Source organism: Limanda limanda, chromosome 18, assembly GCF_963576545.1.
Source record: "Limanda limanda chromosome 18, fLimLim1.1, whole genome shotgun sequence".
NCBI lineage: Eukaryota > Metazoa > Chordata > Actinopteri > Pleuronectiformes > Pleuronectidae > Limanda > Limanda limanda.
This window is the reverse complement of record NC_083653.1, coordinates 21,400,220-21,544,398: the sequence shown is the minus strand read 5'-3', so window position 1 is coordinate 21,544,398 and position 144,179 is coordinate 21,400,220. Positions and strand designations below refer to the sequence as shown.

The window sequence follows — 144,179 nt, the reverse complement described above, 5'->3', positions numbered from 1 at the left end:
GGGGTCAGGGCTGGATGAGGACTCTGACTTTATGTCACTGACCTGTTGTCTCTGTGCCACCTCCTCTGCCCTCTTCTCCTCCAGCCAGTCCTCTACAGAGCGGCCCTCTGCACGGGAGCAGAAATGCTGCGACCTGTAGCGGCTGTGGCCGTATTCCCTGGTCTTCGGCTGGCCACAGTGATGACAGGTGAAATGCTGGCGTGTTTTCCTGCTTTTTGCTGGAAGGCCCATCTCCTCGGCCTGCTGCAGCTTTTCATCCTTTTTTTTCCTGTACCAGGCGGTCGAACTGGGCACGGCAGCGGCGGGGGCGGCAGCAGCGGCGGAGACGTGGCCGGCAGAGGTTGATGGCTCAGATGACAATGACTCGGGAAGCGTGTCGGGCAGCGTGCACGTCATTGTTGAAAGGCTTAAATACACATGGAAGGCAGGGGCAATTGAACACAGGTGAAACACAGAGACTATAAAATAAAACAGGAAACAGAAACAGGGTGTGCAAACATGAAAACAACTAGAACACACACACAACAAAGAGAGAGACACTCACCTCGAGATCACAGGATGTCGAATGCAGTTTTTTGTTCTGTATACCTGCTGTCTTTTACAGCTGGGCCGGCAGTGGGCAGGCAGCTTTCTCTGGCCAATCGCAGCCTTCTTGGGTTGTGCTTTGATCAGGTAGAGCGTTTCCTCTCAGGAACTGACCCCTGCGGTTACAGGTGTTTGCTCTGCAGCTTGTGGCTGGCTGGCTGGCTATCTGATTGGCCAGAGAGTGTGTCTCACTTGGGAAACGGGGCCCCTGCAGTGCGCACCGACACCTAGTAGGGCCAGGTGCTTTGCTTCTGAGGCTTGTAGTTGGCTGGCTGTCTGGCTGAGATTTGCATTTGCATTTCAATGGGCTGGGACAGAGGATTCAAGGTCCCCTTATCTCACCAGTTGCCTGTCCTTTGTGGCAGATCATTTGATAATTAAAAACTGCACTGCTGAGTTCATTTTAGGGCCCTCCATGCTGGCTCCTTGTTTGAAGACTGGAGGTTTGGCCGCTTCGGGCTTCGGCCTGCAGATAAAAAGATGAACAACACGGTTTTAATGACGAGGATGAGGGAAGCGTCTCAGTTGCTGTGCGTGGCATCGGGTCACTGACCTGTTGTCTCTGCCTCTCTGCCGCCTCTTCTGCCCTTTTCTCCTCCAGCCAGTCCTCCACAGAGCGGCCCTCCGCACGAGAGCAGAAAAACTGTGACCTGAAGCGACTGTGGCCGTATTCCCGGGTCTTCGGCTGGCCACAGCGCTTACAGGTCAAATGTGAAGTCTTCTTCCTGCTCTTCGTGGGAAGGCCCAACGCCTGGTTTCGCCGCTCCTGTTCCTCCCGGACCTTCCTCGCCCAGGCAGTGGTTTTGGGCACAAGAGCGGCGTGGGCAGCAGGGGCAGCAGAGGTGGAGGTGGAGGCGTGGGCAGCAGAGGTGGAGGCGTGGGCAGCAGAGGTGGAGGTGGATGCGTGGGCAGCAGAGGTGGATGCGTGGGCAGCAGAGGTGGAGGCGTGGGCAGCAGAGGTGGAGGTGGAGGCGTGGGCAGCAGAGGTGGAGGTGGAGGCGTGGGCAGCAGAGGTGGAGGTGGAGGCGTGGGCAGCAGAGGTGGAGGCCACGGCGTGGGCAGCAGAGGTGGAGGCCACGGCGTGGGCAGCAGAGGTCGAGGCCACGGCGTGGGCAGCAGAGGTGGAGGCCACGGCGTGGGCAGCAGAGGTGGAGGCCACGGCGTGGGCAGCAGAGGTGGAGGCCACGGCGTGGGCAGCAGAGGTCGAGGCCACGGCGTGGGCAGCAGAGGTGGAGGCCACGGCGTGGGCAGCAGAGGTGGAGGCCACGGCGTGGGCAGCAGAGGCGAGGATGTTGTACAGCCCGGGTGCCAGGGGCCCTCTCCGCGTGACAGCCTGGCCAGAGGCGTCCTCTGGCAGAGAGAGCGCGAGAGGCCGCTCAGGCAGCAGAGGCTCCTGCAGCAGAGCCCTGGGCAGAGGAAGTGGCTCCGCCGCTGCATGCTGAGCGCTGGGCCCCGGCATCCCCAGGCGCACGTCCTCCACCATCCTCTGCTTACTCCTCTTGTGGTGCCTGATGGGAGTGAATTCAATGATATTGATTATGAACATCTTCCTTGCAGGATGCACATTCTACACATCGCACGCAAAAGGCGCTCGCTCACCACTGCAGAAGGGTCCGCTGGTTGACCTCCAGGAGTTGGACCGGGGCAGCCTTTAACAGCTCCCGACTGCTGTGCAGGTTATCCCTGATCAGGGAGTAGTCTCGCCTGATGAGGCCCCAGCGGTTCACCTGGACCCCGGCGAGGGTACGGCCCTCATGGTGAATCCTGCACAGTTCCATGAAGACGGCCTCCATTAACCTGCTGGCATCAGGAGACTGTGCAGCACCCCCGCCCTGCCCGAGATACGAACTGCACAGTGCACACGCAGATAGAGAGAGAGAGAGAGAGAGAGAGAGACCATGGTCACATACAGCACTATCTATCGCACAAATAATCAAAAAACGATGAAAATGCATATGAATATGATCCAAAGAGTAGAAAGACAATTTACCGCTTCACGCTGTCCACGCCGGGCGTGGTGTCCGTCTTGGAGCCGCGGCTTTTGAAGCGGCCCTTAGTCAGCTGCTCCTGGTGCCGCGGGGGGAAGGAGATAGGGGCCTTGTCCCTGACTGACAGCTTCTGCCAGAGACCCCCTATCTGCCTCACCTGCCCCGGCGTGACGAACGCACGTTCGCGCAGCTTCACCAACGCCTGGGCCAGGCGTACAGCGTGCTGGTACCCGCCATGTCCGTCTGGACCGGGTACATCCTGCAACAGACAGAGGAAAGCAACCACAGAGGTTAAGCATTTAATAGGCGCGGCAAAAGGCCCCTCCCTCCGTCGCCCGACTCAATGAGGCTTACCTCCTCCTCCTCCACGGGCGGGGGATGACGTAAGAGGGCCTCGATCCCGGGCAGCTCCTCTTGGAAGCCCTCATCGTCATCATCCTCCTCCTCGTCCTCCTCATCGTCCCACTCCTCTTCCATCCCGTCGCCCGCGCCGGGATCACGAGCCACTTCCCGCTGCAGAGCGCCGTCGCCTGTCTGGGAGTAGAGGTACTCAACCCCGATGAGCTCCCCTGAGTTAAACAGGAAAAAGAGAAATAGGGTTTGTACCCCGCAAAAAGCATCAGAGCATCACACCTATGTTATTTACGAAGGTGTGTACCTGTGTACTCCCCAGGCTGCGTGAAGTTCTCCACCAGCGTCTTCCCCAGGTACTTCTGACTGAGCCTGTTGACGCTTTTCAACAGCTGGGCGTCGTAGCAGCGGGCGGTGGAGAACTTGGCACCGCCGGCCACCGCAGCTCGGGCGCGGTCTTCATTCCACCGCACAAGGCCCTCCAGCAGGTACACCTGGAAGTGGAGGGCGTTGGCAGACATGCCTGCGAGGGGACAAACAGAGGGAGGAGGACGTCAGTCAGTCAGTCAGTACGAACACGCTGGCTCATCCTGACACCGACACACAGAGTCACACACACTCACCCGGAATGAACCGGCACAGGTGGAGGTGGAAGGACTCCAGGGAAGTGGAGCCTCGGGCGCAGCGGTAGACGGGGAGCACCACGCCGCCCCTGGTCATCTCACCCGTCTTTGTGTACAGCGCCACTCCCGGCGGGTCCTGGATGCAGCGGAGATGGCGACGCTGCGTGCTCCAGATCTCCGCCATCAACCGCTGGTCGATAAGAGGGACACCCATGGTGTCAGTGACCTCCCACATGGAGTCCAGCAGCTCCTGGATGAGCCGCTCCGTCTCCTCCGTGCCCCTGGTGCGACGGCGACAGTGACGGGCCAGCTCTTTGGCTGTGGGATCCAGGTGGGACTGCCTGGCCTCTTGCAGGCGTGTCACGTCGGCGGCGTCCCACTCAAACATGGCAAACGACAGCCGCGCCATGAACACGCCATACAGCGGGTGGCTGTCGGTGGTGACACCCCTGGCGAAGCGACGCATCAGGTGCCAGATGTCCAGCCTCACCACCAGCTGATCCCACTCGCCGAACATCTGCGCCGTCTGAAGAAGAAGAAGAAGAAGACATTTGTTTCAGTTGGATAAATCAAGCGGCCCGTCTGTGTCGTTGTTGATGTTGTATTCTTTACCTTGCAGCGTCCGGCGACGGAACAGCAGTCCCGGTCCACGTACATCACCCGAGGAGGGGCCTTTCCAGCCGCTCGGTAGCGCCGCATCAGCCCGTTCGCCATGGGCAACAGCCCGTCTCCCTCGGACTCGGTGAGGACCGACATGAGCACCTGCCCGTGCTCATTGCCCACGTTTGTGACCCAGGCCGCCGTCCCGGCAGCGTCACCAGCGAGCTTCTTGGTCATCTGAAAATGAGAACCGGAGCACGTCACGTGTGTGTGTGTGTGTGTTTGCCGCTTATAATATCATTTATTTATTGCGCTTGCCTTCTTGGTGGAGTCCATTTTGAGGATGTCCCCAAAGACTGAAGTGACCCTGGCTTTTGTCTCCTCCAGACGGCCGAGGGCCTCCCTGGCGTAGACTGAAATCAGCCAGGGCACTTTGGGGACAGGTCTCAGGGGCGGCACCGTCACCTGCTGCGGAGCCACGCCGGGCAGCTGGAGCTGGTCCAGCACTGACAGGTAGCGCATGATACGCAGCAACCAGTCAATGGTGTGCAGCTCCAGCAGAGCGGCACGGAGGCGGGAGGCGCTGTTGCCCAAAGTCCGGGCCTTCATCATACCCACCACCCTCTTATCGCAAGCCAGCCTGCAAAGGCACGAGGAGACGAGTGTCAGCTGAGAAACACACACACACACACGCACACACACACGCTTTAACACTGCAGCTTACTTGTAGGTGAGCACAGCTGGAAACTGGGCCTGGTGAGCCAGGTCCAGCTGTCTCATGATGCTTTGGCCCCACGCTGCGTACTTCCTCTTGCAGCCGCCGCATTCCAGGTACTCAGTGCCCATGAAATACCAGCCTGAGAAATCCAGAACGCGGCGGACGTTTTTGTAGAGTCCAGCGCCGGTCAGCTGCCGCTTGCAGCTGGGACAGGAGAGCTTGTAGGCCCACATCCTGTAGGGAGCCCACAGGAAAAACCGGCGCTGGAAAAACGTGTGGACAGAGGGGATCTGGGTATAGAGGAGCCGGGCTCCGGGAGGGGTCCACCAGAGGCGCAGCTCGCTAGTGAGGACGGGATGCTTGCCGGTGCCAGCGGTAAACAGAGCCCGGCCCAACCACTCGTGCTGATCCTCTGGCAGCGTCTGCCTCCAGCCCTTGGGCAGGAGCTGCGTGGACAAACACATGGCATATGCAGATTAAACTCGAGCAGATGATATATTACTACACACAAGTCGTTCCCGCACTTTTACCTGTGCGCCACTGGTGAGCAGCAGCGGGGGATGAGCCGGTGCATCGCCCACAGGGGGCTGGTCAGCAGGCACCTGGGGTCTGGTCAGGGTGGGTCCAGCCCGGGAAACTGTGAAATACACACTCAAGTTGTCACACTGTTATACATACACACACACACGCACATATGGCTCAGGTGTGCAACAAGAAACAACAAATGGCAAAAAGTTCTGCAGTTACAGTATTTATTCTACATGAACAACAAATACAAAGAAAACCTCCACATCTCCATGTGGAGCACTAGGGTCTGACTCCGCCTACAGGAGCCTGAAACACAAACACAGCAGACAACTCCAGGGTTGTCACAATAGTAACAACGAGGTTCAAGTCAAAATAAACTCACGCAGTGTGTCCACCTCCATCGCAGCAGCATAGAGCTCCTCGTCATCTGACAGCTCGATGATATCGGCCGCAGATGCCGCACCTTAGTTTGTGCAGAGGAGGACAATTAATGTGATATTAACATTTGAACACACTACTCATTAGCTAGGGCGGGCAGGCAGGCAGGCAGGCCTTACTCAATGCAGGCCGCGAAGCTGTCTGCTGAGCCGGGGGAGCAGCTGGAGGGGGAACAGCTGGAGGAGGGGCAGCGGCCGACGGCCCTGCTGCTGACCCCTCTTTGTCCCGGCCCAGTACGTACACCTGCAAGGTGTGCATCAGCGACCCAGTGTTCACCTTCTGGGCCCTAAGCCACCGCAAGTAGCTGCAGACGGGAAAAGGAACAAAGTATCGTGTCAACACGCGTATGCTTGCATCCTCAACTGCACCTGTGGCCGTAATACTTACGTTTTACACTGGGTGCTGGTGTCCTCGTACAGGGCTTTCAGGGACATGTGGCCGTGCGCTCCGAACCCCACCAGCGTCCGGTCCATGCCCCTCACCGACACATAGCCCTCAAGCATCCTACGCCACTGGATCAGCTGCTCCACCTGCGGGAGCAGCTTGGCGTAGGAGGCGAGGGCGTCCTTGTGGACGGCGAGAGGCGACTGGGAGGTGTCCCCGGCTTCCCTCTCCTGCATGTGGGACACCAGGATCCCACATGCGTAGCCGACATCGTGGCTGAGGAGCCACTTGAAGGTTTGACCCCGGTACTGGCCAAACTGGAGCTGGCTCTCACTGAGCACCAGCTGCCAGCACTCGGGGTCTCCTCCGGCCTCGAGGATGCGGGCCTTGGCCTCCTCCCTCACCGCCTCCGGACCCTTGAGGGCGAAAGCCGTGGCGGACCTACGGTTGCGCTGGGCAACCGTAAGTGCAGCCACTGAGGCCTTGAGGACCAGGGTCTTGGTGGCAGGGACGCATCGGAAAACTGGACGGAAATCCATTCTGCAAAGACATGAAGCAGAAAACCAGCAACGTTAGACGTGTCAGATCGTTGTGTTGCATATGAGTTAAACCAGTCCATGGAGATAATACAGATATTTACAGTAGAAGGTGATTAAAAGATGAATGGCTGGAAGTGATAACTTGGTTACAAGCTACGTTACAGACTAGAAAATGACTGTGCAGTAGATGCAAGTGATGATGATACAACCAGAGATGGGCAGTATTTCTATTACCTGTATTTGAAATACATTTTAAAACATTACCTTTATTAACTTTTATGTGCAGAACTTGATGTACAGTAATCTATTTAGGCTCTTTACAAGATACCTCTATTGTATTTTATTACATTTTCTGGCACCAGTATTTTGTATTTTATTTTAATACATTCATTTGAGGGGTATTTTATATCTTGCATCAAAACACATGTATTTTAGCTCATCTCTGGATACAACACGTCCGGCTGATGTCAGCGGTCTGTGGGCACATTCATCACCGGGAAAAGCACCCGTTTACCCGGCGGAGACTAAGTTGAGCCCGCAACGAAGCTAGCGACCTGTACGGACATTATTTACCGTGTTATTTAGCTTTTCACGGCGGAATTACGCCGGAATAATAATAATTTAACCGTGACACTCGACAGAAACCAGCAAACAGCAGAAAAAATAACATTAAACATGCACGTTGCTCGTGCTTTACTCACATCTCGCTAGCAGGTGTTGTGATGTTATTCTACCGTCGAGATGTGTCTCCTGAGAAGTTCACCGGCAGAATGAACAAGCTTCGCGGGGCCCAATTCAACCTGGGGCCGCCAGCCAATCAGCGAGCAGCGGTTCTGACTTCACCGGCCAATGGAGCTTGATGAGAATTCGGCCGTCTGCCGATTGGCTGAACCAAGTAGAACCAGCTGAGAACCCGAAGGGTGGGGGCCAGGAAGAAAACTAGAATCGGAGCAGCGACCTTCCGGCTCGACTGGGCGCAAAGCGCAATGGAGGTTCTAAACGATGCTGAGCCAAACCGCACTCAGGCATCTGAAACGTCTGACAAACAAACTGAAAGTGAAACTGTGACAGATGGAAACACAAATGACTCGTGACCGTGAGTGCTGCTCGTTCAGTGAGCTGACGAACCTGGGTATGAAACGTGATGTAAACCTCATAAATGAATGCTTAATCCCCACATAGTATATTGATAAATCTCTTGTTTATTAGGAGAGAGCTTTGTGCGTTGTGAGAGAGACAGAGCGGAGCTGCTTCAGCCATGTAAGCCTCTGTTGACTCCGGTAAGAGCAATGCTACATACTAAGAGGCTAGCCACGTTATTAGCTTGTTGATGTTAGCTCAGATGAACATGCTGCTTACTGAGGTACTTTCGTAAAACCAATCGGAGTTAAAGGAATGTTCTGAATGTTTAATCCACCATGGTACTATCTGTATCATTGTGATATGTGGGAAATTACTTCTAAAAGATCGCTAGCTAACGCGCTAACGCTAGCCGCGGGTAGCATTGCTAAAGCTAGCTCAGATATACTGTGGTGTTCATTATAGCTAATGTGTAGCTGGCTAAACTACCATGCCACCACCATATGTAATAATAGAGACAGAGATGGACTATGATGTCAGGTTGTAATAATATCGATCTGATATAATTTACTGTGTACATAATGTGATTAATCCATGGAGGTCATTTAAATATTCATGTTGAGTAAAAAGGAGTGAATTGATACAGTTCATTTACAATTAAAAAGATAAATATTGCTTAAGAATATAAACACTGCTTATAGAGATACATAAATATATTTATGTTAAATACAAGTACATGATGAATAATTGTGTAAAATATTTGTACTGTAAATGTGTACATCGCCATTTACAATGATTGGAACAATGTACTGCATTTGGATATGTATATGCAGAGAATCAGAGTAAGAGTAGTAGAAGTCATGTGATGAATATGGATAATTGAAATCTATTTTCTGCACCATGCGTGAAGATTGTTTTTTTTTGCTAGATCAGTATTCTGAATCCTTGGTGGTTCAGTGGCGAGCCAGGCGATTGACAGCGGACGGAGATCGGGATCCACTCCGAAGACCAAAGACATCTACTCACTTTCCTTTGATACAGATAAGAACGTTCACCATAAAACCTACCCGGGTAGTAGAACGAACACAGGGTTGAAACCCCATCTTCTGATATAGAAGAAAGGACACCTTTATTTGAACTTTGTTTTATTATTTTATTTTCTTATTTTATTGAAAGAGCTCTATTTTTGTTTTTGTTCCTAATTCCATGCACTGTTAAATAATAATTGCTTGTGAGGCAATAAATGATCACTGTTCAATTTCCAGCCAGAGTCCAGCTTTCTGAACCTAGGGGAATGTGGGCTGCTTTCTTCCATTAAGGTTAAAGGCGCTACAAAAACAAAAGGTGTTAAGGTCAAATAAATAAAACACAACCACTTACAAGTTAAAAACTCAATTGGCACATCAAAAAGGGTTAAAAAATGGATATTGAAATTGCTAAAGTCACAAAAATATACCTTGTAGATATCAACCAGCTTCACTGTATCCACACACAATTGATTGTCCTTCAATGTCTCTGTGAGGTAATCATTTTTTAACTTTCCTTCACTAAGCTTTTTGAACTCAGTCTCTCATTGGTCCTCGTCTGGTACCTCCTCTCGGCTTTGAATCTCTTTGCCGTCCCAATTCTAGTGAGAAACGTCCTCAGCGTCACAGTCTTACCTTCGCGGTGTGTCAAACTCTACGTTCTCGCTCACAATCCTTGTCCAATAATCATGCAGTATAAAAAAAAAAACAGCAAACTTAAAAACAACTAAAACCATGCAACATCCCTAAAAAACAATAAAACCAAATGCAAGATATATATATAGCTCATAATAAAACCCAAACAGAAAAAAATGTAAAACATGCAAATACTGGGTCAAGTGAAACGTGGCTTAAAAGAATGGTCCACCTTGACATACTCAGTTTAATAATTCCATCCAAAGCCGCAGGCCTTATTACAATCACTGGTTAGTATTTGGATCGGGATGGCACAGTTGAATTCGATCGGCCTCTTTAATTCTGCTCCCAGTTCAGCACATAGATCCAAGAAGACTGATCTAGGGAACCTAAATCGTCTGATAGCCAGTCATCGTCAGGGGCCAGGAGATCGTCATGGTCCCTGAACACCAATTCCTTCCTGATTCCCCAACTTGTCTTCTAACAGCGTCAGAACATCCATCATTAATATGTTTACAGCGATCGCATTGGTTGATCTCACCCTAACAAACTTATAAAAGCAATCACTGGTATCCTAACCTCCACACTGGGATATCAATTGGAAATAGAAGTTTGACATGTGAACATTATATATTTGTCTTTTCAGCGATTTTACACACAAACCATATGAACTAAAGTTGTCGATCAATCAATCAATCAAATTTTACTTGTATAGCCCATATTCACCAATCCAAATTTGTCTCATAGGGCTGTGATAAGGTATGACATCCTCTGTCCTTTACCCTGAACAAGGTTAAAGAAGAACTCTTAAACAGTTAAAAGAACCTTTTAACAGGGTAAAAAGAAGGTACAAACCTCAAAGAAGAGCCACATGTGAGGGATCCCTCTCCCAGGACTGACAGAAGTGCAATAGATGCCACATGTAATGGAGAACATCAGAAAGATAAGGGTATTTGCAGCATTGAATAGATTGATTGTAAGTCATAAAACTATTAATAAATATTATGCAACTCTGAAATTATATTTTCTGGTAGTATCTGAGTGTATTTGCTTTAAAGTGACGTACTGTACATATTTGACAATTTAAGGTTCTTATGGAACATTTATGCTTAATGTTTACCTTAGTGGATGGATAATCCGACGTTAATTCACCACCCAACATCAGCATCGCTTTTGACGTTCCTGTCACCAAAATGTTAGTATGCATGGTAAGTAGAGTAAGACTACAAGTGTGCATATTCTCCAGTCAAGTTTGTTATCATTGATCACAACTTTTGCATGAGAAGTGGCGTACACACCAAATTGGGTCTGAAACATGCTTAAGCAACATTTATACATGAGGCCCCTGCTCAGTGCAAACATCACAGCTGGCTTTGTGGTAACGAGCCATGGTAGCTTTTCATGCACTGTTAAAGGGAAGTACATGAAAATTAACTCCTGATGAACAAATACAAGGTTCACCAGTGGTCTCTGCCTCCTCTCGGCAGGCTTACGGCAAATGTTTCAGTACCAAACCTTTGCCGCCTGTTCACTTCCAGACACTCGTTACTTCGACAAAAAGTTCAACAAGCGATATTCGCTTCGTATTCGTAGATGTGGGCATTTGATATCAATTTCTTTTCTTGTCCTCTCATCTCTTAAGTATTTTTGCACAATCGCTTCTTTTCCTCTTGTCATGTTGAAATTTTATTTTTCTCTAACGTTTGATGGCAGGCAGTAACTGTGTAAACATGATTTGATCGGCTAGCACATGTGCTTGAGTATTTATTTGAACCTAACTTGACTGGCTGGTCCTTGTGATGGCGCCCCCATAACACAAACAGAGTTCAGCAACTGAACCACAATGCAGCTCAGCAACACATTGTCACCAGCTTATGCTTGTGGGATGCCACACAGGCCATCAATCCATGCAATTTATATCATATAAAACTAGAAGGGGGCACAGTAGTTCTCAGTTTGAAGCCCAGTTAAGCTGGGGTCTTTCCTAGTCTACTCTATCCCCCACAACACTCAAAGGATGAGCGGTATAGATAAAGGATCGATGAAAAAAATCCAGAAACCCAAGAGTTCTTCCTTGGGTCATGCCCTTTGCAAATTATTTTTTTAATGATCCTATAGACGGAGACAAACTATGAAAACATAACAACCTTGGATGAAGTAATAATACCCGGGACATAATGGGAAGCAGTGTTGTTGCATCCAAGGTTTTCACATTGTGTCAACAAAACAAAAAAACAACTCAGACTGCTCCACTATAATATTCACAAATGTATCTTCAAGAAAAATCACTTTGGTGAAAACTGTGGCCTTTTCCCCTTAATTCAGCTGATAAACTTTCAGACAGTATTACATGGCATGTTTGAATAATTCAGGACAAACAGGACAATCAGGCACTAGAAACACACACACACAAACACACACTTACACACTTGATGCCCTCTATGAGCACTTTGTGTTTTAAATGTCATCTGTGTCATTTCAGGGTAAGAATTTAAGAGCAGTGAAACCTCAAACTAAAATAACACTGCAACACATGACAATCTGTTATAAATGTCCAACTCTGAGTTATTAGGCAGAGGAAACGCGGCAGAGGAGCTTGAGTCCTCAGACTTTAGCAGTTGCATTGGTGTAACAGGTTGAAGGTTAAACAGTCACTGGCTGCTGGGTTTGTGTTCAGACCCATTGCCCTGGGTTTATCTGGCTCTCAGGAATCTATGCTCAGGAAGACAGAAAGCGTGTTAGCAGCAGACTGTCAGCACCACCCTGTGGCTAATGGGGAAATTACATCTCGACTATAAATACACTTTATCAGATTCAGGTTTTTTTTAACTGCTGATGGAAAAAAAGGGTTTTCTAAAACCAAAAGTTAAATATAGTTTCAGATCTCTGACTAGCTAAACGTTTTTTTGATATTTATTAGAAGATGGGCCTAAAATAAAAAATTATGCAGTTTAACAAACACAATTTTCTTTGTGTACTGGTCAATTTTGAGATTTTGCTCTATTTGGCTTCCATGGTGTCTTCTGTCACTCTAATGGAAAGAAAACTTCTAAAAATACACATTAAGATGGTGTTTGTTTTACCCTTTTTCTGTTTGCTAGTAAGACACAAGTTAACTATCTTTGTTTTTGTCTATAGGCTAATTAGCTGTAAACCTGAGGCACTGGTAGCTGGGTCCTCTGATCCTCAGCTCCACACAAGCAAACAGGGGCAGGAGGTGGGAGATGGGAGCTGTTACCGGTCTGACATGACTGTGATGACTGTGTGCTCACTGAAGTTCCCCTTGACTACCCTCACTCAAAAATCAGACAACAACAGTAAGTTTATGGCAGTGGTCAGTGCTCTCCAAACTGATATGACATTCGTTTAGAGTAGACTTGTGTGCTGAGGGGTAGAGCGGTTGTCCTTCAACCTGAAGGTCGGCAGTTCGATCCCCAGTCTTCCCCATTTGCATGCTGAATTGTCATTGGGCACGTTGCTGAACCCCGAATTGCCCCTCATAGAACAACAAAGTGCTGCTAATAGATGCACTGTATGAATGTGTGTGTGACTGGGTGAAAGAGCTTTGAGTGGTCATCAAGACTAGAAAAGCGCTATATAAATACAAAACCAAAACCATTTACCTGAGGCTTAATAGGACAAACTCTAATCATAGCTTTTACTGTATCAAGGTGGCCCCCCCTGGCCCATCACTTCGCTGGTCAACAACTGACTCTGCTCCACTGATGTTTTCAAATAATCACACTTAGAACTGATCTTTATAAAAACCTGCTGAATGAATATGGCAAGCCAACGTGGACAAAATTCGCCACTCTGGTCATGTGGAAAAAAAACTCAAAGGATGTTTGGTTTGTCCAGTCTGGGCAAGATTTGAAGAGACTGGAGATGTTTTTGACAAGCCCAGCTCCGACAGACCCCGCAAGACAACTGCTCGGAAATCCAAGGCCAGCCCCTTTTCCACTGCAGCAGAGCTCCACCAGGCCTGGTCACCTCAAGTCCCCGTGTCAACCAGGACAGTTTGTAGAATTCTGTCTCGAAATGGTTGAATTACATCACAGCCGTCGCAAATCTGACCTTTCTGTGTTCATTAAATGATCAATCTTTCTTCAGGGAAGCAAATTTATTTTAGTATATTAAACATAATTTGGGAGGGTTTAAGCTTTCATATGAGCCATTACTAAAACCAATGGATAAATTAGAAGTCAGGTTATAGGCTGTTGTTTCTACAAAATGGATAAGTGACAAGACTTTTGTCAGGGACTGTAGAGTATTTCAATATAAAGGACCAGAACACTTATTTTACGGCTTTCTTTCTACATGTGATGCATTTGTTCAGGTTGGCTTGCCATACTCTATTGCAAATCAAACAAACACTAAGTAAACGTCAGTCCTGTGTGTGTCCTAATAACTTGTTATCAGTGATGGTGGTCATTGATAGAGTGTTAAGTGAGCGCAGGTCGGGGGGGGGGGGGGGGGGGGGGGAAACAGACTCCGAAAGCGACTCTGACACAGACCGGAACTTTAATGAGCGTCTGTCCAGATCATATACTTTATATAAAAAGGTCCTGATGTTATAACTATTCAGTCGCGGGACATAATTGAAGACTAAATGAATCGATGGAGAGTCTTCCGCATCGCAATGCATCTAAGAATGGAGATATGTCCACAGCTCTAGTGCTCAGCACTGTGCAGGAGACGTGGAAGGAGGGAGGGCAGAGACTGAGTCTAATCTCCCAACCTGATTTTTTGTTTAAATCAATATATTTGTTTGACAGAGAAGCTGTGCACCAACACAACATTAAAGCACCCCAGAAAAAGGGCACTTTCTCTGGAGGAAGAAAATGTGATGTCTATGTGTGCACACGTATGCAGCTCAATATAAAGTATTGTAGCAACAAAACAAACATTGTGCCTTTACTTTGAGAGTTGTTGCCATATCTGAGATCTGCATTATCCCCTTGTTTTCTTATGTAGCAATATACCTCATTCACAAATAGAGTTTAAAAATTCAGTTCTAATGAAATACCACAACCAAGATCGTACTAAATATAAATCATTTATTTGTGATAAAAATAAAAGGATAATTATGTTAAAATACAGTATGATTATATATAAACACTGGCCTGGTTACAACATACAATTAAAAGGATGGCGTTCATGACTATGAACACAAGACACTCAAATCATCAGAGCACGATGATGGCTGGTACAACAACTGATATTAATGTGTTAGACATCGATCAACACAACATGTTCTTAGAAAGATTGTTGCCACAGATCTGAGAGCAGCTCTACACTTCAAACAGAATCAGTAAAAAAAAGAAGGAATGATCCAGTGTTGCATAGTTCAGTCACTGAGCCATTACACTGTAGTTCCCACATGAGTATGATTGAAAAAACATTTGACTGAGCGTGATAGATCATAAAAGCAGAAAGGTTAGTGTGCTTTGGCTTAAGGTGTAGTAGCATGAGGGCACCATACAGACCCTGGACTACCAAACACTGTGGCCGAAACAGTGTCTAGGAGAAAAAAAAATAAGAACCTTTGCGACAATTTTACAGAACATCATGTTACGCAATCTTTAACATATGTTTAAGGTGGGGTCAAACATCTGACAACAATGTTTGATCGACAAAATCTGAATTATATCAATGCAACTCCATCCAACATCTAAACTTCCAAGCAGCTCATTTACAGTAAATTAGATCATCCAACTCTCACCGTTTCTTTCGCAATAAATTAACATTTGGTTACACTGTGATAAACGTGCGGCTAACTGATAGCAACCAAAACTATCAACAGGATAAACAATATTCAGCCTTACATCAAAACACATGTTGAAGGGACATGTATAGTTAGAAAATGGTTTTTCGTTCTTTTAGGCATCTCAATACTGAAACATCACTGCTAGAAGGTCACTAACATGATGCTGGGGCTGCCCCCTACCTGACCAATTCAGTTTCTGCTGCCAGAGTTTTACAATCGAGTGTTTAGGTCAATGTCGTCCGAGGAAAAACCTAAGATACTTTTGTTTCAATTTTGGATGGAAAACTAAGGATTTAATTTGATATCCCTTAACATTACTTTAATCATTTAATGCAAAAGTTGTTCAACCTACAGATAATTCTCCAGTCTTTGGTTCCAGTTTAGATTTACCTCATTGTGATCGTTTTTTCAGCCAGAAAAGCTGTTGTAAACCAAAGTTGGTGACAACCTGCAGAGCTAAAGTGGACAAATTAGGCAGTTAAAGAGTCAGATAACTCTCTCAAGGATTTAAGGAGACCCAAAACAGAGCTAAAAGTATACAAACTCTACTGAAAATGAATGCTTATGTTGTTCTATATGCTGATTATGAAATTACTAACATGTTCTTCGCATCACCTTTGTAATAATGTGCAATGGCCACAACAGAAAAAAAATGCTATAAATGTAGCTTAAAAATGTCTCAAAATGCTGAGATTACATGTGGGAGATTCGTTTTCGCGTTGCCAATTGTAGTTTCTTACCAGGAGCAGGTCGTGGTGATGGTCACAACTAATTCAGAACAGACTGAACCCTACACTGACTCACTACCACACATATGGTGCGTGGCTAGCTGGTTAGGATGCTAACTTCAATAGAAGCAAAGATTGTTGTGTTCTACACTCAGTCTAGCTGAGGCTAATATTTATCTCGGAATGAGGTCATGTGATAGGACCCTGACATGTCAGCGAAGCCTACATTGTCACCAAAATGACCCAAACAGCAACTGGTTGTTTCCAAACATCTCAGACTAAAATGTAGCCCTGGAGTTTTCAAACTAAAACGGGGCTAGCAGCGCTTCCAAACTTGGATGCCAGGTGTATCCATAGCAGAGTTTACGCATTTTCAAACAAAAGTGTAGTAAGGTGGATGTAGCCTAATAGATTGATATTAGGCTGTTAACATTGACTATGTAGTGATATGAAAACTTACAAACAGCTACTGAAAGTTTATGCTCCAATCATTTGTCTGCATTAATTTTCCTCAACCCATGCACCTGCAGGGCTTCATAAAAACCTGGCAGTGTCCTTTAGCTTCTACTTTTCTTGTAACCCAAATAGAAGAGCTTCAAGAGAGGAAGTTATATTATGTAATGGAACAGAATGAAGCCATTTTTTGTACTTTGTCAATAAAGAGATTGGTAATGTGCTTTCATTTAGGGGGGCTGTAATGGGCTGCCAGGGCCAAATTCAGTTGCCTACATTGGAATAAAAAGAAAAAGATCTACTTGGTTGCAAGCAATACATATGCAACCATGAGTGTGCTGAACTGACAGTACCTGCGACTCACCTCAGTCTCACTATCTAAGACTCAAAGTACAACAGACTGAGAGAACATTAGTCACCCTCTCTGGTAGCTTCCAGTAAAGCTCTGCAGGTGGAAACAATGTGAGCTATGCTGAGTGCAAGACGAACAGGTTCATCGAGATGGATTGTGCTGCAAATGGTCTCTTCTATTTAAGGACTAACTCAGAGTTAGGCTCAATGCCCTGAAAGTGCATTCCTTTGTCACGCAAAGCGAGACCAGGAGTGTCGAAACTAAGCACACTTGGAAGCAAAAGCTTCCTCACTGGGTGCCAGCTACAGTCACAGTATTCTATCACATGCATATCATACTTTTAGATCCTTCAACTGTGTGCAACAAGAGGAATTTTAAATTACATTTCAATGAGTAACTTCATGAAACTGTTAGTGGAACTCCACATTTGTGTCCATACGAGTATGATTTTGTTTCGCTGCATTCAGAGTTTTTTGTTGTTTCGCTCAAATGTGTCCCAGACATGTTGGTTTGCTAATAGCGGCTGGCATCGTCATACGAGGTCACATCCAGGTCGAAGTAGTCCTCCAGTTTCCATTGCAGGGTCTCGAACGTGGGCCGGTCCTGTTCATTCTCCTTCCAGCAGTCCGTCATGATGTCGTACATGACTTTGGGGCAGTGCGGGGGGCACTGCATCCTGTAGCCCTGGGGAATCCGCTGGACCACTTGGAAGTTGGTCATGGCTGGAACAGTAACAGAGGGATATGATCACTGATCAAACAAGAGATTTCTACACTCAAGCACTAATGTGGAAGGTTTTGAGAATAAACTGTCACCAAATAAATAACAATCACACTTCTTTATGTTCAGTGAATGGTTTCTAAATGATTTATGATGAGGAGATGGGGATGGTACCTGGGTACGGCATCTGGCCAAATGTCATGATCTCATACAGCAAAACACCAAAGGACCACACATCAGATTTTATCGTGAACTTGTTGTCATGGATAGCCTCTGGAGCAGTCCACTTCACCGGAAACTTTGTGCCCTCTTTGGCTTCGTACACATTTTCATTCTCTTTCTAGTAACAAAACAAGACACATAATACAGCTTAACATGCTATACAGATCCACAATTTCAGGAGGCTGGATTTAAGAGAAAAATACCTAATGTAATAAAACCTGTGGTTTAGCTTGTTGAGTATTAATTAGGTTGTTATATATATAATATAATTTATATTTATATTTATATTTATATTTATATATATATATATATATATATATATATATATATATACAGTTTAAACTTGCAAAGTCAAACCCACCATGAAGACCCTGGCGAGGCCAAAGTCGGCGATCTTGCAGAGGTTGTTTTCGCCCACCAGGACATTCCTGGCTGCCAGGTCTCTGTGGATGTAGTTCTGCAACTCCAGGAACGCCATACCTGATGCAACCTGCGCAGCCATCTCGATCTGGTCAGAGATCGCTAGCGTGGTGCCTTTATCCTCTGTAATCAAGGCAGAGACATACAAAATGAGTCTTGGCAAGACATTTAACAAGCACTTTGTAACCTTGTTTAGATAAGTGCTATACAACTAAAATGATATGAGGATAAAAACAACTTAAAGACACTAAAAAGCCTGCAAAAATATAAGTCTTCAGTCTAGTCCTAGATATGTCGACAGAAGGGGAGCACTCTACTGTAAATAGTTAACCCAAGGAACAGCCAAGAGCAGCTGATCAGAAGAACTGGGGATCGGGAGTGGAAAGGGGGCAAAAAAGCTCAGATATGTTATTAGGGATCCGGTCAATTAGTAGTTTGAAAAGAAATAAAGCACCTTAAACTCAATACTATACTTAACCAGAAGCCAAAATGCACAGATGCAAGTACAGGTGAGATGCTGTCATTCTTTCCGGTATCAGTCTTATCAGTCTAGTGGCAGCATTCAGCAGCAGCTGCAGATGGGACCGCTGGCTGAGCCAGGGCATTACAATAATCCAGCCAGAATTGAGATAAGGCATTTGAGACAAACCCCAGGTCACTAAAAGAGAAGAAGGGCTTACGTTTGCCAATGTTTCTAAGTTGGAAATAACTGCCTTTCACAACTGAGTTAATGTGTTAACGTGAATTTCACAGCCGGTGAGGTGATACTGATTTTGACAGCTGTGATATATGACAATATCAGGGTGTATGTTGAATTATGGCTGATGGGGTCACCACACAGACATCAGCTCCTCATGAACGCTGCTCAGAGTGGCCATCACTCTAAACGGAAGTGACACTCACACCAGACTTTTTTTCTACAAGGTAAACTCAACATTTATCACAGTAGTACAATACAGAAGGTCACATGTGAAGCCAATGACAGGTCAAAATACTAACCAGGACCGAGGAGACTGAGGTGTCCTTCTACAGGGTTTTTATGTGACACTGAAAATCCAGGTCGCACTATGCCAGCATTTGACAACTTTCCCACTGCTATCCATTTATTTTACTTTCCCATCATTCTGTGCTGCTGCAACTAATAACCTTTCATCTTCGACATATTTACAGATTCCTTTTCAATAAATAATAAAAAAATCCCATTTTAACTCTGAACAAAACCTCCACCATTGAAGCAAAATTGAGCCTTTTGCAGAATGTTAGAGATGAGTTCCGAACTCTGGCTTTATAATTCTTAAAAGAAGTGAAGTTGAATAATGAAATTATCTAAAAGACATTAAGAAGAGCTCAGTGCAGTTTGACTACATTACTGTACAAATGTGCGCTCCGCATTTTAACTTACTCCAGTTAATACAGTTGTAGTGGGCTGCAGTATGACTTCCAGTGTGTCAGACTGCTTTAATTGAGATGAAGCTGAGCCTAAGAACTAACCTGACCTGGGAACTTAAGTGACACAATTCAGGAAACACAATGTCCTGTTTTGATGAACCTTGATATAATAGACGGAAATATACACCCAACAAGCCATAAATAGCTAATAATATAGCTGATGAACTAAAATATTTATTATTATCATCCACTATATCCAGTTAGTTTGGCTATTTAAAAGTAATTTGTGTAAGCTATTTAAGTTGCCTTATTGTGGAAGGTTCCGCTGCGAAGATCACCTGTTTTTGTTAACAGCATATCAAAACTGTTGTCTGCCCTTATTCTTTCTTAAATTTTTGCATCGGCCAAGTTTTAGAGCAGTGGTGTCAAACTCAATCACAGAGAATTAAAAACTGTGACTATGTCGAGGGCCATACAGGGCCAACATTTATTAAACAGGAAAGACAGGATATTGGATAAAGTCCAAAAAGAAAACATATTTAGGTAGGCAACATTCTTTTTTTAGGTACATGTGCCAGAGCCAGATGTCTTGCATCTCATCTTGGCTGCTAGTTCATTAATGTTTGGGTTTAGGTTCTGTGCTGTGGAAAACCTCAAGATGAAGTGAAGGTGTGCATCATAGAGACAACTGGGTTTTTGTTCATCTTCATCACAGAGAAAAGCTCCTCACACAGGTATGCAGTGAGCATACCTGGATATATTCACTGGAGTGACAGTCACTCGCGTTCAAGTTCATCATAACTGATTCGGTCAGTTCATGGTTCACGATGCGGGCCAGTTAAGATAGACATGATATTTTATCGTGGGACGGATATAACTGTACCACGGGCCAGAATTGGCCTGTAGGCTTTGAGTTTGACATGTCTGTGTTAGACACTTCGGAGGAACTCAGGAGCCTCTGACACTGACATTTGCATTCTGCGATTATTAGAGTTTAGTGCATGTCTGAAAGCAACTAGCTATTAGGATTTCCTTTTTTGGCAAGACATTAAAGGTCCTTTATGAACATTCATTTACATCAGATACAATAATATCCCCAGACAGTGCAAGTAAAATCTGTGCGTTCACATTGATGACTCTGAGAAACCATTTTTGATACAAGGTTCAGGGATAAGGGTTATTAAGTGCCTTTATTGCCTCTGTGAGCTCTTTGTCACAGCCAAACTACAATAACTAACTTCCTGTTGAATGATTGTGTCCCTTTTATTAATTAATTACATCACTCCTGTCCTTCAGCAGCTTCATAGGCTCCCGGTCAAATATCGAGTTGTTTTAAGAATCTGCTCCTCACCTTTAAGGCCATCTATAATCTAACTCCTCTATACTTTTCTGAATTCCTGAACATTGACACAAACTCAGGTCTCCCATCCACCTCACTGTACCACCTGCCCGCTTGAGAACAATGGGATCTACACCCTTCAGCCGCTCTGCTCCCCACCTCTGAAACTCCCTGCCACCAGACATCCGTAACATCAACTCTCTCTCCATTTTCAAATCCTGCCTCAAAACCCATCTTTTTTAACTTTCATATTCAGTCTGATTGTTTGATATTTACAACCTACATTATGTTTTATTCACTGTTCATTTTAATTATTCTTTTTGATCTATAGTTTTTTGTTCTGTTTTTAATCACTTTGTAAGGTGACCTTGAGCACTGTGAAAGGCATCTATGACTAAAATGTATTACTATTATTATAGTAATAATAATTATTAGTAGTATTATCCTGAGTTTCTCCAACACACACACTTAATTTTGGCAGCTGCCATGGTACATGGTAAACAGAGGCCAGGTGTATATACTTTAGTGTTTGTATCTATCCGAGAGAACAACACACTCTACGATTGATTAACTGGTGAACAACTACCCCTCCCATACCCGTTTGTTCTGGCACAGAAACACAAAGGCTTTATTGACACCCAGATCTACGCCTCAGGACAGTTTTATCTGTCTGCACGGAGTTCCATGGAGTTTTGGTAAGGTTTAAGCGAATGAAAGTATGCAAGTTATATTATTTGGTATTTGATATGTGAAAAAAAAATAGCTGACTCTGAATTAATCTTATGTTGATGGGGCACCACATATGCTATCCCTGTATTTCTCCATCCAAGCAATTTATCTCATATAAAACTAGAAGGGCACTCAGATAGGGCTGACCTACGAAGGCAAACGCCCTACGTCGCTATGTTACAGAAAGTGAAAAAAATTCAAACATTGGAATTAAATGGGATACTGGGAACTTCTCAACATTATTTCATGAAATTTTGTGTTTGTTTTGGAATAATCCTGTAGACAGAGACGGACTGAAAGGCAGACAGAGACAAACAAACAGCAATGAAAACATAACCTCCTAGACAGAGGTAACAACACCTGAGAATGGAAGGGAAGCTGTGTTGTTGCAACCAAGGTTTTAACATTGTGTCAACAGAACAAATGCAGGCTCAGACACTTCCCCTGCAATAACTAGAACTTTCTCTTAAGAAATTAAATCCCTTTGGTGCTAAATGTGGCCTTTGCTCCTCAACTCATTGGCTAAAATATGTATGGCTGCAAATAAAGTTTAGATTGAAAATTTAAATTGCTTCTCTTTCTCTGGTTTAAATCCCTGTATTGTATTGATTTAGTGTTGGGCCTTGAAAATAATATAAATTATCGCAATATAAATTTCAGTAGAAGCAATACGTATAAGAAGATTTGCTGTTACATTGATATATTGCATATGCATTGTATAAACACAGTGAGGAGATATAACACATCATTGTTCTATGTCATATCGTAGTCATGTTTAGCAGTTTGTCAAGTGTCTGTCAATTCTCTTCTCATCGAGAAGAGTTTAAGACATGAATTGAGATCATTTGTCAGTATCGTTCAGCCCTATACTGACCCTTGCCACAGGCAGATAGACTGATTTCAAAGAGCCGCAGCAGGAGTGTCATTGGACTCCGATACCCTTATAAAGCTGCAGTTGTAATCAGATGTGTAGATTACAACAAGGCCGGACTTACTCTGGAGGTAATCCAGCAGGCTGCCGTTCTTCATCAGCTCTGTGATGATGTAGATGGGCTCCTCCATGGTGCAGACTGCATACAGCTGGATCAGCTTGGCATGCCGCAGCCTCTTCATGATCTGAGCCTCTCTCAGGAAGTCCTCGGGATCCATGGTACCTTGAAAAGGTGTTTTGTGATTTTGATATCTTATTCTTTTTGCAAATTTAGTAACAGCTTTTGTGATGCACAATATGTGGTGTCAAGTTCGAACACTAAAGCAGTGGCAAGAAGGAGTTCAATATCTTATATTTGTCTTCATATATGGTCAGATCTTCATCTAAATTAATATCCAGACAGGGAATCAACAATATAGTCTTTCTGAAACCCAAAAGTGATTTTTATCAGATTTTCTCATAAGACAAGGTGCTACATGTTATGTCATATGTCATAAATGTCATAAATTCTTGTTTAGGTCAGTGCAGTTCCATCCACCTCTTAGTCAAAAACCTAACCCGTTTCCATATCTTTCAGAATGCTGCAGCTAACTGGCATCAGCAGAAAGATTATGCCATATCACTCAGATACACAATCATCAGCTTTCAGTGCATTTTTACTTATTATTTGTGTAGCACCAATCCAAAAACAGAGTATCAACAGCCTGATGACCCAGAGTAAGAGCGGATCTTTTGATGCTACCACAGTTACCTGAATGATTTCGGACAAACAGACTAAATCGGATTATTCCCCTGTATCATTTGCTGGAGGGAGAAAATAAAAATGATTATTTCATGTACCAGGTTTGAGGGTCTTCACTGCGACTGCTGTGGTTTCGTTCCATATGCCCTCGAAGACTTCACCAAACTGACCCGCTCCCAGCTTCCTCAGCAGCTTGATGGAGTTGCGGTCAATTTCCCATTGGTCCACTGTGTTGTAGGACATACCATACGTCTGTGGAGCCTCCATCTACAGGGACAAGAAGAGTTACCATTTACCAAGATGATAATTTATCTTCACACAGCAACAATTGGTGAACAAGGATGGAATTTAGAAACATAAACAGGGTGTGTTGACTTCACGTTGTACAGCTCTGTGTGCTTTACCTTTTTGCATGGTTCAGCCAGACGCACACAGAGGCCATCAGCCTGTCCGGAGTAATGTTGTACCAACTCCTTAATTGTTGAAAAGCATCTCGTCGTCGACACAAAGTATTGACCATTCTCCTTTTTTTTCAGCTTGTAATGCTTCACCTTCCCGCTGTCCAGCACTGAAAGACACATCAGCATCTAGGTTTGTACCCAAGAATCAAGACTTGTCATGTTGAAGGCAGCAACCTGCTGTAGTTGTAAATGAGGTTGAGGAGAGTAGTGAGACTGACCTAGGTCAGTAAAGTTTTGAGCCATTAAATCCAAACAGCGAATTGAAAGAGATGAAGGAAGCCCAGTTGGTGCTAATTCTCTATGGGCTTTTCACTATGGATGGTAGCTTTCACGGTTCACGTGGTCATTTGATCAATTACTTATAAGAAAATATTGTAAACAGTACAGTGGCTTATGGAGTTGACTGTAGATGTTCATTATAGATATACAAAAATTCAGTCCCTGTTAAATTATTGGCACCTCTGAGTGCAAACATGCAAAATTATTCAGAATATGGTCTGAAACAAATACAAATTAAAGGGACTCTTACCTTTGTTGCATTTTTACACTTTTTGTGGATAAGGTTAAATTGGTATTAATAAGGTAATGACACTCTAAAATGCAAGACAGACCCACCAGGAGTTAAAGCAAACAATTATTTCACTCTCGTAATATTTAGTGAAAACTTCAACCAATAAAATTCTTCGGACCGAAGGACCTTATTGGCCGACAGACCTGTCTGTTTGCTGCATGGAAACAGACAGGAAGCCCGTCTGCTTCTTCTGGCGCATTCGGGCCCGCGTCATCAAGGCGCGTCCTCAACTATAGGGTTTGTTTTGATTCCACGGCAGACAGTAGCGAGTAGCGACCGTATCGACCGTAGCGACTGACGATGGCAGACCAAAGTGGTCCACGGCGTACTGAAACAGCCGCTCCCAGGGGGAAAAACAAAAGAAAAAACACCGCGGATGGGAACGAGGGGGTGGGGCATTGGAGGAAGGAGGGATGATTCGAATGTGCTGTAATTCTCAAATGCAACAAAGGTAAGAGTCCCTTTAACCTAATTTGTTAAGCAAAAATGTTTTCATAAAATGTCCAAGGTTACTGAAAATAAAAGAAAACAAAATAATTTCTGCAAACACAATTATTTGTTTGCAGAAACTTTTGCAACAAGGATGAACTCTCATGTTTCTTGTAGACATCTACATTTGTGTAGCACCTCTTTGCTGTTAGTCTCTCTACTATATGCTCAAGCTCTTTTGAACTTGCAAGAGTCCTTTTTGATGTCAACTCTATCCAAAGGTTTATAATGTGATTTGGTCAGGACTCATCATCAGCCAGTTTTGAACAGTCCATCTTTTACTTTAGAACCAGGGTTTTGTGATGCTTGATGTGTGGTTTGGATGTTTGGTCCCACTAAGACTCAAACATTGTTTCTTGACACTAAATAACATATTTCACTCTAAGATGCCTTGGTAATCTTAGATGTCATCATTCTTTTGACTCTTTCTTTGCCGGCCAAATCAGAATATCATGATCAAATGCCTACCATGTTTTCAATCTAGGCTGACTATTCTCTCTTCATTTTTGTCACATAAAAACTGATGCACTTCATTCCAAAAAATCTCTAATTCAGCTTCATCTCTCCATAGAACATTAACCAACAAAAACTCAACACACGGATGTCCTCCTTGGCCTAAACATGGAGCCCTACATGTTTACTGTCCAGGCCAGTGGCACAGGCTGAAACCAACAGTCCAGATTGCTGAGCCTGAAGCTGGTCAGAAATCGTGCATGTGATTTTTCCAATATCGCTACAAACCTTTGCAGACACGCACCCAGTTTTTTTCTAAGCACAGTTTCATCAATTTATGACTGTGGAACTTCTTAATAAGATTATAGGCTGATCAATCGGGGATTGTAGGATCATCGGTAATTGAATCGTAGGGTTTGGAAGTGTTTTTTATTTTTTAAATTGTATTTCTGACACCATCTTGTCTTTGCAATTGTGAAAATAACATGCAAAGACCCTACTGATGCAGTAACATCTATCAATCCTAATCAATAATTATGTGCAGTGTACATTTTGTTTCTATATTTTTATTTTCACTATATGAAACCATTTTTTGTTGTTGAGTTACTTTGGACATTTCATGAAACATTCTTAGAATACAATACATAATAAAATAATTTACTTAAAAATAATTTCTTTACTGGTAAGGTGGCAGTGAAAATCTTGAGTTGTTGCTGAAATTTTAGACAGGAGTCTGCGTTAAATCTGACATGAAAAATAGCTGAGCCTGGTCACTGTCTGCTTTTCCTGATGTCCACATTGCAAAAAATTCTAAGAAATAGTATGAAAACACAAAGTTATCTTATTTTCCAGTATTTTTCAATTCAACTGTTTTCCTCACAGGTGTTGACCAAATAATTAATGCACAAAAACTGTAAATCAACCCATGGATAGTGTTTGTGAAATGAACTAGAGTGCCAGTGATTGATCATGGAAAGAATTTGGCTGTAATGGAAAGAGCAAGGCCAGTGAAAAGACAGATTAGATGAGAGAGAGATAAAGTTATCACACTGCTTTTATAGGAGCAGAGGTCTCTATTTATTTAACTTGATGACCTTCAAATCATCAATCATTTAATTGAAGGGACGGAACAAATGAATCACTGAACAGTGCTTGCCTTGGGAGAAGCAAAGAAGCACACAGGCAGAGGAATGCGAAAAGATACACACAAGAAGATGTTCGATATTGTCAGCTAATGCTATTAATGGTTGTTTACAGGGATTTTGAATCAAAGATAATGTGAAATAATAAACTTGTAAAAGGATTTGTCCATTCCCTCCCACACCAACTACATCTTTTGTCATCCATAGCTATTAATTAATCAGGTACATAAAAATCTTTTATCCGATTTTGTTTAGCTCTGCTTTTATCTATGAATTGCCACAAGATATGATGGAATGATGCAGTGTTGGTCTGGAAGGAACCCATTGAACTTTGTTATGGATCCCAATAAATGGGTGGGTCCAGGAAATTATGAATATTTTCTCTGTAGCTTTTCCCACATAATTCATTAAATCTGTGGAAGTGGCAAAGGTGCATATGCATGAATGTCACCATCACAATCAAAAGATTCTGAGTGACAGGTACAAATGAAAGTGTGAAAAACAAGATTTTCTTTTGACATTTTCACAGGAAATAATGCATGGACTTAGATAAAAAAACAATACAGGCATATCTAGAGGACTGTCTATAATTGTGTACAATTTAGTATGGCTTGATTGAATTTAAACGGACTGCTATGCGCTCTTGTAGTTATTTTATTTGCTGTTTAAATGTCTCTATAGCATCTGCCAAAAAGTGGCCAATAACCACAATGAAAATAGTCCAGAAGAATATTAAGAATCACAAAGTTGAGGTTAGAAAAGTGATTCAGCAGTGCCAGTTTAATAGCAATATCTATATAAAGTTAGCATTAGCTAGCTAATAAGCATATTGATTATACATGTACCCAACCAAGCAAAGTTGTAGCGCCAAAACCCTGACTGTATCAAATAGTGTGGGGGCATATTATATTATTTCTTATGAATTCTCCATTGTTAGAGAATTTGTTATTACAAAAGATATGTATCCTACAAGGTATGTGTGACAGTCCAAACCCTGATTGTTATTTCAACTTTTAGTTTGACAGCAGATTGTGTCATTTCATTTTTTGTAGCATAATCCTGCTTTAATGTTCATATTGATGAGCACTGGTTTCAGTTAGAGGTTTATTAAAAACTGATGTTGCTGATTTTGCTTCTAATCGTAGCTCACCTGAGAGGGAGAGCTCTCCTTTCTGGCTCTCAGAGTTTCTGATGAGGAAGGCACCATGCCGGTTCCCTTCAGCCAGCAGCATCTTGTCCGCATCCTGACGCTTGGTGTCGGGAAAATACCATCTGGAAATCATAAATTGGGCAAAGAAGGTGGTCAAGCACATTCCAGACATGTTTGAGTATAAAAACTAATAACTAAATGAACCCAACGGTTCCCATAATAATTAACTGAATAACCCTAAATATAACTAAAGTCATGCAACAGTATAATTACCTCATGTAAAAAAATTGATTGTATCAGAAAGGGGTCTTTTTGAGGGATTAAAAAACTGGTTCACTTAGACTTTCCCTTCTGCAAATGAACGGTATGCAAACTGTTTCAACAATGTCCCAACCAGTGGTTTGTTACAAACCCTGTTTGTACAAAGGCAGTGTTAGTACTGTGTAAGTACACCTTCTGATGCACCATTGCTCTTCAGCAGGAAGTATTACTTTATACTTCTACAAGACTGGTTGATCAGAGGTTCAACCTACAGCAAGCTAATGGTCACAAAATTAGAAGAACAGAAGCAGACAGAGGTTTTACCGAGCAGCACAGACTCTGGTTTGGGAAGAACTGAACAGAAGCAGAGAGCAAGGTAACTACAAGTGTGCAACACACGAGAGGGAAAGACTTACAGTTAGTGACGCCCCCACCCCCCTCCACTGTAGCCAAGAGTAATACTCATTGCTCACTGATCCCACAGCTGTTGGGTTTCTCCATAAGATTGTAAGGTCTCAACCACACTACGTAAAGCGTCATAACATCGAAGAATTACGTTATGATTTGATGCTTTAAAAATGAATTGAAAATTAAAGGTGTGTTTGGCAGCCTTTTAGTCAGTAAATGTAGATTAACAATAAAGATTAAAAATTCCTACATTTAATTTGTTCTATGCTTTATTTTCCAAGAACAGAAAGACCTAACAATTTTCAATGTGGAGGTTTTCTCAAACTTCTGACCAGTAGTGTATTTCTTTCTTCTTCTGCAACATTTGTTCTAAACTATAGTTCTTTGCTGTTTTAGGAGATGACTTAACATTTTTTTTAGTTTATATTCATGAGCTATTTATAAATATCATCACTGGGATCTAATGTCCTTGGGGTTGAGAGCCAGAGAAAGGGTTAGGGGATTGTAAAGTATTAATAGACAAATTACTATTGTCATGTTGATAACTATCCAGCATTATCCATTAAGGCGGATATTCTTTACTCCTACCTTGATATCAAATGATGCATTATACTAAAACCAGTACTGAGTTAAATTACCACAAACAGGGGTGGATCAGGTCCCCTCGCAGGCCAATCCGGCCCTAATTAAAAGTAAGAAAGAATCTGTAACATCTAACCAGAATGTTAGAGTCTTTACTAGGTTTACATACCTATCAGAAGTGTGTTAAAACAATAAATAAAATGCACTGATGTATTAGTAAATGAATCATTTCAAATGGAAACCTAAAGCCCTAACACTTTAAAAGAAAAAGAGGGAAGTGGAAAGAGGGTAAAAAGGCTTTACCCTCAGATATGTTTGTATTTGACAAGCAGCAAGACTCTTATAACACGGTGTTATGCAACACCCACTTATTTATTCTGTCTCATATCATGCCCATCCAGTATGTGACTCAAGTGAAACTATGACCAAAGTCAACCAAATGGGACGAGGTAATGAAAAACTATTTATCCATGAAAACACAAACAGGAACAACCAGAGTTCAGCTGAGCAGGAACAGGTTTGACTGAGGTGCACAGCAGGATGACAATGCACAGAAACGGGTTGGACATTTCTGTGACGTATTTTTTTCCAACATATCCATGTGTCACCAAAATTAATAGTTACCTCTCGAGTTCTACTAAAATAGATCAACATATCGAGGGCTTGGACAAAATATTCTATTGACAACATGCAGCTTAGATGATATTTTCTTGCAGAAGCAGTCATACACATTAAACCTTCCTTCAAGCAACAGTGTCCAGCACAAGGAAGTTTAAGTGCACTATTTATGATCTTGTGTTTCTGGGCCCTACCTTCCTAGGAATTGTTAACCTGTGAGCTTAGCCCTCCTGCTCACAGGTAATGATTAACCAGTTTAACCCATGATTGAAAACATCAGAGCACTAAAGCCAGAGAAATGGGGCCTGCCAACACATTTTACAGTGGATTACCTCAGTGGGGGAACACCTACTGTATATTTGTTAGTATAGACTAGGGGTGGGACAAAATATAGATCACGTAATATATCGTTGTCCTGACTCGAGATACGTTTATAGATATGCTGACACTGAATCTCGATATTAAGATATTTAGTTATAGGTTGGACTCGTCAGTTTATGGTTATTTTACATTGGAATGATGGTGCGTGTGGACATTGACAAGATACACAGTGTTAAAGCCTAAAGAGACACCAAGATGAGACTTGATGGACTTTTCTGGACATTGTTTCATTGGAGCTTGTCAAAATCTCAGTGAATAAATACACACATCTCTCACTTTTTCTCTTCTTCTACAGTAAGACATTGTGACGAATCGTTATATGATTGTCTTGCAATATATAGCTGACGGGAGAATAGCGGTATCTTGATATTATCGTAATCTTGGCCCATGTTTGGTATCGTGAGTTACCCTCTACTGTAGACGTTCCAAATTTGTCCATCATCTCAGACAGGAAAAACAAGGAGGATGATCACAAGCATCAATACTCACGGTTCTGCATCAATACTCTCCACAGGTGCCACATAGTTGGCGGGGATGTATCCTGTTTTGGAAGTTGACAGGCCGGTGATGGCTTTGGCAAACCACCAGTCACCAGTACTTTTGTCCAGAGCCTCTAAGATGTCCTCGGTTTGGAAGCTGAGGTCCTCCTCGGTGCGAGCGGAGTAGTCGTACAGGGCGATGTAAAAATCCCCCGAGTTGTCCGCCGGCCGCCAGCTCTTCCTCTCGGCGCCGGGCGCTGCGCTCCTCTCGGCTGCGAAGTTCACTATCACCGCGTCGACTTTGTCCCCAGACCCGCTCTCCCCCGCAGACTGACCCGGCTTCTTGAAACACGCCAGAAACCTCCGCCAACACGCAGACAGACTACTCTGGACCTCCATGGCCGGTCAATCACTGCGGGTCATTCTGTGTCGGGAAGACAGACGGAAGTGGTTTAGGGAGGAAATCCCTGCTCCGCGCTCATGATAGACGTTCCATTTAGAAACAACTAGAGGTTTGTGGATAATCCCAGAATCAGACAGCGAGCTGAGCACACTGAGGCAGGTATAAGGAAGTGTTTGTGTGTGTGTGTGTTTGTGTGTGTGTGGAGTCCATAGTTCTATTTTCCTGTGGAAATCACCTGCACCTGCTCAGGAATGGGGAGCGGCCCACGTCACCATCACTCAGGTGTCCTCTGGCGGCCGTGTTGGAGCATAGCACTGGTCATTAGTTATGCACTTTTACTTTAGGGTTAGAATGAGGGTTATGTGTGTGTGCGCATGTCTTTCTATAGTTATAAGGGCCAATTTTAGTTCAATACCATCATTGTAATGACATTTTGCTGGTCCTCACAAATTGAAAGGGTTATTTCAGTGCTTAGATTTATTTTTTGATTTAGGGTTAGAATTAGGATTAGGGAAAGGGTTAGACATTTAGTTGTGATGGTTAAGGTTAGAGTAAGGGGCTAGGGAATGTATTATGTCAATGAGTTTCCTCACAACAATCTGAGATAGATTTGAGGGTGCACATGCTTTTTCTTCTCATTCAAATAAACTGGTGCAGTCTCCAGCTTAAACATGTCTGTTTGAAATGGGCTGTTTGCTTGGCCGTGTTAATGCTCGTTGCAGCTTTTTTTGTGAAACTATAAAAGGGACCTGCAGTAACTGAGCAGCGGCAATTAAAGTGAACATGCTGTTGCAATGGACAAACAACTGTTCTCAAGATATGCGGTCTACGCAGACACTCTTTTAAAGACATGGTAAAACGATGTGTCATTCATTGTTGTGTGTGTGTGTTTGTTGTTGGCTAAATGTGGAGACTAAAATCCCCTAATTGGGGTCAAAAGCTCTGTCCCCATTCAGGAAAAATGTAATATGGAATAACAACATTGCAATAAATCGTAAAAAAAAGGTCAAGGTGCAAGACTGTGTATAAAATTACAGTGAAGGAACTATGCATTCCATAAACCATGCAAATGATCCCTTGCCAAAGACTTCAAGCAAGCTTCTTTTTTAATTTAACATTGTTGTTAGTGTAGTTCTAATAGTAGTAGTTCTAAAATAATTTTTTATGCCTGGTGTCGGTAAAATATGTAATAAGAATAGAGCAGCACAGTCAAGCACAAACTGCAGTAAAGTTGCTTGATGTAACATGGTCATTAAATGTGCTCTTTCACCTGAAAGTATCAATACTAAATTGCAAAATAAACTGTTAAAATGTATTGTTGGATTGTCAACATTGTTGTTGTCGTTGTTCATCATACTCATGCAACAATGATGTAATTATTGGCGCAGAGAAAATGTGCTGAGAAGTGTCCAAGAGTGTTTTTTCCTTTTGCAGATGAGGTCACTATATATACGTCTACATAGAAGGGTAATGAATGAGTAGGTGAGATCAGATGCAGCCACGTATTAATACCAGGTAAATGTAATCCCAATTTACAAACACATTAAGTAAGAGTTATTATATACAAAAAATGTTTGTCAGCAGTTTCATACCAAAAAATACTTAACACCTTGTACACCAGATATAAGTTAAAAGGGCTTTATCAGGGGCCTAGCGGCTAATGCTTGCTCCTGAAAGTTTTATCCTGCCCTGAAAAAAAAATCGATTGCGGTTAACAAATTCCCTTTGCGCACGTAAACGGAGCATTACGGTTTCGTTGCACACCCGGAAGCACTGTACGCACTCGCCTAACGCCTCTCTACCGCCTCCTCCTGGCGCACACGAGCTTCAGCTCCTGTCTCCGAGCGGCCAACTTCTTGACGATCGCGGGTCACTGGTGGTCGGTGCTGGCCGATAGGGAACCGGCTCGGTGGGATTCTTTCCGCGCCACGGTGAGCGAGGACTGAGCGTGTCCACAGCGCAGCCCCATCCTCTCCCTCAGGCGGTGACATTGACTCATCGGTAGTGTGGTGCTGCCGTGCACGAGTTCATGTGTGTGCACTAGCGTCCTACAGCTCCAGCGACAATGAGCGAATACTTCAGCCTGTCGGACTGCGATGTGATCGGCTTCGACCTGGACCACACGCTCTGCCGCTACCATCTGAAGGAGACTTCCAGGGTGAGTGCGCGTGTGCGTGAAAGCGACAGTCATGCGGTGGCAGTGCCGCTTCGATCCGCCGCAACACATCTGAATTAAAAATAGCTCCGTGTTGTCGATAGGCTCGGCGGCCGCTCGTCACCTCAGTGTGGCCCGTGATGAACAGACACAGTGGGAACGCGTGTTGTAGTGGGTCGGTCGGTGGTTGCATGTAGACAGATGCGTGTGTGCGCGGACTGATGCTGCAGTCTCTCTGCGTGACTCACAGGTTGATGCTCTCTCACAGTCCATGTCTTCAAACCTTCTCCCCTCCGAGGCCTATTGGCAGCCAGCAGCTTCTCATATCACCATCCACTGTGATCGTACATACAGAGACTGAACCACAGCTCAGCATCATGATGGGCAGTCTCACCTGGAGTTCACTGATGCTCTCTCCCATGTATAGTCCAGTTAATGCACTGCAGGGATCTCATAGTTTACTACTGCTGATACCATGTCTTTGATGTAATCGACACTAAATATTTCTCATAGAACTCAGCAAGGGTCAATGCATATTGCAAAAATAAATACTAATTTAATGGAAAAAATGTATACAACTTGATTGAATCATAATCTCCACATATCAGATGCCAGCGTGTGATATGCAGTGACTGTAGGTAAAGATGGTTGACCTGTCTCCACTTCCTCTCCATGGACAAAAATGAGGCCAACATATCCTGGACATGGGTGCTGCCATCTTGTGCTGGCGATGTCATTCAGAGACAGACTGTGCATTTATGTGGTGTCTGAATAATCAGTAAAATGACTCCCCGCCTAGGTAAATTCACCTGAATACCATCTCAACAACTTGGAAAAGCTGCGAAAATGTTGGTGTACGTGTTGACAAGTTGCTGATATCATCATCCATTTAAACCAATTAACATAAGTTTGATGATCGTGGAGTGCAGCAACGGTATCGTGGTTCCGTGCGTACTTCTGCTCGACCAATCAATAGTCAGTCTCTGCTGTCAATGATGATGTCTCAAACAATTTTTACAGCATCAAATAACTAATTATAATCAAACTTCTCAGAAACATGAAGACTTAAACACACATGAGATTAGTAAGAACTAGTTTAAATGACAGAAACCCTCTTTAACTCCTGATAACGTCTGGATGTTTTCAGTGTGAAATGGTACAATCAATTTTTTTATAATAAGCTATTTAACAGCTCCAGCTCCAATGAGCAGTGATGTAAACATACACACATTTAAATTATCGCACTTAGAAAAAAATGTTCATGAATTTTGAAAGATGTGCATTGTAGACATTTAGTTTCAAAGAAATTAATAAGGAAGTGATACAGAGAAATCATCCAGCATAGACTTTAGTTGGAAGGAGAACTTATATTTTTCATGTAATTTTTCCTAATGCTCAATCTGATGTTGTTTCCTGTATGTGTTTGCAGCTCATCTATGAGAGCTTCGCCAGGTATCTAGTGGAGCATAAAGGCTATGACGAGGACCTGCTGAACCTAACCCCTGCTACATGGGACTTCTGGTGAGTCAGCAGCAGCAGTTTCCACAGCTTAGAGGGGAAGTATGATGTAAAAAGCTCAAATTAATACCTTAATGTTTCTCTTTCAGGTATATAAACCTTTATTCATATAATACCCACGTCTAAAGCAATAACTTTGGATTCCATCTCTTTGAAATCTCCTAATATCTAAAACAAATGCAGCCATATTAAGCTGTGGAGGAACAGCCACAGTCATTCAGAATGTCAAACTTAATGAAAAACATTATGTGGATGGATGCTTAATATTAATAATAATAATCATGATAGTAATTGTTATGATTATTGTTTAATAATTCTATTATTAAAATAATAATGAAATTTCACATCAGCGTGGCATTATTTACACCATATCATTGGAAATGATTGGTTATGCTAAATAAGCTCTAGGTCTTATTGTTTGCAATGGTTAATGCATTACTACACTTTATGACTACATAGTGACATCAGGATGATGTCTTTCCTACCATAGTATTTATAAATGCATTTTTGAGCTTTGTGTCATAGGTTATATATATATTTTGACTTCAGTGTCACATCTTAATGATGTCACTTATCATATGAAATAATTTAATGTGGAATAATTTTCTGAATCAATATAGTCTTTGTCGCTCTGTTATTTTTGGAAGTATCATGATTATTTATTGTTGAAGTTGACCTTTAATTTACCAGCAAAAGTTAATCACCTGGAATTAAAAATATTGCTTCAAGTGACACTGCTGTTGGGGTTCTTCAAAGACACCAAAGCAGCTAAAACTAAAGCTACTGAGAGAGCAGAGCATGAGCCAAGTGTCTTTTTTAACTCTGTCACCAGTAATGAAAAGACCAAAGATGTTAAATTATATGAAATCAAGGGGGAGCAGATAACCAGCTATAATAAATTCTTGAGGATATCGGTATCAGATTTGTTATCTTAATCTGTATAAATAAGCTCTGTCCTGTAACTTGTAACTCGTTTTGTCTTAAGAGACGTTCCTGTAACATTGTGCAGCTTTGGAGAAAATGAAAAAAGTTATTTTCATAGCCCATGATACAGTTAATGTGTACATTAAAGAAAAGTTTCAAAAATCTTTGTGTTTGCTGTCAATTATAGATCTTATAGAGAAAGGAAATGGGAATCAGCTAAAACTGCAATCAGCCTTAAAAAAGAGATACAATGGTTAATGCTCTAATTATAGGCCAGGCATCAATACCAACACTGATGAGATGATGAAATATGGGTTATATTATTTTGTTTGTGAGTGATTTATATTTATTTTATATAATAAATAATTTTTGGGTTTATGTGACACTAAACCACAAGCTAGGCTGCACACATCTAGAACCTACTGAATGGTCCAGTGGTCCCTGACCCTTGGGCTTGTGAACCTTTAAATTTTATCTAAATAATAATTTAATCTAGTCAAGTCGTTTAGTCTGACGGAATCTTAAAGGCAATGAGGTGATGGGGTCGGGCATTTTTGCAAGACTATATCAAATATAGTTAATATTTTTTTCCATGCTAAATACAGGACAATAGTGATGATATGGATTCCTGTCTTTATAGCTTCTTAATGTTTGTGTTTAGTTTTAAAGGACTAGTGGTGGATCTGGAGGATGGAAACCTTGTGAAGTTGGCTGAAGATGGAACTGTCTTGCGGTAGGTTGCTCTTCTCTCTTTGTACAGGTTCTCATTGTTTTCACTGATTCAGTGCGATAACAGTTTTCTTTCTTGTTTGATCAGAGCGACACATGGAACCAATGACCTCAGCATAGAAGAGATAATCAAACATTATGGTCCTAAAAGGGAATGGAAGCACTTCAACAGCCTCAATACCTCCTTCACCAGATCTGGTATTTTTAAATCCTTCTTTAATACCTATAGCTGTGTGCTGTTGGCTCTTATGTCAGCTAATGTGTGTTATCTGGGATTTTGTTTGACTTCACCTTTCACTGGATTTCATTGATTTACTTATCTATTTTGCTCTTTGCAGCAAAGTACTATTACTATGACAACTACTTTGATCTACCTGGGGCTCTTCTCTGTGGAAGAGTTGTGGACATGCTGCACAAGGTACTTTATAATTTAGAGTGTCTGGCTTCATATTAACGTTTAATATTTCCACTTGGAAAAACATTTTAAAATCTAACTATATATTCCTGTTAACAGCGGGGAAATGAGGTGAATTCCGACTTTTGGAAGGACATGGTCGCTGCCATTGACCACAATTACAACACATCTGCATTCAAAGGTATGCTGTTCATTCCAAAGCATGCACAATCGTTTTAGTTTTTTGCTCACCACTGATGTCTTCTTGTCAAGGAACCCAACTTAAGGAATGAACAACACACACAATACACAGGGAGGATCTTTCTTTTTCAGACTAGAACTTTTATTCTGTGTATTGATCAGCAAGTGGTACATAACTTAACACATCCAATGGGACATAGTTGTTTTGAAAAATATGCAGTTGAAATTTCTCATTCTGTGTTTTTTCTAGTCACAGTGCTTGTGAGAATGTGCTGATCTCTAATAACATATAATACAACTGTTTTGTTTGTATTTTGAATGTATAATACAGGAATTTTCAAAACACTCATGAAAAAAACCAAACACAAATAAGACGTACTGTAAATGTTACAGGCAGTTGTAAAGCACCACTTGGGATATCTTCCAATATTTTGTCATGATTCCTAAAACTGCCAAGGAACACATAAGATGAACTGGGAAACGGGATGAATTTGAACCACGTATTATAACAATTTAGTGAGCACTCACTAAGCATTCCTCTGTTAGGAATTTTAAGACTTTTTCATAATAGTAAATATATGATTGAGGCAGTTAAAAGTCTTGATTTTTCCTCAATACAAAATCTCAATTGGAATCTTGAAAACTGATCTATTTCTCTGAGTAGTTCAATGTATGTAAGGTTTTGAGGTGAACTTGGACTTATGAAATCACGTTGAGGCAATCAAGAACCCAGAGAAAGTGCAGTGAACATTATCTGCTGCAAATATACCATTACTCTCCTCATCAGGGACCTGTACGTAGACTCTGTCACCGGGATGCAGCATAACCACAGCACTGCCTGACATCTGATCCAGGAAGCCCTTGTTGTACTCATCATAACTGAAAACAATAGGCTCCTCGTTTTTGTAGAGAGCCACCAATGCGTTTGCACCATTGACATGAACATGATAGATAAAATAATAGAGGCCGGGAATCTGGCAGGTAAATACACCACTGTTGGCATCATAATGGTGCTCCCCATTGTACAGAACCTGGTCGAACTGAATAGGAGTTGCCGCTTCGGGATAGGCCCTGGTCAACACAGCACTGAATGCAGACATGGGTGCCTTCATCATTTCATGAGACATTACAACCTCATGGGACTTGACTGGCATGCTCTTCTCATGGTGGTAGACCACTTCTCCTGGTTGGCCAGGTGGACCAGGAGGACCAGATGGGCCTGGAAGACCATCATGACCCCTTGACCCTGGATTTCCAGGTGGACCCTGGGGACCAGAAACACCCTTAGCTGTGAAGCCAGCTGGACCAGGTGGGCCGGGAAGACCTGGATGACCTTTAAGTCCAGAGGGGCCGGCTGGACCAGAGGGACCTGATGGTCCCATGGGTCCTGGTCTTCCGTTCTCACCACCCTTTCCTGTTCCTCCTGGGGAACCTGTGTGTCCTTTAAGTCCTGGGGCGCCATTTGAACCAGGGAGTCCTGGAGCACCACCATGGCCTTGTGAACCCTTTGGACCCTGAGGACCATTGTGACCTGCAATTCCTCCAGGGCCTACTGCTCCAGGGGTACCAGGTTTTCCAGTGAAACCTTGAGCTCCTTGATCACCTTTGGTTCCTCTTGGGCCTGGGGCACCAACCATACCAGTATCGCCTTTGGGTCCTGTTGGGCCTGCCTCACCTTGAAATCCCCTTGAACCTTGTGGACCAGCTGGGCCTATGGAACCTGTAGAACCTGGGTGACCAGTAAAACCTGTTGGGCCTGGCTCTCCTTTTTGACCAGTGGTTCCAGAAGTACCAGGGGCTCCTCTGTTGCCTGGAATTCCAGATTCACCTGTTTTGCCAACACCTGGCATGCCAGGGGAGCCTGGCTGACCAGCTGGACCCTGTGGACCTTTAGGCCCGATAGGTCCATGCATGCCTGGGGTACCATTTTGGCCTGGCTTTCCTGATGCTCCTGTGCCTGGAGCGCCAGTGTGACCCTTTGGTCCTGTCATACCCATTGGCCCAGAAGCACCATCTCTTCCTGGCATGCCACTCTTGCCAGGCTCTCCAGGATATCCAGTGGCACCAGGTTTACCAACTCCAGGTTTTCCTGGCATACCAGATGGACCCATTGGTCCAACTGAGCCTGGTTGTCCTTGAACACCAGGAACTCCAATACCTCTCTCTCCTTTGTTGCCAGGAAGACCAGGAATACCAGGATGTCCCTTCAGGCCAGACTCTCCTCTTGGTCCCATTGCTCCAGGAATACCACTTGGTCCAGGTCTTCCAGCAGAAGAAAGTCCAGCAGGTCCTGGTGTTCCAGATGAACCAGGTGCACCTCTGGGCCCCATTTGTCCAGGTGCCCCAGTTGAACCTCTCTCACCAGGCATGCCAGAGGCACCTGGTTTTCCAGCACCCCCAGGGGAACCAGGTTTACCTGCTTGAGTGTAGCCAGGGGGTCCAGGGGGTCCTGATGGGCCTTGTGGTCCAGTATGCCCTACACCCTTTTGTCCAGGAGGTCCAGGTGGTCCCATTGGGCCTGGTTCTCCTGGTTGTCCTGCAGGACCTTGCTCACCTGCAACGGCTAGGGAAGATAGAAATATAGATGCACTTGATATAATTATTTTGCTAATATGATATACAAGTTGATTATGTTGCAGGATATCTAAGATAAATATATTAAGTTTATCATTGGATTCAGTGAACTGTCAGTCTCTTTTGTCAAATCATTAGCTTTGAGTTTAAAAAAGGATATGGCAAAGTATTTTAACATGATGCTGTATGTAGATATAGAAATTATAAACATATAAGAAGCAAAAAATAGGCTTATGTTACTTATTTATACCCAAATGGAGTGTATATGATCAAGAACATTTTTTTGAAACATTTATCTGACTCCATGTACCTTTTTGAATTTTTATTATACATCATTTTATAATACAGAACAACTCCCTGGTCCTTGAATAACCCAACGTTTGTTACTCTACCCACTAAAACAACAAACTGATATAAAACACTTCTCCCTATGATTGTGGTGTAGGGTGTGGAGACAGCACTCCTTCTCCCAGGATAGTATTCACAGCACCACCAGTCTGCTGGCGTGAGACTCAGTACACCAGCTTCTGTGCATTTCAGTTTAATTTGCCTGTTCGATACTGCAGCCTTTAATATCCTGCACTGCCCATGGCCATGAATGTAGTGGTGTTCAAGTTGTCAACATTAATTTGATGTATTTCCTGCCACATAGCGAATAGTTCATGGGCAAGGTCAATTGAATGCATGTGTTTGCACAAATCTGGTATATAGTGTCAATTTCCTTTTTTACTGGAGGTTAATGCTCACAAATTTTTATGTAACACCATATTCAACATAAGAACAATCGTTTTTCCCTTTTACTTATATATTACAATAGAGGGATCACAGGGGTTTAAGATAGTGGGAACATTGGTTAATTCAACAAGTTGTCTGATAAGACTCAAACTGTTTTATTTCCAGTCTTTTCAATTTTGTTCTACTTTTGAAATTAATATTATTGCTAATTTATTAATTATAATATTTTTATACCATGCACAAAAGCATCTGTTACAAAGTTGCTCTTGTTGCCAAAGGAGACCTGACCCAAACAGTAGTGTTGGCCTCTCTTTTGAAATGGTGTTTTCCCGAACTGCTTTGACAGGGCTGTCATTTTGAAACCACTTACGACTGTGCCTGAAATCCCATGAGGGAATAAATGGGCCAGAACTGGATATTTTGGCAGCCTGGAGGTGATACTGGCCACAGAAGCTGAGCCAAAACCTTCAAAGTACTACCATACGTCTAGTCATTGTTCTAGCACATTTCCCTCTCACTTTGGTTAAGTGTAAATAGTTTTTTATTTTTTCATTTGTTGGTTTGTCTATTTTTGGAAGAAATTTGCTTTTTTCTCTGCATTGTGAATTTACAGTAAACTTGCTATGGTGTGTTGGATTTACTGTTGTTTCTCAGCATTCTGTGCTGTTTTCATCTTTTATTCATTCTCATTGTATGGTGTGATTTTAAAACCACAAAGCAGCGTGTTAGGGTGTGCCTGCTACGTGGTTGCAACATCTGTCTTAGAGATTTGCCAAATTGAGCTCTCATTGTTTACTTACTGTCGTTTTTTTTTACACAAAGGCAGCAGTCAAACCACATCGAAACCTCTTCAAAAGCAAAGCTGGAGAAATACATTCTCAACCCTTTAATGTAAAATTTTAATAATTTTTTTGGGATATAAAATACAGTGTTCTCCACCATGGCCAAAGTTTATTTTAGATTTTTTATTACAAATGACAAATTCCTCTTTTATAGCTAGTCCTCCTGCCCTCTCAGTTGTATACAAATCGACACATTCACAACAGTTCAACCGAATCCTTCTACTCTCAGCCTATGAGACACTGAGAGGGACCTTCTGGGTGTGCACTTTGCTGACAGTTGATGAGGGAGCGGCCTCTAATTTCTTGCTGAGATACATGAGACTAAATATTAGCGTAAGGTCAGAGGAGTGGTGATGATAATGACGATAAGTGTCATGATGACTTGAATATTAAGTTAATTTAACAGAAATGCCTTGTTTTCCTTTGTTGGAGGTTAAATTTTCTGATAAGGGATTCAGGCTATGGGTGTAATGGGACTTTTTCCTGCGAGTCACAGTGACTTGTTAATTAATTTCATGGAGAGTGAGTTACTAGTAGTTTTTGAATAACGTTTGAGCATATTCCTTATTTCATCCATATTGCATGTAAAGCACATTGAGCAGCATTTCTTGTATATAAGGTGCTTTACAATTTAAGTGTTTTATTATTATTTAAAAGCTGGCTACAACTATATTTCATTTGTTGACTGTTGTACAACATATTTGGTGTGTACCTGTCTTTCTTGTCAGGATCGTAATCTCAAGTGTCACTGTTATTATTTCATTCATTTTATTTTTTTTATTTATATTTTCATTTATTTGAAAATTTAAACAAAACATGATGGACTATGGAGCTGATGCAGTCTACGAGCAGTGATTTTGAAATAAGCAATGTATTTGGAAGGAGTTCAATTGTTTAGCTAAAAATAAAGAAAATATACAGGATTTCTTATCCTTCCAATTTACCCCAGTTAAATTTGAACCATCTCTGTTTGTATGAATGAAAGTATATATCATACTGCTAGTGTACCTGCATTGTTATAACTTGATTTAACCTGAACAATTATTGGTTGAACAGACACACTTGACTCACCATGGCTCTTGACGGGGTAGGGACCCTTGCTCACTTTCGGCACGTGGTAGTACCTTTCAGGGGTTGCCTCGGCCAAAGCCAGGAGGACGAGGAGAACGCTTGTTACCCTCAGATCCATCTTGTGAAGCCAAACCTGCAAAGACAAAATCCAATTATGAGGAGGAGCAGTGATGTTGGCCTCAAATGACAATAAAATGAGTGTGAATGATAATATCAGAGCTGCTTAGCCCATATTTCACTGCATTTCTCTCATACTCATGCAGTTCTGAGAGGCTACAATTACACCTTTTGTCAAAAGTGTATTTTTTGCCGCCGCAGAAGCATTGTTATCTTGTAATTCCATCAACCGGACATGCTCTACCACTGGCCCTCTTCTCACTGAGAGCCTGGCTGCAGCAGGGATTCCCCCCTCACTGCGCAAACCTGAAGTCAAGACCAAAAAGCCATCTTACCGTGAAGGTTTACGCTCCAAAGAAACAGTTGGGGGTGTCGGGGGGCTGCTGTCCGAGTGCCTTGCTGTTATATCCTTGGTTGAGGAGTCTATCAGTCTGAGTGGCAGCTGCTGCTTACCAGGGCACTGGGCTCAAGGTATTTATACTGAACTGCTCTCCAGCATCTTGATGGGTCCACCTCACGAGGAAGGCCCTCCCTGCTCTGATGTCATCTTTTAATGATGGGTGCCATGTCCTCAGGAGGCAAGTCACTTCAGGGTGATGGTCCTCCCTTCTCCTACCTGCCCTCTTCTGCTTCATTCTGTGTGCAGAGAGCAGCAGTGAGGAGACTCATGTCAGATTCAGTTTGGTGACATTTTACAGACAATTTTATGATTTATCTCTTTCAGATGATAAATAGTTGAGATTGTGGCAGACAGTTTGTGCAGTTCTCAAAGTTAGCTTGGTTTATTCAGTCTTGCACCTTACACTTTGATCACTGCACTTTTTATATATGAGTCAGATTGGTTAAACTTACAGTGCTACTGTCCCTTTTTTGTATTTTTAGCTGCTCAAACATACAGAAGTTGTTTTTTTAGTCTTCAGACATAAAGTAAATGACCATGTGGCTTGTGACAGGTTGTTTTTCTGGAAAAGTAAAGACTGTGTGAGTGTGACAACATTTTCCTCCAGTCTGAAGACCGTGCAACAGGCAGGCTGTGGTGGACTATATGTACCAGGCGACTATTTTCACTCAATTTTGGTTAAATCTGAGTTTAAACTTAGCTTCAAATAGATACCTGAAAGTGTTAGAATCTCTATTTAAAAGAAACTAGGTAAATTTTGGGTTTGAAATACAGCAGTCAGTGTTCACCAATTAAGATGTATTTCTGAACTTGCCACAAGCGCTATATTAAATTTAATAAAATATTTGCAAAGTAAAGTCTTAAATCATAATGATGGCAGGTTTATGTGTGTGGATTGTCTTTGTGATTATTGTCAACCACAGTTCAGCTTGAAGACACTGGGAGGCAGAAGTGAGGTTTTTTTTCGTTTTTCTGTGAGAAGCTGCAGGTCTACACTCACATTCACAGTGTAGTAGCAGATGGGGACACAGAAATCATTCTGCTTGAGGCCTTATATTTGTGTTTTTCAATACCAGCCAGGATTAAGATTCTATAACTAGAACTTCTGCAATTTCTGAATAATTTTGCTGTTGCCTTTAGCAACTGATGCATAAAAAAAGAACATGATCATAGTTAAGTCAAGGGACATCAAAGTATCAATCAAAGAAAACATTAATAACTGACCACACGGTGGCGCTGTCGCAAGTTTTTGACGATGCAAAATTTAATGTTCGGAAATAAGTACGTTTTTAGCGCTCCTAATCAAAATGAATTATTCATTATGAGAGATCGATTATCTGCCTATAACTTTGTCATGTTTAATATTTTATAAGTGAGCCATGTTTTGTATTATTTTCTTTTTATTTTGTTTTAGCTCACTCGAAAGGTGAAATTGAGAAATCCGGTAGCCTTATGTAGCCTTACGTGGTATGCACTACGCTTGGTGAAGTTTGGATGAATGATAGTGGAGAAAATTTTATGTTTCTCACCGGAAAACGGAGTTTTTATCCTTGAGACTTTAAAAAAAAACAAATTAGAAGAATTAAGTAATAAATTGAAAAACACGAAAATACAAAGTTGACATTTGAAAGTTGTATAAATCTGGACGGTTGAATTTACAATCAAATGTTGATTTAACACATTTACAGTAAATAACAGTCTGAATTGTTCCACTTTGTAATAGAGCTCTGGTTTGGGAAGAGCCTACCCTTTCCTTCCCTTAGGCCATATCTTTTAAACTGCCAACGTCTCAGCAGCCACAGATGAGCACTCAGTGAGCTGTGGGCATCTTTGGTAAACTCTTTGAATTAAATGACAGAGTATTGTGGGGGGTGTAGTCGACATTTAACAGCCTTCTAAGCTGCAGATATGCCACTCCATCTCACTATGAAAGTGGCTGTGACCGCATTGAGTTCATGGCTGCCTTTTATTTCATTTGGATCTTTTCTTTTCTTTTTTGGTGTGTCAAAATTAATGCCTCTCTATCTAAATCTGGCCACTGGGAGCTTAAATGTAAACGCTCACTTAGATTCACATGCTGTTTCTGGATAAGCTCGTGCTGCGCACGGCAAAAAGCAGTCAGAGTGCATAAACATGTAATTAGGAGAGGAGACTTATGGGAAAGCAGAACTGACGGAGTGATATTGAGTGGTCCTCATTCTCTTTTCACACGTGGCAGGGTGGGTGGTATTACAGGAAAGGGTCTGCTATAACCATTGTTTTGCCCCTCCAAACACCTTAACATTCCACCGCTCCTCTCCAGACATGACTTAATGCTCCTTCAGTGGCTTTAATTAACACTGGTGATGACAGGGGTTTGTCTCCCAACATCTTCTCTGTTTTACACATTGTCTTGATATGTATATGCACAGGTCACATCTGTGTGTCCCAAAAATCCTGAATTCAAGTTTTTTTGCTCCTTGGTCATCTGGACTTCTTCTTGGACTGACTGTGGAATTTTACACAGTTGTTAATCATTTTTCAAGAGTTTGTATTGTATTTGTGATTCATAGACACCTCATGAAAGGAAGTTTGATAATATTTTACCTTTTTTGTTGTGTTTGGTAAAATTTTACAATACATGTTCACCAGCTAGTGCCTGACTTTCAGGTAGTGCACTGGGTTTATAGGGCTTTCCCTTTGACCAAAATTCCTATTGGTCAGAAAAGTGCAATACAAATAGTCTTTTCGGCAGTGGAAGTTACAAACTAACTTCCCTTCCCGTTTTCACAACTTGTGACTTGCCCGAGTCATGAATGAGACTGCTAGGTGTAATGCAAGGTCTAAGTTAAACTTATGTAGACATAGGGGACTGAAGGTATGATATCAGTGGGCCAGGGTTTTCTTCGGTAGACTATTGCCCTAAAAATACTTTATATCTTCAGCATTTCTTTTATATCTTGGCAGTGTGTTGTTGCGATTAGCATCTATCAACAGATAATTATCAGGTTGGCTAGTACTGAGCGGTAGTTGATGGTTCAGGGTTTATTCTTGTCCATGGAAACAGTGATTGAGGAAACAGCCTCACCACAGAGGTCTGTTAGCTTTTGCTGGACTTTCAATCTCTTTATCCTCATGAGCAGATGGAGTTACCCAGTTGACACAAAAGTTCTCGATTTTTTTCTTTCTAAATATTATTGCAAAAATCAGGGTGCAGAGTTCTTTCATGACTGTGGAAACTGTCTCCCCACAAGGTCCTTTTAGTGGCTGATCTGTAACTTGTGACCTAACCCTAACCCTTGTGAAATGTAGAATTTTCATCTTGATTTTAATATTTTCTGTTTTTGAACTGTCTTTGTCCATTTGACCCAGTGATTTGAGGATGCCATGTTGCCTGGGAGAAAGAGGAGAATAATTGATGGGTTGATGTACCTATAAGCCAGCAGGGGAGAGTGGAAAGCAGTAGCTAAAGATAGTGTTTGAACTGGGAAGTGACGGTGGCTTAGATTTTACGTTTTAATAAACCAAATCTGCCACTAAGAGGCACTTTGAGCTTTATGAATGGAAGGACTGAAGCCGGACCTCCTGGCTGAGAGTTGGCTGCAATTACAGGGACCTAAAGACAAAAACCATGGCTGGATGGTTGACCAGCCTGAGGCTGACTGTGATTCAGAATAGCAACCAAAGGCCCTTATTGCATCCTTCTGCATTTTGTTTTCTTCTTTCTGCATGACAAATCTCACCCAAGTGAGTCATTATAAAATAATAGAAAAGCTGTTAATTGAAGCCAAAGACACTAATTATTTTTTGCTACCACATCAGATTTTGCTCTCATTTTAGGATTTATTTTAGGAGCAAGTAATGACTTACTTTATAGTCAATTATCTTAGTTGAAGCTGAGTAAGTGCTATAATGACCTGCAGTTTTCTTTTTACAGTACCTCCAGCATTAACTCATATTCAGCTGATTTTGCAGGGTTGGTGTTGCATCTTTATATCCCAGCAGCTCTTACACTTCTTCAACTATAATATGATATGATGCACATGTTTTCCAGCCTGCCTGAAATGGAAACTATGGACCAAAACTGACAAAAGCCAGTAAAAAAAATATAAATAGTCAAAAATGTATTAAATTAATGAATAAGTAAAGGTTAATCCATACAAATTTTGAATAAATACAAACACCAAACTTTCTAGTGTTATTTTAATCATGATTTAATTAGAATACCAAAGAAACAAAATGTATACCCCATTCACACCTGGCATTAAAGTGTGTTTTGCATGATCAGGATAAAATTGAATAGAAGTGGACCAAAAGGTGTAAATTCATCCAGGCTACACTGAGGACCGATTGTGATTCGATCAGCCAAACCATTATTTTGTTTGTTGTTTTTTGTAGACGCAACAGGACAAGCTCATTTTACTTGAGGCGGGTTAGAACGGTCGTCCTTTAACCAGAAGGTTGGCGGTTAGATCCCACTCTTCCCTAGTCCGCATGCCGAAGTGTCCTTGAGCAAGATACTGAACCCCAAATTGCCTCTTCTCATAGAGAAAGTGCTGCAAATAGATGTACTCTTATGAATGTGTGTCTGAATGGGTGAATATAAAAAAATTAAAGGGCCTGGAGTGGTCATCAAGACTAGAAGAGCACTATATAAATACAGACCATTAACCGTGACGGCTGTGGCTGTGGCTGAGGGGTAGAGCGGTCTTCCTCCAAAAGGTTGGCAGTTCGATCGCCAGTCTTCCCCATCTGCATGCCAAGATGCTGAATGGATTGCCCCTAATAGAACAAAAAAATAAAGTGCTGCTAATAGATGCACTGTGTGAATGCCAAACTGTAATGTAACGCACTTGGATAGGTCATCAAGACTAGAAAAGCTCTATCTAAAAAACACAAACCAAACCATTACTTGATAAGTTGCTGCACCTTTTAAAGACGGCTAATGATGACAAAGTTAGCAAGTTAATGCAATTCCATAATTCAGCAAAATGTCAAGAAACACAATAAAGTCTAACATTGTATTTCCCTTGTGCTTCTTCATGAAGATCAGAGATTTGTATTTATTAATGGAAATAGTTTTATGATCATAGATCAGCTAGCTTTATCACTGTTAGCTTTTTAGCTAAAATGATTTTAGCTACCTTTTTATATTGTACTCTGACACTATAGCAGTACTGTATATGAATTATTAACACTTCCTGCAATGCGGCTGTCAAATCTATATTTTAATGTGGAAAGATATTAAGTTGGAGTATGTTCAAATTCAAAATGTAGTCTATAGGAGTAAAAGGCTGTTTGAAGCAGTTTGAGGCCTTGTAGTCCAGCAGAGTGCGCTCTTAAAATTCGCTAATAGCTTTGATGGCAGAGGAGAACACAATTAAGCAAAGTTGAGTTAATCAGATAAAAAATGCTGCAAGTATGTTGGGCACGACAGTGAGGATGGCGGAATTACTATCAAACATAGGGCTGTTTGTCGAAAAAAACTGCTCTACAACCACAACAAATCTGTGATATATTTTTGAGATATTCTTGCAGTTTAACAAGAAGGGTTGCTTCCCGCTGTATTGGGTTGGTCCACTCCGGGATTGGAATCTAAAGAATATGTTAGTGTTTATTCTCCATGGTTTGCGTAAGAGATCCTTCACCTTCCATAAACACTCCCCCATAAAACTTTTACTATATGCTCCTACGGTTTCGACCTTGGGAACCTATCCCAATTCTCTGTGGTACAGAGTGCGGAGAGGCATAAGTGAGCATTCTGTACTTTGTTTTTGTTGAATTTCTTCAAACCACCTTGCACCTTGAGATGTTTGTTTAGACTTATTTGTCCATTCACTGTGCATGTCATTCCTCACAGTCATTCCCGTATGGTCCCCCAGTGTCACTATAGGAAGCCCAGCAGACTCAAGCTTGTCGTTGACTGACTATGGAGGTGGTGTTAGCGGTGAGAAAAGTTGTTGGAGGCCAAACCCAATGTCTTAAACAGCTCCAACACTATTATGTTTTTTCTGAAAGGAGCGCTGGTGTTAACCAAATTACGCAGAGTTCAAAATAACTATGGTGCACAAAGACAAGAATGGAAGGAATGATGCTGGACGATCCCGCAAACATCTGACACAAACACTTTAAGACTCATCTGTATCGATTTTGAGAGTGTGAAAGCTTATAGTGAGACACTAAGGAGGAAAATGTGATGTGATGGAATCTTCAGTTGAGGGGTGGGGCCAAAGTGATCTGTCATGTGACATTGTTGTTGAGTCATGAAAAACTCTTGATTCTGTCAACTGAATTTAAAGTAACAACTCCAAAAAATGTTTGTAAGCTCTTAAATGTTCAATCTTCAAAGTTAAAATTAAATCCAAAGTCTTCTGCAATTACAGGCCCTAAGCACAAGAAATTTCAAATTTATGATTTATATTATTGTTGCAATAATTGTTTGCATTCAGGGCCATTGCTCAAACATCTAGTCACACATGTGGAATATCTAATAACCACAGAGACCAGCCATGTAAGCAATGTTTTGATTGTGACCGACTGACTGAGTATGGTCCTCCACTCCCTGCGACCAACCAGCCAATCAAATGTTGGTCGAATGAGACTCTTCTTATTTACTAACATCTGGTTGAGGGGTTCATCATCTACATGAGTAAAACTGACCTGATTTTACGTTTACTGTGGCAGCAAGTAATCGTTTTAATGTGGGACTGAGCCTTCCCATTGCCATAAATAGTTTCCCCCGAACTATTCACCTGTTTTTTAATGAACAAACTTTGAATGAACTCAGGTGCTGGCATACATCTATGTCATTTGCAAGCTCTTTATGGTATTTTGAACCCAGTGCTTATCAGCCCTGGTGGCCTATGTCCTAAATATACCAGAATCTGTGTGGATTTCCCTCAGCAGGCTACTCTCCTGGCTCAGGTCTGTTGTTGTTTTTGTCGGTTTTGATTTTATTTTGGGTGTTGGGCTGGGAAAGATCCCTGAGAACCATTCTGAGTAAAGTGGGAAGAATGCGTTAGGAACTTAAGAAGCCATTCACTCTTTTTTTCCCCCCTCCAATCCAAAGAAACCTAACATCACTCTGTCGAAATGAATAAGGAGCAAGTCATGAATAGCATTTATCTCACAAGCTGTATAAATATCTTTGTTTTGATTCCTACCACAGCTGATGAATGGATGGTACAAATGTACATGGATTTGGATGTAGTACAAGTATTATACCTATTAGAGTGGCTCAAATAATAATTTATTATGCCCTCCATGAGTTTTCATGAACAGCAACTAAATCTTTTTCTGAATTGTGCGTCACAGAAAAAGGCAACATCTTGATTTAATAGGTAAGCATCCGATTTGGATACATTTGATCTTAATTGTTGTGAAATATTTCACATATCTCTTTGCCCCTTGCTTCCTGGCTTAAGTCAGTGAAATTGTTGAAAATGAAAAACAAAAAACTTGTGTTGTTTACAGGGCACAGTGTGGCTGTAGAAGAGTGATACTAAACTCAGGCACCACAACCATTCAGCTGTGCTAAGACATGTAAACACAGCCTAAAGGTTTCTTTCTCCTCCCAAAATGTGGGGCTTTGTGTTGCCAAAAGTTACAGCTGGACAGTTTTATAGCAGAGGCAAAGAGTCGGCCCTTTCTGCCTTGTCCTGGCTGTGTCGCACTTCCTGCCTGATCTCTCTCCCAGAACTCTTTAGCACGTCTTTATAGTATTCAGATTTTTACAGATGGAGATACGGCTACGTGCTTTGAAACGGTTTTCAGAAGCATTTACGGTTTTGCACTTGACTGTTGGTGTTTTTCCTAGTCATAGTATGTGTTTGAAGGAAGACAGAGAGAGAGGTTCAATTGATATTCAACATCTGTAAAATGTAAATTCTTGAAAAACATTGTTTTCTATGGTTAATTGTTAATTTAAAGTGATGACATCATTATTAACCAGCTGTGGTCAGGTTAATGTGACATCCACCATCATCTCCATCTACAATCCCACAACTGTCAACAGATGTAGTTCTTCATTCATTTAAAAATGTTATCACTTCAGACAATGATCCACGCACAGATTACATCACAGCATAACACATTTGCTGTATCAAAAAACATTTTTTAAGAGGCAGGGCAGCAAACTTTCGTACGAAGGGAAAGTTTGCTTCAATACATCCATGACAATATCTTCCAATGTAGTGTGAATTAACTATACTGTAGTATACTGGTTAATTGTGAGGAAAAGCAGCATGATTTTTAGACTGTATCCAAAAGTACAGTGTGTTTCTTGAATAAATTCATAATTCTTTATGTATCATTCAGAAATGTAATAACCACTGGCAAGGTGACCTTGGCTACCCCTTCTCCTCTGTGATATAATTACTGTGAGTTATTAAAGGCCCATTCTCTGAGGCTTTTGAGAAAGCAAATAAAACAGATTTTTGGGACATTGGCTCTCTGTGTGTGGACAATGCACTTTTGTTGTGTTGCTCACTTCAATGAAAACCCTAAGTAACAGCTGCTGAGTGTGATGGAAGGCAGTAAAAGGAGCTGGATTTTATATTCATTTTTTTTTATATCTTTTAAAACCTCTAGATTTAGTTTGGTAGGAAACAAATCTATAAGAACATTTTAATAGCATTATGCACATGTGTCACAGTGTGAAGTCAGTGACTATCTCAGAGGAAACGTGGAGCGGGTGAAGAAAAGTAATGCCTAATTTTCTCTGTAAATTAAGGGGGATGCCATGGTGAAGGGACATGTGCACTGGTTTTATGGTATTCCAGCAAATCCAAAATAAGACAGCTTTAAAGTCAGTAGTTTCATTTCAAACATGGTATTAAACTGCAAAAATACCGAAATGCTCTCATCAAATCCACCACGTCTCCGACCACTCAATTCACCTCAGCGTCCACTGCTAAATTAACTGCTGAATTTGTTTAGCTCCTCTCAGCGTGATTGTTTTGAGCTTCCTATGTCTGATAGTCCAGCTTGTCTGCTCTCTGGATGCAGTGGAGCCGACTTTAACCATAAAGCTGTGGTTTGCTGTTTGATTTTCCTCCTGCACAGTAAAATCCCTTTTTCAACTCTGTAACATTTTGCCTGCTTGTAGGTTAGTAGCATTTCTAGAGACGACTTGCAAACCAACCGGTATTTTTGTATTTGGTATTTTTAACAGACTTTGAAACTTGGATCTCTATGGTGATACTAGTTTTGTCACAGTCAATATGTTTCTATACATCAAACACACTCTGCTTTGACCTTGTTAAGAAGTAATTATATGTGTGTATGTTGACAGAGCAACGGTATCCAGGTTTTTACAGCTTTGTTTACGTTAGATGATGAAGTCATCCATGCCACAAGTCTTTGGCCTCAATTAGTCTGGAAAGTTGATTTAACGTCTTTGGTGCATTTAAAATGCCCAACCTACTGGGTTTGAGGATGATGAGCTTTTTCTTTATGACGTACATGTATAGAAGCAAGAGTTGAGGTGGATTTAATTACATACTGTATAGGGACACCTCGTTCGCTTATGTTTTAAGACTCAGCGAACACTTTGTAAGAAAGCCCAATAGTTGTGACTCAAGACATAGAGAGGGTTGTTCACTAATCAGACAGTCTGTGGTTTGATCCCCAGTTCTGACCAAGTGTCCATTGGCAAGTGTCCTTTAGCAAGATACTAGGTATAAATGCTGATTTATCGAAAAGCACTGTGAAAAGAAGCTTGTGAATGTGTGTGTAAATGGGTGAATGCGGCTTGCATGGTTGATTTTATCAGAAAAACGCTATATAAATACAGTCCATTTCACTACTAATACTGGGCAGTTCCTCCCTCAAAAAGCCATAGTTCTTAGTTATGTGTTAAATGGTACAGCACTCTAAGTGCTTTACAGTATAGTTTTTGCCATTCATACAGTGCATCTATGGGCAGCCGTCAGGGGCAATCTTGCCCAAGGACACTTGACACTGGGATCGGACCACTGACCTTTTAGTTAGAGGACAATCTGCTCTATGTTTTGAGCCACAGGTTTAATGACTGCATCTCAACATTACTGCAGATTTGTCAGCTGCACATTCATGCTGCCAATCTCCTGTTCCACCACATCCCAGAGGTTCTACTGGATTCATATCTAGTGATTGGGGAGGTCACTGATGTTCTCTGATTTGGCGTTGTTTGTCTCTCTGGCTGAAGACTGTACTCATGTACAGTGAGAGCACAGACAGATAGGTACGCCAGTTTAGCATTTTATTCGTTCTGAATGTGCCAAAGACACTGGCTTTTTTCAGACAACTTTATCTATTGATGGCTATTGGGACGTGAAGATGGACATTTTTTGGGGGCTCGTTTTTCATTCCTGTTGAGGGTTAAGGGCAGAGGATGTCTGACATTGTTAAGCCCTATGAGACAAATTTGTGAATATGGGTTACACAAATACAATTTGATTGATTGTGTTTCAGAAACAACTAACCAAACCTACCTTCAAGCAGCTACGTATGAGAGATGTAAAACAAAAGTAATAAACCTAACATCAGGCCAGCTGTGCGCACCCTCTATCATTTTTATAAATGCCAGACATGATGTAGTTTGATGTTTTTCTGTTTACATTTTTTCTTGATCCCACTTCCCAGTACGTTAAATATGTGTGTTCAGGAAAGGCAACATTTACCTTCACCCCTCCTGTCTCCGTCTCGGTCCCTGTCTCTGTCTGAGAGGACATGTAAACACCACAAACCCCTCATATCTCACAGCATCACCAAAGTTAAGATTTAAGTGCCAGTTTTCCTCCAATTGAATCATAGTCCTCGTTTATGTATAAAATTATTTTTTGGGATGTCAGTCCCTTTTAACAATCTTGCACAGCTTTGTAACAAATGCATTCAGAACATATGTTCCACACACCGATCACATATCAGGGCGGGGACATACACTGTTATGTCTGACTTGCTAAATGTTGTTATAGCGATGCCCATGCTTTGATCTGGCCGGACCGCTCTCAGATAAGCTAAATTTGTGTTTTGCATGCAACAGTAACAGTTGAGGCCCTTTCTGTATCAAATAAACAACTCTCTCCTCATGAACTACTTGGACCAGGAGCTGTGCAGTAATGCTTGGAGTCTGATGAAAGCTGGTGACACCAAAGAGCTTTTTAATAAACGCAGTCAGTTTAATCAGCCTTTAACTGCATGACTCACTTTTATTGTGGTCGTGGACAACACAATGAATCTGTCAGATGTGGATATGTTGTGCTACAGTGTGGTAAATAATGACAATTTTTTATTGAATTGTACTGTAAGGATGCACGATGCAGAAAGATCTAATATCATAAGCACTTATGGCTTTGGCACATGGCAGCCTTCTATTTGTCTCATTATGCCTCATCTAATTCATGCGGAATGGTCAGACCTGAAAATATATAATCCTTCCAAATTATAGAGGGACTTTCTTCAAATCGGCACTTGGACTCCAAGTTGACTCTGACCATGATATCTCAAGAATGCCTGGAGGGTTTTTCATTATATTGGCACAAACTTTGATTCAAGGATGAATTGACTAGAATTTGGTCAAGTTAAGTGATGAGATTTTATTACCAAAAGGTCAAATCACTTCTCTATATTATTTAAAGCTGAGGTTGTTTTTTTTTGAAACACTGAAAGCTGCAGGAAATACAGTTTTCTGAAAAAAAAAGAAAGAACACTCTGGGACTCGCATGACTGTAGGAAACACAACCGAGGGCGTACCTGTTTGTCACTAACTGATCATCCTACGTACGTGCACCCAGGCTGCGCTCTCACTGTGCATGATCACAGTCTTCACAAGGCGAAGAGACCCCCTGAACCAAAGACAATATCCAGAAGTAAGCCAGCGAATCACATTATAGGCCACTACTAGCAGTTGTCAGTGTTCATAGGGGCGTGGTTTTCACGGGAGAGTCGATGGGAGGGGGTGGGATTTATCGGTTGCATGTTTAAAAGTGTAGCATGCTTTTTTGCTAGCTTTTCCAGGAATACCATCCCTAGATTTAAAACCAAACATCAGAAACAGGATAGCCTGTAACCATATTTCCTGCTCCTTGACTCGTTCCCAAAGGCAAACTCAGTCAGTCTAGTTTATAATCTCCACTTGTGATTGGGCCTGTTAAAGACCTGCATATAAACACATTTCAATGTAACCATATGGAGATCAACTTTCACTCTGTCAATATTTGCCCTTGACAAACTTTCGTTTGTCTTGAACTCTACAGGCACAGAGACTTGTAGAGTTCGGAATATGCTTTAGTATTCCTTGTACCACCCCAACTGATTCACCCATGCTTTGCCATAGCATTGTTCCATGAGAATATTGCTTAGCAATTGTCATGAGATGAGCCTCCGAAATTGCAGTCAACGCCTTGTTTTAAAATCATCCCTACAAACAAACATTTACATAAGAGAAACCCTCCAGAGCTTCTATAAGTAACACAATGTACCATATGAGGGCACTCCCTCCACTTGGATCAAATGTCCTACAGTAGCCTCAGTCTACTGCAATACACTACGTCACACCGAGAGACGTGGTCACTGTGACCACAAGAGGGTTATATACTGTACATCTGGACAGGATGTGTTTGTTGCGTGGTTTTGCATCGAGAATCAGAAATATGTCTGACTCTTTCAACTTAAAATGAAACACAAGAAAAAGACGAAAAGGCTAAATACAAATGGCAAACAATTGCCTTAATGAATACAAATCGAAATCTTAAAGGTTTATATATATATATATATATATATAGATAACTGAAAATACTAATTTATTCATCTAAATTAGCTGACACGAATCCTGTTAATTCAACATAACAAAATTGACAATAAGTTTAGATTTAAAACTCTTTGCTACCCACATATTGTGTCTCCTATAGCCCTGAATGAAGCTGATTCACAGCATGCTCCTGGTGGCCTGATGGTAATCTATTGTTTATGGAGATTGTACCTTGAGATGGGAGTATAATTCATCTCTTTGAGTGCCATAAACCCCCTATGATTAAAACAAACCTGGCAGGCTCTGGATTTGACACGTTTTTGCTTTCTGTGCATATTTTTGTCCTGCATCTGTCGTCAGCACGATTCAGCAAAGATACTTTGATAAGTTGACGGGCATTTTAACTTGAGTTTTAAACTTTTGTTTAAAATTGCTGGAATATGCTTTTGGATTCTTCAGCTCCTATTAAGGCAGTTGCAGAAGTGACTATAAAAGTTATCTTACACCTTATGGGGAACTAAAGATATGGTTCTGCTGAGATCAAGCCTTGAATGTATGAATCCTCACGGATTTCTCAAGATAGCTCTGGCTAAATATAGCTCTGGTTTGGTATAATGACAGATTTCAGTGTCTCTCACATTTGCTCAGAGGGGGAATGACTGTGTGTCTGGCGTCACTGTCCCCCACAGTGATGTGCACAAGGGTGTCCAAAAACCACTGTATATTTTTTTCTCTGCTGCCATTGTTCTTGTTTGTAGCCGTTTCTCTCTGCTTCCATCACATGTCTTCAAAAAGGAGAAAGTCTATGAGAGAAAAATCTTTTAGACTACATCTACCTGTCTGGTGAACTACTAAAAGTTTCCTTTTCACTGACAAGCGTTTCTGTCGGTCTAAAAGGCCAAGGTCCCAACTAAGGTTTATGTCTTTGTTACATTACATTTGATCTGGTTAGATTTGGTTTCACATTGCAATTTATGGCGCTGACTAAATCATTTTGTATGGCGTACATTTTCCAGTCATCATCACCTATAGTAAATGTCTTATCAGTTCGACAGGTACCATAGCAGTGAATGAACTAATTCATTTTGTAAGTTTCGTTGTCATTGGCATATCATTACGGTATTACTATCAACTGCATAAGTATTCGACATGACATTTTTTTTAAAAGCCAGAGCCCTCTTCATTCAAACATTATGTTGTTGGAGGAAAAATAATTCTGCGATCCTGCCTTCTTATATTGTTTAACGCTGACCAAAATATCCAAAAAAGCCCAACTTTTACCTAATGCATAAACCCTCAATTATATTTGGCCCAAAAAATCCCAGGCTGTTAAAAGAATATAACATTGGGCTTATGTGTAATATTGACAAAATATTCAGCTTACCCTGACTTTAAATAAAATGCTTATTGCGTAGGTTTATTTGAGATGGGTTTAATTCTTGTTTCTGAAATCAAAAAGTACAAATTTGTTTTGTTACCTTAAAATAGTAGCAAATTCAAAATTATTTGTTGTTGAAGAAATATCTTCCAGGTTAGAAGTAGTTAACACTGTTGCTTCAAGTTTGGCATATGGTTTGTCCCAGCAACATAGGGTACCTTCTACCTACTACACCTACTCCATATGAAAAAATTCTCATGACAATCTCAGATTCTCCCTCTGTCACTGTCTTAGAAAAAAACTGTGTGCACCATGAGGGACATAATGCAGCAATTTGTGGTCAGTCTGTTAAAAATGGAAAGTCCACAGATAAAATGGCCTAGCCAGTGTTTTCCACGTGGTTCCAACAGGTGCTGGAAAACGTTGTCTGTCTGGATGCCTTTTTAAGACAAAACACCCAAGATTATAGCTTTCCTTTAGAGATCTTCTCCATGCCTTGTGTGGGCTTGATGCACATTAAATATAATGAGAAAATGGATAAATGCGTCTTTCTTCATATTGTTATGATAGCCTTTATCTTCCTTGCTGATTAACAGGGCGATAAAAAAAAAACGAACGTGATTCTGGATTCTGCCCCCTCATCACTTTTGGTGTGGCTGTTTGTGAAACGCACCCGGGCTTGGCCCTAATTTGCACTGCAACTGTTGATTTGTGTATCCTGTGAGGGTGCTTTGATGTGTGAGAGCGATGGAGCTGCTGCTAGTCGCGGTTCTCTCTGTGACGCTAGGCAGCTCTCCAGCCGTCCAGGCCCCGCGCCCAGCCTGCACGGCACGGTGCCCAGCCACAGGCCTGCAGGCCCTTGGGGCACTTGCGTCCTAAATTCACAGCCAGATCCTTTAGAGCCTCATTTAATCCATGACACACGCACACAAACACACACAAATGCAGTAGTCAGCAGGCACTGGTGATGAACCAAGCAGCATTAAAAATATGCTCCTTTGTACTTGTTGATTGATCACACATTACAGAACAGTAATAATCTGGCCTCTCTACTCTCAGCCTAATGCCAGAGAGAGTGCAAAGTGGTTTACACGTTTTCCTTAGATGTTTGGCAAATATGCAGGAAGAAACAAATCACAGAGAAGCAGATGTCACTGATCTCCATAGAGTATTACAAAATTAAACCACCTGCTGCCATGCAAATAGTCTTTGGATCTGAATGCAGACAAACAGAGAACCAAAGGCCGGACATCACTTTATGCCTACTCACTATTCCACCAGACTCAATGCAATCTCCCTTTGAGGGTAAAGAAGTGGCTCCTCGTCCTGTGGTTTTTCTATCCTGCCAAGATAAATAGGTATCTACTGTATTACAACACACCTTGCAGCTGTTTACTCCTAGAATTTGAGCTTGTTGAGGTTTTTATTGGCCTTTTGTTGTTTTCATTGGATAGTGACAGAGAGATAGGAAACAAGGGGAGAGAGGAGGTGAGTGACATGCATGAGGGCATGTCTTTAAAGTGTGCCACTTACCTTTACCATACGCCTGTTCTGGTATTAATGAAATTTGAAAATTATTCATTTGTTGGCACTGAAAATATTATAGTTGCAATGAAGAAGCAAATAACTGTAACTGTTTGCCCTTTAAAAGTTACAATAAATGGTCTGTATTTATAAAGTGGTTTTCTATGGTAAATGGTTTTGTATTTATAGAGAGCTTTCTAGTCTTGATGACGACTCAAAGCTCTTTGCAGTACAGTTTTACATTCACACATTTACACAGTGCATCTATTAGCAGCACTTTCTTGTTCTATGAGGGGCCATTCAGGGTTCAGCATCTTGTCCAAGGACACTTCGGCATGCAGATGGGGAAGTCTGGGGATCGAACTGCCGACCTTCGGGTTAAAGGACGATCGCTCCACCCGTCAGCCATAGCCGCCCACAAAGCTGCCCTCTCAAAGCACTTAACAGTACATTTTTTTGCCATTCACCCTTTCACACACACACACATTTATACAGTGCATAGCCGTCAGGGGTGATTTTGGGGTTCACTATCCTGCCCATAACACTTCGGTATACAGAAGGGGAAGATTGGGATTGAACCAAGGACCTTCTGGTTAGAGGCCAACCCACTCTTAACCCTGTGACACAGCCACCGCCAGTTATGATTCAAAACAATATAAATGTACAACTTTTCTGATATTTACACTGAAAGTGCTCTAGAAATCATTAAAAAAACCTAGAATGGCACTCAGAGAGTGTCAGTCCCCTTATCAAACCACATTTAAATTCACTACATCCAGATTTTTTATTTGGATCTGCAATTAACTTCACACACTCATAGATACATTTCTGGATCTGCTCCTGAATCTGCAAAAATTTTCATAGATTCTTTCCTGACCTATACTGCATGGTAATCCATTCAGTAGTGTTTGCGTAATTCTGCTAAGTAACAAATAAACACACAGATGAAAGCAGTATCCACTTTGGGCTTGATATACTAAGATCCCAAATAAAGAGTGGTAAATTGCATGTGCATTATAACAGATTGCACGTTTGGTTGGTGGGCGTTTTGCGGGTGATCTACTAAAACTAATTGCGTAAACGATAACAGGTCCAAACATGGTAAAGGCAGCAGTATTTAAATGAGTGTTTTGTGTGCGTCACTAGTTTCCACCATGGAGCATCACCGAGAGCAGAGTGACCGCAAGAGCACAGCGAAATTGAATGCAATGGAATTGGAGGTGTTAGTGAAGGGGGCAAACAAACTTGTTGTTGATGTACAGCAAAGAAATATGAATATAACTCAAAGAAATACGATATGGGAGAGTATCTGCAAGTAAATGCTGTGGGTAAAACTAAAAACTATGAAATTAAGAGAAGTAGGCAGGATGTAAGAACAGGAACAAAAGAAAAAATTGCTCATAATAAAACCTCGCCAAATAAAACAGGTGGGGCGGGGGGGGGGGGGGGGGCGGTTGAAGAGATGCCTCTGACCAATATTGAACAGTAGGTGCAGTTCACTTTCTGTGCCATTGTAGTGCACAGGGTCAGCGGTGTATCTGGTATGACGATGGCCATGGCAGGAGGGATCAAACCACAAGGATTTACACAAAACCCTGGCGCTATACAAATAAAATATAATTTAATTTATTGTTTTAGTCTGTGTTTGTCTGTTTATGTGTGTGTACGGTAGAAAGATTATGCAGAAACTACTCAAATCTACTCCATAAATGTTTGTGGTGGTGCCCAATTTTATGGGTTCTTCTAAAGAAGAACCTATTTAATTTTGGTGTGGATCCAGATCAGTGCTTGGATCCAGGATTATTGTTTTCACTTTCTTTCACATTGTGAGATATGGGGAATTTTTATCCTGCATCTTGATAAAAAATATCTGGCATGTTAGTGGGAACGATATTGATATGAGTTTGTGCAATTTGGTGTAAATGCAAATAAAAACCTGATTCTGGTTAATTTAAATTTGGTGTCATGAGGCGGATTGTTGGGCCTTGGCAGAGGTGTGTGCCACCTAGCTCGAGTTCCATGATGGTGTTCAATCAACATGACCATTCCCTGGATCTTGTGTCAGCTGTGTACTTGGGTGGTAAATGTCAGGTCCTGGTGGAATAAAACAGCTTCTGCTCTGTGTTTCTGCTGCACGCTATCTGATCGTTTGAACGTTGCACAAAGAACGATGACGAGGTCAGTTGTTTATCCTCTAGCACACATCACTGCTACATGGAATTTGTTGTTTGCAGGGTCCCAGAGGAGGAAGCCCCCTCACACTGAGGGCCAATCGTTGGTCTCCATGACCTGCCCTTTCTGTTTTACTGAAAGTGAAATGGTCTGTGGACACAATTAACTTCAGAAGACATTTTTTTGTAATGTCAGACCCAGATGTTTACAAATATGTGAAGTCCGGGCTCTTGAAATTAATCTAAGCCTCTAGTTGCCTATGTTTGTCGCCATCTTCAGGTTAGAACCATCTACTGCATCTTGAGAACCTCCAGGAGCTTTGTTCTTCCTCAGGATAGTCCTGTTTTCTACCACCGGAGAGCACCATGCCCTCATTTTTCAAACTCTGTGCTGCAGGATATTCATTCGCTGCTTGAGTCAGTCCTCCACATGTTAGGCTTATGTACAAGAACGGAGAAGTTGAAATGTAGCTAGTTAGGTAATTGTGTTGACATTGTGCTTAACACTTAAAAAAAGCAAAAAGACTGAAAGTCTGTTTCTATTGATTTCTATTCAATAAACCCCAAAAGACTCAAACAGGTGCTACAAGCTACTATCCCACTAATGGACAATCAGCACAGATATTTTTTCCAAATGAAGTTCTGGTCCAGTTGTTTGATCTCATCTTTAAAGGATTAAAGAGGTTTATTTTGTCTTTGCTTGAATAATTGGAAAGATACAAGAGAATGAAATCCAACACAAGTCATCTGTTAATTTCCAAACAAAATTCAGATCAGCTTTCCAATGACATTGTGACTGAACTGAAGCTTCTGTCCAAATAGATAACAATACTTCCAATTCACCTTCCATTGCTTCCAAGTCATCCTCTTCCTTGCTGCTGTGGTGAGGATTGTGGAGAAAGACAACAAATCTAATCATTGTCATGAGAACAGCTAAAAAATCTGTTCAACTTGAAATGGTGAACAGATTTAATGCTTTCATGCCCTGTCAAGCGATTGATAAGACCTTATATTTGTATGAGGGTTAGATTTGGAATATCAAGTGGACTAAAAATAGACTTTATTAAAATATATAAAGAAATCTCCAACAAAAAATAATTTGTTTCCCTCCAGCAGCAACAGTACGAGTGTGTTGTTCTTATGCGTGTTAAAATTAATACCTGCCTATGTGTGTCCATGTGGCACTGAAGGTGCAGGGATGCTCCTGAGAAACATGTTCTGAAACATCAAAATTCATGAGAACACACCACTCATTTTCACCCTGCACTGTATTTATAAGCACTCTTTTTTTCTGCTCTTGAGAAAAAGTGATGCAGAATTATCTTCTTTTTTTTTTCAGGATGAATCCAAATATAATCTATACTTACAATCCTCAAATAATGCTACACATAGAAAAGGAGAATGTTGTGCTTTTCAGTATCACTGACTTGTTCACTGTAATTGAAAAACCTGTCACATTTCCTATCAGTACCACGAAAAAACACACTATTTTCTAACGTAGTATTACATAAGATATTGCCAATCAGCATCAAGTGCCTATTTCCATATAGGTCATGTTTTATTCATGAACTGTTACAGTCAGCTGAGAACCTAAGGTAAAGGATATACTGTGATAGACTGTGATTATGTAACAGAGTGCAGGAGAGCTTTGCCATATTTAGCTGTGTGCAGTCTGCTGACAGGATGTACTAAAGGGCAGCTGGGGCATCAAAGTGGGGAGAGCCAACTGACATTGCCTCAGAAGTGGGGAACATGACCCTGAGGTCCCCTTTTACCTCTTTGAATACAAATGTAGAGAATTAAGGCAGAACTCAACAAAACGTATCACAAATGTAAAAAAACATAAGCCATGTTTTGCTTCATCTAAACAGCGCCTACAGAGAATACTTTCAGATATTTTCTATCACTCAAGGATGAACTAATCAGATTTTGGGAGTCAAAGGTCAAGGTCACGGTGGCCTCACAGATCATGTTTTTGGCCTCTTGAACATGATAACTCGAGAACAGCTTCAGTGTGTGAAATCTAGTTTAGGAATTAACAGCATTGTCTTAAAATATATATTCATCCAATTTGGTGTTTTGATGTTGGTGACAGAGAGAGAAACATCTCACAAACTGTTCCACAATCTTCACCTGGTTGTCAGATGGGTTGAGAGCTTTAGAATGTGACGGGCATACCATATGATACATTTTAGTGATGTCGCAGATCATGATGGCCCCCACTGTGTCACCTTAAATGCATCTTTAAGATAAAATCTGGTTGCCTAACTGTATCTCACTGTGTCTTTGCACAGAGGACGCAGGGACTTACTTCCCTAGTGTGAAAAGGGACCCAGGCCGATACCTGCAGCCCTGCTCTGACTCTGTGAAGACCTGGCTGCACAGCATGAAGAAAGCCGGGAAGGTCCTCCTCCTCATCACCAGCTCTCACAGCGACTACTGCAGGCTCATCTGTGAACACATCCTGGGGTAAGACTGCCCACGCTGGAACCACAGACTGACCTCCTCCTTAATAAGACCAGGACCCAGTCTGCAGTGCTCACCATAACAGCCCCCACAGGATTTATAACCCGGAAGTCTGCTACGGTCGAGCTGGGAGGTTTTGCTTCTCCCTCGGCTCAAAACATTCCTTACAGCCCCTGCATGCCATTACTCATTCCTTGAGTCAAAGGTGGCTCTTATGTCCACCTTGAATTACCATCATCATCACATACAGTATGTGCTACACACATAAACATTGGCTCACAAAATATTCAAAGTATTCACTTTTTTCGTGCTTTTTTGTGTTATAGAATTGTTTTTTTTGTTCACGCTTTGCCTTTATTACTATTCAATAAAACATAAATTAATACTTATTAATTAAATAAATAGAGCCCGAAAGCGAGAGGAGGCAAAGCAGGCGAACATGGAGGGTGATAGAAAACCAGCTAAAACAACAATGCACCTCAGACGGTCATTCACAAAATGTAGAGTTAATGCTGCCCCTGGCCCCTCCCCCAAAAATAAATTCAATCATGAAGTGACTCTGATTGAGCCCAGTCCCAGATCACACATGCAGGCTCATGTTTCCCAAGCCTATTTTTCATTAGCTTACACATTATTAATTAGAACTTTAAGGCGTCATATGTTACAAAAAGGACCCAAAAATGTATATATGCAGTTTAAAAAAAATTGAAAAATGCAGTTTTCCCCATTTGGTTTTCTCCCTTTTTACTAAAACTGCCTTTTATTAAGGTGTCAACAATGACTCTACTCAAATAGACTGGCTTAGAGTATGTCTGCACCTTCTAAACACAATCATGTGTGTAATTATAGCTGCACAAACCATGAAAATTAATTCGTACCCACTTTCCTGTCACTTACTTAAACGTTAAGTGGTTTTCAACTTTTAAGCTGGCTAGTTTTTAAATTCTAGTAAAAGGAACTAAGTTTGGTGAGCTGACAGATTCAGGCCAACTGGTACCAAGGTGGGTATAAGTACATGAATCCAAAATGCTAACACTGCCTTATGATACGTGTGTGGCTTGCTCAGGTGTCAACACAGAATAATTAGTTGAAGGTTAAACCTAAATACAAATAACAGACAACCAGTGGGTCTTATAATTAACTTCATTAGTTTACAAATGTCCATATTTGGCAAGTTAAGTGAAAAGTGGAATCCATCTCGTCACACTTAGCCATTTGTTACCAGTCCAGAAGTAACACTCAGCACTTAAGTTTACAACTGTAGGTGTGCAGCAGGGATTATTCTCTTAGTGGGCTTTTTGTAGTTCAACACTGGCTTTGTGTATCACTGACGTCCCTCTGTTTGCAGCGCACCCTGTGTGGTGTAGGCTTATTTTTGTAGCCTAAGCCCTATTATGCACTCGACCGAGCAGCAAGAGGGCCTTGAAAAAACACAGTGTCCATGTTGCTGCTGTGATTGAACTAACATAAGCCTCTCTCATTCTTTGTGAGGTGCTGTTGTCTTTTAGTGCACTCGCCCAGTGAGGTGGTCTGCTTTTTCACTTTCCACGCTGTAAGCTGATTGTTCTTTGTACGGCCAAATTGCAGGTCGACTAAAGGCCACTTTGCTCGCTCTGGATGCCAATATGTCTCATGTTGACTCTGTGGCCCCCGCCTCCCCCCACGCTTCCCCTCGCTCACGATTTCCTGTCAGGCAGTGATCAGCCTTGGCCTTTCCTGTAGTTCCTCACCCCTTTCCCCTGCTCGCCCGCTGTTTCACTGGCTGCCCCCTCCCCTCTCACGTCCATGACCTCCCAACACCACAGCATGCAACGCCTTACCGAGCGCAGCTAGAGCCCCAGCAGTGCATGAGTGTATGTGCAGCAAATCATATTCAAATGACTGCTTTACAAGGTCAGGGGAGGCAGATTTATGCTGGGACTTTCAAAGATTAGGCCAGCTTCATCTTGTCAGGTGTAGTTTGTAGAATATTTTCATTGAGTTGGCCTTTTGAAAGTCGTTCCTGTCTTATCTATAAGTTAAGTGTTCCTACCCCAAGGAATGTTATACATGCCAATTAATAAAATAATTAAATTCAGTCAACACAGTACCAAATTCTCTCTCTCATTGTGCGTCGCATTAGCACTTCACTATCAAGACAGCCTGTTCTGCCTCACTACACAGTCCCTCCTCTTCCAGACAACACCCTTGCCCTCAGCGGCTTCAGTGTGGTGAGTCGGCTCTAGGCCAGTGACAGTCAGCTGTCAAAAGTAGCATAACAAGGTCAGAGCTGTCTGGCAGGAGACTACTTGCCAACAGCCAACCACCTGTTCGGAGAAGCTGCTGTTATTTGGCTGACCAGATAAAAGCATTTACTGCTGGAGTGCTGCATAGCTTATTGATTTGTTAGGTGTCAATGTGTTGAGCTTTTTTTTATCCCTAAGATGATACCAGTTTGGACAGAACCAAAGCTTTTCCAGCTGTGTGAAATCAGCATTAACTTGGCTCCATTCACATGATATCAATGCATATGCAAACATATAATCACAAGTTAAAATCTCTTTAGATCTGTAATGGTTACTCAGAAATCTTGCCATTTTAGGTCAACATTGTGGTTTTCTAAGGATCTCAAGTGTGGAAAAGGGCAGAGGCAACAAACATAAGCACAAACCACACAGTGTGCTGCAAGCAGAGGCAGATCAGTGATAAGCAAGTGGTGAACTAAAGGAAACCTACTCAGAGAAAAGTTTCTTTGCTGCAAAACTACAGCTATAAAATAGAAAGCTTTTACTTCTGGACTGGAAGCAAATGGCAAACGCATGGGCCACACGGGCTGCGTGAGTGACACCTGTGTGATGAGGAACATCTTTCCAGGAGTGTTTATACTGCCTGTGAGAACAGCACAGCACAGATATAATGCTCTTCAAGAGAAAGGAGGTTTTGCCAATTTTCTCCAATTAAAGCACATGGTTTAGAGAAGACAAAACAGTACAAATTATCTTTCTCCACAGTTCCAATGTCTATCTGTTGAATATGTCACAACACATTGAAACACTTCTTGTACCAGTTTTAAAGTAAAATCACTGTCACGTTTTTGTTGACTGAATCCATTCATTTGGTTCACAAGGATTGTTATAGTCCTCGAAGAACCAGAAGATGCACGGTTTTGTGCTGTAGAGTCCTAGAATTACATTTGTATATCGCAGTTCTTTTATGCAAGGAAATACAGTATTTATACCATAAACCTCTCATTGCAACTGCGCAGCAGACACACTGCCTGTGTGAACAACAGAGGACTGCGACACGCTGCAGATCTGCGGCGCAGCCATGACACGTAGCTCACACAGGTAGAGTGGCCCTGGTGTAACTCTGAGCAGATGGACACCAGATATCATATATATTGCCTTATAATGGAATTTGACTGTTAGAATAATAATAATGAATTTAGCAGCAAGCTACAAACACAACATCTAAGATATTTCCACATTATGGCTGTAGCTAATAGTTGTTAGCATTCATTGTGTCAGGCTCTTAGCTGCCTGACACATTGAAGTCCAATATTCAATCAAATGTGACTGTATCTGCTAGAGTTTCATAAAGAGCTAGCTGCTTTAAACTTGTATTGTTTTCTGGCTAAATGTTGGCAGCACAACAAGCTGCAAACAAAACATTGTGAGGCCATGCTAGCATAAATTTGGACATGTTTCGTCATGTTCCTAGACACCTGATAAATACAAGTCCAATATTCACTTATTTCACTTTTAGCAAATTTTTGGTCTCCCTTAGAAAAATATGTGACAGTTATTGCTTAGTTCTTCATGGCGTGCATCAGCTTGCCTAAATCTGTCTGCCTGTCGCTTGTTTCTGCACAGCTAGCTGCTAGGGGAGTAATCTTAACTCAAAGACCACTTTGTAGATTTTTGTAGTATTTCAAAACTAGCTAGCTTTAACACTAACACTTAAAAGTTTAAAATCAATTTGCTTTTAAGCTAATAACCTGTAAGGGTCTAAATTATATCTTCAAAGCCGGGAATTAATTTTCATACCTAATGCAAAATAATGTTTAGACATACATACACCACTGCCATTAAAGTAGGAGTAATTAGCCATCTTCTGGAGCTTTAAGGCATACTACTTCAATTATAAGTATTATATAAGTATTTTATTAAATACAAGTCTTAAACTGCTGAAGGCACAATGTAAATAGTAGGACCTTATATAAACCAGTGTGTGTGTATATCAGTCCTCCCCCCGACGAGGCCTGCCTCCCAGTTTGAGGACCTCTGCTCTATAGCATACATTTTTGCTATAAACTTGTCAAACATCAAAATGATAAGTTTACGTGTTTATACATTCCCAGGAAGATGTCCTTCCTGTTTCATAAGACACCTTATATGGAAGAACCTACAGAGGTTCTTATATCTTATTTACCATGGTTTCTTTGGAGGCACCATCAAGCTCCTTAAATGCTCATTATGACTCCCTGTGGGAGTGTATACTGCCCTCTCAAAGTGTTGACTTTATCAGTCTAAGTATTCCTTCCACTGCCTTATGTGTACACCATTTATTGCACCAAGCTTTTCATCACATCGGTACAGACTATTTGGCTTCACTGAGTTATTAGTGCTTATGTAACTCAGTGTCTTTGGATGTTGTCCAGGCATTGTCCTTCATGCAGCGGCCAGGTGCATGTCACAGAGGTTAATTTTTTTTCTGTCAACAGGAAGGACTACGAGGAGCTGTTTGATATCATCATCACAAATGCACTGAAGCCCGGTTTCTTCTCCTTGGTGCCCCAGCAGAGGCCCTTCAGGACCCTGAGTGAGTGCTTTAACACATAAATATACCAAATAACCAAATTTCCCATCACATAAAATATTATCTTTATAGTCATATCATACGAAGAAAAACATGAGGAGCTGGAGCCATGAGTTTACCATATAACCATAAATATATTATCATTAGTATCAATTTGTTTCCTTTCGGGCCCTGAAACATCTCATCTTATACCTGCTTTGCAAACTCAATCTCATATTCAGATGATACAACAGGATGTTACAAGTGCACGTTAGGAAAATACATGAGTTTTACTGGTTCTAGCCGCTCCACAGCAGCAACAAGGCTCCTTCACTTATTCTCCATGGTAGTGAGGCTTCAGCTTCTTAGCTATTAACTCGCTCACCACAAAACCTGCCTGTGTAGCATTATCTCTGTCAGAATGTGGTGTTGTGAAAGCTGTATGTTGGGCACACACTCCTTAACTTTATCTAAGATTGTTTGTCTTTACAACTGCATATCTCCAACTGGATTGCTGCCGAGGTTAACCGTCTTCTTAACTGCGAGCTCCTCCCTGAAAACTAGGCTTGTATTTAATGTATACAAAAGAAATTGTCCATTTATCTTCATTATACTCATGAACTGTCGGATCAAATTATCTTGTGTGCCAGAGATTCCCCACCCCTGACCTACAATAACACAAAGATATCACATTGGTATATGTATCCCAATGCCATTTATTAGAGCTTTGAGTATTACAGAATTAATTCCATGGTACTGAGGAGGAGAAAGAAATCACTCATAAATCAGCGCGACCTGCTTGTTATATACACAACAAACAAGCACTTTTTTTATTTGGCTGAACTGACATTTTGAGGGAGCAGTGCTTTTTAGACATATGCAGCATCCCTTGTATTATTTTAAAACATCATACAGAATCCGACCAGATGTATTTCTATATTCAATATGAAGATTTCCAGCAGCCGTTGGTGTTAGTGAGAAAAGATCATCTGTCAGCATCTCATCAGCTTAGATCCCCCTCAGCAGTCCACGTAACTTCATTTACCTTGGTGGACTGTCTCCCATCTCATTAGCCCAGGCGTCTGTTCCTGGATGTTCATGTTAAAGGTGTGTGCAGCCAGCTGGAATGTTCCACTGATCTCGATTGTCTTCCTGCCAGCAATAGCAGTAACACAGGGGATGCATTATGTGAGAAGACAGGATGATCTACTCACTAAAATATCCTCCTCTCTCTCCTTCTCTTGCTCGTCCTGAGTTTTGCCACGTTGGCAGAAAAAAAAAGCACTAGTATCTGTTCCCCCGGCCTCTCCACAGACAGGCCACTCCTTTTTGGAGCTGGAAGTATTTTTTGTTTAATTTATTGGCAAATAAATCAATTTGGAACAATGGAGGATTGCTGGTGTATTAAGAGTGTACTGCTTATTATCTGTTTGAAATATATTCATGAAAAGTTCCACTTCTCACATTAAATGACTAATTTTCTGGGGCCTTTCAATGTTTAGTTTATATTTTCTATCAGGTTGTGTGGGCTTTTTTTAAACTCTTAAACACAGGTCAAATACAGAGGTGGGCTTATCTAATGCTGTGCTAACATGTCATGGTGTTCCCAGCCTTGTGCTCAGTGCATGCTGGGACAGATTCAAGCCAAATGCAATCCTGAACAAGAAATGTAGCTATAGCAAATTAACGTACGGATCAACTCCATGTGGGGGGCATCAGGAATCAAACTGTGCTTTTCATTAAACTTTTAACTCAAGGATTAAAGTGGTGTCAGAATTGGGACTTTAGTCATTTAGCTGTTGCAATTAGAAATTTGGAATGCTAGCAATACTGTGGGCGTTTGCTGCACTGTTATGATGACAAGGGGGTTGAGCTGGAAGGTAAAGCTTTTGAGTTACCAGTCAGTCTATGCGTCGACTCTCCCCTATGGTCATGAACTTTGGAAATTGGAATGCATTTATATTGCACTTAACCACTACTACAGTACTTTCACCCATTCAAACTGTGCTTGTACTGTACACAGCACTTTCACTCTCATGTCTGGTTCAGTATCTTGCACAGGGACACTCTTCCTCTTAAGCCTGACAAGGCAGTTCCTGGGTTTCCACCGTACAGTGGCGGGGCCCACCCTCAGAGACAGGGCAAAGAGATTAGACATCCGGAGGGAGATCTGAGTAGAGCTGCTCCTTTGTTGTGGAGGGAGACAGTTTGTGGTTTATCATCTTTTGGAGGTTTTCCGACAGACCTAAGTGGTAAAATTTCCTCGGGTAGATCCCTTCTTTATTATTGTGGTAACATTTATTCAAAAAAATGTGTAACCCAGAGGAATCCAATTTTGCAGATATTCGGAAAAGGAGTTAGCATTAAAAAGTTATAACTTATTTAGCATGAAAACTTGTTCAGATGCAGCAGGCCAGCAAACAGCTCTTTATTCTACCTGCAGTCCTATGTCTGCAGAGACTAGTGGTACAGTAGTGGTACATGTACTGTACATGGCAGGTGAATTTTAGGATTTTCTAATCCCTATCCTGATTATGGAAACATTTATATATTTATATAAGCTTTTAACAACAAACAAAGATACATTTAAGCTGTCCATGTTCCTGTGTGCAGACTAGTTATTTTCAAGCAAGCTCAGCCTTAAAACAGTCTGCACATTTAGTCTCAACATGTTTATGTGATTTGGTTTGATCTGGTACTAATAGGTGTTTTTCCTTTCTTTGCTTGTTGCTGATTAACTTGATCTGGAGCCTCAGTGGTACCTACTCTGTTTTAGGCTACAGTCTGATCAGTCTCTCTCTTCCTGCTGCTCTCCAAAGACACCTCACATCTTGAGTTGGTTATTTTGTCTGAGGATATTTGTAGGGTTTTGTCCTTCACCTTACTACACCCACATCCTTCACTCCTGCTTCCCACACAACGCTGACTTTACTGATATTCAGTGATTCTAAACTTATAAATCTATAATTTGTCACTTAAAGAAAGTTTGAGTGTGTTTGTGTCAGTGTGTGTGTGTGTGTGTGTGTGCTTGCAGTGAATTGACATGGTTGGTCTGAAGCTGTCCTTCTTTTCCAGTGGTGTATAGGTCAGACATCTGTCCTGTTTCTTTCCATGAGCAGCAAAGAGCAGTTAGGGTACAGTTACCATATCTATAGCATCCCTGAATCTGCCACAAATGTAGCCAGCAAATAACCAGAACAATCTAAAAGAAAACCTTTGTTTGTTGCTTCAACAAGCTTTGTGGTTAATGTAAGATATCTGGTCGCATCAACCAAGAATGACACATTGAATGAGTCAACCAGAATAAATGCAAAGCTGTATTATGTTCAGTGTCTCTTCATCTCTCCATTCTCTTATCTACCGTTTCTGTTTAAATGTATTATGGTTTTGTATTATAACTGGACCAGCACACTGACTTTTCCTATGGGTCGTGGAGGGGGGACTAAATTATATAAAACATATATACTATATACCATATTCTATATAACATAAAGCTTCCCTCAGTTTGCCATTGGTGGTTCTGTATTCATAACAAAGCGAGAGCCATCACGTCTGAACCAAAACCTGTTGCTAGCTACCACTCCAAAGTGTGTTTAGATTGGGTCACTTGCCAAATGGTAAAAACATTTTTTAATACATTTTCAAAAGTATATTGACACTGCAGTGCAAATTACAACAACAAATGGGAAAACACTACAGCAAGTCGTGCTTTGGATTAACAATTCAAAGTGAATACATATTCTAAAAATATGTTACCTAATGGTCTGTATTTATATAGAGCTTTTCTAGTCTTGACGACCACGTAAAGTGCTTTACAGTACAGTTTGCCATTCACCCATTCACACACACACACACACATCTATTAGCAGCACTTTCTTGTTCTATGAGGGGCAATTTCGGGGTTCAGCACACTTTGGCATGCAGATGGGGAAGACTGGGGATCAAACTGCCTACTATTTTTGGAGGAAGATCGCTCTACCACTCAGCCACAGCGTTTGAAATGTTTGAAACGTGTAAAAGTTCACAGCATTCAGCAGAAATAATATTTGAAATGTGCAAGATAATCCTCCAAAAAGACATAATGTAAAAATAACATAACATAATGTATTTCATAACTGCAGGAGCTGATCATGATTATTTTATTTTGGTGAAAATGCCACAGGGCATCTCCAAGGCTGCTGCTCATCTCAGCAGCAGTTTCCACTTCTAAGTCCAGACCACATACCACTCATTCCTCTATAAGTCCAGTGTTCTCACAGCTGTTCCTGCTTCTGTGTGTGTACACTCCCACATGTGCATGTGCTCATCAATGTTCCTTCACTCTCTCCTGTCACAATATTTGTAGCATATTTAACCTCAGTTTGAACCTGCACTGCCCTTTACTTCTTAGATCACCACGGTTTTGTCTGTGAGGATGAGGAGCTTCTTTAATCCTTTCACTGCTGCTGTCATCTTAAATACCAATCAATCAACGTAAAGACCACTACCTGTCCAGAGTAGCAATTACCTACTTCAGAGAAGCTTCTCTATGGATTCCTAGATGACAGCCAAGGACATACCACATTTAAAAGTCATTCTTTAAACTGCCTCAACACACTATTATACGCTATTTTAGATAAATTATTGTTATTTCATTTATGTGTGCCTAAATTAAAGTATATTCAAATTTTTCTGTTATTTTTTTCCGAGTTTCATCATGGCTTTTGTCCCATTTAAGTTTGTGAATGCCCTTTTTTAATTTATCTAATCTTTTGAAATACAAATCTGGTCCTGTCTAAAATGCAGGCAAAATACCAATATGCAGAAATAAATAACAAACAAATGGCGCGTGCATAAAGTAAGGCAGTTCACAAAAAAAGACAATTGAAAAAGGAGATATCAATATATCCTGAATTTTAATCCCTAGGAGGGGGTCAAGCTCCAAAAACGCTGGATACAGCATTACCCATAATAGCGTGACTTGGTTCAACACTGTGTTTAGTAATGCCTAACTTATTTTCAACTCCACACCACAGGCTCCTTTGTTATAAGTTTTTGGTCTCTAGTTTAAGATGACATAAGCATTTATTTATTTTTTATTTCAAAAATGTTTCTGCTCTTTTTCTTGTGTTAATCTTGTTGCAACCTTTTGATCCCTAAGGGGTCCTAACTCATAGTGTAGGAACAGCTGTAGTGGTTGTATTGAAAGCAGGTTCACTGTCCACAGTGTTTCTGCTCTTGTGCTTCCTTGTGAGCCTGCTGCTGAGTGCTGTGGTGAGGTTTTGGTGCTGAATGACTGGAGGCTGTGTGGTCATGTAGCTGCTGGCTGTTTGGACAAACTTCTGCAATCATGTAGTCTGATTTTATTCCCTTTCCTGCAGTGAACGATGTGGAGGAGAAAGAGGGTCTACCTTTGCTGGACAAACCAGGCTGGTACTCTCAGGGCAACTGGCCCCACCTCCATGAGCTGCTGAAAACCATGACAGGGAAACCAGAGCCAAAGGTAGGCCCACCACCTCGTATTTCACAGGAGTAGGCAGCCAGACGTCTAGCTGACGGACATCTCCGACTCGCTTTGAGGTTGACTCCAACTTTGGTTTTGGCAGAGGCTGAAAGAGATGAGAGCTTCACGATAAATCAGCTCAGAGAGATTCACACTGGTGTGATGGAGAGGAGGAACGTGGCCCTTGGCATGACTGTCGACAAGGCTCCTGTGTGTCAGCATGCTGGGAGTTTACTGATGAAACAGGACAAATATTTCCCCTCCTACAAGCTTCTTATGTACGATGCAGCCTATTTTAGTCTCTCAGGTAGACAAAAAGTAAGAAGCTAAAACCAAGGTTGGATTTTTCTTAAAGGTTCAGTGTGTAAAATTTAGGTGAAAGGAAATTTGTTGGCAGAAATTTAATATATTATAATCCTAGAGATGTTTTCATTAGTGGGTTTCATTTAAATCCTATGAATTGTTGTTTTCTTTACCCTAGAATGGGCACTTTATTTTTAAATACTTTACACCTGGAGCGGGTCCTATCTACGGAGGCTGCCATGTTTTTTTATTGTAGTCCAAACTAGACAAACAAGACACCTTTTGAGTTTTATGACAACTGTAGGTTACCATAGGTTCTCTTTCATGTTTGGAAGGTGTGGGTGAAGTGAGGGGTATTCAGCTGTAACATGCATTTTCACCAATAGATGTCACTAAATTCTACACACTGAACCTTTAAGTCCTGAGATGTCATGAATGAATTATTCCCATGTCAAGACCAAACATTTTATGTTATGTATGTTAATTGTTGTGTTTTACGTAACATTTACATTAGGGATGGGCATAATTAATCGACGATCGATTAATTGATCATTAAGAATTTCGTCGATGAAATTATTTTGTCATCGACGAAATTCTGTTGCGTTCACTGCCAACACTGCGAAGCTATATGTCTCCATGATCGCATGAGGAATCCACTGCTCTTCTTCAAGTAGGAGGTCGGGATATCCGAGTTGCCTGAATGCAGCACAGTGATGATGTTAGCAGCTGTAGGAAGCATCCCGGAGTTATACTCTACAAGCCCCGCTGAAAGACCAGCAGCTAGCCGCTGAGAGCTAGCTGGATTTGACGGTTCTCAACCTCTCAGTCCGGTTGTTGTCACGTCATCAATCCCGGAACCCCTCACCTAGACCCGGGTCTGTACGGGTTCCCTTCCCCGTAGACTGAGGGTCCGTGTGCGAACATGAAGCCGAGCTCCGCAGCTAGCCGCTGGAGGTAGCTCCAAAGCTAGCCGCTTCAGACCTGGACAAAGCCGGGTCTGGTGGAGGGGTCCGGGAGTGAGTAAGTGAATACCACCGGACTGAGAGGTAGGGAACCGTCAGATCGAGCTTGCTCTCAGCGGCTAGCTGCTGCTCTCTCAGCGGGGCTGAAGAGTACAGCAGCGCATATTTTCAAGTGTAACCATTGAACGGATCCCGTTTAACTGCCGCAAGAGTTGTTCATCTTGTAATAAAGACCTCAATGACGAAACACGCTGTGTTTTTTCTATTTCACTGCATTTTAACAGCCTATAAATAGTGAATTTTAATATAAAAATATTAATGATTAATCGAAAATTCGTCATTAACTCTCCCGACGATCGATTAAGACAATTTAATCGAATGCCCATCCCTAATTTACATACATTTACAAAAACATTTTAGCGAAGGACAGGGCTAAGGACAAGCTACTTGGCGCATGGCACTCTTTCAGGAGCAGAAGCTACTGTATCTGTCCTGGAATACAGGGACTAAGGCGTGCTAAGAGAAAATCTACACTACCACAGATCTCAAACATTGCTGTATGTTGAAGCAGCAGAGTATATTTAGCTAAAGACAATTACAAACGAAATTCAGTTTTCTTCTTTATCAGAAATCATGCTCAAAGACGTCATATTTGTGCATCGCATAGGCAGAAAGTAGATGAATTCAAATATTCTAAAAATGATAGGTGGATGTTAGGCCTTTTTCAATTGCCTCACCAGTTCCCTGCCTTTGGACGCAGAGACCCAAGAGAGAGAGAGACACACAGAGAGCAGCGAATGATTCATTGAAGGAAAACCCGACAATGTTCTGAATATCTTTAATTGATCATCTAGGGCTGCAGGCCTCCATCTGATTGGCCAAATATAAGACATGCAGAGTGTGAATGCGTGTCGCATGGAACATCATTTATCACAGTTTTTGCCGTCTTTTGCGATACGTCTATCGTGCACGTTGAAATCAGGATGACGATAAATTTCTGATATATCATGCAGCCCAGGTTGTTTTATAACCCTGCTCTAAATATAAAAGCTGTGTAAAATAGATGTGGTTTGATTTATTTCTCTTGACCATGCTAGCTTGTTAACATGACAGTTAGCAATTTGCAAGCTACTGCTAGCATATTGCCCTTGGCTTGACTGCCAAAGTAGCTTACTAATCCTGCAAGAGATACTTCTTTCAAGTAGAGCTGTAGACGATTAATCGATTAAAAAATTACCAACAGCCATTTGGACGTCAGTTAACCGTTGAAGTCATTTTCAGTCAGCAGATATATCCAGTGTTATTTTCTCCAATGTAAGGATTCAATGCTTTTCTCCATTTTTATTTATCAAGAAAAAATGAAAAAGAGAAGATCAGCAGACAGGAAGCCCATTTCGTAAAAAAAAAAAATTGTTTTGAACCGAATATCTTTGGGATTTAACAATGTTGGTGAGACAAAAAATACTATATGCTTGTTTTCAATTTACTAGACTATACAATAAACCAAAGAAGAGATAAATTATTAACTTTAAATCACCTTCTTTGAGTTGGAGTTTAAAAGAAATGTATTTTATGTTTGCGACAGGAAGTTGCCAATGAATTTAACCTCACTTTGGTCTCACTAACTTGGTAATGTTTGTATCCGGTGAAACATCTAGTCACAGTAGTGTCTCATATTATATTATCAGGTCTTACTGGACTAAAATATATAAATAGAAATTATGACTATTAAAACAAACCCTCCCAGATCAGGCACATACAGCTCTGTATCATCTAACCCCTAAGTCCACCCAACAATACTCGTCATCATCCACATCCACAGCTCCTTCTCCCCCTCTCTCCCTCCCTCCCTTTCTCCCTCCCTTCAGCTCAATGCCCCCTCTGTTCCTCAGCCACGTGGAGAAAGCTCTTATGGAATTCAGTATCAACCTTTTAGCAGTTGGAAACACTCCTCCACGGTGACCTGAGGCGCTCTGAGTGTTTGCAGTTTTCTCCACTTTCACCTGAAAAGACTTAAAGCAAGTGCTTTGAATAGAGGCATTCAGGGGAGATTACAATTCCCGCTCTGAACTGGAGTTTGAATTCAGTACAATCATAGTCAAATTTTTATTTAGCAAGCTGAAGACAAATAAAGCTTTATTTTACAGGTCAACAATTTCCCTAATATTTTCCTACAATACTTAACTTTCACAGTGAGTCATAGCCATTTTGGGGGGGGTGGAAGCTTTATTTACCGACAGTAAGATTAATGAGTCTCCAAAAATGTCAAGTGACACTGGGTCTACCAGTTGAAGACAACCCCCTACTGTACGTCAATATTAAAGTAATGACAAAATTAAACTAATAACATAAATAACTAAACTAAAATGAGTATGGAGATGTGTCTCATTCTGTCTGAGCTGCATTAAAAATAATTTTCCCGGATTAAGATGAATGTTTTTTGAACATTTAATGAACATTTTAGACCAAATGGGGTATCTTCCCCCCCTGCTGCCTGTGCCACACTATGCTGCACAAAGGGCTGATCCCCTATGTGCCTGCAGCTCTGTATATGTGAGTGATGAGTTGATAAGAGATGTGGGGTCCACAGACCCACATTACACTCCATCCTCAAATATGTGAGCGTACATCTCTGATACATTACTTGGTAACGTGATTAGTTTATTTCTACTTTTAGCTTATGATCGTGTGATTGTGATAAAGGAGAAAAATGTTTTTGATGTGATTCTTGAAACTGTGAGCTTATAAAACTCCTCATCAAAGTATAGCAAACTAAAAGCTGGTGAAAGCTGCAAAGAGCTGAGGATCAACTGTTGATTCTTAGTGGGATCAGAAGCAGCAGAAGTCCTAATGTTTGAGAGTCCTCAATGCAACTTGCACACACATTTAAATAGTGAACAAAGCCGGTCGAAGGTCTTCTTAACTTACAAGACTTCAAATGCATGTAGTGTTCTGATATAGTGTACCTGATACCAAGTCCTTTAAATCAACCGAAAGAATTTTCCAACTTCTGTGAATATACTAGGGCTGTCAAAAGATTAAAAAAAATTTACTAATTAATCTCACATTTTGAAATTCATTAATCGCGATTAAAAGTTTGTTTTTCTTCTAAAGACTAAATCTAATGAATTAACAAGAAATCACTTCAGACAGCCTGTATTTTATTTTTTCAAAGAGACTCAGGCCTATAACACCTACCTATAAAGTGGCAGCCATGTCGTTAAATATCATGTATGATAAATTGTGTAAAAAAAAATATTTAAAAACAACAGCTGAAAATATTCCCAATGTCCTTGGAAAAAAATTACACTGCTTCTTTCTTCAGTGAAACATCCAGATTAGTAAAAGGTAAAAAAAAAAGTGTATTTGAGACACCATTACAAATTACGTATTCTCCACATCGGCTTGAGTGAAGAATACGTAATTTACCCTCCACACCCGACATTGAACGGAGCAAACTGCGGAGAAGTTCTTGAAGATGGATGACATTAAATTAATAATTGAAGTGGAGAAGTAAAGTGAGCTGTATGATCCTCAGCACATATGAGGCAAAAATACAAACGTTGGGACGCTGTTGCAGTTAATGTTGGAGCAACAAGTAAGTATATGCCTGAAAAAAATGATTAAATGCGGTTTTTACTGCAGGCTGATAACAGCAAAAGTACGTGATATTATTGGCGCTGCGCGGCGCTTCAGCAGCGAAGAGTAGGAGTACACACACACGAACATGCGCACAAACACACACACAGTTCGAGGAAGATTAAAAAAATGCACATGAGAGGATGGAAAGAGTGGAGTTGCCTGTGTGACGGTCTCTGTTTTTACTGCTGCGTTCTTCATTCACTTCACTTGACTCAGGCTTAGTGAAACAGTTTAACTTTATTTTCTGTGACATATAACGGGACACAGTCACAGTTATCTACAAAAGAAAAGTTGCATATTACTAAACAAGTTTCACACACTAAAATAACCATTAGAAACTAACTAAAACACTAACAGACAGAGCGACACAACTCGCTCAGAACGGGGGAATCTGCTTCTGAGATAATAAAGGGTGCGCTCCTACACTATTCCCCAGAAGTTCCTGCTGTGGGCCTTCAAAATAAGACAGACACGGCAAAATAAAAGAAATATAGTTCAGCCAGCGCTGAGCCAGGGTGGCAGCGAGCGGACCCTTGTTTCGCTGGATCCGTTTGATCATCTCCAAGGCAGAATTCCACAACATTCCACAACGATGTGGCAACATCTTGAACTAGCAACTCTTCCTGCTGTCCTTGTGCAGTTTGCTGTGCTTTCATTCAGACGGGACTTATCATTTGACGGGCTGTGTTTGAAGGGCGACGCTGGCAGCTTGCCCGAGGAGCTGAATTTTCTTCCGCACACCGGATGTAAACAAAGCTGCGTTAACTGCGTTAAAATATTTTATCGCATTAATCTAGGTCACAATAATCTCATAGATTAAAGCTTTAACTTTGACAGCCCTAGAATATACACAAGGTCAAAGCTGAGATGTTTGTGTTCCTTCAGTGAGTCTCCGTTAATTGTACAACAGTACAGTACAGTTAAATTATTTGATTTTAACTAGCTTTAAATTAATCTTTTCCTCATGTCTAGTTGAGGACATGATATATCAACTCAAATAATTATTTTTATATTCATTCAAATTGCAATTTCATCAAAACGTCTTAAAACATCTTGAAATGTAGCTCTACATTACAGCCAGTTACCCAACAGACTGCTGGTTAGTTTGAATGGAATCTACTGATTTCTTATTATTTCCTCTCTCTTTAAAGTTTACATTGTAAGTCTACATTATTGCAGATATGTAGCATTTAGAATATTCACATCGGCATTAATTGCAGTGTTCTAGTCCAGAGCCATTATTATAAAAATGATTCTTCTCTGTGGCTTCACTCACACTAATATGTTTGAGTTTTAACATACATCACTTTTGTTTTGTTTACATCTTGTATACACACTACTTCAGAATCGTGTGCCCCTAAATGGAGACTTTATGAAATGACTCCGGCTCCATTTCAGTTCTAATGTACATTAAGTCTGGAAAACTTTAGAAAGAGGTTGAGTGATCAACCTACTAAATTTATCCTTTTTTTAAGTGTTTGCCAATTTTATGTAGCGAACACCTACTATTTCTTTGTCTTTAATGTATCAGGCAGTGAAATTCATATTAAATAGGAATTTTTTTGAATCCGTTCAGTAAGAGAGAGGTGTCTGCCCAGCTGATATAACTTTATGGTGCAGTCTGGTTCACCTCACCATGATGTGACTCAGGCAGAACTCAGTGTGGTTCAGGCTAATGTAACTGTATCCACCCACAATGAGTGTCTTTTATGATTATGTTGCCTCTGTGCTGGAATCCTGGGCCTCTGTAAATATTTATTAAAGTGATCCCATGACTCCGGCAGCGCTGGGCAATGAGAGGTGCAGGGATTTTTGGGGGCTCGAGGGCCAGCTGTGGCCAGTTCCGGGAACGAAATGAGATTCCTGCAGCCACCTCCCCTTCGGGCCGGCCCGCAGCAGCCTCGATTAGTCTGACTGTTTGTTTACATGTGGTACGGTCGGACTGAGACACACATCAGCTCTGTGAGGGGGAGGGAGCTACAAGTAGCTACTGGAATGCTGAACATCCTCTTTGAGGCCGTCCAACTCCTTTGGAGAGATTTGATCTAGTTTAATGTCCATGTCCCACACATGAGGCATCCTAGTATGTGGTGTCTGAAAGGGTTTACATGATGAACCTTCCATAAATCTTCATCTTAAATATTTGAGAAATTATTAAGATCATTAACGACTAACACACTGATTAGAGTACCTATCGACACAAAGCTCAGATCAGCAGATCCAAACTAAATTGGAGCTCTGAGCAGCAGAGATATGGTTACTATCATACTTTTACTTTTACTTGGTTGCACTTTTGAGCCAATTTTAAATTATTTGATTTTAACTAGCTTTAAATTGTTCTTTTACTCATGTCTAGTTGAAGACATGATATATCAACTCAAATAATTATTTTTATATTCATTAAAATTGCAATTGCATCAAAACGTCTTAAAACATCTTGAAATGTAGCTCTACATTACAGCCAGTTGCTGGTTAGTTTGAAAGGAATCTAATGATTTCTTATTATTTCCTCTCTCTTTAAAGTTTACATTGTAAGTCTAAATTATTGCAGATATGTAGCATTTAAAATATTCACATCGGCATTAATTGCAGTGTTCTAGTCCAGAGCCATTATTAAAAAAACGATTCTTCTCTGTGGCTTCACTCACACTAATATGTTTGGGTTTTAACACACATCACTTTTGTTATGTTTACATCTTGTATACACACCACTTCAGTCAATCTTGTGCCCCTAAATGGAGACTTCATGAAATGACTCTGGCTCCATTTCAGTTGTGTTTTACTCTGAACGGGTAGAAATTGAGAATTTTAGAAACAATGACACTGTCATGCATAACTATTGATTTTTCTAATTGGTTCTTATCAGTCATGACTTGACGACCGGCGGTGAATGCAAAGCATAGTTAACATTTACTGTACAACCGACTAAATGGTAGACAACGGCTTCCTTTTAACCAGCCAGTGAACATGAAAAGTCATGTGATGTGCGATTATTTCTGATACAGAGAAAAATAATATTTTCAAATAAAAATGTATTATTATGGATGTAGCCTGTAATGCATAAAGTAACCAATTTTCAGTTGACAGATATTCATGCTGTGTAGAAATGTGGGTTTATGCAACAGTAAACAAATAGTGTATACACATTACCTAAAGCTTTTAGAATTGGTTAACACACCTTGAAACTTCAGATGACTTTTAGTTAATGTAACACCTGTCGGGTTTTTCTTTTTAAAACATTACCTCATGCATCACTCCATCACACACATGTCGTACACACATTGAAACACTGTAATGATCAGTTTGCTGTAATCCTTCCGCCTCACCCGCAGTAGCTGTGGAGTGATGTCTTTATAGTGCAGCCTCACTGTAAAAGATGAGGGGGGTGCAAAGTCCAGTGTTAATCCAAGGCTAATCTCAGGCTAAATCTATGGAATCCACCAAAGTTACACCTACAGTCGCTTAAGAGCAAAATACCATCTTTGTGTTGCCTGGTTGTGTTTCCCTGCTCAGCCACAGTGGACTCATACAATCGTAGTAGATGTGCATGTCACAGTCTGAGTTTCAGCTCATCTTTCTCTGCATTTGTGCAAAGAACCAGGGCTGTGAACTTTTTCCACTATTTTTACAATGTAGTACATGAGGAACCCTTATTGCAGAGAGCAGGTTTTCATTAGAATCATATTCAGGATGCACTTGTTGTAAACAACAGTGTCATAGTAGTAACAGCAATGATGCATCAATAGGCAACTCTTAATTTGACCATATAAATGTGATAACGCTAAGCCGGAAAAAAGTTGTAGTCGTTGGTGTGAAGTTCAGTAAAAAGTAAACCTGAAGTGGCCTCTGGTCTTTCACTTCAGTGTTCGGATTGTCAGCAGACGTCTCTGTCTTTTCTCCAGCCATGTCCACTCCTCTCACTCCATTTCCTTTCTTAGTTGGAGGAATAGAAAGAAATAGGTTGTGGAAATGGGATTTGAAGCTTCAAACGACCTTTGCGTTTTTAATGCATCTCAGTGAAACCTGCCTCAACTTGCTCTTCTTTCCAGACGTGGGGGGACAAAGAAGAAGTGATGGTCAGCGGGGTTGTAATGAGCTTTGCAGTCTCATCGTGTCTGGTTCACCCTTGGGGGGGGGGGGGGGGGACCATAAGTCTTATGCCAGCTTCACTGATTTTACCAGCTGCTGCTGAGAGAAGAACAATGTGCAATCTTACCACAGCGTTTGAACATTTGTGTTGCAGTCAATAATCAAGCTGTCTTCTCTGTCATCTTTTCTTTGTCCTGCAGGTAGTCTATTTTGGAGATAGCATGAGATCAGACATGTTTCCCGCCAGCAGCTTCGGGAAGTGGGAAACGGTGATGATAGTGGAGGAAATGGAGGGGGAGGGTATCCCGAAGAGCGACGCAGCAATGTCTAATGAGGCCCAAGTGGAGCCGCTGGAGGAAAAGGGAAAGTTTGAGGTAAGTTCAACGAAGCAGCTGTTTCTGTTTAGCAGCCCGCTCCCCACTTACCAAAACACCCTCCCCCACCTCTGTGTATGTATATATTAGCTCCCATAAAGTATTATGAGCACATTTTGACAGTCAGGTGTGATGGAGAGACATGTAATATCAAGCATGTTGACACATGTCTATGTCAAAGATGTGATGGAAGGTGCAAAAAGGACACATTAAAGGGTGAGTGTTGGTTTGACACATCTGTTCCAGGTGATGTGAAGCACTAGTGCATAGAGCACATGTGGAGAAATATATGAAAATATGTGAAATATGCTTAATGTCCTAAAGGGATGCCACTTGAGTCTGCATCAGCTGGGACTGAGGAGTATGAAAATTGAAATAAATCTGGGGATGTGGAGTTTGGAAGAAATTATTTTACCAGACCTCTGAAGTTCAATCCTCATCTCCACTTGAGGATATAGACCCCAGGCTTCATTAGCTGTACATGCGCAGGGGCCATTGTAAAGCTGCCTGTTTGGAACGGGCTGTTTGATTGGCCAGTGGTGATGCTCTGGAGCTTCTTCAGAATTGATCCTCGTCATTCCATCTTTTTTGCCATGGTTTTTTTTTAAGCAGTTTGTAACCTTGTTTAGATATTTACTCTACAAATACAGTTATTAATATTATCATCATTATTATTCCTGAGTCCTCCTCAAACAGACCTACAATATACTGTAAAAAACAATATTTTATGTTGTGTGACGTCTGTAAATACACACTTAAATATATTTCCCATATTATAACAGTCATTCTTGCCAGAAGTGCCTTTTGAGTACCTAATGCTTTATGTACTAATTTCTAATTAGCTGAGTTTGCAAATGAGCAGGCAACAGTTTATGATACAGAGTTATTTTAGAAAACTGTTCATCCTGCCTGGTTTATCTGCAGTGAAGATTTTAAAGTCAGTGTTTTTCATCGTTATGAATCATTTCTTGATGATTTAGCTGATATTGTGCAAAGCACAAATTTCTCTGTAAGCTGTGTGTCATATCACACCCTTCTCTTCACATCCTGTCGTCACAAAGATTGCAACTCTATCTGGCTACAACCGCATTGAAGTGGTATGCCTGATTACAAATAAGCGAGTGGGGGATTTCTCAGCAATAATGATTCACTTCAGTTCTGGGAGAGAAAAAAAACTTCAGAGCTGCGTGGGTTAAAGCCACTTTAAAGTCTCCCTATATTCCCTGTGCTCAGGGTAGAATTCCTATTTCCTTTTATCAGGTCTGAACTTGCCTGAAAATGAATGTGAACTCACGGTTAAATAGTTTGGTTCTTGTGTCAATTGTCTCAACAGGAGCAGGGCATGAAGTCACCCTCTGACATGTCCAACCAGTGGGGCTCATACTTTGTCGACGTACAAAGAAGTGGAGGAGGGGACGAGGAGAGCCAGAAACTGACCTGGTGCGGCCACTGCATTCACAAATACAGCACCATGGCCATCCCTAGTGTTGAGCACATAGCAGGTATGTGGAAGGAGAAAAATGCTAATAAATGTTTGGAGACTGGGATTAAATACCCCGCAAAAAAAGAAGATCAAAATAATGATGAAAAAAATCCATGTTTAAAGCAAAGTCAAGCAAAAAGTAGAAGTCAAACATAAAAACAAACTTATATTCAAAAACAGAACTAAAACAATCAAGGCAGTAAGAAATGACAAGGTGAAAAATATAGGTAAAATAATAGCGAGCTTAATTCAGTGTAAAATACTGTGATGTCTGTGATGAAGAGATCTGAGAAGTGATTTAAAAGAAGACAGCAATTCAGCTAAGTGGATCCTCTTAGGCAGAGGTGCAGGGCCCTGAGGGGACCATGGTTGAGGAATGAACTTCATTTAAAGAACGTAAAACAGATCTAAGGAATAGGCTGCAAGTACAGCACTCGATAAAGGTCCTCCTGTGGCAAAATGTTCACATCAGGATAGCGTGCCGAATGTTTTCTCCAAGCCAAGGAAGCTTAAGTGCAGCAGTCTTGGCCACTGTGTTCATGATGTGCGGTTTATAAATTGCACAGCTTATTTTTATGAAATGAAAATGTCGAGTTTTTGGCTTGCTGCCCTTACATATCTGAGCGCCTCGCATTTTACCGCTCTATGCACCTAGAGATTTAGTTTGTTGGGGGGAGGGGGGGAGCATCACCAGGTCTTAAAAAAGTTTCAAATTTGTATAGACTGTACAGATGTGCTGTGAAGCTATGTGTCAGATCATGCACTCAAAGGAAGCAACACATTTAAAATCTAAAGATAATAGGGGATCCTATCTCGTAGTGCTAATTACATGTTTGATGCAGTCAGAAGTTTGTCTAAGACTTTTTAAATGATCTGTTGTAATAAAGATGTGATGACATGAAAGCTGGTTGTAGCCTCACACATATGCTGTGTTTTCAACCTGATAAAATAGAACTAGTTGCAGTCATATTTTACACTACAAGTTAAATGTTGCCAGAGCAGAATCCTACATAAGCTCATACCTTTGTAGTCATATTCTGATGATTTATAGTAAGATTATCTGTTTTGACAGGGTTTATCCAGTCAGTTTTTAAAAGGAGCAAGGCACTCCTTTATTGAACACAGCATTTTTACTTCAGTGGAATTTGCAGGAAGGCACAGCTGTGTTACATAAAAATGAAATGAGATGATATATGTGAAACACACAACTTTCTGTTCACCAGATAAACAGAGAACCAGTTTTCTCTACATGTATCTATTCAGCAGAGGAGGGCTGAATGGAATGAGCTTCTGTAAGGTTTCATTAGCAGTTTTCAGACATGTCCTGTGGAGGATCTCCGCAGTTTGCCTTTCACACATGCACAATGCAGTGGGAGATTCTCTGCTCAGACGCATTCACAACAATAATTCCTCAAGAGGGTTTAAGCAGACAGAGGCAGGATGATGAGATCACGTTATTTTGTTAAAAGCACATCAACAGCGGTGTTGGCTCTTATCAGTTTGTGACACTGCTTTCTCACCTGGAGATACTAGTTTTCTTTATATTTGTTTTACATGGACATTGTAAATTGCTGCTGTCAGACAGTACATGTCTGACAGGAGCAATTGAGAAAGACTTTTATGAAATTAATCACATTTATCTATCTAACAGGTAAAGAATTTTGGTTCAGATAGATGCTACTATGCAGTAGAGATAAATATAGTAGCATAGACTTTATGACATACTCACTGTCCAAAAAGTCTCCTAAAATTTTCTTCAACAAGGCCCCAATAAATTGTTTGTCAGCATTTTCCTTTAAAAACACACATATGGTACACAGAGCATGCATGAGAATCTGATTCATTACGTAAAACAGGGGAAAACAATCTGAGGTTCCAATTTTAGTGGTTAAAAATCCATCCCCACATCAAACATTCTCTCCATTTTTCTGTTTCAGCACATAGAAACACTCACTCGAGTCAAAACAAGGACTGAACCAGACACAGATGTGGAGTTAGACTGAGCTGCAGCCACCTCTGCTGCAGAGCAGCATGTGGGAAAATGGTGCCAGTCTCCCATATAATGAGGAGCTTAGGGCTGTTTTCACACTGGGGTCATTTGTTGTGTCTGAAATTGGATGAAACTGACCTACTTTCACAGAACCTCGTAGCTCTGCTTTCACCTGTGTCTATTGTTGTTGCCATCTGTTTTCAGCAGTTTCCAGGAAGTTTCTTTTCAGATTTCTTCTGTAACTTTTTTTCCTTTTTTTTCCGGGGGTGTTTGGGAGGATTAGCCCCGGCTCCCCCACAGTGACTCTGTTGCATCTTTTTCTGAAATGAACCATCGGTGTATAGCAGACTTTTCTCTGTGGAGGTAAAAGATCAAACCATGGTAGTTCTCTGGACCAGCTGTAAAGAACAAAGCGTGCCTTTCCACTGGCTAATAAATCATTGCTCTTGAGAAGAATACTGTGCAGGCAGCTTGTACACGTACTCCTCAACTTGCAGTTGACTTTCTTGTTTTGTATTTCTCTTTCTAGATCTCCCTCTGGATTACAAGTTCCCCAGGTTTTCTCCTGACAAGCCCTGCACCACCGGCTACTACCCCAGGCCCCCGGATTCCTTGCTGAAGAGGTGCGAGAGTCTGTCATAAAAAAAGGAAAAGGCCTTAAAAAAGAAAAGTCCTCCCTTACCCCTTTGCCTCAGGAGAGGAATGTGCCTCCATATTTGCCTGTAGTTCCCCACCTGACCCCCATCGCCATCTGTGGAGCACAGGAAGCATACACTCCTAACCCATTCAGAGAAACCATGTGAATGTAAGCCACAGTATCTCTGTAATAACGCCTGAACGTTGTTTCGTGGTTTAGTGTTCCGTATACGTGGAAATATGACAAAATAAGTGTACGTGTGTGTCTGCATACAGTAATAATAAGAGATGTTGTGTTTTTATTTTTTCGTGTGTGAACCCCCTGTTCTTTTCTATAGCTGATTATTTAAAAAATCCAAATTTTTGAAACTTTTCCTTAAAAGAAGTGAACACTTTCCCACCTTTTTCCCCCCTTGAAGTAATTACCTCATGAATGTTATCTACTGTAAGCAGAGCCCAGATGGTGACAGTGTTTGTCCCTGGAAATCCTTTGGAAACATTGTGGCAGTATTTCTGTATAACACTCTCATTGTGAAGTCTCCTTTTTTCAAAAATAGTTTAATTTGCATTTTAGCAACCTTAAAATGAGGTGTAAGGTTAAATGTTCCCCCCGTGTTCGTTTTGTGGAAGGTGTTAATCTTCAGGTCATTGTTGCTAAAGAACTGGCACAATGCTGTCCTTTGTGTTGGCTGTTTCAAAAAACACAACCCTAGGAAATAATAATAACAATAACAATGGATGATAAAGACTATGTTAGATGTTCTGTGTATTATTTTTGGTGCAGCGGTGACATGTGCTCTGTGAGTCATAAAGATTGTGGACTACTTGTGCTTCATTTATATGCAGTACCAGACTGAGATATGCTTTAACCGACACCTGAATGGTTTCTTTTGTCGGTTACCATAGACAAGTTGTGCCATAATATTTAAGGAACACTTTCAGTTTGGGACAAATCTGTGCTTGTTTTTTTCACAGATGATTGATACTGGATATATCTGTAAACACATGGGAATCCAGATCTAGTCCCACCAGGTCCAAATTATATTCATATGACCAGCATTTAAGTACAAATCCTCTGTAGATCTGCATGTCCAAATATCTAACCTGAGTGGATCCAAGTATACTTGCTGTCAGCTATCAGTCTTGTGTTCTTCCCTGACTCACACATCCTTCCGCCAAGTTTCAGGGTAATCTGTTCAATGGTTTTTGTGTAATCTTTCTTACAGATAAACACAACCTTTTTGGCAGAGGTCAGTTGGTTTATGCCATTTTGCAATACTGAGAACAACATTAGTTGAGTTTGCAAATGAGCAGGCAACGGAAAAAGGACAGGCCATGTGTTTTACAAACGCCCCTCTGAAGCATGAGATAGGCCTGTTGAACTGTTATACTCTGATTGTTGCATACTGAATACTTACTCTTTTCAGTGTCTGAGCTGTTAAATTTATACAAAGACCCTAAAGTCATCTTGTGCACACCAGAGAAAATTCATCAGCAGATGGGACTTGAGGGCTCTGTAAATGTCAATCCTAAAAATCGACAGCACTACTAAGTCACAAATAAGCTAATACGAAACTGTTAAATAACAATTGTTATTTTGTTTCTTCAAGTTTTCCATTCATAAGATTAGACATGTAACCAAAACTGGTATACAGTACCACAGCAGTTATTGGCTTGCTGCTAGCTGGTCAGTTTTTGTGCTCAGATGAACTAAACATGTCAATGCTGAGCACACAAAGATGAAACTGGTTTCAGTCTTCCCATTTGGCTCTGATTAAATCAATAAACAAACAAGATGGGTTCCCACATGTGGAAGTGTTCCTTGTAGATGACCATCATCTCACAAATGAAGAGAGAATATTTTGACAATGGGCTGCACAATTGTGAGATTGGTCATCAGAAGTGGATTATTACTTGTGCTGTGTTTTCTGCATACAGCTGTAGTGATTGTACTCTTCTTTTCTCATCTGACCTGGATGTTTGACATGCACATTTGCCTTATGTTGGGTTACTTTGTGGTCTTAAGTTTTTGAAAACACAGGGAAAGTTGAATTCTGTGTTCACGTGTTGAAGTACTGTCAATTAAATAAAATGTGATACAATTTTCTTAAATAAAGCTTTGTGAGTTCTTTGTGAAGACGTGAAACTGTCTCTGCACAGGAGTTGAACAGGTTTAAAAGGGAAAACATAAAACATGAGCCAGTTACTCCCATTCAGTTTGAAAACAAAGTGATAACTAATTTATGCATTTTGGTCACAGTGGGAAAGAATGTTTTATTTCCGTTTTCCACATTGTCCACAAAAACAGATCTATAATAAAGGCTAGACCTGATTGCTCTATGTCATTAATGCCTCTGCTGTATCAAAGGTAAAAAACAGTAGCTATACAAACAGTGATGCCTTAATTTATGCTTTTTAAGAGCATCTCAATCATGCAAATTTCTCCTTTGGGCTGGTACCTTTAACCCTGGCAGGTCTAACCAAGCCGGGCATGTCCACAGGGGTAGAGGTCAGACCAAAATCAGCACCTGGTCCTCCTGGTTGGGGGTTGGGCCAAAACTTCACCCTGTAAAAGTACCTTCGTGTTACGGAAACAACGAGGACTGCCAGTTCACCAGACGCTGCATTGGACGCTGCATGTGAATATGTGTGTTTGTTTGTGTGTCACCAAACTTGGTGGGAATATAGATTCTCTGGCCTCTAGAAACGACATTAAGGTTACGTACATAGTAAACAAATCGTTCATGTTCACCTGGTAGGAATGATGTCACAAACAAGTCAGAGAATGACGTTGTATAATGTAGTTCAGTCAGACAACTCACGTTCAAACATGATATATATTTATTACAACAGATTTAGTGTTTGGCGTCTAGGCTCCAACTTAATCACTCCCCCGTATGATTACACAGGAATGATGGGAGTGATGAGCAAATACTTGTAACCATACTTAAAAATACTATAACAATACTTGTAGCAAGAGGGGTTGATGGGAAATGTCTCTCTGGTTAAATAGACCACCTGTTAAGGTGGGTGTGTATTATAGATGGTTGTGGAGAGTGAGGTATGTCACATGATGTATGTCACATGATTGGCGCAGCGCAGCTCGAGTTGCCTGCCAGAACTAGCTCGCCGGTGTCGCAACTATTTTACACACAATAAAATTAGATGTACAATCTACATCCTATTTAAATATAACAATCGTTCTTCTTCAAATAAGCCATTTGCATTACACCACATTACAGATTAAAGGGACAGTTCACCCAAAAATGAAAATTCACAAAAGATCTAATCACCACTATGGCGATGGAGGGGTGGGTGAATTAATCGCAGCTATCGCGAGAACCCGTGAGGTTCGTCACGTGCCCCTTGGGCGAGAGCATCGAGGCGAGAGAATGTGAACGGGGATCCAGAGGAAGATATCAGAGGACATTTGGGCTAAAAACACGGTGGAAATGATGGCATTATGATTTGAGTTTGAATTTCAGAGCTTCCGAACACTTGGATGACACCACGTGAGCAGTATGGAGGCCTTTCATGTTTTTTCTGTTGTTTTTTTTACGTTTGAAGAATCGATCACCACTGCTGCAACAATATTTACACCCGAGACTCCGAAAGTGTTTTGTGGAGTAGGTCATGATGATTTTTTTAAATTTGGGGTGAATTATCCCTTTAATAACCTGGATGGGGTATATACAGCATAAGTGTTCCCCTCTCTGGGTATAGAAAATATTTGCTCTGAACCAATACAATGTATTTGTTCTTATAGTAATCACAACCAGATTTTTGTCAACAGCTTTAATTACCATTATTTTGTGTGTTTGTGTGTGTATGTGTGTGTGTGTGTGTGTGTGTGTGTGTGTGTGTGTGTGTGTTTGTGTTTGAGTTCATTAGGTCTCCTTTAAGCCTCTCTCCCCCTTTTGCAGCCCCTCCTCACTCTCAGGCATGACGCTCACTCCCTCCCTCTCTCCTTCCTCACACATTCTTACCCTCCCCTCTCTCTCTCTCTCTCTCTCTCTCTCTCTCTCTCTCTCTCTCTCTCTCTCTCTCCTCCTCACACAAACACACACACACACACACACACACATACACACTTTACTTTCTTTGACTTCTCTCCTCGATCACACTCTCTGTCTCTCTCTCTCTCTGTCTCTCTCTCTCTTTCTCTCTCATTCTCTGTCTGGCTGTGAAGAGAAGAAATGAGCGCCTTGCGGACGGGAATACGGATCAGTGACAGGTAACGTGAACGTCTCCTCACTTCGCTGCTCTTTGCGCGGTCCCACCGGCACAAGGAGACTTGTGTTCTCAGATTGAGATAATCTATCAATACCATCGATCCACCGGTCGGCTCTAATGGAGGCTGGCGGGTTGGAGCTCATCGTGTGGTGGAGAGTGATACGTGAGGGGGAAACAGCTGCACACATTCTTCAGGAAAGTGAAGGAGAAGTTGTCTTTAACTATTGACGAGAGGAGGGGTAATAACAGAGTGTGGTGGAGAAAGCTCTGCTGCTGAGTGACATGTACGAGTCAGACATTATTGTTATTATATAACTGTCCATCTGAGAAGCATCTCACTCTCTGTACCTACAGGAAGTGAGACATGGAAACAGTTGAGGCCCAGAGGAAGGTGCACATCTGGCTCTAAATCTGCTCGGTCTTTAGCTTATTGTTTTTACACTGACAGCACAACTCAGATGTATTTACTTTACATCAATAAGCCATAAGGAACTGGACAAACAAAGCTATTCATGTCAAATTAAAAGGACAGAATTAGAGCCATTATAGTTTTGACACAGCTCTGTGATTCTGTTACTGAGTAACAGACGAACTGAGGTCATGTCTTGTTTATTTTATTTTTTCTGTGAGATATTAACAACATGTTATTCAGTCAATATTTATTTTAAGTTGTCACAGTGTTGTGACTACTTTCAGGCCATCAAAACTAGATCAGTAAAAAGTAAGGACTATGGTATTGGTAGTGGTGCCAACACATGATACCTTACTCTGGGGTTTCTAAATAGCCGCTTTTTTTTAATCAAAAAAATCAGGAAATGTAGAACAATGTTCAAGAATGTGAGTAAACATTACTTGATACGGGCCTTGTCTATATTTTCTGTGCTACTTATATTGTGAGTATGTATTCATGTGCCTCAGGATTTATCTGCACCATCCACAGGACTGTGCAGAGACTTCTTAAATGTTTATTTTGAAAATATGATTTTATAGCAGCAACCAGCATTAATAATTATTATTTTCAATCCATTATATATTATACTTTGTTTATTGTTTTTCATAGAATTAACGGGCTGCATGGTTTATAAATTGTCGCAATAAATAGAAAAATGCCCTAATTTCAGGGTGATATTATAGATATTTAATTTACGATTTCATCAAACAGAGAGAGAGGATGTAACCTGCACCATGTTTGGCAGTTTTGCCTCAGAAAGACAGTTAATCAATTCTAAACACTTTTTTACTTCTAATTACCTGTTAGATGACTGATCAATAAACTGATTCATCAATATCCATTGAATTTGATAAACTATCTTACAGTTGGATTTTAATTTCAAACTGTTAAATTTGTGTAATTATAATAGGGCCTTGGCTCGTGACACAGTGACAGCTTCCCTGTGTTAATTTAGTCCAAAGTTGTGTTGACGGTTTAGACATGGCGATGAGCTGACCGGGCACCCTCACGTTCACCACAGAGGAATGTGACGCCTCCTAAGGTCAAATCTTAGAATTAACAACAGTGGAAGAACCATTTTTAGCTTCCCCTTGTTCATCAAACACAACACAAACTCCATGCACACGTCGGACAGCAAACGCCGACTAGAACATGCCCCCGTCTAGACAGCGTTAAAATGACTACCAAATGGTTTTCCAACCAGGCCATTTCCAATGGCTCCACTAAGGTCATGGAATTTACCCTCATGTTCAGAGCAGAGACGCTGGGCCAGCCCTTGTCTTTCTGTGAAGCTCTGGTTTGGAGCCGCTCAACAGACCAGAGTAATGTTACTGCAGTAATGGGACATTTATGACCTCCGGGTCTGCTCGTCTGGACATCTGGGTGTGCATGGCTGGACTTGTCTCACAACAGCTACTCAGAAACAAATCCTGGGAGGTGACTATAAGGTTACAGCGTGCAGAGGTGTAACAAGCTCCAGATCTGTAAAGTGCACGTGGCTATTGGCAGGAGGTTATCACTGAATTTCTAGAAATGATCAAGAGTTTTGAGGACACTTAAATGTGTGTATGTTTTGTCAACAAAAGGTCCTACTTTATCTGAAAGTCCTGTTATTACTGTTTAACTGTTGTGCTAAATAATGTGCTCCATCAGTATGGAAAGCCTGCATCATCAGGACTACAGCTGTATCTAATTATTCCAGGAATGCCGGGCTTTGTAAAAAAAAACTACGTTGTGCAGAATATGGGCTGGCTTTCTCAAAATCCTTCTCTTCCCCCTCTGCTCCCTCTCAGCTGAGCTCCTTTGGCAATGCCACAGTCTCCCCTCGGATGAGATGATGAGAACCTACACCCGCGGGGCCCCCACAGTCTTCTTCCTAAGTCTTCTGTGGCCCCTGCTTGTCCCGACGGTGGTGGCTACGACGGAAGGGGACCCCAGCCGAGGAATCCCCTTCATGGGAGGCAACTACGATGGACATCCCATGCTGTACTTCAACCGGGGGAATGTGGAGGAGCTGCAGTACGCGGCGGCGGGGACTCATCAGAACATGGCGAGGAGGATTCGTGAAGCTGGGGAAACAATGCTGGAGCACCCGGAGGAGTACCTGCCACCCTGGAGCCCCGCGGAGTTCAGCGCCCGCTGGAACGAGGTGTACGGGAACAACCTGGGTGTGCTGTCCATGTTCTGCCTGCTGTACCCCCACAGGGCCGGGGCCCTTGACCTGGCCAAGGACTACATGGAGAGGATGGCGGCTCAGCCTAGTTGGTAGATTTACTGTCTTTTATCATCTCATCTATTTCAGAGCTCCAAAGTGCAACAGTCCTAACATTTAGCTGATCTGTCTATGTGTATTTAATTGATTGAGCTTCCGCATCTCTTCTCCTCTGCGGTGTTTACACACATACACACACACACACAGTACCCCACTCACACACTGACACCACACCGACACACGGACAGTGAACCAGAGAGTGAACAAGTGAAAGGAAGGTGGTTGTTTGTACCAGGTCAGAGTCTCATGTCTGAGTGTCCTCCCTCACACTCCTGCTGACCTGCGCTCACTTTGAACCCATACTCATCACAAGTTATTAGGACATGCACCGGACTAAAGTTTATTTACACACACACACACACACACAATCCTAGGTGAAACGCTGTTATACTAACCTAATACAATAGAAACCTAAAAGCTCATCTAAATCATAATTGTCCGGTTTACTGAGCTGGTGACATATATTCTGTGCCAAATACTTGTTCAAGAGCCATTTTTGTTAACAGAGCCAGAGAGTCTATGGTTGTCGGCTTGTTGTGTTAACTTCTACAAAAGATATTTGAACCAGCCTCCTTTTCTTTTTCCCAGAGAAAAAAAATGAAAATCTAGTCAGTAGAGTTTACAGATGCGACCTGATATCTCTGTGCACCCACATGTGTGCATGTAAAGGTTTTGATGCTCAGACCTCCCCCTCACAGGCTTTTCTACCATGTCCAATTCCCAGTGTTCTTGTTTCTCTCTGGTGAAGATGCATTTTACTGTGAAGATTCTGTGGCACGGGGAAATATGTTTAGCAGCTGTCTGTGGAACCTGCACCCCCTGATGAAGGGAAATGAAATGTTCAGATGTGAGCTGAACAACAGACAGGGACTGAATCCATTTGCTTTGATTGTTACTTATGTCAGCCGAGGATGCTGCAGCTCGCTTATAATCAGTCTTGTTGAAATATATTTTTACCGGATTTGATAAGGGAAAGATTACATTTGAATGTGTGTTTCTATGTAAAACATATCTATCTTTTATTCTGTCAATTTCTTTAAGGTCAATTTAAATGTATTGATTTTTTATTTAATTAACTTTACAACATAGAAGAAAACAAAGATTTGTTCCTAAATTAGCTTAAATTAAGAGAGTAAAAGTGAAAATATATCTACACAGAGTGACAATGAATAATTTAACCAAAGATCAACTGCCACCAAATAGCAGCATGGGACCCTTGGCAGTTCTCAGCAGCAGCCAGACACTGCTTTGTAACATTGATGTTTAAAAAGGAAAATCTGTCAGAACCATTTCCAATAAAAACAGACTGAACCGTTATTTATACCACGAGAAGTCAACAAGTCAGCAGACTTGATCTCTTCAGCCAATGTCTGGCCTTTTCACAGTGGGCCATGGCTGGACTTAATGTCAGCAACATCAACAGAGCTTCTGAATACCCTGAACAATTTGATTAAGCTCAATGAACACTAGTTCTGTCTGGCAGGTGCAAAATGGTTGCGAAGTGGATTAGAGCCGTTCAACTTCTCCTCAGCTTTAAAAGAGGGAAGGTCTCAGAAATGATGCTTGGCGAATATTTGCATCTGGTGTTGGTATCCATGGTAACCTCCGACAGTTCATTTACATACATTCACATAAACATAAAGAGAATTTGCACTCAGCTGCTACTCACGGTGACCCAACTCTCTCAGTAATACTTTCATTTACGATTTTGGAATATGTACAAAAGTAGAGGGTCCCGTCATGTCGAGACAAAATTCATCGAATCACAAAAAAATACCAAGCAGCAACATTATTAAAGTAGAGATGCGTTGATAAAGTGTTTTTGGGCCCTAATCCTGATCCAAACCCTTAAACATTTGTAGATACTGACTCTGATCCTCATGTGATACTGATGCTTTACCTAAATATTGATTAGATGGCATGTCAGCGGTGGCTGTTACAAGTGACCTACACTCAGAATCCTGCAAAATCGGCCCAAATAGTGACATGACGAAGCTAAAGGTGACTGACAGGCATCGTGTCAGTAGGGTTACCATAGTAACACTGTTATTATAGTTCTGATATCCTGAAACAAAGGAAGGTCTCTACACTAACCACTCGCCCTGCTGCTGTTGTTGGTAATTTGACTGATTACTGACTACATACAAACTTTTTTTTGCATCTTAGGTTAGAGTGTTGGGCATTTGAATGGCTGATATGTTGATATCCATTTCTATTATCCTTTCACATCCCAAGTCCCAAATGCTGTTATTATGCTTCAATATGTTCACACATTGGAAATAAAAAGTGATCAATACATTTCAATTCCATCCTCTAAGTTGATCAGCAGAAAGATACAGAATGAATCCTAAAGTGGGAGAATGTGAATGTCTCATCAAATACCTTCATATTCACTTATTGCATCATTGCTTCGGGCAATATCCTTGTTTAAAAAAAATTAAACAGCACACCTTCCTCTTCTAAATGAAAAGTTGAATTAAATTTTTTTTAAAAGCACTCCTCTGCTGCTATAGCTTGTCTTAGGCTGGTGTGACCATCAGCTCATTCATATCGATACAGTTACACATTACTGAGTCTTTTTTAATCAAGTTATCACAAGAATCTTTCTTCATAATTCTTGAATACAAGTTTTTGTTCATAGTTGATGTTATTGGATTTTTTGTAAGAATCAATCAGCTCTGTGTCAGTTAGTTGGTTTTCATTTCCTTCACTGTATTTAAGTTCCATACCTCCCCTCCTGCACGTGGAGAGAGAGCGAGGTGGAACAGCTTAATCCTTTTCTTTTTGCTGTGCGGCTGCTGTGCTCCCTCCAGCCACTGAACAGAGGGAAGGGGATTTTCCACGCGGGCTCATTATGCGGTATTATACATTTCTCACAGAATCAGTGTGTGTGCCACAGCGTAGAGAGGAGAACCCACTGAGCATGTGTTTTCACGTCTTGTGAACACACTGAGTTTTCTCCTCGGCCGCACTTTTATTATGGTCACTGAGTCTCTGAGGGCCTCTGCACAGCCGCTACAGGAATCAGTCAGCTGTGGTCTTCACACCCTTCAATTATGTCTGCAGCAACTCCACTAACCATGTTCCAATGGGCTACTTCTACTTTGTGGTGTAGTGGTGCATGCACCTTTTTTTTTTACACAGTCTGCAAACTCACATAAGTGAAGTTGTGTGTTCTTCTGCATAATTTGACTGTAATTTTGTTTCAGTTTTTTTATTTGTTATATTGGTAAACTGTAATTTAAAGAATTTTTGATTTTGGTTGACTTTGGCGCCGCTGTGTGCAGAAGAGGTCGTGTGTCCACCGTCTCCTATCTTAAAAACCTTGGCCTGCGGCTCAGCACGTGCATTTGTCATAGAAGGAGTGAAAAAAGACACTCAGCTGTTTGTAGGATGCATGGCAATGAGGGAATAATCTTGCAATTCAAAAAATAATTGTGAATTATTTCACATAAGACATACCTGTTAGGGAGGAAGAAAGCCAATTCAGGATCAGTTTTGAACCCTTTATGATCATGTAATTCTCTAAATTGTTCATCATTTAGTTTGATTATAACTTAAATCAATCTATTCAGCTCTGCAGCACAATTGTTCATCCATTTGTGCAGAACAGAGTCTGGCGATGGTGATGAAGAGGAAAATCTTCTTTGTGAATACATGTTGCTGCAGGGTTTATTTGGTGGAATAACTTTTTCACAGTCAGCCGAGCATTGGTTCAGATGTGAATTGTGGAGATATGAAGAGCGGCATCTGTCCCAACAGGCTTTCAGGGCTCTGTTTACACAGCGGGCCAGCGAAGCCGGCGGACTGCCACAGTGTAGGTAATGGGAAACACTGCAGTGACATCATGCATTGTTCAAAAATTAAAAAAAATTCAGGTTTGTCTGAATCCTGTAGAACTGTAGATACGACCGATAACTTCTATTAGCTGAAAAATAGTTATGAACATATTTCTCCTAAAATTTTGAACAGCATGTCACTAAACATGTAAAAACATGTTTTTTATGAAATAAGGAACATTGGCAGGATTCCTCCTATGTTTAGAGACAGAGAAACTATTTTACCTGCTTTACTTGCACTAACGGTAAATCTTCAGAGCGTCTTCAGACAGTACAGAACTCAGCTGCCAGGCTTTTAACCAGAGGAAACAGGTTGGAACAAATCTTTTTGGACGTGTTTTAGGTCCAGACGACATTTGATCAATCTTTATTAATGGTTCTCTTCATGTGAATACAGATAAATTAAAAAGTAGAGCATGTGTTCTGCTTCTTTTTCTCTCCACAATAACTGTTTACCTGCGGGCAACCAAAGCCTGCTCAAACACGATTGGTCTCAATATAGAAACAGTAACTCAAGGACCCAAATCGTCTATAGAGTTTGTATATTCACATACACTTATAGAGATTAATATTGCCTCGAGGCAATATATACAATGTGTGCATGGTATGCACCACCCTTGTCATGCTGTTCATGTCAACTGAAGTTTTTAAGTAGATCAAAATCTTAGATTCTAGGAATCAAGGCACACGACTTCCACATGACAAGCCTACTTGATGAAAGCTGCATGAAGAGTTGGAATCCAGCCCGCAAATGAGGCAGAAAACATTTTTTCCATATAAATCACCAAACCACTCTGACAGCAAGCGAAGGTGTCACCAAAGAAAATACATTTGCAATATATCGACTAACATTTGCAGTATTCTAAACCTCTATAACATTAAGCCATAGAAAAAATTATATAAATATCACTATCCCATCAAAAGAAAGAACTGTAAATTTAGCAGGGAAGAAACTTAACCCAATCTTAATCCACACCTGTTCATATCATAGACTGTATGTAAAGATGGACGACATGACGGATCCCACAAGTGAAGCAAAATCTTTTGTATTGCTTCCTAGTGGCTGCCATCAGTATAGATACTAAACTCTACCTCACCAATATAAATCTGCAAAATGTGGATCGAGGGTGGTTTTTTTTTCTGTCAGTTTACAGTGATATATGTTTGTGTTTGTGATTCTGATACGTTAAATTAAAATAAGGTAATTGGCTGAGACGTAATGATTGACAGCTGAGATTGACTCTTGATTGGATGGTTAGGTTTACTGATGGGACCTTGATATCACAGCTCCACTCCATGATCTATACTGCACAGGCTCTGACACCAAATGACATCACCAGCACAAGATGGCCGTGCTTATGTACATATAAGATAACTTGGATTCATTTTTGTACAGTGGAATGTCGTCCATCTTTACATCCAGTACAGTCCAATGGAGATAATTACAAGCAGAGGTCTCATGGCACATTCTCACAATCTGAAAACACTGTAGCAAACCTTGTAGCAATCGCCACAATCCGTACAACATATAAAACAGAAAAGTGTGCAGTAATATTCAATACAGTGTTGTAAATGTGTGCAGTGACAGGCAGTTTGCCCTCATGTACGTTGTTTCCATTTCCCCTGAATCTGAACAACGGAGCTGACGAGTCAGCACGAGGCCTTTAAGTGACCACATTCATGGGAAATTTACTGGAACTTGCTCTTTAATTTTCATGGCAGCTGTTGTTGTTTGATCCCAAGATAATGAATCATTACTTAACTTTGTCAAGCTTGTGAAGATCTCAGCTTCTAATAGCAGATTCTGTAGCAGATACTAATTTAACTGACAGTGTAGCGTGTAAACCACAAGATCGCGTTTCATTTTCCATAAACTTGTGATGACAGGAAGAATTCAGTGATCGGCGGCTAGACTGCGGATGAGGTCATGACTGTGTCTCTGTTGGTTTTCAGCTGAACCCTGGCGTATGTGTTAGTGGGAAACACTAAGCGAACACAGCATTTGCTTTTAACACAACATCTGAAGTTCATTTCTCTTCAATTAAATCAAGCAGCAGGATTGGAGAACACCTTTCACCTTTTTTACGACACAAATGCTCCTGACAGTCAGCGTTCTCAGATCCTGGTGGTTGAACCAGCACATGCTGCACTTTTCAGGTCTCATTCTACATCTCTTTATTGCTGCAGCTGTATTCGTGGTGTAAAAGGCAACTTAGCACCTTTATTTTTGCCTTCAACGTGAATAGTTGTGTTTTACAGCTGTGTTTAGGTGTAATTAAAAGGCTCTGCACAGGGAAGGGTTTCTTGTTCATGGTTTTATTTAAAGAGGGAAATGTCACACCTACTGCACTGTTTTCAAGATCCACGTGTGTTTCTTGCCTTCAGTCTTATGTTGTTGTTGTGTGTTGCAGGCTGGTCAAAGATGCCCCCTGGGATGAAGTTCCTTTGGCACACTCATTGGTTGGGTTCGCCACCGCTTACGACTTCCTGTATGAGTACTTGAACAAGGGCCAACAGGAGCGATTTCTGCAGGTGATCGGCAACGCGTCACGCCTGATGTATGAGAAGTCCTACGTCCGAGGCTGGGGCTTCCAGTACCTGCACAACCATCAGCCCACCAACTGTGTGGCTCTGCTCACTGGAAGCCTGGTTTACATGACACAAGGTTAGTGGTCCATATCTTTATGATGTGGCTTCATTATTGCCCTCGCTGCAGGGTTTAAAACATGTTGTTATTTAGGGATATGCAGGTCTGACACTGATATCAGATATTGGTTTGATATAATCTGATCTAATCCATTTCAATCTAAATGCTTGCAGCCCGTCATTGGGTTAGCGTCAAGTTCTATTGCTAAGAATGATCCCAGTCTCCTTACACTGAGGCAAACAGCTATTTAAAGTATATATTTCTGGGCCAATTTTGACTTTGTTCAACAGAGATAGTGAAGAGTTGACAGGAAACAGAGAGACAAAGTAGGGAATAGAAATCCACTTCCAGCTGGGAGCTGTTGCTCAAGACGTACGCACCTATGTGGTATGTTTCCTAGCCTCATTTGACTATTGGGTCCCACTAGTCATACAGCTTATGTTTAACACTGGTATCAGAAAGGTACTTGTTATTGGCCAACACCCAAAGAACAGGTATGGGTATGAAGGATGAAAAATTCTCTTATTTTGTTTAAGAGAGGAGGAGACCTCTGGGATAAGTTAGCTCTCTGTAAAAACCCTCTTTAACATCCTCTTAATGATCAGTGACTGAAATGACGACAACAGTGGTTAAGACAACAATTCATATGATCCCACGCCACTTCATGACAAAACCAAGTCCTTTGTCATGATTTGATTTATGATCCCCGATGTGGCAGAAAATTACATATTGTGTGTTAAGTGTTAATTATCTGAGGAACTTGTAAACAATGAAAATGAGAGATTAACAAAAGAGCTTGCTCATTGTGGTAACTGTTGGGTTTTTCCTTTTTTTAAGGTCTCTTTTTCAGGTTAACAAGTAAAGTGCCTTGAGATACTGTACATTATGATTTTGTCCAATACAAATAAGATTGAATTGAAGATTAAACTTGTCTGTTGGTGGTTTACGTGTCTGCACTCGTCAAATCAGTTGATGGAAGAAGCTTCACACTGTACAATCACGAGGACTGTGAGTGTTTCCCAACAACTTCAACAGAGTAAACATTCTCTCTCTCTCTCTCTCTCTCTCTCTCTCTCTCTCTCTCTCTCTCTCTCTCTCTCTCTCTCTCTCTCTCTCTCTCTCTCTCTCTCTCTCTCTCTTGCTGATCATGTCATATTAGTTTCAGGAATCCGGGTCAAATATAAAATCTGATTCCCAGGTTAAAGGTAGCATATTATTTTCTGAGTTAACTTTAGTTAGCATTTATATCAGATAAGTATAGCCTTCACCAAGGAGGTTATATTTTCACCCCTGTCCATTTGCTCAAATTTACACATAACGCTAAAGAACAGATTTCCACTAAACTTGGTCGAAGGATGTGTTATGGGTCAGGGATGAAGCCAAGTATTGTTGGTGCGGGCCCAGATCAGAGGGCAGGTCAAGGAATTTATTTTCACTTTCTTCAGCTTTGTAAGATTTTTTTACATTTTCATCATTTTCCCAGAGAATATGTCATTGATTTTGCTGAACAGCTTTCCTTTAAAAACAAAACTGCCGGGTCTTGGAGAAGATATGTGCTGTGAATTCCTGCTTTGCAGCTTGTTTTGCTCATAGGGATTTGATTTCTGCAACAAAAGCTCCAGTGCTGATGTGAACCAAATGGCGTATTTCTGAGAGTGGTTGCGGTCACAGTGGCTTTATTTGAGGCTTTTTTTGGGACAGGGTACCAACAGGCATAAAGCCGTGTAACACTCAGGAGAGTTAGAGTCTGACCTGAGAGCAGGAAAAAGTGTGTTTGCACCAGTTCAGCGGGTCTGTGTTACCTGGGGAACGGATTCTGCACGGGTGCTTTCGTTTATGACAGATTTTATTTGTTAATGTGTGCTTTACAGGAGACCACATGCAGAGATGATAGTTTCACACCCAGCAGGAGGGAGACAATAGCTTCTCAATAGATTGTTTACACATGATGTATTTGCAGTGATCAAATATAGAGCTCTTATTGCAGCTGCTTCATGGAGCAGCCTCCCTCAGCCATCACAAGTAACACTATGCAGAGGCCTGACTGTATTCCATTATCATATGCATCATTTGTCTCCCGCGCAAACGGATGACATAAGTTCCCAATATTATTCCGTCAAAGTGGCTTAGAACGAATGGAAGTTTGTTTCGTAGCCAAATGGAAGAACTGCCAGAAATGAAGAGCAGATTCTGGTTCCTGCTCGTTCTTTGTTGGATGTCCGTCACAAGGCGTTTTTTCCATCATTGTGTGGCCTAAAATAACATGGTCTCACTGAAATGAAAGATGCCTGTGCTGTCATGTGTGTTTAGTTCTTTGTTTAAGATAACCAAACAAGAATGCAGCAGCAGCAGCTCAGAGGAAACATACATTCCAGATACAGGTGATTGCTTGTTGGCTCCTGGAAGCATCAGCTCAGTGCCCCATTTTAAAATACAGCTCATCTGTAATGAACGTGTCTGTCACATGCCTCTGACTTACCAGCCACACTCTTACATCTGCCAGAGCAATGCACAAGCTGCTGTTGTTATATTTGTGGGCCTCATTGCTTGCCATGAAACAGTTTAGCATCCTGTTAAGAATTGTGGAAAGTGGAGAATTTTTTATTTACATTCAAAAATATCTAAATATCAAATATCAAATGTCAAAATGCAACAAAGCTGATGTTCTAACTCGTCTCAGGCTTCCGAAGGGGAGCAGCAATGCTACGTGACACTACAAAAAAAAAACTGCACCCCCTGGTAGCATTGAATTTGCATTGCAAAATTATGTAATTATGTATTTTGTTATAAGCATTTTTTTCCAGTAAGTAGCAGAGAAGTGTGTCCAAATGCAATAATATAACATTTCTAACTATAGTAAGAATGTAGAACATTTATATAAAAATGTCTCTGCTTCCTCCCACTGTACAAAAATGACACCAAAGATATGTACCTTCATATTCAGCACATGTTCCATCTGCTAAAATGAAGGGGTCAGGGTTTATCGCCTATACTTTATGACCTATACTAAGCACTTGGTAACTGTCATGTTGCCAATCTTTATATACAGTCCATTAGGGTTGTCAGTTTTTCGTTTGATTGAATTTGACATAGAATTCATACAGTTTGATCATAAGGTTAATTACTAAGACAGCTTCTTCACTGTATATTTTTAATTCAAATCTGTCATGACATTTCGAATACAAACTTTTCCTCTCATGTTCAAATTGAATGTTCGAATTTTGAATATAAAATGACAGCCCGACAATTAATGGTGTGGAACTCATCTGCAAATCATCTCTATTCATACTGACAGACAAGGTGGAACAGTTTCTGACTTAAATGTTGGTATTCATTATTGCTAGTCGAGAAGGAAGCAAATGTGGTCGCTATGCATCAATGTTTCCAAAAGTCTCGGTTTCTGCATCTTAAGACTGAAAAGTGAACCTCGAGTTTTCAAACTAAAACAGAGCCTGCAGTGTTTCCAAGAGTTAGAGGGGCTCAAGAACTGCAGATAAGGGGGATGTAGCCTGGTGTATTTTGTGTATTTGGTGACACCTTGCAAAAAGGGGCCAGAAGTATGTGAAATCAAAATGCTAGAAACTGCGCTGCCAGCCTCTGGGGCAGATTGTATTTCACTGACTCTCTCTCACCCTTAATTTAAAATAGAAATAAAACAGTTTTTCCAAATAGCTGTTAACTATTTTTGTAAAACTGCTGACAGGACACCTCAAACTGCAACTCTTTCTGTTCTATTTCTATTCAATTTTATCTTTGTGCCAACCGAGCAGGAACTTCAAAACTTGTTTTTGTAGTACCGCTTTCTTGTCTTTACGGTAAGTCTCAGTTTACGTGCTCAACACTGTGTAGTTGTTATTGTTGAATTTTCGGCTATGCATTTTCTGCACAAATGCTTTAAACATTGATAAACTTTTCCATTATGTAACAAACTGTTTTGTCTAATCAATGTTGCAAATACTGTTATTTTGCTGATGTTAGTTACACGTGGCATCTATTTGCACTTCTGTCTGACGTGAGAGAGGGATCCCTCACATGTGTCTCTCTCTGAGTTTTTTTTTTCCCTTTTCCCCTGTTAAAGGGTTATTTTCATAGTTTTTCCTTACTCTTGTTGAGGGTTAAGGACAGAGGCTGTTGCATATTGTTAAAGCCCTATGATAAAAATTGTGATTTAAGAATATGGGCTATACATGTTAGTGCTCAGTCAATGACATTTAAGCTTCATTACTTTTTGCATATCTTCTCTATTCCATCATGGTTTCTGTCTTAATTCATGCTGACTGCTCAGTTCCTCTTCTGTCTTCTGCCAACACTGAAATTCCTCTGGAAATGCTTTGGAAAATACATGATTTCCTATTTGTTAGAAGACTGACACCATTCACTCTCAGTTAAACATTGTTTTTGTCATTAGGTCATTGTCATTTAGCTGAAACCAGCACACAGACACATATAGAGACTAGCTAGCATTAGCAGGCAAGCAATTTTTCTTTAGACTTGACAAAGCTGAGCGAATAATGATTGTTATGTGACCAATAGCATGGCTGGAAATTGCTTCCTTGACACTGCTGTTTGTTAGTATTATTGAATAATAATCTATCTAATAATTCCAGAAATCTATCTTGTCATTTAAGGGCCCAACTAAGTGCAGTGGGAAATTCGGTATGATTTGGTCATGGAATACGTTTAGTATTAATAAACTTTGAATAGGCAAGAACTGTATGTGTAGCAGCAGCGGCTGGGACTCATCAACTGAATGGACGTTTTCCAGGATTTCAACAGCACGGTTACGACAACGGCAACAACAACTGATTCTGCAGTCCGGGGCTCTACGTACTGAGTCGAGCTTCACCGAACTAAACGGGTGAACAGCTCTTTGTGTGGCAGCGGTTGTGCGGCTTTAGGGTCCTGCAGTCAATCTTTACTTTCTGTGGCTCAATTACTACAGGTCACCTTTACAGTTTCAGAAAGAAAACTGCAAGCAGTGTAACCACAGGCCAAACAAACAATACATTCCAAACAGACAAGTTTAGAACAGGCACTGAACTAGTATAACACATGTGTCTTGATCTTGTCCCTCTGCCTTCTCCTCTGTAATAGGTGCAGCTTGAAACTAGCAAATAATTAAATTTGTATGTGATCATGGCCATGATAGGACCACTGACAAAAAAGTCTGTCAAAGCAGTTGGTGGCAATCTTAATGGTCCATATTAAGTCTTAACTTTAGGAAAGTAACTGGATCATCTCTCTGCGCCTCTGTTGCACTGAAGTGTGGCGCTGCACTGTATGAGTGCCCGTCAAGCTCTGTTTGTATAAATGTGGTCTTTGTGCCTGGAAAGAGTTCCTGTTTGATGGTAAATACCTGCTCTGTGTAGGCCAAGCGGTCCCCAAGCCTAAACCAAACACGTCTGGGGGACGGCTCCACTGGGCGGACCTGCACCCGCACCCACCCAGCCGGTTACTGCCGGTACCCCCTGGGATTCCTCAAAGAGTTGTGGCTGGTGTGTTTATATAGTCACTTGTTCTCACAGTAAATGCTGCGTGTTTGTATGTGTGTGTGTGTGTGTGTGTAGGAGAGAGTATACATAGTGTAGTGTCCCACCGTGGTGTCATGCTTTCCATGACAACAGCTAAATGTTGCGTGTGGAAGGTTTCTTTAGGTAACTGACTGAGAAGACTTTGTTTGCTGTAGTGCTGTTTTCCACTAATTCCATTTGTGACATAACACATAAACCTCTCAGACTGAATAACACGAGGCCCTGTTCACTTTATGTCCTGCTGTGAACATACCGTATTTTTCATTAATTTAATTCAAGCACTTTTATGCCCTTGCTTCCAAAGAGGATAACTACTACTTGAGCAAAGCAGTAGATAACTATTGTTGAGCATTGATGTAGCATAAATATCTAATGGGGATTAGCATAAATCAGTATTTCAATGATTGTACATGTAACAGGAGTCAAATTTGGGAAGTATGTTCACCCTGGATTTCAGCTTCTCTGATCCAGAAGTGAGATAACTAGCACCACCAGGTAGCTAGTGGCTAACCTCAGCTTTTGCTCTTGATCCTACCATAGCTTGTAGGTGCAAGATTAAACGTTTTAGATATTGATAGAGTCCAGCTTATCACCTCAGCTCTGACTACTTGGGCCCATTCCTTAAGGAATTTTGCTGTACAGATCAGTGTCCTGTTCATTTTTGCAGACCCGACCCATTGCCATTCATGATCTCCAAATCAAATCCGGACCCACCTGAATCTTGGAATCTCGTAAAAGTATCTAAAAATTGTCAGAGAACCTGTGCTCCTGCAACTGTCTATGTGTTTCCTCAGTGACATTGTGTCCAGGAGCTTGTTGCAAGCAGTAAAACCACTGACAACATATTCCCCACTTGCTATTTTTCATCTTCATGTGATCCATTTTGATGTGACAGTTATTTGAGTGGAAGTACCTGCCAGTACCCGACCTGGTGCAGGACTCACACGAAAAACATTGTCTCTTTGATTAGAGCTGGACTGATTACATCACACCTCTATAACTGATTTGGTGCAGTTACCACCAGTTACCACCAAATCGGATGATCTGACACTTTTGAAACATTTGCCATTTCCACATTGCACAAGGCCCGAATGAGCCCTGACAAAATTCAAACCCAATATCATCCAAAGTCCCTCGCCTCAGTTGAGGATGATTCCCTGTGTCTCCATAGCAGCTTCGACTCTGCCCTTGACATCAGCCACCAGCCAAACCTTGTACTTTAACCACTTCCAGACCAAGCAACACCTGGTCGATATAGTGCTATATAGATTTGTTAGGAATATGCTGTCGTTGCACTTTAAGCATGTGACTTTAAACACAATGTAATGGAGGTTAATTCATGTATTTGAACATAGTAATGTCTTTATATTTATTTACAATATGATTTGATCAGAAACTACTGGCAGTAATCACAATGCACTTCCTTCAAGAAATGCTCTTCTTTGTTATTTTTCACTTTCCTGTGTAAATCAATGCAAAACGATTTGCACAGACACTTTAGTGTTTAAATGAGGTTGTGAGTGAAAGGGAAACTGAAACAAACTTAATGCCAACAAAGTTGCATTATTTTTAATATGTTTAGTGTTTGAATTTCAATTCTATTTGTATAGCTGCAAATAACAGCAAATGTTTTCTCAAGGCACTTGGCACAACGTTTCTACAACAAGCCGGCAACTGAGGAGAGAAAAAACTCCTTCATTAACTGGAAAAAAAACAACCTCTGGCAGGACCAGACTCATTGTGGGCGGATATCTGAGCAGAGAAGAATGGGGGTCACAATAAAAGGCAACTCTAAAATATGAAGTTCTTTCATACAACACAAGAAGGTTGAGACGGGTGAAACTCTACACAGAGAGGCCTAGATCTGCTGGCAGCTTTGAACCCAGAACCTTTTTGTTGTGAGGCGAAAGGTGTTAATCGTTGCAACATTCTGCCACCCCCAAGTTGACTCCAAAAATCTAGAATAGAATTTAACATGGTTATACCAGTCAATTTAAATAACAATAACAGAAAGAAAAACAATGGCGGGACTAGGTATCTCTGACTGTATTCCACTTGTGACACCATCCCAACTCCCTGTGTTGCAGGTTACCTTCAGGAGGCCTACCTGTGGACCAAGCAGGTCCTGTCCATCATGGAGAAGTCCATGATCCTCCTGCAGGATGTGACGGATGGCTCCCTGTATGAAGGCGTGGCCTATGGGACTTACACCACCCGCTCTCTGTTCCAGTACATGTTCCTGGTGCAGCGACACTTTGCCATCAGCCACTTCGACCACCCGTGGCTTCTCAAACACTTTGCCTTCCTCTACAGGACTATCCTGCCCGGTAACTGTCACATCAACTGCTGTTTGTTTACTCTGCTAAACGGCTGAGAAATGCGTCTGATACACTTTTTGCCAAAGTCAACAACCGGTGAATAAGTGGTTACTTAGCTGTGAATGACGGACACATCGTGCTATATCCTGTATGCCAAAAGTTGTATAGATTTCGATTAGTAATGAAAAGGAACATGGACTGCATGCATGTAGCTCCTACCTCCCTGGATGTAGTTTCAAAGCTGAGCGGAGACCTCCAGGGACCTGTGGTGTCCGGGAAGTTTCATCTGAAGGGCAGAAGGAGGGCAGCAGCAGAGGAGGGGGCCCCGAGGTCAGGCTCGGACATTTCACAATCCCCCCAGTAACACTTTCTGTATTGTGTTTGAATTGCACTGCTGCACTCAGACAGCACCTCTAATTACACCAGCCAGGAGAGCCCCAGACCCAAAGCCACAATGGCAGCTTTCTCCCTCCAGCAGACAGGAAGACAAGGCCAGATTATCCTCAACTGCCCCCTCAGCAGCAGACGATTGCTGTCCCCTCACTGACTGTGTGTGTGTTCCCCAGTTGTGTGTTTGTGTAAAGTTGACAGAAAGCAAATAGTGATAAGGATATTGCTAACATCTGAAAAAGCACAGTTTTCTTGGGACAAATTAATTTGTTCTCCATATAGCACAATTGCTTTTAAAACAGTTGTGGCAGCGGGATGATAGCTCGCCTCTCCCTGCCTGTGTGTATGTGATACTTATAACAGAAATTAAATGGTCATAGTGCTATAGCAATACTGAAGGGCAGTGATAGACCTGGAATGTTAGTTGATATGCAAACGCTTTGTATGTCCGCATAGTGGCAATTATCTCTTGTTGTCACTGCAGACTCATAAATGAGTCTTTATATCTTCATTTGATTTACAATAAGATGTAATTTCTTTATGACGCCACTATGACCAGCCACCACTGACACTGTGTTTTCATAATTTCATCCAGGATTTCAGCGGACTGTAGCCATTGCAGATTCCAATTACAACTGGTTCTACGGGCCGGAAAGTCAGCTGGTCTTCTTGGATCGCTATGTGCTGCGTAATGGCAGTGGAAACTGGCTGGCAGATGTGATTCATCAAAACAGGGTGATGGAAGGGCCAGGGCAGGCTGGAAAGGGCCAGCGGTGGTGTACTCTCCACACAGAGTTCATCTGGTGAGCTGCTGAATTTCATTTAACAATGGGACATTACTTACATCTTATGTACAACTTTGATCAAAGGCAGATGATGGCATTTTTGTATAGTTTTTTCTGTAACATTTTTCCAAACTCTGAGGAAATGATGTCTGGATCTCTGGATTGAAAAAAATCTGACATATTTATGTTGTGATCTAGAGGCCTCATTCACCAATATTTTCTAAAAATATATATATATTTGCTCTCAAGAAAGTTCATTACATTTTTTTAGGGCGAAGACTGCAGGTTTGTGTGCAAACACAGAAATCAAGGAACTGAAAAGAAAAGTCCAGAATTACCGAAACGAATATCTAAAGACGGTGGCACACCAGAGTCAAACTGTAAAAAGATAAAAGAACGAAAAAAAATTTAATGTGATGCAGTTTAACATTCAGTGAAAGCTAAGAAAGTCCCACAGTTAATGGATTCAAAAAATTACAAATAATAATGAAATATTGTCAAACACTGAAGAGGAGGGGGAAGCAGCGCATCATTGGAAACACAGCGCTGCGGCTGAGCTTGTCGGGTCCAGACAAAAATTTCTAAATTATTTTGGCGACTGTCACGTTGGCTTGGCTGATTTGTTTACACTGCACATGTTTTTTTCTGCTCAGACGGGCTCAGAGAAAAATGTGCCTCTAACATTACTCTAATCTGGACACACACCTGGGCCCCATCTCCTGGGTCATCTGCCGTCACTGAATCAGAACGTCAGCTAATTTTTCAGAATATCTGTGACAATTGGACAGAATATTTTAAATAAAAGCTGTAGAGACACATTTAATATGCAAACACCTAAAGTGTGTAAAACCTAGGGATTGGCGACTATTTTTGTGATAACTGTTCGCCCCTTCAACATGTCCAAGTGTTGAAGACAGTTAAGTAAATATTACAAATTTGCAATAATAACTATGCACTGAAACTTCTCTGTCTTTTTAATTGACATGTTTCAGTCTTGATATTCATTCTTAACTACAAATAACCACTAACACAAATTATTATAAATTCAAGAATATTGTGGTAATTTTACAACTTTAGAATTGAAGAACCCCCTGATTTTTTTACAAAAGCATGTATTCAAGTTGTAATCAGGTTTGCGTATGAGTATGCATAGATGCTGTTCTTACATAAGTACCGCTAGTACCATTCCGGTTTGAGTAATGAAAAAGCTAATGCTGACTTCTACCTTGATAGTTCCCTCAATCATCAGATCGAATTAGCTTCTAAGTCCATGCTTTAATCATATATATACAATCACATATTTACCGTAATCACTTTGGTAAGAGTTTGATAGACAACTAAACTGGAAGTAATTGGCAAATGTCCGACAGCTATGAAATATACTATGAATGCCTTTGAGGGACCGTTTGCACCTATTTAGTCTTTAAATGTGGTGACAACTCTCCATAGGAACATGCTTATTTAAAGCATTCTGACAACATATAGCCATCATTATCTCCCAGGATGGTAGCTTCAAATGTTTTCTGTGACCATCAGTTCCTAATTAATAGTAATTCAGTGTACTATGATATAAAACACTGTAATGCTCACATTTGAAACGTTCAATGTTTGACATGTGTCCTTTATAAATGGATTGTGAGAAAAACTGATTATCAATCAACTACTTGTTTCAAAGGTATTGGTAGTTAAGGCAAACGTGTTTTCACAAGCTGACATCTAGAATACCTTCAAAATGATTAAAATGCCTGTCAGTGGATTTTGCTTTCTATTGTACATACAAGTATTATATTGTTTATCTTGTTGTATTCTGCAGGTATGACCCGAGCCTGATCTCCAAGCCCCCGTCAGATTTTGGAACATCCCAACTCCACTACTTTGAGGACTGGGGTGTGGTCACATATGGCAGTGCTTTACCTGCAGACACCAACAACACCTTTGTCTCTTTCAAGTCAGGGAAGCTGGGAGGCCGCGCCATCTTTGACATCGTTCACAGGAACAAGTACAAAGAGTGGATCAAAGGGTGGAGGAACTTTAACGCTGGCCACGAGCACCCAGATCAGAACACTTTCACCTTTGCACCCAATGGTTTCCCATTTATAACTGAGGCACTGTATGGACCCAAGTACACTTTGTTAAACAATGCAGTGTTGTTTGGCTCGGCGGACTCAGGGAGTTGCTTTAAGCCGTGGGTTGGGCAGGTTACAGAGACCTGTGACTCTAAGTGGTTGAAGTACAAAGTGGGGCTGGCGGCTGATACCCAGGGCAGAGTCGAAGCTGCTATGGAGAGACAGGGAATGGTCTTCATCCGAGGTGAGGGACGTTCTGCATATAATTCCGAGCTAAAGATCAGAAACTTTCAGAGGAACCTTCTCCTTCTTCACCCACAGCTCCTCCTCCTCGTTGACCACATCCACCTGGATCCTGACAGCCCAACCAGGGCCATGAGCGCCTTTTTCCACAACACTGAACTGCCATTCCAGGGCACAAAGGTAGATGGTGTTCATGGAGCATTTGTGTCACATGGTGAGGACAAATATAAGATGTTCTGGATGGACGACACTGGCTACAGTAACAAAGGAGTGATAGGTTACTGGAATTACCCTCGAGGATACCCATATAATGGTTCTAACTATGTGAACATCACAATGCCATTGAGGTACCCTTACACAAGGGTGGCATACATTTTTTTCGGACCGGGGGTGGACATACAGAGCTTCAGCCTGCGTGGTGATGACCAGAGAGTGGATATTTACCTGGCCACCAAGGATCACACTTACACCATCTACCTGCTTACTGGAGAGGTCACCAGCAAGCCTCTGTTCTCCATGGTGCTGCTGAACAACAAGAAAATCGTATTCGAGAAGGCCGCAGATGCGGTTGACAGCTCGCCACAGGAAGTAGAGGAGTACGTCAATGTGATGGAAGACAACCTCCAGCACGTCAAGCCTGTTTTTCAGCAGATGGAGAGACACATCCTCGGACGGGTTCTGAACACTAACAGCTTCAGAAAGACTGCAGAGCGCCTCCTGCAGTTCTCTGACAAAAAGAAGACAGAGGAGGTCATTGAGAAGATGTTTGCTATGTCCAAGAAGCAGGGCAAGGGTAAAGGGGGGAAGAAAGTCAACCTTGGGGAGAAGCTTTCTGAGAGTCTCCCTGACATTTTTGCACAGATTGAAGTGAATGAGAAAAAGGAGAGACAGAAAACCTCAAAGCGTACGTATGAGGACAGTCCAGAAGAGGGGGACTCAGACTCCCGGGCCTTTATGGATTATACAGACAGTCGCAAAAACCGAAGAGGTGGCTTTGTCAAGGGCCGCAAATTCAAAGAGGTTCACATGGTGGCCACAGCAGGGAGTGAAGGTTTCACCAGCACAGCCTCTTACATAAGACTCTTCCTCCTTCTGAACACGGCCACCTTCTTTTTACTGCTGGCTGTGTTGCTGACTCGCTTTCAGAGGGGTCGAAGTTTGCACACACAGAGGTGTTTCTACTCCATCCTTCTGATCGACTGCTTCATCTTACTGTACCTCTACTCCTCCTGCTCTCACACACAGTGCTAACACCATGAGCGGGTTTGGAATCGTCCAGCCCACGACCGAATGACCTGTTGTTCATGGTGAACTAAATGCACCTCACACCTCAGTCTGAGCCAGATCTTATAGCAGAATATTGGGCTGCTGGTCGAAAGAAAGTCAGAGATTTCAAGAAAAATGTTCATTTTGACAAATAAGTTATAATATTATGAGAATGAAGTTGTAGTTTTTCAATAAATGTTTACATAGTTCAAGACTTAAGTTCTTAATGTGTAATAAAACATTTAATGTTGATGAAAGTCATGATGACATGGGAAAACTTTTTCAATATTTCATAAATTGGTGGTAATGTTCAAGATGCTTCTGTCAGTGCTACCTATTAATATCTCAGTCATTAGCAGTCTAGCAGTTTTAACTTGTCAGTTTCATATTTAAAGAATTGATTAAATAATAGAGTTTAGGATAATAAAATGATAGAAAAATCAATTATATAATGTGACAATCGCTACATACATACATGCATTCATCCATTTACCATTTTTAATTTCTGTGATATTGTGGCTTTCTCCCCCAAATTTATGATTTAGTACTCATTGTGAATTATGTTTTTGAGATAATCAATTTTATTCTTGAAATAGAATGACTTTTATTGTCGGAATCAGATTTTCTTTTGTAATCTTACAACATGGTCAATTAAAACTCTCCCTAATATAACCCTAACACATGAATAAGTACAATCCTTTCACACGAGTCTCATAATGGCAAACGGCACAAGTTAAAAGGGGATCTACGTCCTAAATGCACTTGAACAAGAATATTAAGTTCATTCAAATAAAGCCTGAGGACCTTTTTGAAATTATGACTTCATACTCATAAGCAATGTGACTCTTATTCTCAGAATATAACCTTTATTTCGCATAATGTTATGTCTTTTTCTCGTCATTTCTATTTTATTCATACAAGTCACAAATTTACCTCATGGGGTTTGAGGATTATAATCTGAAATTATGACTCAACCTCTCAGTAACATACTCATAATGTTGGGAGTTTTATTCTATTGATATCATGACTTTTTCTCAAGTCTATGACTTTTTCCTACATAATATCCTGATTTTATTCTTGAAATGTCAGATTTCCTTTTGCCTAACAGTGGCCCAAATACTTATAAGATCAGGAAATACAACAACTGATTCCAATAGGAATTGAAGAATTGCCAAGATGAAACCAGATCACCTCTGATGTAATTAAGCTTCTGTGGAGCTTTAGAACTGAGTCTGTGTGAAGTTTGTTCATAGTTGTGTTCAGAGGTCCTGCCTTGTATCCAAGATACCAAGGTTAGCCACTATAGTGCAGTCGCTTCAGCTGTACATGAGATTTGTCCTGTCTACATAGTTTATAGAAATACATTGAAGTGTATATAAATATATATATATGTGAAAGCAAGATATATTTTTATGGTTTCTTTTTTACCATTTGTAAATAAAATTACCACATGCAGATGCGTGCGATCATTGTGTGTCGTGTCTAATGAATGTGTGAACTGTGAACAATGGCTAAGAGAACACTGTACCTTGACCTGGAACAAATTAAATGAAGATCTTTATTTAGCAACACGTATATTTTATTATAAATAAACATTGCAAATCCAATTTTTAATCCAGAAAACAAGCACACAGGGACTGTTTAAGTCCAGAAGAACACACAGAGGTACTGACATAAATTCAATTCAACTTTATTTGTATAGCACCAAATCAAAACAAAGATTATCTCAAGGCACTTACCACAGTGTCAGTGTGGCTCTGTCTATTTCTTCAAATGACAACTTAAGCTTTAGAATCAAAGCATATATCTCAAATATACTCCAAGAAAACTCTGTGTGTGTGCTGTAGGTGACGAAGGGACATGTCAGCTGGAACAAGAGAGTTGTTCACTAACATGTGAATAGTTGTGGAGCTCTACTGCTCAGAATACCAGATCAGGCTTGGGACCCACATACACACACACACCAGTCATATGCTTTCAATTTGTAGTCTTTTGTGACGAGAGATGAATTTCTGAGGTGGAAAGTTATATTTATGAACTGACAGTGCTGAGACATCTGCCTTCCTCATGACACACCGGCTCCACACACTGAAATAAAAAGAAAAGAAGAGATGATGAACAGACATCAAAACTACTCCCATGCAAAAGGCCAACAAGAACCTTAATTCCTTTTCATCTTTATCAGAATTGTTTCCTTTTTACAGCACTTTGTTTTTATTACAATACGGTAATTGTTACATTTTTGTTAGTAGTAAACCCTCATATCTGCCTGCCTGGTGATTTGTGTTATTTTCTCGGCTCTTTTGAATGTGGTGATTCAGCTGTTTAAGGCTCTGGTGTAGTAAAGCACCATTGGCTGAGAACCTGTGGCCTTTTGTTGACTTTCATCAGCGGGTCTGACTCCAGCAAGTAAGTGAAATGAAAAGAGTATCTTTCCATCCCTCTCCTCAGAAAAATGCTGTGGGTTGTTTTGTCATGATTGAGCCGATAACCATTTCCAGATGTGCTCCATACTGCTTCTTTCATAATGAAAAGTGACCTCTGTTGTCTGTCCCAGTCGCATACTCGATGAGCAGAGAGGATGGTTGATTTATTGTCTTTGTATCACTATGAATTGTGACAAACAGGCTGAGACTCTGTGTGTTTGTGATAAAACATGAAGCCCATAAAGTAGAGGCCAAGTGTTTGTTGTAGTTGGTTTTTATGTTGAGCCTCTTTGTGTACAAGTATGAAATACTGCCATCTGTTGGCCATATAACTGCTCAGGTTGTAGTTATCTTTAGAATAAAACCTCAGATGGTTATCCTTTTTAGATAATTGTTTTAGCGCTGGTATTAATAATCTTGAAGATACACTGCAAGATGTCAGTTTCACATCTTTTGAAGAAAATACTAATTAAATATTAAGTTTGAATTTTTTAGATTTTTACAAGTTAGACATCGACCTATCTCAAATACAAAACATTAAGCAGGGTTCAACTGGAATTCATGAACTTTCACGTCAGATTTGACAAAAGAACCATGGTAGGTCAAATTTTAAAAGTACCCAATGGCTCAAATGAAATGTACCTAAAGTGCCTTGGGAAAGAGACCTGGATCATTGTGTTGTCACTGATGGGAAACACAGTCACAACTCATTCTTATAAGATATTAAATACTTTATTAGACTCCCTCCAGGTTAGAGACAAGGTGAGAACCATCATGCATGTTATAAAACCAACAAAATGTTGGAATAAATCATATCCCTCTTAAAATATGATGTGTGGAATAGATTTATCAGTGGCAGACCTAGGGTTTTTCCTAAATCAGGGGCCATAAAGGGCCACAATTTATACAGAGTGGCCAATTATATGGCCACACATCATTAAATAAAGAAAAAAAGTTTTTATACTGTGATGTCAAATGCTTTTATTATCTGTATTACTATTATTGTTGTTGTTGCTGTGGTTATTATGGTTATTTGTGAGCTTTGTAATGTTTATTGTTAAGCAATTTGTTCTGTATGTGTGTGTGTTTGTGTGTGAATGAAATATGATTGAATATCATTTTAAATGTGTTGTCCTCTATTTGTGTGTCTTTACTCATATTTCCTAACTCTATTCCTCAATGTTCGATATCTTGATAAACAGCCTCTTACATGTTCCTCTTTTAGCTATTTATCCTAGAAACGGAGCTTGCACCAGGGTTTTCTCTTGTGTCATGGCGCCACCTAGCGTCTGCTTCGGGGCAGTTCATTGGCTGTGATGCGGTTGGTCCACCACAAGAGGAAGCCCGACACCTTCCGTTTCTGAGTAAAAAGAGGACAGAGAGAACAAAATTAGAACAAAAATGGGACAAAATGAGGAACGCTTCACGAATTTGCGTGTCATCCTTGCGCAGGGGCCATGCTAATCTTCTCTGTATCGTTCCAATTTTAGTATATGTGAGACCGAAGTCTCACAAAGAGAACATGGTTGGGACCGGACTATATACCCCTTCGAATCAGGACGATTCCTTAGTCACGGTGCTGAAATTTTGGGACTTCACGTGGAGCTCAGACATAGGCAGACACACACCTGGAGACTCAGACTCACTTTGGAATCTGCTTTTTCAACCTTATTTATTTATTAAACTCCACGTTGTTCACAAGCTCACAGGGCTGATGGGAGAAATATTCAGATGAGCCCTTCTTCACGGCAGTCTGATTGGTTGACTACAGGCGAGAGATCAATGGCTCCACCCACAACCCCTCTCAGGCCGGGTCTACACCGGGCGCTGAAGCGACGCGTAAGCGTCGCGTAAGCGCAGCGCCATGCCTTAAATAACAGCTGACTCCCATCCACTCCCATGATAATCCTCTGTGCCGGTCGCACAGGACGCTGAAGTGCAGCGCTGCGCCAAGGCTGCCTCGCGCAGTGCAGCGATCGTTTCGGCGTCGAGTCTATTTTTTGCGCTTGACGCGAGCGTATCGCTGCAGGAAACACACTGAAAAATGATTTTAAACGATATTGATGACATATTTTATATGATATAAATGATCAAATATGCATCCCATAGTTTGTATTCCCCTTCTGTTGTCCTGGAGTTTTACCAATTTTACCGACCACATTATTAAATGTCCCCCTCTGCCCCCCCATTACAGCCACACAAGCAGTCATAAAGATAAAAAGAGAGGGGGGGGGGGTGTCTACGTACTCTCCCCATAGGCTTGAGTGGAGAATACGTAATTTACCCTCGACACCCGACATTTAATGGAGCAAACAGCGGAGAAGTTCTTGAAGAAGGATGACATTAAATTAATAATTGATATGGAGAAGTACAGTGAGCTGTATGATCCTCCGCACATGTTGTATAAAGACAACATTAAAAAGGACAAATGCTGGGACGCCGTTGCAGTTAATGAAAAAATATCAGCAGTATGTGTGATCACGGAGAGGAATCGCAGGATGACCGCCGCGGAGAAAAGCGTGTCTCTTGTGACCAGCCTGGCGCCTGCGCACTAGGGATCTACGCGGCGCTTACGCGAGGCTTCAGCGTCCTGTGTGTCCAGCACAGCGCCGGCGCGCTAGGGCGCTGCGCTTACGCGACGCTTCAGCGCCCGGTGTAAACCCGGCGTCAGACGGGTCGGTTTCATTGTTCACTGGGTGGGGGCAGATTCCCAGGGGGGGGTGGGGGTGTTCCAGACTCCCCTACCCTTAATATCATTGAAATGTTATAGCCTAAATAATTGTATGTAGTAAAACTATCAAACACTCGCTCCCTCCCTCTCGCTGTGTTACTGACTTCGGGTCGCAGACAGAGGAAGTCAGCGAGACACAGAGAGAGAGAGAGAGAGAGAGAGAGAGAGCGGACTCTGTGTTTCTATTGAGAAACAGCAGCACTGGGGAAGAGGTTGGGGTTATTGTTAGGTTTGGCCCTAAAACGACAGAAAAGTGCTGTGTTTCTGTCGTGTGTCATTGTGAAATAATGTGTGTACAGTAAGATCAACTGTGTTGTTAAAGCTGTCGCCATCTTCCAGTTGTTTCCCGCCGGCAAAACAACGGGAAACGCCGTGTTTCTGACGTGTTCCGCGGTGATATGATACGAAAGCATATTACAGTCACTTGAGAAAAATAAAAGTTCTGTTTTTCTTAGATAATTTTCTCAGTAAAACAGAGTTTTTTTGCATGCTTTTATTTTGTGTGCGGTTCCTGTATAGACGCGGACTTAATGTTGTGAATCTGTAACTTCACAAAGGAAAAGTTTGATGTTTAAGCGCTCCCTTAAGGGCTCCCTTAAGGGCTCCCTTGGAACCATGCGAATCTTCTCTGTATCGTTCCAATTTTAGTATATGTGAGACCAAAGTTTCAAAGGCAAATTTTGGTTATGAACGGACTATAAACCCCTTCAAATCAGGAACATTCTTCTGCAATTATTTTAAATTCATTGTATGTCTTTTATGTAAATTCATTTGTTGTAAAGAACCATGAGCTTCATTTCATACTAGTCTTGCTCGCATCCTGTAAATCTTGTAGTTGATATCGCTGCAGGATGAGGACTCTAGATGGCGCTGTGATACATATAGTCTTGTGATGCTGCCGTAAGGCGGTGCTCTTTGATCGTAGCTTCACAGTGCAAACCGAACTCCTATTTCCATCCAAAAGAGCTCAGTCGTCTGCTTCAGCCTGCTGGCTCGGTGACACTCACTACGTTTACATGATGGCATAAACCTGATTTCGGCTGAAGCCCGGTTTCTCTATCCATGGGGGGTTAACTGCTCTATCTCAGGGTACATGGCACTGAGAAATCCGACTCTTGTCCGAAAGCATTTCATACCCCGCTACGATAGGTGGCGCTGTTTTCATTACAGCTAGTGGTGATACAGCCATTTCCGCTTGACCTCGTCACCACTACCAACAAAAAACAACAACAGCCTTCAACTCAGCATGCGAGAAAGATGACGAACGGAGAGCAAGGTGAAGCTACGTCCCTCTACATGATGTTGTGCATGTTTACTCTAGGAGTACTGCGAATGCGAACGGCGCATTTCCGGGTCACGGCCAGGGAGGGATGGGGGGGGGGCAGGATCTCAAGCATGCGCAAAGACGTCATCTCCAGTCTAGCTTCCAGAGTTACATGCGCGCGTTGTCCAATATACAGCCAAATCCGATGTACTTATCTGGGGGTGGTTATCCGACTTCAGTCGGACACAAGAAATCTAGATTTGTTGAGTTACATGAAATGGATCTTCGATTGAAACCCGACAACGCCAGGAATCGGGTTTCAATCGGACACATGTAACCGCAGTGACTGTTCACTCACCAATTACAACCTTTAACCCAGCCTCTGTCTTTTGATGACTGCAGTTAACAATTTTATTTTGTTCTGTCCAGTAGGTTACACAAAGGATAAATATACAAACACAAACAAGTATAAACAAAAGAATAGATAGATAAATGAACACATAAAATTCGATAAGTATAAATACATGTGTACATATATGTACAATTAAAAAACTGACACAGGAAATAAAAGTTTGACAACTTCACACATTAGCATTTAAAATACTATCAAGTCAACCAATCAAACTGTATTTGCATTGCTCAAATTCACAATTGTGAATTATCTCTGTGGGGTTTGAAAATCTTTTCAAAGGACAAATATATTCACATATTACACCATTCACAACACAAATTTGGCTGTAAAACTTTCTGACACTTGTCTACTACAAGTCAATAGTATTTGAGTAGACATGTTGTATATCAAGCAGTCTTGTGGAAACTGATAGTCCCCAACCAGTTGCAACCAGGATGAATTTAGATGAATAAAAAATAAATCTGGAACTAGAATTGTGACAACTGAATTTATTAACTTTGTATCAGAAACCAACATTACATTCATAAATAATCGCATTGATCTATAATCAGTGTTGGGAAGGATACTTTCAAAATGTATTTCGTTACAGAATACAGAATACATGCCCAAAAATGTAATCTGTAACGTATTCCATTACATTAACTAATCTGAGTAACGTATTCTGAATACTTGGAATACTTCCGGTTTATATTGCATTTTTTTAAGTGTATGATTGCGGCGTTGTTATAGTCAGTGGAGCAGCAGCAGTTTAAACTCTCTCTCCGCCGATGCGGCGGGCCAGCTGGATGTCCGGCTCCCATCCACTCCCACCTCTGTGCCGGTCCCAACGGAGGCTGAAGTGCAGCGCCACAGCAAGGCTGCCTCGCGTCGTGCAGCGATCGTTTCGGCGTCGAGTCTATTTTTGTTTGCGCTTGACGCGACCGTATCGCTCCAGGAAACACACGGAAAAATGATTTTAAACGATATTGATGACATATTTTATATGATATAAATGATAAAGTATGGATCCCATAGTTTAAATTCCCCTTCTGTTGTCCTGGAGTTTTAATTTTACCAATATTACCAATCACATTATTACATGCCCCCCTCTGCCCCTCCATACAGACACACAAGCAGTCATAAAGATAAAAAGAGAGGGGGGGGCCTCCCCATTGGCTTGAGTGGAGAATACGTAATTTACCCTCGACACCCGACATTGAACGGAGCAAACAGCGGAGAAGTTCTTGAAGATGGATGACATTAAATTGGGACGCTGTTGCAGTTAATGTTGGAGCAACAAGTGAACATATGCTTTTATACTACTTGGTCAACGGGTGATATTATAAGCGCTGCCCGGCGCTTCAGCGTCCGGTGTGAACCCGGCGTGCCTCGCTGGCCTCCTGCAGAGCCATGACAGCGGAGCTCTGGGAGCGCAGGTCGGTCTTCTCTCACCAGGCGCTGGAAGGGCAGCTTGCGGATCAGCAGCTCCGTAGATTTCTGGTAGCGACGGAACTCTCTCAGAGCCTCGGTCCCGGGCCTGAAACGGTTCTTCACGCCGCCGGGGGCCGGGCGCTCTTACGGCAGCCCCGGTCTCCAGCTGCTTCCTGGGGGCTTTGCCTCCGGTGGATTTACGAGAGAGTGAATAAACTCGTGAAACAGAGAAGTACCGTCATGTAATCCACTGATTTCAACAATGTAACTGTATTCTGAATACCATCTATTTAATTTGTAACTGTAACGGAATACAGTTACTCATAATTTGTATTCTAAATACGTAACGCCGTTACATGTATTCCGTTACTCCCCAACACTGTCTATAATACATGTCAAATCTGCATTTTATCATAACTTAATACATCTCACCACCAGCCTATGATCACAGAGTCAATAAGGAGATGGTCAAAGAAACTGAAGGGCACTGCAGGGCTGTGGTAATATTTGCAGTGCACTCTGCGAGCCGCACAAACAGGACATTCATGGGTTAATAGTGTGGATCACAAATAACATAAACCTGTTTGTGGCCAACACTGTCCTAACGAAGACTATCTGCTGTTCCCGGAGAACAAGCCACGGCTAACAAAGGGCAACGAAACGATCCATCGTTAGAAGAACGGGGCATTCAGAGGTGACAACAGGGGAAGCTGAGGTTTATACCCAGACACCTGAAATTCAAATGAGGAGGTGAATGACTTTCCCCCCCACACACACACACCTCCTAGAACTTCCAAGGTGACTTCCAAGTTTCCTGTGTAAGTTCACAAAGTGCTTGTTTTGTTAATATTAATACCGACTGAGTCATGTTACAAAACATATACGGTCAGTACCTGACAATTTCAGAGAATTACAGCCAATTTTGCGCCCTTGTTAATGTAACTTCATGAACATGTCTCATTAAGTTATTACCAGTGTCCATGTGTTCATATGGCAGGAATGGAGAACCGCCAGCCAATCCATATTTACAACTAGGGTTGCAAAGGGGTGGAAAGTTTCCGGTAAATTTCCGGAAACTTTCCAGAAACTTTCCACGGGAATATTAAGCTCGGGAATTTTGAAAAAAACAAAACTATGCAAATTAAACGCTGAGCAATAAAAACATCATTCAAAACTCTATTTTAAAGATGTATGGAATGCAGCACATGCTGCATGTTGAATTTCAACCCTCCACTGTGCATTCTTCCATCACATGCACAGATAGTTCCCAGCATCCTGCACACTACAGAACTATTGAGGCCTACTGAGGTGTGCAGGACTAGTCAGGTACGTTTCGATGATATTACTCGGGAAAATATATTAGCATGCTTATTGAGGATTATTCATCTGTTCATCTAGCCTATTTCCATTAATTTATCCATCAATTGTAAAATATTTTTACAGACTATTCCAATTGTTTGGCTAACTATTTATATCTCTGGCATTGCAGTGTTTTTTTACAAACTTTTTTATCATCTAATTCTACAGAACAATGCCACGTGCACTATCTCATGTGTAGAAACATTTCACCCCATCCAATGTAGAAGGAAAGGCTGTGTACATTTGCAAATACTGTGCAAAGACCTATGTTAAGAATGACACAACGATGCAGAAGCATATAGTCAAGTGCCCAAAGTTTCCTCAGGGCTCAAATCAGCCTATGACACAACAAAATGTTTATATTTATGTCTGTATATGACAAGGTAAATACAGTTAGTATAAATTACCCACAACATTTCCAGTTAATTCCCGTTAATTCCCGTATATTCCCGTATATTCCCGTATATTCCCGTTAATTCCCGTTAATTCCCATGGAAAGTTTCCAACTTTGAATATTCCCGGAATTTTGCAACCCTATTTACAACACACATACACACATGCCACCAAGACTTTGTGAAATGCTAATATCTCACTGCAAACAGGAAATGTGTGCAACTAGAAAACTGCATCTCGAACATGTAAGTGTGCTTCCTGTCATCTCCTCTGTTAAATAGGCAGACTTCACACTCAGGTACAAATAGTCCTGATACTGGCACTATCCCCACCCACCCCCACATAAGGATGCATTTATCAAACAGCTTCTGAAACTAATCTTCAAGGGGCAGTTGGTTTGTATTGTGAAAAATCCATCTAAATCTCCTTTACCACACTCCTGCAAATCTGTCTAACTTTATAAACTAATAATAGACACCAACACTTTCTAAAGTTTCACTAGTATTACATGAGCATGGATCACAAAACATATTGATAGACAGTGCTGTGTGACTCTTTGAAATACCAACCAATAGTGCATATCATAAGAGGTTTCACTGAACATGTTTAAGAAAAAGTTGTACATCACAATGACATATTCTGAATATAATTGAAACATTACTGTTTTAACATAAAATGAAATCATTTAAGTGTAAAACCCTTTGCTGATGTCCATAGTTATGTTTATATTAATTACCTGATTCTTTATACTGCATTCTTAATAATATGGCTCAAGGAATGACATTACATGCCCTGTACATGTCCTCGTCATATTGTTCTTACACCCATATATCTCTGTGTCTTTTTCTTTGTAGTATGCATGTCTAGATCGGGCAATAACTCGCCAGGAGTGATACGTCATCATAACATATGAGGCACACAACAAATGCACACAAGTTATGGTGAAGCTTGTCAGGCTGAAGAAGGCTGCGCACCAACAAGCTGCTTCTCTCCACTAGCAGCTGAATCCTGCACAGAGCAAGTTAAAGGATGCCCTGCAAGAAGTAGAGGTGCTGCAATCCTGTGCAGCATTTTGTAAAGATGGTAGGTTTATTGATTTGTTTGATCCAAATAGGATAACATTGCATTCTGTATTATCTCTGCATACTGTATTTGCTGAGTGTGCTTTGTTTACAATGCTTTAGAACAGGTTCCATCCTATTTCCAATCCAATACAAGACATATCCAGTATATACATTTCCAGCTCAATATTAATGTTTTCACAAAACCTTTTCAACAACATGCTACATTGACAGTATTATTATAGGACACTGAAAGCTTACTTTTGAACAGAAAATCACTCATCTACATTGCATGTTATATAAAATTCACACTGAATAATACAACTTTTCATTCCTTCAGATATGACAGAAACCTCTACATAAACAGAGGAACGACTGAGGAGACAACCAGCGAACCAGAAGTATAATTTTGTAGTTAAATGACTGCTTTCAAAAGCTGTAGATATGTATCTAAACCTGCAGAGACAGAGAAAGAAAAACATATAGTTTGGCTGTTTAAATTATATATTCTTTATAATGTAAATAAATCTATAAAACTTCATTGGTTTCACGTGATTCTTGGTTTTCTAGTCAGTACAATGTTATGTTATTTTGTTGTGTGTACATTTAATTTGCATAATGTAATATCCTTGTTACAAGGATGAACGACAGGTTGTACACTACATGTATAATATACATTTATTTCTGATGTGGAATTTTGTTCAACAATTCACAAAATGAAACTGCACTTCTCTACATGATGCAATGTTATAAGTACAAGGTTCTTCACTAAAGAGTCCAGACTGCTGTCTATTAGTACATGTGCTTACAGTTTTTATGTTATTGACTTGAAACCTTATCTCAAATTCACATTTAGTCTATGAGGACCACAGACATATTAAATATGACTAAACACACTAGGTATTGGAACTTTCTCACTGTGACAATTGATCACTATATAAACCAATGATACTATTAATGTATGAACTGCTTCATTTCAAAACAGTTTAATATATGAAGTCCTTCTTGTTGGAAATTGACTATATCCATGCATTTGACTTTATCTCAGTACTGTGATTATTACACTTTTAATTTTCCACAAACAACAAACGAGTATAACTACAATCCCACATGATATAATAATGACAAAGTTAGTGATAATAACGCCCGTCATGTTTTTCTAATGTCACGTGGTAGCATTTAGATGACATTCTTCACCAATAGTATTGATAACAACAACATTTTCAACTCACATTAAAATGTGTATTATTCACCGTGCAGAACATTATTGTGTAGGGATTGACCAAACCTGAATCATATGCTGACGGCATCTCAATCCTACAAAAAAAGGTTAAAACACGTAACGCATGCCATAGCAGAGGGAAGCCACATGCACTCACACCCAAGCCTCACACGCATGCGCCCCACGCATAGAACATTTAAGCACCATTTCAGTATGCTAACGCAGAAATAGGGACAAGGTTTGATCTGGGGATTAGAAGAAGGTCAGCAGCAGTTCCCACACACTTCACAGGAACTCTGGCTGTTTGAATATCTAGGCCCTAGCTATATATCCCTAGATTCTAGGGGCTCTCTGAACACGCCCCCTGCAGTTCACACACTCGGCGATGGCTCAATTCTGAAACGGACCTCCGCAATTCACACCACGGGCCCAGGCCAAGTGCTTAGCATGTGATACCGACAGATCTGATTGCGTGACTCGTGTGGCTGTGTCTGTGTGCGTAGACATTCATTTTAAATCCAATGGTTTTACATCCCCTGAGTCACAAAACATTAAATGTTCACTTACAATCTTTCCGCTCCGCCTCTGTCACACAGCAAAAACCAGATCAGACACTACAGTAACAGAGCAGGTACAAAACATTTTTTCAAGTAGAATATTAAGGAAATACAATATAAAAATACAACAAAACTTCTCCCCGGCAGTGCACTTCTGTTTTGGCTTTGGAAAAATAATTGAAAATGAAAAACTACTATTGAAAATACAATAAACAGTTTTAATAACTAAAGCACCCCCAAAGCCTTGAGTTCAAATACATCTTCCCAGAAGCCCCCCTGCTGGCCCTGGACCCCCTGGACCCCCTGGACCCCTGTGCAGAACACAGGTTCGAGGTTTTTGCTCAGGAACATTATCATGCTCACATTTTTCAGTTGTATGACACTTCGCCTCTGACATTCTTGTGCTCCGTCTCTGTGCTGCTTCGGTGCTGTGCTGCTGGCCGGGGTGTGTGTGTGTGTGGGGGGGGGGGGTGGGTCTACTCCGATCCTGGCATTCGAAGCCCCACCCACCCCTCCCTGTCCAAACTTTTTAGCCAATCAGAGGATGGCCGAATTTTCGCAACGTTCGATGGGCTGTAGCTTTTAGATCAGCTGCTCTCTGATTGGCTGGCTGCCCAGGTAGAATTGTTTGGCGGGCGGGAGGTTGGTTCATTCTGCCGGTGAACTTCACATGAGGCACATCCGACGGTGGAAATAAGTGAATCTTACCAAGCGAGACGTGAGTAGCGCAGCAGCAATCTGCATGTTGAATGTTCTTTTTCCCGCTGTTTTCTGGTTTCTGTCTGTGTCACGGTTCAATAATGCATCTGGTCTGTGTAGTTTCTGCGCCTTATTCCGGCGCAAGTCCTTTTCACGGTAATTAATGTCCGTACAGACCGTTAGTTTCGTTGCGGGCTCCAAGTATTTACCGCCGGGAAAGGGGTGCTTCTCCCGGGGAAGAATGTGCCCAGAGACCGCTGACATCAGCGCCGGCTCAAGGTAATTTTGCGCAGGGGAATGGTTTCACGGTCAATACACTGTCCGTACACCAGCTGATATGAACCCGGCCTAATGTAAAATCCTACTAACTGTACAGCACAAAACACAAAACACCACTAACTGTACAGCAGTTAGTGGTGAACATGTGTTGTATCCAGAGATGGGCAAAAATACATCAAATTGTATTTTGATGCAGGATACAAAATACTCCTCAAATGAATGTATTAAAATAAAATGCAAAAAACTGGTGCCAGAAAATGTAATAAAATACAATACATGTATCTTGTATTTAAAATTTAAAAAATACTTTTTCTGGATTTTATGTTTTCTAACAATGTAACAGCCCATAAACTTTGGCTTGGTATCAACAAGAAGATATTCATCACATATGAATAGCATCGCACATTAGGCCTATGTGTTCTATAAAAATATATGTCATTAAAACCGGTTGTACACAGGAAAAGAGCCTAAATAAATTACTCTAAATCAAATCTGCACAGAGTATTTTAAATACAAAATTACTCCACTCTTAAGTATTTTGTTACAAATTACTTTAGATTTTTTATCGGCCCTATCAAATACAAATAACAAAATAGTCCAAAGTAATTGAAAAATGTATTTCAAAAACAGGTAATAGAAATACTGTCCATCTCTGGTTGTATCATCATCACTTGCATCTACTGCACAGTCATTTTCCAGTCTGTAACGTAGCTTGTAACCAAGTTATCACTTCCAGCCATTCATCTTTCAATCACCTCCTACTGTAAATATCTGTATTATCTCCATGGACTGGTTTAACGCATATGCTTTTGTGTGTGACTGTTTTGTGTGCTGCTGCTTCTGTATTTTGTGCCTGCATAAATGTTCCTGGGGATCAATATCAATAGATGGATCTGTCTGTCTAACCCTAACCCTGAAAATATAAAAAATACTTTTTCTGGACTTTACGTTTTCTTACAGTTTAACAGCCCGTAAACTTTGGCTTTGTATCAACAAGAAAATATTCAGCACATATAAATAGTATCACACATTAGGCCTATGTGTACTATAAAAGCAAAATATAGATTCCTGAAAATGGAGTCCACCAAGAAGACAAGGGCAATAAATATATGATATTATAAGTTAGAAACACATTCACACATGTGACGTGACGTGCTTCGGTTCTCATTTTCAGATGAGCAAGGAGCTCGCTGGTGACGCTGCCGGGACAGCCGCCTGGTTCTCCGACGTGGGCAACGAGCACGGGCAGGTGCTCATGTTGGTTCTCACCGAGCCCGAGGAGGACAGGCTGTTGCCCATGGCAGCCGGGCTGGTGCAGCACTACCGAGCGGTCGGAAAGGCCCCCCCTCAGGTCCTGTACGTGGACCGGGACTGCTGTTCTGTCGTCAGACGCTGCAAGGTAAAGAATACAACATCAACGACGACAACTACAGGCCGCTTGATTTATCCAACTGAAACAATTGTCGTCTTCTTCTTCAGACGGCGGAGATGTTCGGCGAGTGGGAGCAGCTGGTGGTGAGGCTGGACGCTTTGCACCTGATGCGACGCTTCGCCAGGGGCGTCACCACCACCAGCCACCCGCTGTACGGCGTGTTCATGGCGCGGCTGTCGTTAGCCATCTTTAAGTGGGACGGCAGTGACATGACACGCCTGCAAGAGGCCAAGCAGTCCAGTCTGGATCCCACAGCCAGAGAGCTGGCCCGTCACTGCCGCCAACGCACCAGGGGCGCGGAGGAGACGGAGCGGCTCATCCAGGAGCTGCTGGACAGCATGTGGGAGGCCACCGACGTCATGGGTGTCCTTCTCATCGACCGCCCGAAAATGGAGGAGATCTGGAGCACGCAGCGTGGCCATCTCCGCTGTATTCAGGACCCGCCGGGAGTGGAGCTTTATGTGAAGACGGGGGAGGAGATCAGGGGCGGCGTGGTGCTTCCCGTCTACCGCTGCGCCCGAGGCTCCACTTCCCTCGAGTCGTTCCACCTCCACCTGTGCCGGTTCATCCCAGGTGAGTGTGTGTGGTGTGTGTGTTAGGGCTGCTCGATTATGGAAAAAATGATAATCACGATTATTTTGGACAAAAACGAAATCACGATTATTCAAACGATTATTAATATGTGCCCTTATTCTGAAGTCTATGCTTTATTTTTTTTGAATGACTACCCGGAAGTACCAGTCACTTCTGGTTCCGGTAAACACCGATTACGGCTGCGTGTCTTATTCCATTTCCTCCGTGAAACCAGGATATCGGTGCCCGGTTATTCAAACCCTAAATGATGGCAATTAACACTGTCCATAAAAACACTTTGTAACTTAGAACTTTGAAATTTTCTCTCATTAGTAAATGTCCCCATCTGCCCCCCCACTACAAGCAAACAGACAGAGAGAGAAAGAGAGGTGGGGGGGGGGACGGGGGGGGCTATGAGGACCATCATCATATACCCCCGAACCCCGACATTGAACGGGTTCCATACAACAACAAGCGGAGAATCGCGAGCGGACCGGTGCGGGTCCGTTGTGAACAGCCGGTCGATCAGAGGGGCTGCCCTCCCTCTGCCATTTTCCACTCCCGCTATTTTTTAAATACCTCAGGTCCCCACACACACAACTCTCCTCCTTCACTTCACAGCTGCTTGAGAGTAAGGGCCAGTCAGCGGGGCCGCGCTGAATGCTTTGGGGGAGGGACTGAATTGCGAATGCGCGTCTCTAATCGTTTCAACTCGATTATAGTAGTTTGGAGATCGTTTGACCAAATAATCGTAATCACGATTAAATTTCGATTAATTGAGCAGCCCTATTGTGTGTGTTTAAGGAAAATCCAGCGTGTTCCTTTAGACTGACTGACTGACGCTCCTCCCTCTGTCTGTCCCCTCGCAGGCACATCTGCCAACGCCCTCCACCTCCAGGTGTACCAGCTGGAGGGCCCGATGATGTGGAATGAAGATCGCGCTCTGCGTCGGGAAATGTCCCGTGATCCCGACGTGGCCGACGGGATAAAAGAGGAGTGGGAAGACGATGATAAAGACGGCCTTCAGGAGGAGCTGCACGGGATTGGGGCCATATTGCGGAACGAGCCTTGCCAACCGGCTGTCGCTGAGGAGCAGCAGCAGGAGGAGGAGGAAGTAAGCCTCGTCGAGTCAGCCGACGGAGGGAGGGGCCGTTTGCCGAGCCTATTAAATGCTTGACCTCTGTGGTTGCTTCCTCTGTCTGTTGCAGGTTGTACTCGGTCCAGACGGACATGGTGGGTACCAGCACGCTGTCCATCTGGCCCAGGCGTTGGTGGAGCTGCGTGAATGCCTGTAGGTTACGCAGAGGCAGGTGAGGCAGATAGGGGCTCTCTGGCAGAAGCTGTCAGACAGGGACAAGGCCCCTATCTCCTTCCCCCTGCGGCACCAGAAGCGTCTGACCAAGGGTCGCTTCAAAAGCAGCGGCTCCGAGACGAGCACCACGGCAAGCGTGACGCGGTACATTCGCTTTCTACTCTTTGGGACATAATCATATCCATTTTCATCTTGTGATTTTGCGTGCGATATGCGATTGATAGTGCTGAATGTGACCATGCTCTCTCTCTCTCTCCTTCTGCAGTGGTGAGCGAGCGCCTTTTGCGTGCGATGTGTAAAATGTTCATCCTGCAAGGAAGATGCTCATAATCAATATCATTGAATTCACTCCCATCAGGCACCACAAGAGGAGCAAGCGAAGGATGGTGGAAGCGGTGTGCCAAGGGATGCCGGGGCCCAGTCAGCAAGCAGCGGCTGAGCCGTTTCCTCCGTCCAGGGCTCTGCTGCAGAAGCCTCAGCGGCCTCTCGTGCTCTCTCTGCCAGAGGACGCCTCTGGCCAGGCTGTCACGCGCAGAGGGGCCCTGGCACCGCCGCTTTTCAAAATCCATGCCTCTGCAGCCCACGCCGTGGCCTCCACCTCTGCAGCCCAAGCCGTGGCCTCCACCTCTGCAGCCCAAGCCCTGGCCTCCACCTCTGCAGCCCCAGCCGTGGCCTCCACCTCTGCAGCCCAAGCCGTGGCCTCCACCTCTGCAGCCCAAGCCGTGGCCTCCACCTCTGCAGCCCAAGCCGTGGCCTCCACCTCTGCAGCCCATGCCACGGCCTCCACCTCTGCTTCCCCCATCGTTGCCCCCGCTGCTGCTGTGCCCAAAACGACTGCCTGGCAGAGGAAGGTCCGGGAGGAACAGGAGCGGCGAAACCAGGCGTTGGGCCTTCCGACGAAGAGCAGGAAGAAAACGGAACATTTCAACTGTCAGCGCTGTGGCCAGCCAAAGACCCGGGAATACGGCCACAGTCGCTACAGATTTCTGCTCCCGTGCGGAGGGCCGCTCTGTAGAGGACTGGCTGGATGAGAAAAGGGCAGAGGAGGTGGCAGAGTGGCAGAGACAACAGGTCAGTGACCCGATGCCATGCACGCGGCCGACACACTTCCCACATCATTGTCATTCGTTAACAGTGTCAATCGTCTTTTTGTCTGCAGGCCGAAGCTGCCCGGGCCTCTCAGACCCCCTCCGGCCAGCAGGGAGGGCAGTAAAATGTGAACTCACGGGGCGACGTGCCCATCCCGCGCACCACCCTGTGGAGGCTGAAGAAGGTATTGGAGCGGCCGAAGGAGGAGGAGGGACAGAAGAAGCCGAGAAAGCAACATAAAGTGCGGGCAGCCTCACCTCAAAGACTATGGCCACAGCCAGCTGAACCTGCTTCGAGGCAAGCTGTCCTACTGTGCTCTGCAGGACAGCATTAGCATGGACCTCTGGCAGGCGCGTCATCGGACCAGGGAGAAGAAGGTGTGTATTTGCCTTTTTCCTTTCTGTGTTTTCTTCATGTCCTGTGCCTGACTGTCACTCGTTACGCAGGAGACAAAGAAGGAGCAGAGGGAGGGAAGGCTGTGAGGAGCGGGAGAAGGAGAAGGAGCAGCGGGAGGGAGGGAGTTCAAAGAGGTACGTTAAAGTGTTGTCCTTTTTCCCTTGAGTGCTTGTGTGTTTTCTTCATGTTTCTCGCACCCGCATGACTCGTCTCTTTCCTATTTATCCAGGAGGACACGGACTGACAAGCGAGCTGCCCAGTGTGTGTGTGTGTTTGTGTGTTTGTGTGTGTGTGTTTCGCAAATAAAAGTGCTTATTTCTTTACACTCTTGTCAGACTGCTCATTTCACATCTTGCCCATGTGTTGTTGCATTTGTCATCATATCAATTCAGTGAGTGTGTTTAATGTAGGTGAAAGGGATGGAGCTTTATTTATTTAAACTACTATAAATACTATAAATATATATATACATACATACATATAATGTTTACAGCTTCATATTAACGCCCATTACAGAGGTGAACATAAGGGCTTAATATATCTCCTTCCTGTATTTCTTTTTGAAAGGGATGGATTTTTATTTATTTAAACTACTATAAATACTATAGATAAATATATATATATATATATATATATACATACAATATAATGTCTAAAGCTTCATATTAATGCCAATCACAGAGGTGAACATAAGGGCTTAATATATCTCCTACCCTTCTCTGTTTATGCTGTTCTTCTCCTCGCCACTTATAGGATGCAGAGGGAGTTAGGGGGGGTGGGGGGGGAAGCGGCTCATCCTCCCGTGTTTACATCCGGCCCGTCGGTCGCGTGGCTCATTTACGTGCCAGGCTCCGACCACAGTGACACGGACTGCCTAATCTGATGGGGCGTTCCTCAGTCGCACTGAGTATTCGGTAAAAATAGAAGATGGCCCCCTAGAGATAAAAAACTGCAAATGTTTTTCCTGCCGACAAGCCTCCCGCTGCAGGGGCCGACCTCGAAGAATGCGCACCAGGCTCCTTGAGAGGTCTGTTTCATTGTTCACTTGGGGGTCAAATTCCTGTGGGGGGGAAGGGTTTTCCAGTCTCCCCTATCCTTACAATGCAATGCTATTGCCTAAATAATTGTAAGTAGTAATACTATATGCACTGTACGCTTGTTCTTACTCTTTGGCAGATTGCTACCTCCCTTTTTTTAATGGAAATTTTTATGATGTGTGTGATTATACTCAAATACCTGTATGTTGGTTTACATACACTTCCATGTACTGTAAACTAATTTGAAAGGCTAAACTTTCAGTCACCAACTCTGTCTGTCTGTTGTCAAGCGTGTTTGTTTATCCTTTAAGAGAAGTAGAGCCGAACTGGGTTTGCTTAATCAAAGTATTTATTTAGGAAAGCAATGAACAGGTTACAGCAAAGCAATGGGCTTCCAGTACACTAGTTGTATCAGAGCGCCACAAACATCCGTTGCTGTCCATTTTATAACAGTACATCTTCGTTCCTCCCTCCTCTGAAGTGCGCAGGCGTAATCCATCCTCCTGGCTTTTGGAATACGGAAGTGAACAGGAAGACACTCCCAATGATGCTCCTACTTTGATAGTTGCTAGGCAACCTGTTTACTTCATGAAAGGCCTTGACTCAGCAGATGCAATGAGGGGCAAAACTGTTGTCCAGCGGAGCAAAGAATATTATGTTTCAGCTATATCAAAACAAGCCTGACTGTGTAAACATTCGCAACAAACTAAACCCAAACAATGTCACAAAATTAAGTCAACAAAGTCAATCTGTTCGACCTCAAGAATGTGAGTTTAATGAACCTAAGGAAATTACGCTTTAATACAAAAGTTTAGAAATGAGAACAAGTGAAACATTCATTCTTAATTTGTAGATTAAACCCTAGGAAGGAAAAGGTTATTATTAAATCATTTGTACAAAGCATAATATCTAGCTAAAACTACCTCTAGCTTTATTTGGTTAGAATTCTGTCAGCAAAGACTATAGTTAAATACTGTCTGTCTGTCAGTGACGGTATCAGCGTCGCCATACCCACAAACTAATGGGAACAATACTTGTGAGTAATGCGCCGGAACATTTATCCAGAGTCTATACTATTGTGTCTGTAACATTAAGTGTAGTTGTCTTTTCCTGCTTTAGCACTTGTCGTCAAAACAATAAGGACGGCGTGGGTCTCTGCTTTATTTTAGTGAATTGAAGGTATGGCATAATGATGTGTTTTATGTTTGTAAATGTTTGAAACATTTTTATAACCTTGTTTAATAATTGTGTGACCTAATATGACATGTTTGTTTCATAGGGCAGTCTTCAGGCAGAATATTTACGGTCACTGTTTTTTCCCATATTTTTGATTTAATTTAGATTATTTGGCCTTGCTTAGATTTAGTTTCTTTCTGATGAATTGGTTTGATTTTTGATTTCTTTGTTTTATTTTATTTAGTTCTTTGTTCTATGTGCAATATGGTTGATGGGTACTGTGTAATCCTTGTTTAATGGCCTTTAATATTGGTGAGTTATTGGCTCCTTAAACTAGAGGCCCTCTTCTGTTATTTCAGTGTATAATATCGCTTGCAGTGATAATCCACTGAGGCAATCAAACCAGTGTTGGGATTCTTAAAGCGTGCTGTGCTTGTTTTATGCATGATACTTTAACTTTGTTAAATTGGGTCTGGAGCCTTTAACCTCTCTCTTTTTAATCTGTTATTTATATCAAGTACAAGCCAGTACTCCACAGTTTGCACATGAACTGTGCTGTTTGATCTGTTTTTTTTAATCATTTGTACGAATTGAATAAATTGTGTATTTCTTGAATCACCAGCCTCCAGTCCCATTTATTCTGGATTTATGTGGTGAAGCCGATTGGCATTCAACTGTCACCCTAAACTTTTGACCACTACATTAATAACTATCATTTGGACTTGTCATCAATAAAAAAACAAATGTTAAATGTATATATCCGCCTTCTCTCATTTATCTTTCCATCCAGCGATTAATCTGATAAAAAACTTGAATGGTTTGACAACCCTAATAATTAGCCAAACTTGTCCACAGGGCACTGGAGCGCCACCCCTCCCCCATAGCGAGGGTAAAAAAACAGTTTAATATATACAGTCTATGGTTTAAACACATTGAACATAGTTCAATATAATAATAGTTCACTCGTACAATGCACCGGCACCAGACCCGCCTGTGAGCAATCAATACAAGTTGTTTTAAAATTGTATTTGGTTAATTTCTGTCCCAATTCGTAGGGGAAGATTTCAACCACTAAGCCTTGTGACTCTGTTTAACGGGCAGGATAACCCTCCTGAACAAGGGCTAGGCAGACCAGGTGAAATGGGATATGGCCTTGGTCGTCCTCTGAGTAGTATTTGGGGTTTTCGATAGCACCTGAAGGCAGTACCAAAAACAAAACTTTGTGTGTGCCATCACTCTGCCTTATAAAACTCAGACCTACACTCACAAACCACTTTATTAGGTACACCTCGCTAGTACCGGGTTAGACCCTCTTTTGCCTTCAGAACTGCATAGATACAACAAGGCGTGGCGTTAAACAATGCTCAAGTGGCACTAAGGGGCCCAAAGTGTGCAGAGAAAATATCCCCCCCACACCATTACATCAACACCACCAGCCTGAACCGTTGATACAAGGCAGGATGGATACAAGGCAGGATGGATCCATGCTTTTATGTTGTTTACGCCAAATTCTGATCCTACCATCTGAATGTTGTAGCTGAAATCGAGACTCATCAGACTAGGCATTGTTTTACCAATCTTCTATAGTCCAATTTTGGTGAGCTTGTGAGAATTGTAGCCTAGACAGTAAATACAAGGAATAAACAGCACTCACAGTTTGGGAGTATCAACATATCAATGAAATGCTAATGTGTGTACATCAATGAATCATTATATTGTATAACTAGAGGTGGCATTTTTTCCTTTTCAACTCACTATTCAGAACAGAAATTATCTCGGTAAAACAGAGTTGTTGACAAAAGATACTTTCAGTTCACAGAGAATACATTTAACCCTCAGTTATTCAGGAAATATAACCAACACTCATTAAATTGGAAATGTGTGTCTGTCTCTCTCTCAGACACACACACCCACACAAGCTACACAAACAGACACCTCTCTGCATCGGATCAAAAAGACCTGACCAACCCTTTGTGTGTGTTTTGTCCATATCTTGTACGTTTCTTGAACTGGAATGACAGTCTCTTTTCTTTTTATTCAGGAGGAGGAGGAGAGGGAGAAGGAGGACAGCGACTGATCTCTCTGTGTGTTGTTGGTGGTGGCATTTTTTTTAATAAAAAGCCTTTTTTTGCACTTAACACTCTTCTCAGACTGCTCATTTAACATGTTGCAAATGTGTTATGATTTGTCATCAATTGCCCCTCAAGGCTCAAGTGAGTGTGTAAGATGTAGGTGAAAGGAAGGTATTGGCAGCAATTGATTATCAAATAATCCTAGTGATGTTGTCCCTAGAGTGTAATCATCTCAATTGTACAAAATGATGGGCCCTTTATATCTAAATACTTTATATTTACACCCAGGGGCGTCGTTAGGCCTGTTTTAGGGGGGCTGAAGCTAAAAATGTTCTTCAGCGCCCCCAAATAATTTTTGGGATTTTTTTTAATTTTTTTTTTTAAATTTTTTTAAAAAATTAAACTATTGTTTTACACATGGACAAGTTAACAAGTTCTAACATGCTACATATGTGAGTGCGTTTCTGCTTTGTATGTTTTCACCCACTTCAAATTAGAATCCAATAGCCTCTCATCATACTTAACATACAAGACAGGGCACTAGGACCTTGGGGAGTCTGCATCGCTGCTGCGCTGGCTTTCTCACTCTGCCAAGTAACGTCTCTCATCAAGACAGCAGGATTACAGCCAAGGAGTTTAGCTCATAGTAAATGATGCACAGAGTGAAATTGTAAGTACAGGTAGTTACAGTATGTGGCTATCTGTAGTTGTTAATGATTGTTACCTGCTTAAATTTAGGTTTACCTGAGGCAAATGAAAGGGAATATTGTAATGAGCTATGTTAACACTAAGCTAGCTAGCTAGCTATTTTGTTAGAAAATGTCTCCAGTGAGCAAGAGTGTGAACGAGCAAATTTGAAATGTAAGAAATAACTATCGACAGCTCTCTATTCTTTGCATTAATATCTATCTCTAGTATTTTAAAACAATAATATCAGTGCCTATAGAATGTTGTTGTTTATGATCAGTTAATACTAGTGAAAACTAAATGTCATAGTGTCCCTCATAACGCTATTGTAGCGGTATATCATCCAATTCATTGACCAGATGGATATAAGAAGATTCTTTAGCAGAGGTGACAGATAACTTCTGTTATCTTATACTGAATGAATGCAAGCAAAGATACAGAGAAAAATCACACTCTTTCTGATTGAACCAATCTATGAACCGCGCTGCGCGCGCAAACATTTACCTTCCTTAGGGGCTAAGCCCCCCCTTTCTTTCAATCCTAGAAACGCCCCTGTTTACACCAGACTGGGTCCTCCCTCTTGCAGTTCAATATCTTGCTTTATTTGTGTCTGTCATTGCTCGATAAATCCATAACATGACTGAATGCTGACACTGGGAGGGAGGGAGGGAGAGGACGTGCACGCCTCCTGTGTTTACATCCGGTTGGCCCCTTGTCTCATTGGTGCGCGAGGGTCTGATATGCATGTGACCAGCCTCACCGCTGCCCCCGACTTTGGAAGGCATGTTATCTCCTGGACATTGGGAAAAAAGTCAGGGAGGAGGTCCGAAAGCAAAAGGCCGACAGGTGAGTCTGCAAAAGTAAAAGGGAGCTGGCAGGGGCAGGGGTCCCGAACCCTGAAGAACCTTGACCAGCTTGAGGCCTTTGGGTTTCAGAGGCTTCCCCGCCATGAAGGTGCACATGAATGAGTGAAGGGCCATAACACATTGCATTAAGGCAAATCCGGTCAAAGGTCACACTTTGCATGACAGGAAGGAGAGAGCAGCCTGAACTGCACAGCCGACCAGCACGAACAGCCAGATCCCAGGACCTCGAAGGATGTGCAGGCGAGAGGCGGCTGTCTCCCGGAACTCAGTCACAAAGAATATCTGTTTGAAAACAAATGTGGTTACAGCCTGTTAACATAACATGTGTTCTCTTTATATCATCCTACGTGACAATAATGTATTTTATCTGTCATTCCTCACCTGAAGTGAGCTGAATGTGATAATGGAGAGGGTGACTGCTTGACCAAATGTCAAAGGTGGGTTCAATACACCTGGTGCTGCGGATCAGGGACCATTGACCCTCAGGGCACTTAGTACACTACATCACTTCAATAAACAATAACAAAAACAAGCTTTAATAATAAGAAGAATACTGATAAGACTACTAATAGGCTTCCAAAGTCACGTATGATTAGTGTACAAATGCCCTGCATGCAGAATGAAAACAGGGAACAGCGTCTTTCCTACTTATACTGCCCAACTAGTCCACTGATTTCGCAAATTGATTCGACTCCGATTAACAAGGTTTTGATTCGGTATCCAATTTGATTCAATATCGATTCAGTTGTGGATATGTCCACAAAACCAATTTAGCTTGGATATGAAATACATTCTCAGAGAACTGAAGCTGTTAACTGTGCAAGGAAAGCTCTAACTTGGTGCATTATTAAAAATATCAAGGTAGGTCTGTGACGATGTGTTGTCTCAGAAATGATTGCGATAAATGATTTTATTGTTGTCATTTTGAAACCATTTAATACCACTGGTATAATGATAATATCCAAGCATGTTAACACTTATAAAGAGCAATGTAGTGCTATACAAATTAAACCATTATTTATATATTATTGTCTATAAGAGAAGGGCTTTAAAGTAAGATTGTATATAATTTATACCGTTTATATTGTGTATATAATATATTTATTACAAACAGGTTTTTAAAGCACTGTTTCATCCTTCTATTGCAGCTATTTCCTATGTTCGCCTTTTCGCCATGAGATGACCCTCCTCCCTCGCCGTCGACAGTTTGAATAAACTTTATTGGTAAAGGGTTTTCAGCTGATGGTCAAAGATGGGGTCGCGTGTTGCTCGTATGTTCAGAAACTTCAACCTAGAGAACCGAGTGATCCGAGAGATCTCCAGAGAGAAGCCGCGGGCGGCGCCGCGACACGAGTCCGGCGCGCCGCCGCCTGAAGGTGAGCGACACGTGACCACATGGAACTGTGACTGTGTCCTCAGGGTCACAGCAGGTCCATCACACGGTGTGTTCATGCCCTGTGTGTGTTCATGCCCTGTGTGTGTCTGTTTGTGTGTGTGTTTCAGTGGTGGACAAGGTGGACACATTGAGCCAGAAGAACGACCCTCTGCTGAGCCTCCTCAGGTCTGTGTATGTGGAGTCCACGGATCCAGCGGCAGAGGTCAGACTGGGACACTCACTGTATACATCTGTTTTTAAAGGCTGTGATGCTGCTTGTTTGAGCTTATTTGTATCGAATGGAATAACTAGAGCTACAAAATGAACATATCTAGTCATTTCCAGCCTATTTGCTCACGACACACATAGTTTAACTAAAGTAGTAAAATGTCTGGGACTTTTTTCAGTGATGGATCAATCCACATTTGAAAGTAAAGAGAGAATTTTCTGGTTCTGTTGTATTGATAACAATAAAGTTGTAAGGCTCAGAAGAAAACAATTAGGGATACACACACATTAGGGTGAAACAAGAGCTGTTATCTAACCTTCACTGGATGTGTATCTGCAGCTGTTTGTAGCTGGGTCAAATGTGTGTGTGTGACAACACACACATTTTACATATCAGGGCACCAAAACATTGCTGTTTAATAAGGATGTTAAGTTTTTCTAAAACTACTTTTCAGTTTAGACCTAGATTTATTTATTTATTTTCGTGTTTATGTGCGTCTGCTGTAAAACCTAACTCTAACAGCGGGCGTATTTGGACCAAAACATGTGTCAAAGGCTATAGGAAGAAAAACACATGTTTAGTAATTACTAAATAGACAGCATCCTGTCCTAACTTGAAATATGTAAAAAATGTGGTAATTAACATGTGTTTAATATGGAAATCAAAAAAGTAGATCAGTGAGAGCTCAGAAGGATTCAGCTGCAGTGGTGGTGTTCTGTAGTCCTGTATCGCAATACAAGATTGAGGACATATGCATCACACTTCTTTGGTTTCAGAATCATTACATGTTTGGAATCTCTTCACAGTTAAGTGTGTATTCAACAAAACAATAGGCTTTTCCTTTCCCACTAATTTCCTTTACCTTGATCTTCCCACAGGCGTCAAAGGAGGTCACAGAGGGTAAAGAGGGAGAGCGCCGGCCGCTCAGGTTCAGTTTCCCAGGGGAGGCGTACGGCCTGGTGGAGCTCACGGACGTTCCTAGAGGCAAACTGACCATCGCTGAGGCTCTGAAGGCCCTGAGCAGCCACCAGCAGCACCCTCAGACGTGGACGCTGGAAAAGGTCGCCCAGGAATATTCACTTGACCTGAAAGACACTAAGGCTCTTGTTGAGTTCTTCATCCCCTTCCAGGTCAAGATCATACCACCCAAGAGCGAAGATGCCAGGCAGATAAACGCCTCGTAGGACTGGACTGATGATGATCAGTAGATAAGATCAGATGTCAAACGGATTTATTCATGTATGTCGGTGTCCTGGTATTGGGAGAGTCACCTGACCTGGAGCGGATCAGCCACAGTATCTCAAGCTCGGGTTTGGACGCAAATGTCGATGAAAGAAACTATGAAAAATAATAATTATTAATAAATACAGTGGGTCTAAGAACTCACTATATATTGAAAAATGATTTCATCTTAATTATAGCATTGTTTCTTGGAGTCCATGTGGAGATTTTGGAAAGCTGGTGAAAATGCAACACAAGTTATACTCGGGAGGTCTAGAAAATGGTTGAGAAATCCGAATTCAATGGAATGTTTTTCAGAAATATACTTATTAGCTTTCCCTCCAGTTGTGAGATGAAAGCTTGGTATTTATCTTATGTTTGTGTGTTTTGTGCACAGCTGGAGGTGGTTAGTCCAGCTAACAACTAGCCTAGCTCCATCTAAAGTTGAGAAACATAACTACTGATGCCTCGTAAACTCAGTAATGCTTGGCCTGTAGCTAGAGTCACTTCACAGAGTTGCTGGGTATTCGTGATCTTCACATCCCCCAGATTCAAGACATTATGCTAAGCTAATGGCTAACTACTTTCAGACTCATGGGTGCAGTACGGAGCTATTTGTACTCTAGTATTTCCATTTTATGCTACTCTACACTTTGCCTCCACTATACATTTGAACTGGAAGAGCTTAAATCTGATCCTGTTATTGAATATGATTTAATAGTTTGATATTTGTTAGGAAAATGTAGCTCCACTTTGACATGCATCAGCAGTAATAATGTAAATAAATGTGTTACTTTAATATATTTAAGTCAAACGTATTAAATATGATGAATAGTATCAGCATTATATTGAATGCAGGACCTTTACTGCAGTGTAGCAGTATTTACATTGTGGTTGTACATGTCACCTCAAATACAGTTATTCTGACAAACTTAATGCAAAGACGAAATATTTAAAGGGACTCTTCTCGTCTCACTCTTGGAAAGAGAGCAAAAAAAGCATATTTCCAAAATGTTGGGCTATTTCTTTACTGTCCAGCAAACACCTTATTTACCCAATGACTTTTACAGTAAATTATTGTGTAAAGGGGCAAAACCGCATCTATAATGTTATTTGTGTCGAAACACTCAAGTCATTGTAGCTCCATCAGGGCTCCAATGACAGGACTCTGCTGCACTGGGTTTTTCATGAAGAAAATAAGGTCAAAAATAAAGACAAAGGTTTTTAATTTCATAACAAAACCTCTAGATAAACATTCATGTATCTACTGTAGATAATGTGAGTACTGTGCTTGGATGAAGTCCAGTACGAAGACTGACCTCTCATATCTAATACTGGTCCAATGTGAAGAGAGCATCCAAACTGCTGCTGTTGTGACCAATGTGACATCATAAAACATCTTCTGGAAAAGAGACCTTTCACATGAAAAATTTAAATAAAACAACGGGGGGTCGACCAGCCAGTATCACAGTCCAGATGTTACATGTTATATTTCATGTTGAACATGTGAAATATTTTTCAACTCAAGTGAAACTTGGACCTTATTTCTTGCCTGAAATGAAAAGCCAGGTGAAAAGCTATTAAAAATCTGTCAAATTAGTCCATGTCCCATATAGTATACATCCAATCAAGAATCATACAGCTTTTGACTTAGTTTTTACTTTGAATTGAAATATTAAATTTTCTTTAAAGACTGGTAATTGAAAAATAGAAGAGCAGCCCAGAGGAGATCTGCCTTTTTAATGCCATTCAGGTTTAAGTTGGCATTGCTGATAAAGCCAAAGCTCTATTAATAAACCTTAAGGACCAATTTGTCTAAACATCAAATATATTCATAAATGATTAGAGTGACTTGGTGGCATTTGCACCTGTTTGCTGCACATAAGCACAATAATTAGAAGAAACAGTATCTTATTTGATGTGTGGTCATGCAATGAATATTAATGCAGAGTGTTATTAGTGTTTGGTTGAAATCACATATTCACAAACTGGATACACAGCAAATAATATGAGCTAACTTAAACAATAACAAGCTCCATTTGCCATTTTTACCACATTTAACAGAGATACATGACCAAATAAGTACTTCCTTCATCTGAACCCGCGCCCACTTTGTCCAGCCCCATCAATCAGACGACGACTGAAAGAGGCGTATCCTAATAAAAGTCCACATTTCAGCAATATAATTGGCTCCTGTAGGTGTCAGTCATCACAGTATACAAAGCTGCGTCAAACCAACAAAAGAGAGCGTGAAAACCGCCGGAAGCTGCACTGTTCTACTTTCACAATAAAACATTTATAGCAATGAGCTAGACTGGCCAGAACGACACTTAAAAAGGAGTAAATTAAAACATTTTTTTAGGTAGGTTGTATAAAAAAATATAGATGATGGTGAATGTAGGGTGAATATTTTTATAACATTAATGGGTATGATTGAAATAATACTTTACCTACATAATTGTATTATTTTACACATGTCTATCCTATTAGTATATATTTACTCTCTTAACTTGTTTTTTTTTATACAAATGTCTCCTTCTTATGTCTTTCACCACTTTTAATTTCTTTATTCTGCTCTTCTTAATCTCTTCTATTTTGCTTAAACAATGTCTTAAACTGCTTGTTCTGATTGAAACTTGATTTCTTTCAATTTTGTCTCTGTGTTGTTTTTAAATACCCTGAAACTTCACCTTGAATCTACCTCTGTGGTATGATACGATAAAACGTCTTGTGCCATCTTACTCCAATATTACAGCAACACAATATGTACTATAGTTCAATGTATAAAAAATGTGTCTGAAGGTCTTATGAGTACAAGTAAAAAAACAAATATACACTGTATTATTAGTGAAAATTAAAACATAATAATATAAAGATTATTGATAGAATTATACTATTCGTGCATCTCTGAACACTCATATACATGTTTATATTTATTCATGCATATGTATTCACAATATAATTTCATAATATAATGCTGTCTTTTCACAGTCTATGTATATTTGTTTTCAACTATTTCTTGTATACATATGTATATGTCCGTAAGAAAGGGGGAAAGAACATTTATGTTGAAGGTCCAAACAGGAAGTGGTGCCTGTCTCCCAGGTGCTGCTGCGGGTATCGAACAGTGAACAGTGTGTGGCTCAGTGTGTTGATGGTGGTGTCTCCGGCTCCACGGAGTGTACAGTGAGCTACATGTGTGCTACATGTGTGTGTTTGGAGGATGAGCCGCTCACACGTCGCAGCTGAATGAAGAGAAGCAGATAGAAGAGACTGGAGAAACACGAGCTCCACTAGCGAAGCAGCGTCGCTCCTGCTCCCCCGGAAACAAAGCGACACCAGGCGAATGCGGATTTCACTTTTCCTCCGGCTCCATCTGTGTAGGTGGAGGCTCCGGCGGCTGTCGCACTGTTGATCAAACACACGGCCTCGCACACAGCTCCACACTTCGGATTAAAACCCTCTCTGCTCCTGTTCTGCAGAGCCGCGGTTCGTGACTTCGAGGCGGGAGGAGACATCTCTGCCGTCGGTGAGATGCATCGTGTGCGGGACTGAGCCTCGACATGGGAGAACGAAGCAGGTGAGATCATGGAGGAACCATCCGGACCCGAGCCAGCTGTGTGCCGTGTTATTGTTCACTGATGTGTTGTTAACAGGGCGACACCATGACGGGCTCCTGGGTGTAAACACACTGTGTCGTCTGCTAACATGTCAACTCTCCACGGACACTCGGTGTGTCCTCAGTGATTTGATGGAACAGCTCAGAGACAGTGTTTGGATGACTGTAAGTTTCAGAAACATGTTACACATGTGATGGGGGTGGACATAGGTGGACGGAGGGAGGGCCTGCTCTGGAGGAGGTGTCATTCGGATTGGCAGTGATTTTATTCCTCCTAAAATCACAAGACCCCTGAGTTTACTCCACATGCGTGTCTGTGTGTCCATCAGCTGCTGAGTGTGATAGAGCTCATCAGGGATATTATTGTCAGAAACCTGCACTGATCTAAGTGTTCTTTTCTTTAACACCCCCCCAATTTAATACAACATTTATCAGCTGGAATAATCACCACTAAATGCTTAATGCTGACTTTTAAATGCCACTGGATTTAAAGCTTCAATATATTTAGACTTTGATTATCTACGCATCTCTTTCTGGATCGAATCCCCCACTCCGAACATTTCAGAAGTCTTCAACCTCTCAATCAGATTTTTAAGCTTGCCAGTTTTGCAAATCAGTGCATAACAGTTAAACAATTTGCAATACTGTATAGTCCTTAAAACTTGCGTTAAATGGGGGAAAAAAGTCTAGATGTCAACATTGAATTGATTAGTGTTTGACTGCCACAGACATGTCAACATATAAATTGTCCACACAGCCCATGACAACATTGGCAGCTGTTATACTTACCAATCTGTCAGAAAGGTTTCAGACTTCATCCCATTCCCATTATCTGTCCACAGACGTGGACCGTGTTGCCCGTGGTAACTCCTGTGGTTTCATTTCTCTTCACCTGAAGTTAGCATGCTAAC

General features: G+C 41.5%; 6 protein-coding genes, 1 long non-coding RNA gene and 1 other non-coding gene across 10 annotated transcripts in view; 5 read left to right on the top strand and 3 right to left on the bottom strand.

The window, feature by feature from the left end:
* Positions 1-14,538: 14,538 nt before the first annotated feature.
* Positions 14,539-30,830, bottom strand: frk (fyn-related Src family tyrosine kinase). The gene is made up of 8 exons (XM_061091729.1): positions 30,293-30,830; positions 27,554-27,675; positions 23,692-23,855; positions 23,386-23,554; positions 22,610-22,768; positions 18,099-18,280; positions 17,690-17,855; positions 14,539-17,517 (listed from the first exon to the last, which is right to left on the bottom strand). The coding sequence occupies exons 1-8, from the start codon at positions 30,679-30,681 to the stop codon at positions 17,309-17,311; spliced, it is 1,560 nt and encodes a 519-aa protein (XP_060947712.1). The 5' UTR covers positions 30,682-30,830; the 3' UTR covers positions 14,539-17,308.
* Positions 30,831-32,566: 1,736 nt separating this feature from the next.
* nt5dc1 (5'-nucleotidase domain containing 1) lies at positions 32,567-88,404 on the top strand. The gene is made up of 12 exons (XM_061091727.1): positions 32,567-32,843; positions 34,270-34,361; positions 35,944-36,015; positions 36,100-36,209; positions 36,350-36,429; positions 36,526-36,607; positions 62,422-62,596; positions 67,296-67,393; positions 72,730-72,851; positions 82,048-82,221; positions 83,555-83,723; positions 86,224-88,404. The coding sequence occupies exons 1-12, from the start codon at positions 32,751-32,753 to the stop codon at positions 86,334-86,336; spliced, it is 1,380 nt and encodes a 459-aa protein (XP_060947710.1). The 5' UTR covers positions 32,567-32,750; the 3' UTR covers positions 86,337-88,404.
* Positions 37,314-41,946, bottom strand: col10a1b (collagen, type X, alpha 1b). Of its 2 annotated transcripts, XM_061091899.1 has the most exons (3): positions 41,829-41,946; positions 40,282-40,287; positions 37,314-39,169 (listed from the first exon to the last, which is right to left on the bottom strand). In XM_061091899.1, the coding sequence occupies exons 1-3, from the start codon at positions 41,944-41,946 to the stop codon at positions 37,314-37,316; spliced, it is 1,980 nt and encodes a 659-aa protein (XP_060947882.1). The 2 variants fall into 2 exon arrangements, with proteins under 2 accessions (XP_060947882.1, XP_060947884.1); XM_061091901.1 differs by lacking the exon at positions 40,282-40,287.
* A 1,986-nt stretch (positions 88,405-90,390) lies between the features above and the next one.
* On the top strand, positions 90,391-113,826 carry dse (dermatan sulfate epimerase). The gene is made up of 6 exons (XM_061091144.1): positions 90,391-90,564; positions 92,808-93,279; positions 99,537-99,790; positions 107,391-107,630; positions 108,607-108,814; positions 110,610-113,826. The coding sequence occupies exons 2-6, from the start codon at positions 92,849-92,851 to the stop codon at positions 112,354-112,356; spliced, it is 2,880 nt and encodes a 959-aa protein (XP_060947127.1). The 5' UTR covers positions 90,391-90,564; positions 92,808-92,848; the 3' UTR covers positions 112,357-113,826.
* A 2,378-nt stretch (positions 113,827-116,204) lies between these two features.
* On the bottom strand, positions 116,205-116,310 carry LOC133024978 (U6 spliceosomal RNA). The gene has a single exon (XR_009683144.1). It is a non-coding gene; the product is annotated as a U6 spliceosomal RNA (small nuclear RNA).
* Positions 116,311-118,733: 2,423 nt separating this feature from the next.
* LOC133024963 (uncharacterized) lies at positions 118,734-123,887 on the top strand. The gene is made up of 3 exons (XR_009683134.1): positions 118,734-118,804; positions 123,221-123,449; positions 123,768-123,887. It is a non-coding gene; the product is annotated as an uncharacterized LOC133024963 (long non-coding RNA).
* A 14,172-nt stretch (positions 123,888-138,059) lies between these two features.
* On the top strand, positions 138,060-139,829 carry ndufaf4 (NADH:ubiquinone oxidoreductase complex assembly factor 4). Its single transcript, XM_061091558.1, has 3 exons — positions 138,060-138,200; positions 138,328-138,422; positions 139,307-139,829. Exons 1-3 carry the CDS (start codon positions 138,077-138,079, stop codon positions 139,610-139,612), a joined length of 525 nt encoding a protein of 174 aa, XP_060947541.1. The 5' UTR covers positions 138,060-138,076; the 3' UTR covers positions 139,613-139,829.
* A 3,262-nt stretch (positions 139,830-143,091) lies between these two features.
* gpr63 (G protein-coupled receptor 63) overlaps positions 143,092-144,179 on the top strand; it is a 7,531-nt gene continuing 6,443 nt past the window's right edge. Inside the window, exon 1 of one of the 2 annotated variants that reach the window (XM_061091495.1) lies at positions 143,092-143,229. The gene's annotated coding sequence lies outside the window, so the exon portion shown is untranslated. Of the gene's footprint in view, positions 143,230-144,171 lie in introns of those variants that run through there. The other variant, XM_061091496.1, reaches the window with a different exon arrangement.

Bases quoted from the DNA above. Each gene is read 5' to 3' on its own strand.
- nt5dc1 (XM_061091727.1), top strand. From the start codon at position 32,751: ATGAGCGAATACTTCAGCCTGTCGGACTGCGATGTGATCGGCTTCGAC. The intron at 36,016-36,099 runs GTAGGTTGCTCT...TTGTTTGATCAG, and splicing joins GAAGATGGAACTGTCTTGCG to AGCGACACATGGAACCAATG. The intron at 62,597-67,295 runs GTAAGACTGCCC...TTCTGTCAACAG, and splicing joins ATCTGTGAACACATCCTGGG to GAAGGACTACGAGGAGCTGT.
- frk (XM_061091729.1), bottom strand. From the start codon at position 30,681: ATGGAGGTCCAGAGTAGTCTGTCTGCGTGTTGGCGGAGGTTTCTGGCG. The intron at 23,555-23,691 runs GTAAAGCACACA...TTGTCCCTGTAG, and splicing joins TGGCTGAACCATGCAAAAAG to ATGGAGGCTCCACAGACGTA. The intron at 18,281-22,609 runs GTAAGTCCGGCC...CCTTGATTACAG, and splicing joins CCTGCTGGATTACCTCCAGA to AGGATAAAGGCACCACGCTA.
- ndufaf4 (XM_061091558.1), top strand. From the start codon at position 138,077: ATGGGGTCGCGTGTTGCTCGTATGTTCAGAAACTTCAACCTAGAGAAC. The intron at 138,201-138,327 runs GTGAGCGACACG...TGTGTGTTTCAG, and splicing joins CGGCGCGCCGCCGCCTGAAG to TGGTGGACAAGGTGGACACA. The intron at 138,423-139,306 runs GTCAGACTGGGA...ATCTTCCCACAG, and splicing joins CCACGGATCCAGCGGCAGAG to GCGTCAAAGGAGGTCACAGA.
- col10a1b (XM_061091899.1), bottom strand. From the start codon at position 41,946: ATGGATCTGAGGGTAACAAGCGTTCTCCTCGTCCTCCTGGCTTTGGCC.
- dse (XM_061091144.1), top strand. From the start codon at position 92,849: ATGATGAGAACCTACACCCGCGGGGCCCCCACAGTCTTCTTCCTAAGT. The intron at 99,791-107,390 runs GTTAGTGGTCCA...CCTGTGTTGCAG, and splicing joins CCTGGTTTACATGACACAAG to GTTACCTTCAGGAGGCCTAC. The intron at 107,631-108,606 runs GTAACTGTCACA...AATTTCATCCAG, and splicing joins CTACAGGACTATCCTGCCCG to GATTTCAGCGGACTGTAGCC.